Consider the following 144,179-nt stretch of genomic DNA (forward strand, 5'->3'; position numbering starts at 1 on the left):
AGCTTTACCAGGCCACTGATAGGGCCAGATACATCCAAACAGTATGAAGGTAAGTGGGAAGTTAGTGGGAGGTCCAGCAAGAACATGTCCCTCAAGCTTTGTTCTGAAATGCACACTAGATTTTCAAATAGAGTGAATTTTCAAGTTTTATTGCACTTAACACCTTGGCTTCTGCTGTCAGAGTGCTATCTTCCCTTTCTTCCTTCCTGCTGACCTTTACACTTCCCCTCCCTGCTGATTTACATCTGGAAGTGTGAGCTGCAATATTGGGAGGCACCTACTGCACAGTAATTACTTAATTCCTTTCCAGAAAGAAAGGAAGAAGGCAGCAGGACTGAATGCAGATAACATTTCTAATGTTTCATTGCAGCAGCACACTCAAGTGATCTGATCCCATCCTTACTCCCAACAAGAAATAGAGAAAAAGAAGGGGATAAACCTGTTGTACCTCCTTCTGAAGCATGATGTAAAATACCACTTATCAGGAGAAGGTATTGAGGTACCACAGGGGCTGCTTCAATACCACAGTGCTTCAAAGAGGCTTGTTTGTCAGAGCCCTAGGTGGCATGTCTCTGTGTTTGCAGGATGAACCTCAGCCAATAAAACTGTGCAGCACTCGTTTTCTCCTTTATTAAAAGGCTTCTGGCAGATAATAGGAAATTATCTCTTCAGATACTGCAGAGGGGTTTTACTGCACTAGACAATATAATAAAAGATATTAATTCTTCCGTAAAATTATTGAGGATATTTTTTAAACAGTCTTTTGGAAGGCCAGCAGGCTGAGTCCCCAGAATATCCTTCAGCAATGTTATATGCAGATTCACCTCCAAGTCATTTTCAAAAGAGGAAAAACTCTCCATACCCTTTAATATAGAAAAGGTTTAAATTATTTACTCAGGGAAAAAAAAATAATGCTGTTCTTTGGCTTTTACTCTGCAGGTCTCTGCTATGTTGACTGTTTTGTTGGCTGAGTGATCTGGAAAGACTTGCTGAGTTGTCTCAGGAGCCAGAGCACTGGAGAGGGATGGGGACAGGGAAAAGAAGAAACAGACAGACAGGGAGTTTGAAATCTCATCTTGAATCAATAGATGCTTTACCATTGGTTTTCATGGAGGACAAGTGTCAGAAAGAAAAGTCAAGAAGGTTCAAAGTCCAGGAATTTCTCAGTTCTGTATGGAGAAAAATAAATTATGAAAGTCCCTGATTTCCCTCCTTTCTCTCCTTTGCCTGATACTAAGTACCCAGACCCACTCACCTGCATCACTCTTCTCTTTGTTTTCATTACTGAAGGCAGGGGAGAAAATCAAGTCACACTTGGAAGTGTGGATTAGTGAGATTCATCAGGGTTTTGCTTTATTTTACCAGGAATTCAGGCATATGTTGGGCTGTGCCATTTAAGATCCAGCCATTATTCTTAATGGCACCTGGCAATGGAATACCAGGATATGATGCCTTCACTCCTATGTGTCCACATGAGAAAGAGCATTTCCTTTTAGAAAACTATCGTGCAAATTCCAGACCACCAACAGAAGAAATTTATGCACCAAAAAGCCTGTTAGCCTGGAAAACCATAGCTACATGTGGTTGCTCTCTCAATGCAAGCTTGTATTTCAGTTCAGAAAGATGCACCATGATTTAGTGAATTGCTTGGTCTCTGGGAACACCAATATCTCTTTATGCTCTAAGTTCAGGAGGGTATTTAATCATTGTAGTTTGTCAGTGCTTTGCATCATGCTATACAATAAACCAGCTTAACATGATATTTTCTCTCCTGCCTCTCACACTTCCCAGCACTACAAAGTCTGACACAAAGCCCTGGATCCAGCATGTTTGTGTGACTTGGAATACAGCTCAGCTCTGCATTATACAATTAATCTCTCACGTCTCAAATAGCTCAAAGCAGAACCACAGATCCTCTTAACCCCTGAGCCTTGGCGTGTTTCAAATCCAGATCCTGACCAGTGTGCCAAGACTGTGAGTCGGATGGATCACGTATGAGGCACAGTCTGAGAAACCTAGAGGGTGTTGTTAAGGTTATTAGGGGTCCTTCAAATCATTTGAGAGCCAGTGACCATCTGGGTTCATGATATTGAATAAATCCTGCCAAAAAGGTGCCAGCTGGACATACTTGCTTTGGACTATTACTGTAATGATATTTTGTAACTAAGTATCTTATTCTTTTATTAGCTCCAATAGTGATTTTTTTTTTGGGGGGGGGGCTATTCCACATAGCATTGAGTTTCCATGGCAAGGTTTCAGTTGTGAAGAGGCTACAAGGATGGCTTCTTTGAGAAGCTGTTGGAAGTTTCTCACAAATCCAATCGAGCAAACACCTGCCAGCTGCAAGATGGACCCACTGCTGGGGGTCCCACTGCCAATGGACCCAAGGCTGAGCCCATCAGTGATGGTGATAGTGCCACTCAGATAATGTATTTAAGGGAAGGAAAAGCTGCACAAAAGCAACTGAGGTTGGAGAGAGGAGTGAGTAAAATCAGCCCTGCAGACCCATGGTCAGTGCAGAAGGAAGGGGAGAAGGTGCTCCAGGCACGGAGATTCCCCTGCAGCCCCTGGTGCAGACCATGCCGAGGCAGCACATAGAGGTCCAGGGCGGAGCAGATGTCCACCTGCAGGCCCTCAAGGACTCAGCTCTGGAGCAGGTGAAGGCCCATAGGAGTCTGTGACCTTGTGGGAAGCCTGCACTGGAGCAGGCTTCCGACAGGACCTGTGGCCCCACAGAGAGAGGATCCCACTCTGGAGCAGATTTGCTGTCAGGGCTTGTGACCCTGTGGGGGTCCCCACTGGAGCAGCCTGTTCCTGAAGGACTGCACCCTGTGCAAAACAACCTTTGTAAAGAATTCCCTCTTCTTGGGAAGAGCTCACCTGGGAGAAGTTCATGGAGGATTGTGTCCACTGGGAGGAACTCATACTGGAGCAGGGAAGGAGTGTGAGAAGACCTCCCCTGTCAAGGAAGTAGCAACAGACACAACATATGATGAGCTGACCACAGCCCCCATTCCCCATCTGCTGAGAGAGAGAAGGTAGAGAAATAAGGAGTAAGGTTAAGCCCAGGCAGAAGGGATTGATGGGGGAAAGTGTTTCAAGAATTAGCTTTTATTTCTCACTATCCTACTCTGATTTGATTGGTTATACATTTATTTTTCCACAAATTGTGTCTCTTTGCCCTTGACCCATAAGCCTTTCATTGTATTTTCTCTCCCCTGTCCAGCTGAGGAGGAGTGACAAAGCAGCTTTGGTGGGCACCTGCTGTCCTGCCAGGGCCAACCCACAACATGGAGATGAATATAACTACCAAGTGTTAACATGGCCTCAGAAACAGTATCCTGAAAGCTTCCAAAATCATTGCTATAGAAGAAGTATCTGATTTTTTTGATGTCAAAAAAAATACAGCAATAACAAATTAACCTTCTCTGGTGTGGTCTGTTCCTCGGCATTTGTCTTAAATGTGTTAACAAATGCTAATAGCAATGCAGTCTCTGTGTCTGGAGGGTGTGGATTACAGTCCCATCTGCTTTGGATGTTCATGCCTTGGCTGTCTTGAAGAGAAAGGGATTGAAAGAGTTGACCTCAGTAGTCCCTTACACTTCCATGTTCTTTATTACAAAGTTCTCTTTAATCCATGTGTCCTGGAGGAGCCATTTGTTCCAGGAATGTTCTTCCTAAGGACACAAGTATTTTCTGCCCAATATTTTCCCTAGTTTGATATTGGTTTTTTTTTTTTTTTTCCCCATGAAATCTCCATGTGTGGAAAACCAGATTTTCTGTTTGATCTAGGTGCATATACTTGCTCCCTCTGCAGCTGACTTGAACGCTTCACCTTGTGCAGGCTGCTGATAAATGATGACGTAGGCTGGCATTTCTAAGAAGGCAAAAATGTCTGATGTATAAAAACCCACAAGAGAGTGCACAGAGCGGGTCTCTGTGTGTATGAGCCTACTGGCATGGGAATTCAGCTTTGTCTGCACATGTAAGTGCAAGGATTTGCAGACAGAAGGAATGCAGGAGCCTTTGGGGTACAACTGTCATATTCTCATCTTCTGTTGCTACCAGTTTGGCCAAGACTTGAACTCAGGAATAAGCAACGAAGGTTAAGAGTAGTGAAGTAACCCCTCTCCCTCATTGAAATTACTTTGGCCTTAACTTGTCAACATTGTATAATTTGTATTGCCACATCACCAGCCAAGTCACAAACAGACCTTCCAAACTATGAGCTCAGCCCACAAATCACACTCATTAGGGCTTCAAATTTTTTCAGAGTACAAATAAAAGGAACTTTTAAACTTCATTTATGCCTATGTATGAAATTGCTGCAATTCAGTCATTGTTCCAAAAGTTCTTGGGCAGACTACAGATGTTGGCACCTTTGCTATCCTAAATGAATCACTGAGGATAAAATCTTTATTAAGCTTATACATCTTTGCTCTAAATTAGCAGTGCTGTGTGTAAAATCAAGGTCTCAGAAAGCAGCAGCAGTGTTTCACTGGGTCCTGCATGATCCAGGTGGAAAGGGTGATCACAATGCCAATAATGTACTTCAGCAATGGCAAAATAAAGAGGAGTCAAAGGAGTTTTAATCTTTAGGAGAGCACATGGCACTATCTCCCCCAGTCAAAAACATTACAAATTCAATGTTTTATTAAACAGGTTTCTGCAGGGAAAAATGCTGCACTGCTAATTTGGAATGAAATATTAGCACAGTGCAAGCAAGCTTAGTATAAGTTTCCAAATTCACACTTGCCGAGTAGGAAAGGTTACTTAAAGGATGATAAGCCTAAAGACTGATTAGGTGTGTAATCATGGTGTTATTATGCTAATGATGGATTTGTTTGTTGCCGTGTTATCAACAAAAGATTAAGCAAATCCCTACATGAAAGCTTGAGTTGAAGCAGTCAGCTAAGAGAAGGGGTTTGAGCAGCAAATCTGTGCATTATCATCACTTTTTGTGGGGCAATTATTGCTGTGTGGGGTGCTTTTCTCTCAGTTCTCACGGGTGGCAAACCCACAGACTTTGCTGAGCAATTTTGCTCCCAGTCGCGTTGCTCCTCGGACTGGCTCGGTTTGCGAAGGCTGAGTATTTTGGTGGGGCTTCAGCAGTTAATTCGCTGATGGGGCAGCCAGGAACGTCATCTTTTCACACAGAAAGGCATCTTTGCATAAAGAAACAGCTGGTGGCTATGTAAACTTTTTCTTAATACTTCGAGCCTGAAAGCTCTCCCAAGTGTGGTCCTCTTGTGCTGGATTTGATTGAGCTGTATGTCTGGGCACATTCTGAACTTATCCTGCCTGGGAGGATCACTGCTGTGCCATGGGCGTCCTACCCCTGCCGCAGCCCAGGCTGCTGGGCTCGGACCTGAGCCTCCCGAAACAGGCCATGGAAATGAGCTGGGTGGCCGGAGGGTCTTTGCAATGAATTTTCTCTGCCATATCAGCATGTGGTCGATAACTCAATCGTGTCTGTGCATCAGTATGCGCCGGGCCGGGAGGCGGCAGAAATGCGGTTTGCATTCTGATGCAAATGCCCTGCTCAGGCTCTGCCTGCCGCGTGTTGCGCTGTGTCTTGCAAACACTGATGGCTTGTGCCTGTTCCGTCCTGATATGATCCACTGGGATTCCTCAGGGGCGGGGATTTTTCCTTTTTGTTTGAAACCTTCAGTTTTTATCTTACATATTCCTTGCAGAATACTTCCTGCAGAGCTCTGGCTAAGCACACCTGAGCTGAACATTTCAGTCTACAGTGACAGCAATGAGTTTGGGGTGGGGCTTGTTCAGTCACCATTATGGTTGCCCTAAAGAACTGAAGGAAGATGTGGACTCTTTGGCTGTATAAACACTCTCAGCTTTCTTGAAATCCATACAGTGCCAAATTTTTCAAGATCTGAATCTGATCCTCTGTGCTTACAGCCTAGGCAGCAAAACAACATCCCACATGACAGTGTTTGGAGTCGGTCATGGGTATTTTAGAGTCATGTCACTGTAATGGAGTTTTCCTTTAGGAACGTTTCACCATTTCATTTTGGGAAAACAGCAAAAAAATTGGTTTAATTTTAATTTTTCAATTAGGCAGATTTTAGAAATTTGAGGTCTTCATTATAAAATTTATTTCAGTTTCAAAATGTTTTGTATTTTTCTTTGCAAAAATTTCTTAGTCTATATTTTTTTCCTAGGAGAAGAGAACCTAAAACACTTGTGAAGCAAATACCAAGTGATGCAAATACCAAGTGAAGCAAATACCAAAATTATATCTGGCCCCTGACAGAATTCTAGCTCAATACATACCAAAGCCCTCATTTGTTTATCATTATATGAAAGAGAAACAGATCTATGTAGAGATCACAAACACTGAAATAATCATGAAGCCAATTATGTTACCTCAGTGGGACATAAATGTTTCTAACTTTAAGCATGCTATCTAAGGGGTTTGCTGAATGGGCAAACTGAGTAAGTTGACGGATATCTGCAAGCTGTAAATAAAGTAACAACATATTGTAAAGTGTGAAGGCATCACTGAGACCCACTGAAACCTGTGAGTTATCACTGGAGCAGTAGTGCCAACCACAGTATGTTTTGGTTTTCCTTGTATATATAATAATAGTATATACAATAATAGTAATAATTTGAGGGTCTCATAGATTAATGAACACTGTAGTGACCAAATGTTGTATTGTGTTTTTATATTTCTGTAACAGTTCTGTAATGGATTGCCCCTTCACCCCCCATTTTCTCCCAGTGGTTCCACCCTGAGCTTTCCTGCCTTTCCCTCAATGCCAATCTCCCTGAGAATGCTCAGTCACTCCCCTGTCCCCTCCCTGGTACCCTGTCCATCACTCGGCTCCTCATCCTGCTCTCCCAGAATCTTCCACCTTGGGCGTCGATTGAGTGGACGAGGGCCAGGGGGGGCCAGGGGTCCCTCCCTTGAACTTCCCCCATTGGTTTATGTGTCTGTCTGTCCTTCTGCCTTCCACTCCCCCAGATCTCCCCATTGGTGAATGGGCGTCCCTTCCCCCTTGTCACCGCCCCAGTATTTGAGCTGTTGTGAAAGCCTCAAAGACGCTTTTGGCCGCTGGGACCATGGCATTCAGAGCTCCTCGGAGCATGGATTAAACCTGAGACTGTTTTCCCAGCCTTGAGGCAGCTCCCGTATTTCCTCCTCGGACGCCGCCTCTCCTCCATACAAGGCAGACAGCGCAGCGCTCTGTCTTAGCTGCTCCCCGACTCTCCTCAAGACACAAGGGAGTGTCCCCCACAGCTGACCGTGCCTCCGCCGGGCAGGCGAGGCCAGGGAGCTTCAGGGTGGGCACAGCAGCAACCAAAAATGGTATTTAGCACAGAATTATCTATAGTGAGCTTAGCTTACAGTCTTTTTCCAGTTCACATCTGCGTTCTAATTATGAGGTTCTTGTCAGCCCAAGCTGGAAAATATTTTGGCCATGGTTTGCGTCTATTTTGCTGGATTTAATGTAAAATCAGCCATCACTTTTGCTCCCTACAGGAATAGGTATGCAGGGGTGAATTCTGTCTGCCAAACTTGGAAGGTGGACAGGGAGATTGCAAAGGTTGGCTCTGCCACCAGGGTAAGCCAGTCCCAGATCTCTCGGGAAAATTTGAAGAACAGTGCCAAGTGCAATGTGGCTTTTAGTCATCATAATTGTATTTATAAAGCTACCAGGCCACCTGCTCAAGTGCTTGAGCTGCTGCTCAGCCGATTAAAGCACAGTAGCCAGGTCATAAAATATGTATTAGAAGAACCAGACAATGTGTTAACTCGTGGCACGGAGAGGGAGCAAGCCTCACCCTTGAGCACACACAAGCAAACACAAAAGCTATAGGTTGTCCCAAATGCGGCATCCTTGCTGTTTTAGGCCAGAGGATGCCAAATCAAAGGGTGAGTTGGGGCTGTGGGTGAGTGGGGCTCTCAGATGATGTCTGCCAGGAGCTGCCAGCCCTCGGGCACTGCTCCAGGGCTCTCCTTGAGCAGCAGCTTTGGCTGCCGGTGACTTGCTGTGAAAGGTCTCCTGACACCCAACCACAAACTGGCTTGCAGGATACATGTGCTGCTCTGCCTCAAAATGGTAACATCTGATCGTTCTCCCCAGTCACCATAGTTACCTTTTCATCTGAAGGAAGGAAACTGTGCTGCGCGGGCTTTTTTGTCTGTGGTTGTTTTGTTTTGTTTTTGTTTTGTTTTGTTTTGGTTTGGTTTGTTTTTTTTCAAAGGAAACTCAATGAAGACAAAGCACTGATTCACTTCTGAATCAAACACATCTTTCCCGTGCTTCATTAACAGCTTTTCTTTGTATGTGTAAGTAACTGAAAACTTGAACAGTTTTTCAGGTATAGTAAAGTCTGGATGTGTTTTCACTAGGTGCCTTATGTGCAGGTATAGTTGTTCACCAACCTTTTCCTGAGTAACTAAAACTACTGTTTTTATCAGAAAACAGTATTTTAATATTCCCAGATCTACTCTAAGGTCAGAATTGACAATATTCCTTTGCAGACTGAGCACTGGTCTTGCACTTTATTTATTGCAAACATTGGCCAGTATATAAAATCTGAAAATAAATTTTAAAAACCATTAGAACATTAAAAAAACTCCAGGCAAACAAAAATAAAAACATTTAAATGGTTGGGTGCTTTGGGGTTTCTTATTTGCTGGGAGCAGTAATTCTGAAAAAGAAAATAGAATTCTTGGAAGAGAGTAGTTCTGCTCTGCTTTTGAAGCAAGTGAGAATATTGAGAAGGGAAAAGGATATAAAGAATTAAATATAATTAGGAAATTATTCATTATTATTAATCATTATCAATGGTAATAAATACAAATCTTCCTGTTCAAAGAGAAATACTTAACATTCATGTAAAGTAAAGGAACTTATAGGAACAACAGAGCTTATCACAGAAAACATAAAAAATACACTATAAAAATAACTCATATGGAAGAGGATTGCTCTAGGAAAGAGTGTGTGACTCAGTAAACCAATCTCTGGCATTGTCCTATGCTCTTTGCTTTGGCAAACACAGCAAGAGCCACCAGGAAATTTCACTTACATCAGGACTTCTCTGGAAGCAGGATGAAACCAGACCCTCTGTCCTCATACCATACCTGTCCCCCTCTGGGATGAGGAAATGAGGGGATGTAAAAGCATCAAATCTGGGCTGGCAACATAATCCCTGGGATCCAGCTAAGCCTGGCATCATTTACACTGCCCCTGAGGCTTCTCTCATAAATGTGACCAACTCACTCAAAACCTTGTTTGTCACCTTTGTTTCAAGCCTTTCTGTGTTTAAACCAGCCCCAGGAAAAGGCATATTCTCTTGGGGGGTAGGGGGAATGATTAGCATTTTCCATAAGAGAAAATAAAACGAAAGCATTTTGGCTTTCTACTCAGCAACATCTTGTTCCATGATAGCACCCTAGGCTTGCCCAGGAGACCACAAGGAAGGGATCACAGAATTCAGTGCAGTAGCATCAAAGCATCACTCCAGCTGAGGGGAGCCTTCCTTACAGCCTCCAGCCAGCTGTTCCACCTTTCCAAACCAGGGCATTTGGCCCCCACACTGAATGCTACACTTAGAAAACAAATGGTGAAGTTTTGATCTGGTTCAGAGTAGCTCCAGATGAGGCAGGGTCACATTGAGCATCTTGAATAGAACAGTTCGTTCCTTAGACCACCTGCAGGAGCCAGAGGAAGGGAGGTGTTGGACAAATAATCCGCCAGCCCGGAGAAATGTGATATTTGGACATCTGTAAGAGTTTCCTACACACAAGTATAGTGACCTTCCTCCTCAGTCTGGTTTGATGGTCCTGTTCCTGATATATATACATATATATATATATGTGTATATATATATATATATGTATATATGTATATATATGGCATCCCATTTGAAACTTATCAGAAGCTTATTGAAATGCAAATATTTACTCTTTAAAGATCTCCTTGCCTCTTTTTTCTAAAATCATTGTCCTGAAGCAGGACAAGAGTTCCCAGTAGAGGTGATATGTTCCTGAACTTGGAGCTTTCATGCAAGCATTTATTGTAAACCTGAAACCATTTGATATAAATTACTGCCAGCTCTGAGCCGGTCCCGTTGTGGCAGGGACACCGACAGTGCACACCCAGATCATGCACGTGGTCGTTCTGCCAGACATCTGTGATTTATGGTTCCAGGAAGGACCAGCCCCTCTCTCTGCAACTGAATAATGTGCTCCCAGGTTAAAAGGTAGATACCTAACCCTTACTCGCAATATCCTAGGGAATACAAAGGTGGTGCTTCTGCCATATACCATCTTGCTTTTTTTAACATCATTTTAGGAGGTGGAATTGAAATGCTCAGGCAGTTTGCCTACCTTTCTTGTTAATAATAATAGGAAAGCAAAACAAAAGAGAAAAATTAACCTTATTTCACCAGAACAGGATGGGAATAATATGTGGTTTCACATTTCTGGCTTTTTATTTACATGGTTATCACATGCACTTCATTGTACAAAGCTGTTTTTGTATTTTACCATGAAGTTGATAACTATAATTTTCATATTAAAGGCCCTTTTTCTCTGACAGGTTACTTTTCCCAAGCCAGCTGCAGAACCATCAATGTACTGGTTAATGGATGAGATATCCAACCCCTCAAAAATGCAGACTGATTTGGATGTTGCCCTGGCAGAACAGAAAATAAATCCCAAACCTGTAGAAATTCTTCTGAGTATCTTCCTCTATCACAAATAAAGAACCACTTGAGGAACATTCATGTATTTGCATATCTGTTCACTCACATGCTTTATTATGCACAATACAAATAACTGGGGAAAAAAATCTATTACTCAAGTAGATTTTTTTTTTCTCTGTTAAATTGGAGCTGGAATGTATTGCAGCATTTTGATTTGCAGTATGCTAAGCAGAGTATAGAATCATGTTGCATAGAGAGTTGAATTCAAACCAGACTTTTTTTCCACTGGATATTATGATCAAAATTGCAAGAGTGAAATGGTGGAGCTTTTTGCTCAAAGAAGCTGTGACACCTCAGTCTGTTGAGGCTTTCAAGACCTGTTTGGACCGAGCAACCTAGTCTGATCTCAGAGCTGACTCTGATTAAAGTGTGATGTAGGATTGGACTCCCTTCCAATCTGGTTTATTCTACAATCCCATGACATGAGATATCTGAAAAGTGTATCAAAGAAGGTGCAGAGACTGGATAACAAAGGAGGCAGAGCTGGAAAACAAGCTGTGTATAAGACTGTTTAAATACTATTTTAAATAGGAAGGGATTCAATTCATCATGACAACCAGGTGGCACTAATACCCAGTGGTGCCACTTACTGCTTACAGTTGGCTAGGAAGTTGTTTGCAGAAATGTTCTCGTAAATAAGAGGAAAAATTTGGGAAGAAAAAAAAAAATCAGTATGTGATTATATAAATATTTGAAACTGGAAACACAAATCTTAGCAACAGAGGAACATAAACTTCTAAACTAGAAATGATGATCGCTCCGGGATTATTCAGCTCATTTCCATGGTTATTAAACCTGGTTCTTTATTCTCTGATATAATTCCATAAAACTATTAGAGTGGTAGACATACATGATGCCACATCTGCCTTTACCCTAAGCAACTCGATTGTTTGTTTTTCAACTATAAAAGTGGTAAAGAAACTGTACAAGTATTCCTTAATGTAATTTACTATCCTACCACCATCTGCTACTTTTGGCACTGAACGTGTAGCTGAAAACCCTTTTATAAGAGTGCCCTGAACCAGGAAGCCGATTCAGACCAGAACCAATTAACATTCCCAGCTTCTCCCAAGGCACGCGACAGCAGAAGCGCACACGCTGACGGTGCCTGCATTTTACAAGTGCTTATGTTTTTTGAGCAAGAATATGTTAAGGAACCTGTTTCAGCTAAAGCAGCTCTGTCCATTCTGCCCACCCCTGGCACCAGCAATGAGATGGCAGTGGAGAGAGTCGGGAATGCACAGCTGCTCGCTTGTGGCCGGTCGGAGCGGATGGAGCAACAGCTCCATGGCAGAGTGTGTCCCTGTCTTGCACATATGCTGCCCATTGCTGCACCTGAAAGTGAGCCAGACCTCGGGTGAACACTAAAGGGTTGGTTTAGGATTCAAGGCTGGATCTCCAGCTGCTGCAAATCAATGTGGCTCTCCTGTTTCTTACAGCTCTGCACCCTCCACATCAGCAATCCCCTGCTGGGTGATGGGGTTTTGCCAAGTTCTGCTCCGCTCTGTGGAGCACTCAGCAGCCATGCCCAGCTGATGGCACCTGGGATTTCACAAAATCCATGAATGATGCTTTTGGCAAGTACTTCTAATGAAACCATAAGTGAAAGCATATGAATGGGCAGCCCTAACTCACTCCAGCTCCAGTCATCTTCTGAGTGGCGTGTGAAAGGAATTCAGGCTCTGGTGTGGCCCTTTGACAGAGAAAATCAGAAAATCTCCTGCTTTCTTGGAGATTTGTTGGAAATTTCTCCTGAGCCTGTGACATGAAAGTTGGGAATCTCCCCTGAGACTGTGGGATGAAAGCAGAAATACACAGAGTTCATTATGTGATTCCAAAAAATCTTCTGCCATAAGTCATGCTCCAAACTCCTCTGGATGATACCAAGGTCTGACTGAACATATACAGGAGGTCAGTGATAACACGGTGATTAAGAAAATCAGTGGCACCATTATTTTGTTTTTCATCTTCTTGACAGATGTTTCGGTTTGGGTCTTTTTTTCAGTTCTGACAGTGGCTTATCACCAGTGAATAGGCTTTAGAGTTCTGCCAATTAAATAATTGCACCTGGGAGCTACACCACTTTATGAGAGGTGAATATCTATTATTGGGAAAAGAAGAAAGGAACTAAAGGGAATATTATTGCTAAAAAAAAAAAAGTGCAGATATCCTATTCAACAATCAGCATCAGGGCAGAAAGCCAAGATCATTTCCATCTGCTGATCTTAAAGGAGAAAAAATATTAAGAACAATAGTGATCAAGCCTAAAAACACCAGAGGCCAAAAAAAGTGTTAACAAAGAAAAGCTGTATTCACATGCTTAGGAGGAGGCATTGACAACAGAGGGCAGCCTCAATAACCCAAGTGATTAAATACAGAATTATCGCTGTGAATTGGATACTGCACAGTGGGTTTTTGGGAAGGGAGGAGGGGTGTGGGTGTATGCGATATTATGATCTAGACAAAAATCACTACAAAGCTGATACACAAATGCTTGAAAAGCCTTACGTAAGGAGTAGTTACCAATAGTCTGCTGTCAAACTTAGAGGTCACACCACAGAAGTTGTCCTCTGTCCATTGTTATTCAATATTTTTCTTAAGTATTTGGATCATGGGATGGAGAGTACACATAAAAAAATTGGGGATGACACCTTACTGTAAATCTCATGAGAACACAGGATTAGACTTCAAAGCAATCACAACAAATTGGATAAATGACCTGGAATCAATAAGATTAAATTCAATATACATCCTGTATTTTGGAAGGAAAATTAGGAGACTGTCTCTTAGAGGATATAATAGCAGTAAGAAATCTGAAGGTTTTAGGTAATCAAAAAATTGAAAATTACCAGCAAACTGGAGATCCTGAAAGAGTAGTAATGTTCATTTTTACTGAGCAGTAGTGGTATCTCACAGATCAGTCTGGGTCCTGCATGTAAACAATATCAGAAACCAATAACAAAAATGACAAGAAGATAAAAAAGCATCATCCCTATGGAAAACAATCAGATCTTGAGTGGTTTTTTTTACCCAAGAAAAGAGAAATATGAGGGGGATAGTGGACATAAAAGGTATGTAACAGTTTACCATAACAGAAGGCATTATTGTGGAAGGGGTAGAAATCAGTTGTTTTCTACATTGGCAAGGGACTGGACAGAGAAAAAGGTGCTACATTTGCAAGAATGGAGACTCATGTGAGATATCAGGCAAGCAATTTCTAAAAGGTAGCTAAGGATCCCTGCAAGATAAGTGTAGAACCATCAGTAGAAGATATTCTCAAAAGTGGTAATTGCTAAAGGAAAGGAAAAGTTATTTGCACTGGGGAGTTACCTGTAGCTATTTTTGCTTCTGGCTATTCCTTCCTAATATAAATGCTGTCATTAGGATTCTACTGTTGGTTTTTTGCCTGCCAATTTAAGAGCAGCATCTCCATGCATTTAAAGGGTTTGTGTTGTTTCACATTGGTGGAGCATGGAGTGATAGTTTGGCCCAAGTTTGTGCAGTAAACTGACCACCTCTGACTGCAGATGGGCTACTAAGTGCCCCTGTGCTTTGCTCAGCTGCTGACAAAAGTGAGATACAGATTTCTGCAGGGTCTGGTTACCAGGAAACTCCCTGTATGGATTTGCTGTTCATGGCACTTCACCATTTCTGCTGAACTGACACTGAAAACTCTCTCCGTTCCTTGGGATTAATGAGACCCAGACATTTTATCTGACCTCATTATCCACCTATTCTCCTCCCAGCAGCCTCCTTTGCTCATTCTTTTATTTGCCTGCATCACGTCTACTGTAATAAATGAGATGCCTTGAATAGGCAACCACCAATTTAGGCACAACTGGCTTTTCCAATATGCAAGAGTTTTGTATGTTTATGGGGTGTGTATAAACATTGATAGCCATCCCATTGTTCAGTTGTTTGGAGGGAGCATTTATCACTGAGATTTATTATCTCATGAATTAAAGCAGTGAATACAGTTTGTCAAATATATTTATCTGTTATGGGCATCAGAGTTTTACCTGTAGTCCTTTGTGTTGAAAAGCTTCCTGCTCCCATTTCTCCTGCTGCAGTCAGGAATCAAATCCTAAGATTTATTCCTGAAGTCAGTCACCTGAACATCAAAGAGGTTTGGAAGACAACTTAACCTAAATTTGTATAATGTGTTCTGTACCTTAACGTTGTTTTATCAATATTTTCATCTTACCCTTAATATTTTGTATGCAACCCTTTAAACTTAGGCTTAGTACTCAAGAGCAGTGGGAACTGAGACATCAGTGTCTATTTTAATTTAGGCAGTAGCTCTGAAAGTAATGAAGGCATCTACAGCAGAGATCAAGAATAATGAGAAGGGTCAGAAGGTAGGGAGCACACCATGATTACTTTTAGCATATATGCTCAAACCTGAAAAGTCCTGAATTTCTCCTTATACACTATATAAACTTGGCTCCCACCTCAGATCAGAAAGAGCACAGGGCACCACCCTTTCACTTGGACTTTGCCCTAAATTATCTTATCATCCCCTTCAGCCCAATTACAACAGCTCTTTCTCTGAATTTCAAAAGCTCTCTCTTTTCAAAAGAGTGAAGTTACTTTCCTGTAACAGACAGACAATGGGAAAAATGATAGCCCTGTTTGTAATATTTGCAATCTATCCACTTCTTTTCTCCCTAGTGCAGGCATCATAAAGGAATAATATAAATGTGCACATGCAGAGAACAGAATTGTCATTTCAATATCCAGCCTAGCTCTATATTTTCAGTTTTTAAGAAAATAGACAAAAGGCAATGCTTTGGAGGCCAGTACAAAGAAAAAAAGATTGTAAAGTCTTATTGCTTCAAATAACTTATGACAGCAGTTTTTATCATAAATACCCTGTTATTCTTTCAAAGGGAAGAGAGAAAAAGAAACATGCTCTCCCCTAAAAAAAAAAAAAAAGTAAGAATACTTGCAAAAGTACCATGCAAAGGATGAGTTTCAGGGACTGTCACAATCCAAAAAGGGTTGGATTGTGGCTTTTATCTTAGTGACATTGGTGGCAAGACTTCTTTGATTTTGACTATACTCAAATTAGGCCAGAGCCAAGGACTTTGCAAAATGTCACCTGAAGGATTGTTTCGTTTACTGATTTTCAGAAGTATGGAAATGTTGCTGAAGGCAGCTCACTTCAAGGCAGATGAAACTCTCATTTGCCACGGATTCTGAGCAATACCAACTAAGCTGGGCAGTTTGCAGTAGAGGTACCTACATACAAGATATAAGAGCTGATCAGGTCACTGTGGGTTCAGTAGATGGGCTATTGAAGGCTACAGATATTGAGAAGTGTGTGAACCAAGTGCACTTTAATACCCTCTTCAAAGAGCAAGAAAAGTTGTTGCTTGTCTGAATAAAGACTGTCTCAGAAGTGAGATGCATTCAGTCCAAATTCAGGTTCCACACTCTATAAAAGTCTGATCTGTAAGCAGAAGCCAAGCTTGAAGTATGGGAAGAATCTCACCCAAGTACCTGGAATAACTCTCTTGCTTAAAATTAAGTCTCTTTCAAACCACCTGGGGAAAGAAAGCTTTAATATTCAAGTCCAAGAGGCTGAGCAGCATCCTGAGACCTCCACTCTCCTTGACCTCACCAGAGCTGCCAAGCCATTCTTCAAGGTCTCAGCAGCACTTCTCTGGGGCTGAATTCTTGGTTCCTGTGAATATTCTGTTGGTCTCTCCAAACACTCGGGCTGAGATTGGTCCAAGACCTGGTTACCTGGCTAGATTTGTGCCTATCATGATTAATTCACCAGGCATCATTCCCTTCCATTCTGTAAGGCATATTACATTGCTCACACTTTATTATGAAATGTGATTCTGAAACTGTGGGGTTTTTTATTAGAGGATTGCTTACTATATTCTAATTACCATAAAATACACAGTCCCCTTACTAGATTTCCACAGTAGCAGCTTACTGAATAATTTCAGTTAATGTGCTTCATTTGCTTCAGAATTATTTTATGATCCAGTTGAATGTTTTAATGATATTATGAGGTCTTTGTGACGATCCAAATAGCTGGTCAGAGAAAGGATTAAACAAGACCATGCTCAGTGTATAAATAAAATAATTGTTTAAGGAATGAGGTACTACACGCAGTGATGAACACTGAAAATTGAAGTGAATGGATGGAGTTACCATGTTATTTTCAGCAGGATTTATTCTGGTTTATATCTGCTGAGGAATTTCACCAAAACAACTTCATAAATGTAATCAATGGCACTGCATGAGAATGGAAGTAGTGACAACTTATTGCTTTCACTACTGCTCAGTCATTTCAGTCTCTTGTGGTAAGGTTTGTTTTAGAAGGTTCCAAACTCTGGAGAGAAGAGGAATGTGAGATTCTCATCAGGTGTAAATCAGTACAGCTCTGCTAAAGTCAACAGAAGCTGCACCAGCTGAAAACCTGACCAGTTATGTTAAGCATGTCTGATGGTTTTAATATTCCTCATCTTGAAGTGAGGTTTGTGGCCACTTTGTGATATACAGTATAAATTGAAGTTTTCTCAGCTGCATGCCATGGATCTCACACAATGACAGTGCTGTTGAGCTGCACTATTGTCCTTTTCTGCATACATAAGGCAAAGGATTGCTGTAAGTAATTTGTTTTGGAAGGCTGGCAACCCTAATGGGGCACGCTTGATAGTCTTCAAAGGTTCTGATTAGGCACAGTACACAGAGATGTTCTTTCAACTTGAATCTCCAAAGAAAAAGACTTAATTTTTAAGAAATCACTTTCCTCACAGCTTCATCAATTTGGTTTCTTTGAAACTCAGTAGTAAGATGTATCAAAGGAACAGATTGTTTGCCCAAAGCCTATCAAAAAATGCTTTTTTGCCTGAACTCAATATACCTAATCTGTTTTCACAACTCATTTAGAAATGATCCTGTAAGGACTATTATTGCTATAATGGTTTGTGACGCTGGAGCCCTAAGAAAGCAGCAAGGTGCCTCTGTGCAGCTGAGATGATATGAGCATGTCCTGGACAGCTCTTCCACAAGGACTAAGGGGGAGGAAGGCTCTGGAGAGGTGAGCCCTGGCTGCTCCCTGCTGGCTGGGACAAAGTGGTGGAGAGCCTGCTGGAGCTGATCTGCTTTTCCCTGATGCCATTGACTTTCTGTCAGCTGTAATGTCGCCTCTCCCCCACCCCTCACAATAATCCAGAAATTCACAGTTACCCAGTACTTCACCTGAGCCAATAAAAGCACTGAGATGGCTTCTTGTCTGGTTTCACAGCATGGACAAAGCATTAGAGGACATTATCTGTACCAGATCGAAATAAGGGGGACCTTTCTGCTGTTAAATCTGTCATTAATCCCCCCAATACTTCCCACTCCCAGAGAGCCAAATCAGGAGAGACGACAGTTGGAAATAGCTTTAAAAGGATGTTATCACATTGATTCACAAAAGAGAGCTTTTAGCAAGAATATTGTCCTTTCTGTGTGCTCAGGTTCCATCTTTAATGTTTATTCATTTGGCTGCTTAACAGGGGAATGCAAATCAGAGAAATGCAGGAGCTCTACAGGAGTGTGCAAAATGAACACCACACAGCATTCCAGGCTTCATCCCCTCCTAGCCCAGCTTCTGAGGCACAGAGCTTTGTGTGCTGAGGATCTTGGCAAGAAAAAGCAGCATAGCAGGATTATAATAGCCTCTTTTCAGGGAGAAGATGAAATTCATGTGATTTCCTGGGATTTGTGTTTGAGCCACTGCTGTCCATATGTTTGTTTGTGAGAAAATCTGGCAAAATAATGTATTTATAGTCACTTTGAAGAGCTTCTGCAAGGCAATGCCCTTGACCTTTCCTTGTGAGGCATTGATACTTGTAGGGGAGATCTGTGAACCTTCAAAGCTCTAGTCTGTTGTTAGAGGTGTCTTAAACATTTTTTGATAAATAAAGTGGAAAAGCAGCTTTAGGAAAGAGCCAAGATTAAGCATTTACAAGCTGGGAAATTAGTTGTCTAGACCTTCCCTGTGCAGTTGCTCATCTAGAAAGAGCTGGAAACTGCACCACAACTGGGAAATTCTTCTCTCTTAGCATCAGCTGGCTCAAAATGAGACTTTTGGTCAGTGGAAGGAGATCAGCGCCACAGGAGGCATTTGCTCCCATCTCAGTTGGTTTATGAGGCAGGTTGGATATATCATCCTCTCAAGGCAGATCAGCCTAGGTGTGGCAAGTCCCTCCCAAAATGAAGGCTCCAAAGGCAGTCCTTTGGCACTGCATTTCACAGGTATGTACACTTACCAGAGTATAAAGAAGATTCATTGCTCTGTCAGCCTCCACTGCTATTAACTTCCATCTGTCAGTTCAGGTTACAGAATAACTGAACAAGTTCCAAAAACAGACATTACCTGCAAAATGATGAAGCCTTTGGCTATTAAACCAAACATAGCTGGCTAGCAGTAGTTGTATGGTCAAGTAGATACCTGAGTAAATAGGTAATTGTATTATGCAATTGTACTGTATTATATGTATTATTACTCTAATATGTATTAGAGTATTTGGCCATTTATTGTATTTTTAGCCCACTAGTGAAAAAGATTTAAGGCAATTTATCAGAGCCAAAAGGGAAATTAATATTTTCAAGAGGGATTTTAAGGAATGAGAAGAAGAGTCTCTGTTTTGTCCAGAAAAAACTGCATGCAACATGTGGTTGATTAATTTATCCTTACTTTGTGCCAGTTGAGGACGCAGAGCAGAGATCTTCTAAGTGCCATATGTTCCTCTCCACTCTCCCTCCTTGGACCTGCATGCAGAGGGGTGACTGGCCCCTGCCAGTTTTGTGTTTGTTGGCTATTTCCTCTTACCCAAGGGATCCTCTGCTCTGTGTTTGTGGATGCAGTTTGTTCCAGTCCACATATTTGAGTGGCAGATCTGGGCTAAGAACCAAAGTCAAAGCCTATGGTAGTTTTACCTGGGGGTACAATAAATAACATAAATACATATTTTGTTACAAGGTCAAAAGATTGTTTAAGGTATTGAAACAAAGCACCACAGGCACAATAATCTATCAAGTCAAACCTGATCAGTGGAAGGCCCTGGGGTACCAAAATACTGATGCTGGTTCCGGGTTCATTCAGTATTTTCATCACTCAAGTGAAAAAAGAAAGTAGAGGATGTGTTAATTAAACTTGCAATTGGACACTTCACTAGGAGGTGTCAGAAATACAAAAGAGGACCAAAATAAAAGGGCTTGAAGAAGCTGAAGAAGGATGAAACAGGATTTAGCTAAGAAAAAGTGTGTGCTAATGGCTGAAAGAAAAAGTAATAAAATCTAAAAGGAATGATGCCAAAATAGGTGTATTATTATTGTGCTAGAGAGCTCTGCAGCTCTAATCTCAGAGTGCAGCTTAGATCAAGTGGAAAATTGCCATTTGAGAGAGCTAATTGAGTTGGGCTCTACATACAAAGGGTTTTACTTTAATTTCATAAATAAGGGAAGAATCTATTTCAAAATGAGCCAAAGCATGTCTCAGATGCCAGCTTCCTTTTTAAAGGCAAGCTGGTTTTAAAATTAGGTTTATATTAGTAGAATTAGTCTAAATATGAGCATGTGAGGACTCTTTTCAGATTACCTGATGGCTAAAATGATGCCTTACATGGCTGGAGAGTTTATCTTTATTCCCTTACCTGTCACTGAACTTTTAAGGAGGGGACACACTGCAGCACAGTGGAGTTTCTCAGCCTTTTTTTTTTTTTTTAAATACCACTAGAACTCATTCATGGTATTTAAAAATACTCATTTCTTTAAAAATGCTGATGGTGGGGCTAATAAACCCACTCCTTAAGGCTTGACCCTTCACTTGTTGAGATGGTACAAAGGCATCCAATGTGAGTATGTCGCTGAACTCAGGGGGAATTTTCACCTTTTACAGAATACTTTAGGTCTGTGTCTGTGTGAATATGCTATAGCAAATGTTCTGTGAATTTTGCTCTCTTAGATTCATAAGATAAGCCTTTGAGTTACTCTTACTGTGAGTTAGAGTTGTGTTATATTAAATACTATAAGAATTTTTTGTTAAATTGTTTAAATCAGGCTATCAAGTAAGTGCTGTTACTTTAGGAGCTGTTAAAACCTTTAGGCCTGAACTGTTAGTCAGGTCTGGGGCTCAGTTTAGCAAAGGAGTCCACTCTTTGTGAGTCCTTGTGACCCAACAGGAGGGTCTCCCTTATTACTTTTTATCCTTACCTTTTTCCTATCCTTACCCTTTTTTCATCTTCAGCCTGCAGGTAGATCATTTTTGTTTGATATTTATTTCAGATTGATTTTAGATTTTAGTCCAATGTGCTTTTCCCCATGTGCTTTAACCATCTAGTAAGCGGTGGAACCTTGCCAATGAACTTTGTTGCACTTTCACATATTATTAAACCTGCTTTTGCTGGTATCTTTGCTGGAGATTCTTTGAGTGACCTAGACCATTCACTTCTACAAATTCTAAACTGTATGGAAACTATTATGTGAATTGCAAAATTCCATCAGTAAGGAATTGTTGCATTACCACACTGTAAAATTTCTGAAACAGCTCATAGCAACTTAAAAATTTTACCAAGCTTCCATTGGCAAAGATTGTGTTTATGAAGCATACAAGTGTATGAGAAACTCTTTAGGAAGCCCACAAATTGTGGAATGGTGTTATTCTTATTTTTAAAAGTAACAAGCAAACAAACAAACAAACAAAACAAAACAAAAACAAAAAAAAACCACAATACAAAAAAACCAAACCAAAACAAAACAAAACAAAACAAAAAAAAACCCAAGGCTACTATCCATCTTTTAATTCAGGATTTGCTTATATTTGTGTACAAAAGGCATCCTCCCTGTAAGAACTTCCTTCACTCTGCTTTGAAGAGGCAAGCAAATATTTCACAGACTATTTTTCTTGAAATATTTTGCCTAAAAAAAATGGAATCCAAAGTCACACAATTATTTTCTAAGGATTTCATATTCAAATGATGAACATTATGGCAATGCTCATCCAGCCTCAAGATGATCAGAGCTGAACAGTTCTTCTATTAATCAGAAAATCTCTTTAGGTTCAGTTGCCACTCAACAAGTGTTGGGTTTAACCCAATATCAAAGTTAATATACATTACAGTTATGGCTTTTTGCACTCTATCAAAGGCATAGAGGGAAGTGTGGCATTATTGAAAGAAGTAATTTCTGTCTTGTACCATGTCCCAGTTCCAGACCTTTGGCAGTACAGAAGTAAGTGAGCAGTTCCTTTGCCTTCCAAGGCCTGTTCTCTTCCCAGAAATTATGTCAAATGGGTGTCACTCAAGACACAGAAGCATCTCCTTTTGCAAGGGCTATGAATTTCTCTCTGGTTACTTTGGGAGTTGTATAGTAATTACATACACTTTTTTCAAAGGTGCTACATGAAGCAGCTTCTCATCAGCAGGGATACAAATGTTTGCTGCATGTGGGTGCTCTAAGGGGTTGGTGGCTCAACAAGGTGTCAGAGGGTGAACATGCAGGCTCTGCATTATCAAGACCTTCAGCAAACAGTGTTTCATTTCCTCTTCTGGCATAATCTGCACCTGATGGGTGCTGCAGTCCATGAGGTGATCCTGTTTCCAACCTCAGGCAGGCCACAAGGGCAATGTCCTATATTCTGATATCTCACTGGAGTCAAGGATTTAGTGTTCACAAATATCTGAATATATTTACATACATTTGTATAGGTTGGGTTTTTTTGCTTTCATTTTCATGATGAATGGCTTCTGCATTATGGATCTTTCAGAAATAAGATCTTTCCTTCTGTGAAATTTCTCCAAGAAACAAATTTCCTGTCTGGATCCATGCAGTTTTAGTAACAGTGCATGGCAGTGTTGTTACTCAGTGTGGAATCAACTTCTTTCTAGCTTGATTTTTTTAAAAAAAAGCAAACACAAAGCTTTGTGTTTCCAAGACAACCCCAGCCATTTCTGTTTGCTCTCTTTATAATAATTCTACACCACTTTGCAAAGCAGACTTGGGAACCTCTCATGTAAGGTGAATCCTTCTAATCTTGCATTCTCCATAAAACTATGAACCCATGCCCTTCAAGGGTTGAAGCCAAATCAATATGACTTCAGCTCTAGAAGTAAAGATCCAGAAAAACCATTTAGCAGCTTTAATGTTGCATTTATAGAGTAAGTTGCTCTGGAGTAAAGTTTTGTCATCCGTTTTTACACTTGACAATTTTTAATGATTATATTGCCAGGATGGGTGTACTGTAAGGTGTCATTAAACTCCTACCAGGTTCCCTGTTTGAAAACTGCCTTGTTAGGTCTGTCTAACTCACAGCACATTTACCTGTTAACAGGACACAATCAGCATTTTGATGTGCAGTTTAGGGAAGAGAGATAGAAAAAAAAAATGTCTTACATCTTGTGATTCAAGGGTGTTTTCCCCCTTTTGTCCTGATGGTCACTGAGATTTTGTGCATGGTTAATGTAAAGTGGGTGTGAGTTGTGCATGCATGTGTTCACACACATGCACACGCAATGGCTTAGACAGGGCCACGAGGGGCACTGAATAAAGCAGGTAATTCACATTCTGAGGCTGGTCTTGCTGGCTTTTATCACAGTTTTCATATCAGCACTGCTAGCTTCAGCCCACTTGTAAGACTCTCATTAATCTTAATTCATCCTCCATCTACCTTAAAATGTGCCTCAAAGTAATTTTTTCCCCAGCCCTTTTAAACCATGTTCAATCTCCCAGGCTAAAGACAAATTTATCAACCTTGTGCTGCAACGTCTGATGTCCAGGAATATTTCAGCCTTTTCAGAAAATCTCTTGGGGTCTTCACATGGCTTCTTCTTCAGCCTTGTGTTTCTAGCATTCCCCTCAAAACCCAGGATTGTTTCATGAATTACCAGCATTGCCACCACTGCAGTATAAATTTCCAGACATGAGGGCTAAGTACAGCTGTTTTAGAAAAGATGACTTGTCTTTGCACAGACTATGTCACTTCCTCATTCATCACCCTCAAGTGATCACAACTGAATTACTCCTTACCACTGCCACTCATTTTTCAGGCCTCTTGCTAATTCATGGGGGTTTGTTAAAATGCTGCAAGCAAAGGTGCCCTTCTGATCTTTCCAAACATTCACTAAATGGCTTGAATTTATTCATTGGACTGAGCTCATCCTGGATCATGTCTCTTTTTTGTGTCTATCTCATTGACTTTTAAATTTCCATTAAGGCTGCAGTGTCTTTTTGTTTGAAGCCAGATCTGTTGAGGAAAGTCACTGCTTTGAAGGGAAAGGGGTGGAAAAAATCTACACTAAATTGCCACAGCAGAAACAAAACATGAAAAACAAACAATTAGCTTTGCACAAAGCCATCAGCATCTTGGACTAGCACGAGCTTGAATTTGGTCATAGAAGCATTTGGGGAGCATCTGGTTCCCCTTGAAAGCAAAGGGGATGATTCTAGAGAAAGGGTTCCAATAGCAAGACCTGACACTTTAACTTGAATTGTGTTTTAAATTCAACCCAAACACCATTTTCGGATGAATGACAAAAATAAACCCATAGCTCATGATGATGTGTCACAAAGTTCCCACCTGAAAACACCTGATTAGTTCAGGCTTCCAAGCCTTCTTTCATTCCTGTTTCTCATATATTGAATTTCAGAGTCACGAGACTGAGAGGAGTCAGAGGAGGAAATGAAGAGGTCTCAGAAGTCAATAGAGGTTAGGGCAAATGCCAGCTGATATAAGGACTGACACAGTCCCTGCCTCCACCATTGTGGAGATGAGACTTTCAAAGCCAGTGATATAAAGCAAACAGCAACAGGAACAAGCTCCTCCTTTCCCTGACCTTGTCACACTCCCCGCCTGTCATGGTGAAATTGGGAGCTATAATGTTTAATCATCTGTCCCAGAGATAGAAGCAGTGGAGAAAATTCAGATGTTCCACTGGGAAAGAAAGTTTTCTCATCTTCAGCATTGTTCTGACAGTCTTTCCTTGTCTTGGTGGCTGCTTGGAAATTATAAACACCTGCCTGGCAATCAAGAGCCATAAGCAACAAGGGCAGCAGGCGGAAAACAGCATCTGAACCCCCCAGGCCAATATCCTTTTTTTCCGAAATAGTTGATGTTTTGGGCATTTTGCTGCTCTTTCAAAGTAAAACAAAATGAAACAAACACCCATTCTCAACAGCTTTTATTGGCTGGGCTTTTCATAGCTAAGGGAAGAATATTTAGAGCAAGTACTTGATTGCCATAGTGCCAACCAAAAGCCTTATGTGTCTGACAAACATTTCTAATTAAGCAGACCAGTTAAAACTGGGTTTTTAGGATCTAATTTGTGAGCTGAACCAAAATTGCTGGGGTGTAAGCATTGCAACTCTCCTTAAATCTCACCCCACCATCCCTGGGCTAAGATGTGTCAGGGCGTGCTGTGTTGCGGTACCCAACCCCTCCAAGACAATCTCAGTGATGGACTGCAGAGCCATTTCCAGAGATCTTCTGGCATCTGCCCTTCAGAAAGCAGATCCACCTGGCTTTGAACAGGGTCTCATTCCTCCTAGGCACTCGAAGCACTGTTAGAGATGAAAGGGTTATAGCAAAGTCCCTATGAAAAATGGAGTAGCTTCTTTTTACCACCATGTTAGATGCAAGCCCCAGATGGGAATAGAGGTGGAAAGTTGTGTATAAAAATGCACAGTGGTGTATTTGGTTTTGGAAAACTTTTCATTGTTGAGCACCCAGAATTCTGGTCCTAAATGAAGTTGGAAACTGGCAGGTTCTGAAAGTCTGGTGTCAAAATTTCTCTTCAAATTAAAAGTTTCAAAGCCTTTTGCCTTTTGTAAATAAGAGTAAGGCCTGCTAACACCAACTCCAGAACACTGAAACTTGACTAAACACCAAACCCTTCTCAGGAATGGCACTGACTTGGAAACAATCTAATAATTAAACCAGTGACATTTCCAATGTGAGAAGTCAGAGTGATTTCCCATTTTCAAACGTGTCCCTCTTTAATTCAATATTTATTTAGGTGACACTCCTCTGAGTTAAACAAGAGGATTCCTTTAGGATCCTTTCTCTTCTCCAGGGTAAAAAAGTCAAGACCTGCTCTAACCTCTTCAAACATTCATGCAGTGTTTATAATATGCAAACACACCTTTATTCCATTATTTGGCACTAACAATGTTTCTACAGCTCATTATTTCCTGCATGAAATAAGGCTTAATTAGTGCTGAATTACAAGGGAATTGCTGTGGAACTACATAAGCCATCCTTGCAAATCCCCTAATTAATTCAATGTGATTGTTGCTATTGCATTGAATTCTAAATGGATTCATAATGATTAGAAACCTGAGGCATACCTGCCTCTTATTGATCAGTGTGTGACAACAGGATTTCTTTATAGAGAGGTCATGTGGCCAGTGTATTGATACCAGCATCTGAAGTTTTTTAGTGCCTCTTGGGAGAAAGCTGGTGAATGTGGCATTTAAATCCAAGGCTACAGTGATAAATGAATCAAATCTCATCAGTTTTCCCCAGTCCTTCTGGGATTGCAAAGTTACTAACCCTGCTGAGTGCACAAATAAATTGAATTTAGGTTTTGGTGCTGAAGACTATAAATTCAGGTGATCCTGAATTTAATCAGAGAGACACAACACCTGGGTTCTCAGCTCAGGTACAGTACATATGTTTACAAGACTAGATTTCCATGAGTCTCATCCATCTGCCATAGAAAGTTTCTCCCTGATTTCGCTGGATGTTGGGCAAGATCCTAAGTTCACAAAGTTGCTCTGTAGACATGACTTCATCCCTGAGATGGGAACAACTCCGCATTTCACCATTGCCACCCTAAACTAGAATGTGGGGAATGGGGTGCCTGCAATCCTACGCCATTCAGCACCAGCTCTCACCTCTGCACCAGGAAGTTCTACAAGCCTGGTGATGTGTGGAGAAGCATCACCAATCCCACAGTTTGGACATCTGCCTTCAGTGTGAGCTGGGAAGAAATTTGGACTGCTGTTTCAAAATTCTCATTCCTTATTTGTCCAGTCATGTTTATGATCTTGGGGAAATCACATTGGGACTCAGCTCTACCTTTTTTCACTTGCAGGTTATTAGCTTCCCCTTTCTAAAATTCCTGTTATCACAGTCTCCCGTGCATTGAATCCTGCATCCCTGGGAGATCCTAATGCCAAAACCAGTGCTGATTTCAGCAGGGGCACTTTCAGGCACATTTGGTAAGTTATTTTATTTTAACTTTTCTTGGTTTTTTTGTTTGGTTTTTTGTTTTTGTTTTTGTTTGTTTGTTTGTTTGTTTGTTTTTGCCTGTCTTGTAACAGTTCCTCCCAGTTTGTAGTATCCTTCAGACTCTGACATTTGGAACAGGTTAGGCTGACACAAACATTTCACTTTTATACCCCCTGTGTAAGATTTATTCCCATAGACTTATATTGGTCAGTGTTCAAATTAGCAGTGGTTCCAGGCAGTCTGCTTCCTTGGGCTATGCTGGCATAAATCTACTGACTTCGGGGGAGTTACTTTTGATTTTCACTGATAAATACAAGAAAGAACTCAGCACTCTCCACCTAAAAGGCTTAGATTAGATTCCTCCTGGCCCCATTAATATTGCCACTGGTATTCTTTCTGTATTTATTTCTCTGTGTACGTCAGTAAGTGCTTTCTCCCCACCTTTAAAATTCCTTTAACTATTAAGATATCTGAAACCCCATTCTTTAAAGAGTTCCTAACTGATCTCTCAGCCTGAGATACACTTGAATGCACCTTGGCAAAAACTCTCTGTTCCTAAGCTACATCAAATGCTGGAGTTAGAGAGGACAGTCTGGATCATTGAGTCTCATTCTTCACAATCTCAGCAAAACATGTAAGGGATTCTTAGTCCAGATTGGCCTCAGAACATCCCCTCCCAACAGATCCCAAACTGAGAGAAGGCTCTCTATTTAAAAATGAACACAGGATCATTAATGAACCACTTATTTCCACAAAGTGAAATCTACATGAATTATTATAAACATCAGAGGACACAGCAAGGCACATATTGTGCTTACAAGGCACGGTACTTTAGTGGAGCAGTGCTGAAGGATTTTGGCCCACAGGGGGATATTTAACACAGCTGAGTCCAACCACCAGTGTGTGCTGATGTGGTGACAGCCTCAGAGGCAGTGTATGGCTGCATGGCTACATGCCATCCATCACAGGGACAGTGGGCAAGAATGGGTACAAAGTTCCCACACCTCCTCTGTCATCCTTGCGCAAAGAAAACTTCCCCACACCTCCTGGCTGTAAAGTTGGAACTGGGCCTTGAATTTCAGTGCTGTAGGACTATCTCTGTTTATAATCCACGCTCCCAGTTCTGGGCTGTGTTTGCACAGGTTGGCCTTGGCAAGATGCAGATGGCAATCTTCCTGGCTTCAAATGGGAACTTGCATCTGACACGCAATTGTGAGAACCAACAGCTGGGTGAAGAATCCTTTCCATTCACTTAAACCAGGTCGAGATGCAGACGTGTGCTGTGTGTCCCCACAGGCAAAGTCTGAGGCAATCATACTCCCATGTAATTTCTGGAGGATTTGATCTCTTCCTAAGTCTCATTAAAATTGTTTGCTTCAGACATGTTCTGGTTTGCACTAAGTATTTGGTACTTTAAAACGAATAACCTGGTGGATTATCCTTCCCACAAGATACTCTGCTCTCCTTCCAAGAGATGTAATCTGAGGCTGAGACCAGGAAGCATTTTGTGCCTCCTGAGCACCCTGCTGCTCAGTCCACATGCCCAGCAGGATGAAGACAAGTCCTATAATCAGACATATCTCAGAGATAAGCTGTGAAGACATCAGGAACTCTACAGCATTTCACACAGAGCACTGCCACTCTCCTGCCTCTGCTGCAGATGCTGCTGCTCCCTCCTTGACTTTGACCCTTCCCAAATGGCTCTGCACATTTGACCCTCCGTGAGAGGTGGAAAAAGTTGAAAATGCAAGTCTAATCACTCACTGTGCCACGGTGGAGCACAAAGAGTCTCAGCAATGGCAGGCGGTGACTTTAGGTGGCACGCATGCAAAATATGCAGCCACATTAACCCATCAGACAAGGAAGCAGAGACATTTCCTGAGGTGGGAAATATATTGAAATGCTAATAGACCCTGGCAGGTATTGTTGGTCCTTTGAGGAAAGATACCTAGGAGGAACTTCTTAATTGTATGTTCACCAGATCCTTTCAACAGATCAAAAGAGAGTACTGATATGAGCAAATAAACTTTGATATCTGCCTTTCACTATTGGTACTAATTGGAAGGAAAATCCCTGGCATGTGGACCAACACTTAATTTAAAAACATTGGAAATGTTAATTGAATAAGGGGGCAAGGTTGATTAGAAGCATGACCTCATGTCTAAAATGTTAATGAGGGTTCTTGACACGTGAACAACAAAAGGTCATGATAGAATAAACAATGAGATGAGAAAGAACCACCAGCTAGAGCCTGACAGTGACATACGAGTCTGGAGTCTCGTGTGAGAAAGAGCTTTGGGCAGAGAGGAAACTGCCAGCTTCAGAGCTGAGATAGATACAACAATCTAAAATAGAAAACCCATATTCTATACTCATGTACTGCCAATCACCTTTATTAGTTTCAGGGCTTAAAATCAGGCAGAGTTTTGGCCTAAGTGCTCAGTTTTCTGTTCATCAAGGACCATTGGGTCCTTTCTTGTGCAACCTTGGACCTGATTTACTGAGCAATGTGCAGGTCAGAGAAGATTGCCCCATGATGAGGAGTAAGGGAGGCTCACAGATAACCCTTGGATAACTGTCTGGAAGGGGTTTGCAGAGGTATGCCATCTTTTCCTACTAAGAAAAGGTCATTCCTTTGCCTTCAGCAAGGAGAGTCACATAATTAGGGCAATATCTGGATTTCTGCTGCTGGGAGAACAAGATTTGGGGGTATATCTCATCTCCTTGACAGACTGTAGTTTGTGTCTTGTATACAGACATGCAGCTGGAGAAAATCGGAAGAGAAGACAAAACAGAGAATCACAAAATCATAGAATATCCTGAGTTAGAAGGAACCCACAAGGATCATCGAGTCCAGCTCTTAGTCCTGCACAGGACATTCCCAAAAGTTACTTCATTTTTGGAAATAATTTTCTGCATAGAACCTCTTTGCAAACTGGTGAACTTGTATCTTTTTAGATTCCATGTCATCTCTCCTTAGATATTTCTGTTAAACTATTTAGAGAACATGTTTACAATATATAAAAAAAGATCATGTGGGAATATGCTTTTGGGATTTTTGGCTCAGAAAATGGTTCCAATAGCAAGCAAGGGTTGTATCTTAAATTTCAAGATTTGCTGTAATTTTTTTTATTACTTCTTTTATTGTTGGAACATGTATAGATAACAGTAGAAACCTAAACAGGGTCAAAGTAGAGAAAAAGATAGAACTTATAACTCAATATTATTTCACCTGGAGAGTCTGTCTGTGAGATGACAACTTTGTATGAATCCAATATCTCTGGATTTTCCAGCCTCATTTTCAGTACTGAAGGAGCAATCCAGTGTCATGAGAGGAACATTCACAAAGTGGAGAGATGATGTGTGGACCTGCTTTGAGAATTTGTGTTTGGTTAGTAATTTCTCACACAGATTATATTTGCAAACTGCTGAACCTCTACTGAGTATATATTCCATCTAGACTTTCACTCTGCCTCTCTTCTGAAGTCTCTGTTATTATATTCTCTATCCTGTTTTCAGTCTTCAGAGTCTATTTACAAACTCTTCCAGCCTTCTTCCTCCTTTATTCCCAAACCCTATTAATATCTGACCTAGAGTGCATTTAAGTGTCACTTTTTCCTTTATACACACCTTACCATCACTGCCTTTCAATCTCGTGGCTATGCAAGAAAGTTTTCTTATCTGCCTTGCTCTTCTTTATGCAGTTAATCAAACTGCTTCTCCTGATAATTCTGGTTTACTGTTGTATTCAGTTAAAATTATTGGTTCTTTTTTTTTTTGTCCTCATTCTGATGATCCATAGTCCTGCATTGCCCAGACCTCTCCTATTTCTTGCCAGATTACTGTGTATATAGAATTCTTATTATCTTTACAAAATACACTGTATGTCCCTGGTTCTTTTTCAAAAAGCAAAAAGAGAGAGGAAGGAGTGAGGAAAACTACAAGGAACTTGATTAAATGTGACATCAGATACACTTAGAATAATCAGCCTATAAAGCTTAGTACAACTGTCCTCTTTCTTTCTTAGCTTCCTTAGAATAGGATATGTCATTGGGGCACATTATTTTAAGAGGAAAAAAAAAAATGGTATTCTGCTTCTGCAGCTCCTGTGGAATCCCAGAGAACTCAACACTTTCCCAATGCAGAACACCCTGAAGGATGCTGTTTCTCGGGGTGGCTCCATGACTCATTTTCAAGCTGAACCCATGCTTTGTGGTTTATACTTGGCCCCCAAAGCTACAGCAGGCAGCCAAAATGGGGTCATATCTGAGCCCTTGAAAGTGTGTATTGTCAGCAGGACATCTGTCCCTCACATATCAGAGCTGAGGCAGCCAGGAAATGCTCTCCCAACATTGATGTCCCACTCACACAACTGCCCAGCAGCCCCCCATGTGAATTTGGATTATCTGGGAAAATGGAAGGAATGAGCAAAACAGAGCAGAATGAGAAGTGACAGTGATGTAAGACAATTAGCATTGTCAATATCTCTCTATGCCAATGTGGTTCCTAATTGATTTTCCATGTCTTAAAAATGTAATTGCTGAGTGTACCTGTACCATGGATGCATGTTTAAATTATTGCACTCGACAAAGATGTTAGGAGAGAGCTGTTCATGCAGCCACTGGAAACTACCCTAATATGATGAGCTGAGAGTGGGAACAATGATGCTGTGAAAAGAGATATCATGAACCTCTCTCCTTCTTTAGATATGGTATATTTCAGGGGATGCCAATGCCAGAATTCCTAGTTTATTTTAGAAGACTTGAAGGACAGAGTGCTTTATAATAATATGCTTTATAATAATACATTATAATAAAACAAGCATTTCCAAATGGGAAAAGGCTATCTTAGAAGAGGGATGATTTGTTTGAGCTAAAAGTAGGCTGGGTTTCCTTGTGGAATGGCATTTTGTTCTTCACCCACCCATTTAATCTCGTGCCATACTGCTCTTCTGCAAAAACTAGATACCCAATCTGATGCTGGACAGGAAACAACTCCATGCTCGGCTGGGCATGGATGTGGATGCTCTGAGCTGAGATGAGATGATGGGGCAACATGACACTGTAACACCCTTGAAAAGAGAAAAGCAGAATCAGGAAAATACATTTAGGATCAGTTTTCCAAGATCTCAACTCCTACTTTTGTTTCAATGCAAAAAAGCCAAGAAATCTTGTCTAGACAGTTCCAGACACTGTTTTCCTTTCAAACTCATGATGGCAGCTGTGACTGTGACATCTTGCTAATGATAATCATTGACAACTGCCAGTTCCATTTAGAAGACTCTTCTGCTCAGGACCCCTCAATGCTACAGCTGCATTAGTCAGCCACAGTAGGTGGGGTTGTCCTCCTTAACACATCCCAAACCCAACAGCAGTGCTACCTGAACCCCTACCAAGCTGCCTCCCCTCTCGTCCTCCTTTGCCCCTGTAAATCTGAACTACCACTGGGGAAATAACCATGCTGAGCTGTCTTTTCAGCTGCTGAAATAGCTCAATCACCACTGAAGCCTTCACACAGTGGAGAGGACCCTCTTGGCACATCAGCCCTACAACCCCCAGAGGACTTTGCCCAGGCTCTCCTTCCAGTGGGAAGGATGCTGCTGATGTTATAATCTCCTTCCTCCCATCAGCACTTCCAAATAATCTGGTCTTTTTACTCCTTAGCCTGTCTCTGATAATCAACTGACATTTTTACAAGAAAACTTTTCTGCTGGCTGTTGTGGTAAGGTTCTTTCTCCAGGGAGAGTGGCATTGGTGAGATGTTTAAAATTAGACAGTAGACTGTTCAATGTACAAATAAGGAGGAATTATTTCCCCAGCATAGAAATGCTGGAAATGATGGAAAATGTTCTGCCTGTAACTTCTCTAAATCTGCCCAGTGCTCTGTTCGCCTAGACAGCGCATCCTCCCAGATGGTGATCAGACACAAAGCTGCCAACAGCTGCAAAATGGATTAACCAAGGTCTTAAATTATTTTTCTCTCAGATTACTCACTACTTTGTAAAAACTGAGTGGGGAATGATTCTAAAAGTTAGAGTAATTCAACCTCTTCCTGAACATTTCGTGAGGTAGGAGCATTTGCAAATAACTGCAACCACAAAAACCCCCAAAAAACAACCCGTTATGGGTTTGGGGAAGTCCCAAATATATTCCTTTTGCCCTCATGATCTGCACCATCTTCACACTTCTTTGTTCTGGTTTTCCTTTCAGTGCTTTCCAGGTTCTCTGTGCTGACATGCCTTGTGGCAGGGAAGGGAGGCACAGAGCAGGAAGGGGGAGGATTTCTGAAGAGCCTGTGTAATCGTTATGGGCTTGCTCTTCAGCAGCACTGTCTGCAAAGGGTAATGACATTGTTGGAGCTACACTGCAAAAGTAGCAAAGATCCTGAATGGCAATCAGAAGCTTTTTGCTTTGTTTAAATAAATTGCTTTGGCTTAATGCTACCATACACATTCAAATATTTTCCTTCAAAGAAGTTCCATTAGGAAATTAGCCAGGTGCCAATCACATCATCTCTCTTGTTGACATGCTTATGCTTGGCTTCATCTTTACCTAACCAGTCTTTGGTGATTTACCATTGGTCAGATACTATGAGATCACCTTATGATTTTGTTGCAGTTCAGCACAGGAATCTATTCTGTGCACCTCAGGCTGTTTCTACCTTACCTGCATTTTAATGGTTCTTCCAGTGCCATGGCTTGGACTCTGCAGCCCTTCCCACCAGACATGAACATGTTTTGACCTCAATTTGAGAGGAAACAAAGTGCTGCAAATGACTTTTCCATGAGTGAAGCACCAGATAAGGTTTTGCAAATGGAAAAGTGAGCCATAGAGCACCATCTATGTTAACCCTGTGTTTAAAAGAAGGAAAAGAAAAGGAAACAGCCATCGGTCCCATCCCTTCTGACACTGTCAGACATTGCTTTGCAGGATTCACCTTCTTCCAGAAGTAATGATTAAAATTTACCACTCAGTCTCTTCAGATGACACAGTTAAAAAAAGCAGCTGATACATTACAGAGGCTATTCTCAGCAGCTGTCAGCCAGGTTTTCTGTATAGCTGAGCATTTCTTCATACACAACCACTATGTTGCAGCCATCCCAAACTCACAGGTTGCCTTTTTTTAGACACAAATTAACACAAATCTTATTCCTCCTGCAGTTTTGCCACTGACTCAATGCACAGGCAGAACAAAGAAGCAGCAGCATTTTGCTGTTGGTGGCAGTTTTGGAGGCTGTACTTATAACTGAACAGATTTGATGACTTGTGTGGACATTTACATTCACAGCAAATCCAAAGATATTCCCAGGAGGAGCAATAGTTAGCTCCAGTGTCCTTGACAACATGCAACAGCATGTTTGTGGCAGGGCAAAATTCTCCCCGTGGCATTCTCTGCATCCAGCCCTCCTGTGTTGTGTAGTCTGACTTGTTCTCTATTAAAGTGGAGTCAGGCAGGAAATTCAGAACTTCTTAAGATTTTTATTATTTTTCCTCTTTGTTAACAGGGATATTTGTAAATTTTCTCTGGAAAATAAAAGAGTGAAAATAGACCTGTCGCAATGCTTTGTTCCTATTCACATTCTGGTTTTTAATCTAAGATCCAATTTAGTCTCTCACTTCTAGAAAGGAGGTTGTACCAAGGTTGGGGCAGTCTCTTCTCTACAGTAACATGGCAGGAAATGTCTTCAAGTGTTGCTAGGGGAGGTTTGGATTGGATGTGAGGAACAGTTTTTTCATGGAAAAGGTGGTCAAGCACTGGAACAGGCTGCCCAGGGAAGCGGTGGAGTCACCATCCCAGGTATTTAAAAGATGTGGAACTTAGGGACATGGTTTAGTGGTGACCTTAGCAATGCTGGGTTAATGGTTGGTCTTGATGATCTTAAGGTTCTTTTCCAACCTAAGTAATTCTATGGTTATTTGCCAAATAAGATCATGTGCTCCTGAAAAACCTCCGGAAGGAAAATTTCACCACATCTTGCGTGTGCCTGTGAAAAGAAGCTTCAGTGAGTTTGCATTTTCATCAGAGGCACCCTTCAACAAGTAAAATGATGCTCCATTGTGTTTTTTAAAGCTTGTACAGCAATTATACAGATTTTGGATTTATGATGCTTTTCAAAAATCTAAAGCAGCATTCTTTCATGATTTCTAGGTGACAAATTCAGGGGCTCCTCCACTTGCTTGTCAGCTATAGTAAATCATTTGCTATGAATGAATCGCATTTTATGTGTTCTAAGTGCTAACATCCAACCAAATGTCAATGCAAGAGTTAAATTTCTATTCTAGAGAGGCTTTTTTCCCCTTAGATTTCAAGAAAAAAAAATCAATTTCAGACTATGCAAAGGTCAGTTTGCTTAAGTTTTTGTCAAAGTACAAGACAAGACTGGCTAATGATCACTGGATTTGAGTGGATGTGGGCTGGCTTCTCTCACTGCTGACAATCGCTCCACTACTTTGGCTTTGGATTTGCAATTCTTTGCTAAAGAAAGAAACTGAAGAAACCCCCAGGCCTCCATTGCTCACTATTGTTCTCCCAAGCCAGCAATGAAAGCAAAACTTCAAAGCTCCATAAATCTGGTATTAGTTATGAAGATAATGATAATCATGAATATTACAGAAGTGCCTGTGGGATGACTCTGACATGGCCTCACACTGCTGTGGAGCAGCAGATGGCCATAGCCTTGGAAAGTCTGTAGCCTGAGTTGGTGTCAGAAAACCATATTGTTATTCCAAGCTTTCTTTAGAGATGTGTCTTTGTGTTAAGAAGTAAATCAATCATTGCAGGAGCTGCTTCTGAACCAAGAGTACAGCACAGACAGCCACAAATACATCCAGATTTTTCAAGGTAAAATTCAAGCTTTGTGGGGAAACATTTGTTTCTTGAGACAATGTGGATTAATAAAGTTTCCTGGGCTTGATGAACTTCGGTCAAGTCCAGTTTTTGCCAGGGTCCTGGCAGCCCACCTTTGTGTAACCATTACAGAATGGAGAATCAAATGCTGCACATTACCTGCTCCATGCTGTCTGCTGATGGATCACACTCACATCAGAGACATGGATGATCTCTCTGAAGTTGCCTTCACCTATCTTGTTTTGGTGCTTCAAGCCTCATGAGTGATTTTTATTTGATGTTTTTTAACTTCAATCTGATTCAAAATGCAAGGAGAAAGCATTGGTTTTCTACTAACCCTAGCCATGAGCTCTGGTGAAGACACTGAGGTAGCAGCTACTTCTCACTGATCCTGATGCAAAAAACAAGCCTCTGCAAATGGCAACACATCAGACAATGTTTATTCACCATCCTGAATCAAAATGGACATGAGCATATGCTGTCATTCTTCTTGAAGAAATGTATTCTTATTAAAGAACCTAGGGAAAAAAAATCCACAATTCTGTAGGCATTTGCTATTCACATCTAGAGCCAAATCCAGTGGTTGGACTCTGAGTCATCTGTAATTTATCCATAGTAGCCTGAAGCAATTTGTTTCATTTGAAATACATAGGGATGTTTCTCTCTGGCTATAATGGAGGTGAGGTACCTGAGTCAGAATAATTATCCAGTACAGGAAAAAGAAGGAGTAGTGACAGGAGGGGACTGAAGAGGAACAGAACTGTGCTATCTCTCCTGTTTGTTTACAAGTCTTACTATCTCTCATCAGTGCCTGAAGCCAGAGAAGCGTGGGCTTCACCCAGCTCTTTAAAGTGTAGATTGAGTTACTCCTGTTGTTGATGTTCGATGTGGATCATTTAATTCATTCTGCAGAAAATGTGAAAATCATGTGGCTGCAGCAAGTTAGCCCAGAAGCAAGATGTCTTGGGAGCTTAGTTTTCTCTCTTTTATTAGGAAGCACTGGAACATATCCCAGTGGCTACATCAGTGGCCCCACTAACATTTCTGGCAGAAAAGGAGTAACTGGTGCTTCATGCTGCAGGGGTTTCAGATGGTATATTCAGTTGTTCCAGATGAGACACAGATGACATCCAGCCTGTCTGTGAAAGTGCTTAGAGACACTCAATGCCAAGTAAAAATAAATGCTTATCACTATTTTTACATGCAGTTTAAGAAATTTACCATTCTGTCTGAGATTAGGTTTGCAGCTGGTATTGCCCAATATGGCTTGAATGACTTTAGTAAATATCAAAGTCCTCCTCTTAATAAAACAGTTCCATCTCTCCTCCCCTCAAAGCAGCTAAAAATCTGTTCAAAACAAGGAATTTGAATCATATTCACAACAAGCATGTTTTTTTATCAGAAGAAAGAAAAAGACTTTACTACTTCCTCTCCTTCATTTAGATGCCACAGGATTGGCATCATTTGTGTTCCTGATTCATCTGTCAAAGACCTTCTGTGCAGCAGTGGAGTGCTCAGGGTCACCTCTGCAGCAAAGGAACAGGATATGGGTCTAGTCACTGCAGGACAACAAGAAATCACTTTAGCCTGTGCTGAAGTTATTTCCTTTTGGCAAAGGAGGTGAATAAAGATATGCCACCCTGACCCTCAATGGGGAGTTCAATACTCTCAGCACATTGTTCTGATATATCACACACAGTACACACTTTTCCAAATTTCAGGTAGGCTCTCATTCAGATTTATTTTTCTGCCTCAATGCAAAGGTTAACCTGAGCTACAGAGGTTCTGGAGTTCTCACCTCCATGTGCACTTGGTCTAGCCTATTGCTGATATTTGTTGGTCTAGCAAAATGTGCTGTCCAGAATTGGAGTGAAAAATAATAGGGTTCCAGCACTGCCATCTAATAAGTTCCCAGATGCTCAAAAATAGTATGAAAATCCTTGTTTTGTACCCTGGATTCCATTTTCTGGTGGAAAATCACATTAAATTATCATTTTTGTGGAATACAGAAAGTTCCACCTGCCGTACATGTGTTATGTTATTGCGGAAGAGGGAAATCCCTGATACTGTTTACATAGACAGACAGCTTGTTTGTTCAGCATTGGCTAGAGCTGGACAACCAACCTTAAAATAAAACTGCATGCAAAATCCTCGCAGGAACCAAAATTATTTACTGTCAAAAAATATCCGCTCATTCAATGAGGTCAGCTAAACCTTCCAAATACAGCCTGCAGTTTGATTAATGGAAGAAGCCAGAGAGCTGTGCTTTAGCTGGGATTCAGGATATTGCTGAGCACTTGTTTTTGGTGGATAGGAAGGATGGGATGCCTCTTCCATAGGAGGAGAAGGCAAAGCACCCTCTTTGGTAGTTCCATAGTGGCACTACCTTCCATCCTCTTTGGATGTTCCAGAACATCCCAGGGCAGGGTCATTTCTGCTGTGACACTAAGCTCTCCATGAGTTCTGCTGCTTTCAAGAAACTCAGTAACTTTGTACCTGTGGAAGGTAGAGAGTAACATTAATTTGATTTTACAGCTAGCCAGAACTCTGTCGTCAGGTTATAGGAACTGACAACCAGAGCACATGAACTCTCATGGACTGCTGGAGTCATTCACCTAAGGTTTCATCTCACAAAACATTTAGCTTTTGCTTTATGACTGCCACATCTAACACTCCTAAGAAGGAGTATTTCTCACCTTGATTTTTCAAACCTCTTCTTCTCTCACTCATTTTATTATCCTCTTCATACTCTTCTTATCCATTCAAAACTTTTAGCTGTAAATGTCCTTCAATGACCCTCTTCACTTGGCCACATGCCTTCAATTTGGTGTTTCAAGATCCCATGAAAGGGGGGGCTACCTCACCTTTTTACTTATTTATTTCTCATTTTTTGAGAAAAACAAAGCAAAACCAACACAGTTCAAGGTGTGATAATTTTTCAGTTTAAATCATGATTTAACCTCAGTATGCTGCAGAGGTGTCAGGACCAGAGCAAGATACTCTTGAACTCCTCAATACTCTGGTGCAGCATTCATAATCTGGCCTTTATAAATAAATATATCTTGAAAAAAAAATCAAGGTTGATGTGGGACCATTATTTGCCAAGTTTGGAAAGGTAAAATCTAGAAAATAGAGCTTCCTTCACCCCTGAACATAACAATCCTGCTGGGAGAGTGTAAAGTTGCTTTACATTTACTCCTTAGAAATTTCATCTTTGTGAGGGAGACAGAAGAGAATATGAATCTCTGAAGTATTGCAGATACATTGTTTAGGATTTTTTTTTCTTGCTGCCTGACCTAGTGAGAAAGCCTCGAGTGAATTTTTGCTTTGCTGCTTCCCTGTTGGAAGCAGCCGATGGAGGAGCTTTACACAGACTCCACTCGCAGAGTGGCTTGCAGCATTAACACACAATTCATGAAAAGTGAATTCATGAATACAGTTCTGCCCTGTATTTAGTGTGCAGAAGGAGTGCACCTCAGCAATTGTACATGGGCTCTTTGTGACTCAGGCTATAGGCAGGCTGCACATGAACTGCCCACCCAAAATACCACAGGTTTATGTTCTCAATTTGTGGCAACTCAGAAAGACTCAGCCCCTGGCATACCTGTCCATATACCACAGCTGAGTTCAAAGGGTGTGATGTCTCATATTTTGGGGGCTAGAGCCAATTTTTTTCTTATTATGGGGTGTTTGTATTAGCTGGAATTTTCATCAGCAGGCAGTCAAAGGCAGGTCCCCATAGCAACTGCCAAAACAGCACTAACTCAAAAACTTTGTCATTTTTATTTTTCCTGTGTTTCCCTCTGTGTTCCTGTGTTTAAATCTTGCTGAAGACTCTTTCTAGGCTCTTAATGAGCTTCTCTCCTGGTGCTCAGCCCAACCATTGCCAAGGACTGGCTGCTCAGGGAGGTAGAATCAGCTCCTGGGCAGATGCAGGTACCCCAAGACAGCAAGTTTTGTTTATGCCAGGCAGGTTGCTGAGGGGGAACATTGGATGTGCTGGTGTGGAGGCTACTCTGGGAGGCAAAGGGATGCCCAATCACTTCATATCCATCTCCTGCTCATAAAGGTAACCTCTCTTTGGCCTTTCCCATCACCAAAGCACCTCTTTGGGCATAAAAACTGTTTTGCCTCCATCCCTGAACAGTTCAGGTCAAGTTTTGCCCTCAGGCTACTAACGGGAGCAAGTCAGGCACCTCCTGAAGTTGAACTGCTGGTCAAGGCTCTATCTGGCAGTCATTCTCCCAGGACTGATTCCATCCAGCCTGATTAATTCTGAGCAATTCTGTATGTACACAGCAAGTCAGTCAGCTGTAGTTGCAGGACATCATCTTTGTACCATTGCTTTCAAGGTCCAGCTACAAAATCAGCTGGTGCTGAGTCATTGGTCACCCAACAGCAGCAGTGGGCAGAGTGGTCTGATTCTTACACACAGTCCATGCACATTTAACAAATTGCATGTTTCCTATTATCTGCTAGCAGCTGATAACTCATTCCTACCATATCTATCTCTGAAAGAGCATTGTAATAGTTGCAGTGCCAAACTCCAGCCAAGATGCAGGAAAGGACAAAGCAACTGGGCTCCAAATATTTCTTTCATGAAAATTGCCTTGTTGGGATTGTGAGACAATCAGCATTTCCACCTGGAAGTCAAAATGCTGGATTTTATTTCATAAATGAAGATGCTAGATATTTAGGAAGGTTAAAGAGGTGATGGGCAGTGTAAAGGTAAATCACACAAAAAAACCTGTGGCTGCAATTGTTTCACGGTACGAGCTGAATGGCAAGACTTTACACTGTTGTTTTTCTCCTTGCCTGTGCCATGAAGTGTCATGTGAGGTGCAAACACTTGAGATCTGACTTTGTGCTCTTTGCTCAGCAGAAAGTCCCACTGAAGCAGTGCAACAGGAACACTGCCTAGCTAAGAATTTAGTGTTGAATTTCAAAAGCTTGAGCTTGCTGCTGCTAAGTGATTGTGCTGCATGAACTCTGCAGTTCTCCCTGTGAGAAAGGTAAGCACTGAGACCTCTATTTCACAGGCTTGGAAGAATGACAGAAAGCAAGTTTCTCTGTGGTCTCCATTGCCATAGATAACATGTTTGTTGTGACAAGTGTTGGTGCAAGCCAGGTATCAAAATCCTTACTAAACCCTCCATCAAACCCATCCTTGGCAGATCTATCTGGAAAGGAAGAATGCAGTAGCACTACAAGCCCTCATGCAAATCCCATTCTGGTAAGAGTGGGCACTATTAGGATCATGTCTTTCACAGCAGGGGTTAATATAAAAGTATACATCAAGCCATCTTTTTAAATTAGTACTTCATTCCTAAGTGCCCTTTAGCTCACTACATCACAGAACAGAGATGACATTTCTGTCCTTGTAAATGTGCTGCACTCTTCTAATCAGGATGTGTAGTGTTGGTGTTACTGGCTGCTAATACAGCCTGGCCTGCTGTAGCAATCCCATGTATCAAGCACAGCTGAAATACAACATGTAGCAGGGATCAGAAACAGCTTTTAACTGGACAATGCACCATCCACATGTACAGACAAAACTCTGTGTTGTGTCGATTTAAAATCTCATTCATTCCACATCCTCTCTAGCACCAAAGGTAATGTAGCAGATTACTTCATTCCTTTACCATCCCTTATACTTCAGTGCAGTATTTCCTTCACCCTGCTAGGTTTTGGAGCAGTACAGGAAAACACACAAGTGAGGCAGGTTAACTTGGACCCTACTCTGATGCAAATACCAGAAGAAAATGGTTTTTAGTGTCTCAGTTATCCCAGGTGTGTGTATAAGAAGTGAATCAACCATTTATATAAGAAAGGAATCACTCACTGTGTTCAGACCACAACTCAAGGAAGATTTCAGTGGCTTGGATTAGGATCTAGAAACAGCTTGGGATCTGGGGTGGTGCAGGATGAGGTGAGGTGAGGCCTGTGCATCAGCTGGATTTGTATGAAAATTAGTGGGCCCACACTGGACTATTTAGCATTTTGCTCATCAGCTGGAGCTACAGCTTCAGCACTGCACTGAGCTCCAGGCACCAGGTCAAGCATGGCTGCAGACAAAGTTGTATGGGAGACCTGTGGTAAAACATCTGCTGCCTCTAAGCATGTTTCACCATCTGGAGTTAGACAAGGAGGCTTACAGCTTTCAAATATGTACATACGCCAAATTGTTGATGTTTCAGATGGATTACGAGTTTCTTGAACAACCTGCCTGAACTTGTTCAGTTCTTTGTGCCTGGATAGGAAGTGCTACCTATCAATAATTGGTGGGAAAATCCATTGATGGCTATGAAATGCAAATAAACAGCTGACCAATCCTTCCCCTCTGCCAGTGCACAACTAGGAGTGCTGCAGACAGTCCCTCACACTGTCTCTAAACAACATCTTCTACCACCATTGCCTGTATTGTCGATCTGCCACTCAGCCCTAGGGAAACCTCACAAACCTCCCCAGAAAAGGAAGACCTAGGAGGGGAAAACAAAAAGAAGCCAAATGATGTCAAAAGACAAAAAAAAAAAAAAAAAAAAAAAAAAAAATGCAGGGAAAAGGTGTCTGAGCCACAGATCTGAAACATAAAACTAGAAACTACTCAGGATACACAGATCAGAGTGACCTCAGTATTTCCCCCCTCCCTGCTCATGTGCAAGGAGCTGGTGGACACTGACCACACACTGGGCTTGGTGGAGCTCTGACTGGACTTTCCATAGCCTTTCTTGTACTCTTTTTAAAAGGCAAAGGGATGTAAAAATCAGAAAAACTGAAATGTTAGGAATGGCTGATTTCCCACCAGCATCATTAATGCCTAGGTCAAAAGGAAAGTATGAGATTCACTTCAATTTTTTAATGAATTCTCTACAGTAACTAGTCCAATGCTCTGACCTTTTCCTCCCTCTCTGTTCTCCAGAGAAAAAGATAGTACAGATATGAGTGGGTAAAATAGGAGTCAAAGTGCAACAATAAAAATGAAAAATATAGAGCATGCAGAATTTTTTTTTTTTATATTGAAATGAAAGAAAATACTTCAAATTCAAAGAAGTTTGTTACCACCAATTTCTAATAACAATTTCCACATCATTGCCATATGTGTGCTATCTGCAGCACTCCAGATTGGCAACAAACAAAATAAACATAGTGACCACAGCAGTCTTTTTGAAACCTGACAGAGGTACCCAAGAGACCAGAAACTTTAGGGTACAAGTCAAAACTGGTGCAAGTCCATCTCAGTAGTGAAAGATATACAGAGGCTTAAGTGAGGCTTCCTGTTGCAGTAACTTGATTGTCTCAGGTCCCCTGTGGTTGCCTTGGAAATATCCAGCAGCAGCTGACAGTGCTGACAGGGAATTTGAGCTGGTGTACTGACATTTCTGAAGGCTGGCAGGGAATATAATAGTAAATGCTTGGCCATTCTGACATGAGTTTACTGCCAGAGAGGCAGGATTACATCAGCTCAAACCCTCCGGAAAGTCTACCGAGTTCAGAATCTCCTTTGGACTAACCTAAATGCGCCACATGGGAGAATTAAAAGCCTTGGTATACTCAGATTTTCAAATTGGCTCCATGTGCATTCGAAAATTTGGATTTAGAGCCTGTTATATAGTTTTGATGAAGCAGCCCTGAAATCAGTGAGCCAGTAAAGAAGTGATGAAGTTATTTGGATTTGAATTTGATTTCTATGATGAAATGCAAAAAAACCTACAGTTTATTGTTGCTCAGAAATGTATCTTGGTTAAAAAATTACACCCATTCATTTGCCTTCCCATCTTAAATTGTCCAGAAAGATCCTAAGGTAAGACCATAAGCTGGGTCACTGGAGCAATATTTTATGAATGTTTTGCAACAGTACAGGAAGATAATTTCCTCATTGCAGTAGGAGGAAGAGGGGTAGATGTCTCATCCACTGATGAGAGCATTTGAATGAGACTCAAAAGATTTGCACTGCACTACAGATTATTTTTTGGGAAGTTACTACAGTTCTTTTATAGTGCAAGACAAAGATGCCTTAATAACCCAACTTGGAAGCAGCAATAAGTGCATCAAAGTAAAAAAAAAAAAAAGTGTCTAAGCAAGAAGTCAGTAGCTCTGATCCTCCCATAGTGCAGTTTCCAGCAATACACTGGGCTGCTGTTTAGCACTGGCTTACAGTGTTATTTAAGAACTGAGCCCAATGCCTGTGTTTGCTCACTTTGTCAGAACAGAGATTTATAGTGCATGTTCTTCCACTAGAGTGAGAGTAAAGACTTCCCTACAGACACTGACTTTCCCTGGAGGGTTTCGAATCCAAGTACATCCTGACCTTACTCCCTGTCTGACAAAAATACTGCTTGTGGTGCTTTGTTTCTATGACATGTCTTGAGAAATGCTGTTATAAACTCAACATTTCGGGCTCTGTGGATTGCTCAGCCTCTTAATTTTTTTATTATAACAACTGAAAGAGTTCTCGTCTCTATTCTGCATGCTTTCTTCCACAAATAGCCAGAATTCTGAAAACTGTTGTATTTTTCTTCAGCAGAGAAAGGATTTTGTCCAAGCTCACACCCGACATTTTGTCACTGGGTCTTTATGAAGGGTTACCCCACCTGGCTGCTTTGGTAGAGTAAATATGTAATACCTTGAGAGCCCAGAAAGTCTATACCTGTTTTGCAGGTGGACAAAAGAAGGTTTTTGCCTTTAGCAGACTGCCATGAATATATGGCAAAATTTGTTTTAATTTACATTTTCTGGAAGGTAACTTTTCATCCATCATTGTTGCAGTTTGTAGCAGGGTTTTTTTTCTCTAAATTCCCAATCTTTTGTTTAAAGTATAGCACTTTTCCAGACCCTCCCTTATTGTAAACATATTTCTAAGAACATTCAAGGAAGGGTTGAGCTTTCTCTGAAGTAATTGAATAAATGCCAGGGCCATGGACAGTTTTATGTGGGGGAGCCCCGATCTGACTAGTCATGGAACTTCAGCAGGGAAAATAGAGGACCTGCAAGCCTTCCAGCCCAAACCATTCTATGATTCTATGATTCTATGGCAATTCCTGTATGCAATGGGACAACAATCAAGTACTAAACTAATGTCCATTCATATCTTCTTTGCTCAGATGTAATATGTTGGCAGAGCTTCTTCATTCTGATGAGTACTGGTGAAATTCCACCTTCAGTGTCAAAATAGCCTCTGACTTCAGCAGAGCCAAGATGTCTTGAGTCTACTTGCATGGGACATGGACTTTGGTGGGAGTGAAAATTTCAACAGAGTTGTGGGCTCAGTATTCCACCTAGGGTAAAGGTTCAAAGAATTTCCTTTCCAGAGATTAATCTAGTAAGCTTTATAAATAGTTCATAAATCTCTGGAAGTGCTGAGTGGGCTTCCTGTTTTCAACAATCAAGCCTCAGTTCGTCAGACTCAGGTTAGTCTTATACTGTAAAGGAAAAAACATCCTTAACCACCAGCATGGACTTACTAAACTGAAGATAAAGCCACTTCTTGGCAGTGTACAGACCCCTTTTCCACACTAGGAATGAGTGCTACATCTTCCACAATCTACTTCACTTCCACGCTAAGTTCTGTCTTGTTTCTCATCAGGATAAACCTCACATAATTCCAACAAAGACAATGAAGCAATTCCAGATTTACCAGGATGCCATGGAGAGCAGATTCTGGTCCTCTGGTTTTATAATTGAGGTAAATGAGACCACAGACAATGTCTTCATCATGGAAGGGAAAAATGGAGTCTAATACTTGCTGGTCTCTAAAGGCTTAGCCTCCTCCTGAAGCAGCAAAGAGAGGGAGGCTGTGTGAGAAATATATAAAGTGAGCCAATGACTCAGTTCTTGATAGAGTCATCTGTTCATACTGCACAGCCTAGCTAAGCCCTGTCCCACTTGTGACTCATTTTTTATTGATATGAAGTGCTGAGAAATAAAACCACAATAAGAGACTGCAGAGAACATCAATAAGGGGCAGAGAGCAAACTAGGAAGGAGATGTTTAAAATTTTGAGTGGAGGGGAGGGAAAAATAAAAAGCTTGCCCATGTGCTTGCCCTGAAAAAGTGTATAAAAGGAAAATGGCACTGGAAAAATAGAGACACTAGATAAAGGAGAGAAAGGAAAACCTCTTAAAAGCAAATGAAGAGACTGATGCAAGAAAGTCAGATGTTGTAAAAATTCTATTTGGGCCTATTTTACCTGCTGAATTTTTTTCAACAGTGAGTATGTGAGGCAATCCATATTCTTAAGCAAAGAATAAAATCATTCCACTGCAATCTAGATAATTTCCCACTCCATTTGATGACATAATGCACTAAGAGCAAACTGCTCTAAATCATCTAGGATAACCTAGCAGTCTCGCTTTTCAGCAGAAAAGGATAAACTTTGTTCTAGACAGTTTCACTCTCAGAATCAATGCCTCTTACATCCCCCACTGGATATTCTGTACATACTGCACTCCTCCCACGTGGAGGTGCTGAGTAAGTCCTTCTCACAGGTGTAATTGTTCCAACAGGGCTCTGCCTATGCACACCACAGAGCAGTTTCTCCTTTCCAGATGCCCCCCCCAAGACTGTTTCAGTCATGATGGGCATAAGCAAATAAAAAGAAACAGAGATTTTATTAAATTCTCTAGCTGTGCTAAGCAATGTATTTTAACATCATTCTGTCCTTTTCCTGCAGTAGCAAGTTGCTGTTGTAGGGTTTTTTCTCCCCTTTACAGAATGCTAAATCTAGCCAGAAAGCTGTTATGAAAAAATACCCAAGGGAAGCGTGATGGAGGTTTTTCTTCACTGATTTCTCTTCTAACATTGTTTCCTTCCTTCCTCCCCTCTCCACCCTGCAGACTCAATCTCAGCCTATTGATGTAAAAGGAAAAACCCACACTGACCTCATGTGGCTCTGGATTACGCTCCCATTCCTGGGCCATTTGTTTTTATAAGTGAGTTAACAGGAGCACTGAAATATCCTGTCAGAGAAGCTCTGAAAGTGCCATCCACTGCCCTAATGCCTTGTGTGAGTTTTCAATGGAACTGCATTGTTTGAACCCAAGATAATATTTTACCTTCAATACACACCATTATGAATTCATTTGACTTCCAGTGTACAGTAATAACAATGAATTTGCTGGATATTGAATGTCACATACTTTCGCCAGTACGGCATTTCATTGTAATGCACGGCAGCATTAGTTTAACGATGCCAGGCTTTTTCCACAATCCTCTCTCTACATTTCACACACACACACCTCCTTCTTTCTGCAGGAGAACAATAAATACTCCTTAGCATTGCCTAAGAAAAATAAAATCATACTTTGCTTTTGAAAAGAAGTGTGATCTATATGCAGGCCTCTAGCGAGCTGAACACCAATGCTTCCTGGGACAGTGTGAGCTTGAATATGTGCACAGAGGCTTTTTATAACCATAAAATGGATGGCCTGGAATATTAATCAGGGCTTGTTTAATTTTGTTTTGCTTTGCTTTTTGGTTGTTTGGTTTAGTTTGTTTTTTTTTAACTTGATTCCAGAGTGCAAAAGAAAGTAACCTTGCTCTTTAGAATAAAAGATGTGAAATTCATGGCCAAAGCCTACAGCTATCTCCTGAGCAGTTTATCCATAGGAGTTGAACAGGCCACACTGTAAGAGTGGCGAGCTGGGCTGCATGCTACTGCTGATGCAGTAAGGGGCAGGGGACTGAGCAAGGAGTGGGTTTGCCAAGGGCCACAGCAAGGGGAGGCACGTGGTTTTCATCCAGCATTAGGGAGAGCCAGTGACAAGGAGTGCCTGCAGCTGCCTTAGACCTCTGACCAAGCCACCACCTTTGTGAAGAGGATGTCATCCTTGAAGCATCTGTGCTAGAGTTCACCCTATCACTTCAGCTGGGGTGATCAGTTGGATATTTCAGCCTGGAGAAATTTACAATTGTGCGCCCATCTGGTTTTTATAGTGAGCATGTTCCCATGCAAGTGCTATGCTGGATGAGTGAAACCAGGCCACTTATCTGCAAATTTTGTGAGGTGGTCTGCTGGGCATCAGCTGGTCTCATTTCTACACATTGATGCTAAAGCCTTCTCAACATTGTCACAAGGTTCCCAGGATGGCAGCCTGGCACCTCATCCTCCCCAGAAGACAAAATAAGTTGTGTGCAGAGTGGGTTTCTTGACTGCCTGCTGGAAAGTTATGCAGGAAAAAAAAAAAAAAAGAAAAAAAAAATTTAAAATTAAAAAAAAAAAAAAGAAAAAATAAAGAATAATAAAAAAGGAAAAAAGAGAGAAATGACACAGAAGTAATTTTTTATTGCAGAAGGAATAGTCATGTAAATGCATTTTATCCAACCTGTTTTTGTACAAATTGCTTGGGTATGCAGTGTCCGTAAATGTCTTTGTAGAAATCCAGGTAAACCTTCTTTGATTAAGCAAGCTATTTTCAAAGCATTATTTGTTGTCATTTTAAGAGGAAAGCTAGTAATATTTCTGATAACAAAGTAAACACTGACATCAGCTGAACTGTTAATAATATAAAGCCCTTTAAGACTTTTGTCTGGCTTTGATTATTTGATTATATGGGATGACTTTGATTATTGCCCAATGTTTTGCTGAACTCTACTGAATCACAGATAAGTCTATTGTTTCTATAAATGCTCCTTCAGCAAGAAGAGAAGAAATACAGAGTGACAAAATATGACAGGGCCTGATTGAGAAAGATCCCTTCCTGGGCATGTGGAAGTCCAAAGAATAAGAGTAACCTGCAATTAGTATGTTTTAATGTTGTTTTCTCTAACATGAGCATGCCAGTCTAGTCTTTATTTAAAAGCTCTTGGAGCTACAATTTTTGAAGCTGTCTCTTCAGCTTTATGTTTGCTTGCTTGTATTCTAGTTTTCATCTGAGAGCACAGAAGCAGTTTCCAAGGCAAGGTGCCCTTCAGTGTGAAATACAGAATATATTAAACACTGAAATGAGTAAAGCAGCAACTGTAACTGTTGCAGCTAATGCTGCATCACCCAGGCTTGCACAGAAAGATTTGAATCTACAGAATTATTTGCAATGAATTTGCTCCAGAAGACCAATCAGCATTTTGAATGAAAGAGAACCTAGGGGGAAAAATTGCTCATCTCAGTTAAAATAATGAAGGCAATGATGAGTGAGATAAGGCAAAATGGATGGCAAAAATTCCTTGTTAAATATGTTAAATACTTCAAACCTGTGCAACAATAGAAAAGAACAGCATCATAAATGTGACACTGTTATGTCACCTGCCATGGATGTTTAACTTTATCCAGACAACAATTTTTTTCCCCATTTATCTCCTAGGGCCAATATTTTATCCCCAATCCTGTTGTGGACTTTCAGGCAGCTGATTGCATAGGATGGTTTTGGAGAAGATTGGGTTAGGAATAAGAAAGTCTGAAATCTTTTTTTCTATCTAATAACTGATGTAATATTTGTAAATCCAGACCTCAAACCACACAATGGCCAATAAAAAAAAAATTCACCATAATTAGATCCTATTGATGAAATGCTGCAGACAAAAGGTCTCTTTTGTGGGAGGATGAAATGGGCTTGCCTCAGGTATTTGTAGGCCACTTATTGAAGACATTGATTGATAATTTACCAATCTCTTCATTGCTTTTTGTAGTGCAAATACACCAGTATGTTCAGATATATAAACAGATAACAGACAAGTGGAAGAGGCCATGATCAATCCAAGCAGACAAGTGTTCTAACAAAGAATTACAAATAGGTAAGTGATTCCAGACAACACACAAAAGGAGTAGGTTTAGATCAAACTACCTGAATAAATGGTGACTTGAAAGAGTTCACAGCAAAGCACAGGAGTGTCCCAGGAGGATTTATGTTTTTTACCTGTCTCTTCATACAACTGCCTGTTAGATCAAATCAAATATTTCTCTTGTAGAGTGCATGCAGTGATAAAGCACAGGCAGTTTTTGATGTGTCAGCATGTCAGTGGAGAGACACTGCACACATGACGTCGCACTCACTCATGATGGGCTTTTGTCTCAGGTGCTTCCCTTCTTGGCAGCAGTGAAAGAGCAGCAGAACTGCTTGGCTGCACTACCTGGCTAATGTAACCATCAGCTTTCAACCAAGCCAGTTCAAAGGATCAGCAAGAGGAGTGCAAAACCAAAAATACTGTTCACAATCATTCCTCAGCTGTATGTAACTCTTCTCTTCCCCAAAGCACTTCAAAGAGCAAGAGCAGGGGCTGTTTCATGCACTGCTTAAGCATTATTGCCCAACAGCACATGGCAGCTCTGCCCAAGAGCTCCAGGTCAGAGCAGAAGACCAGCCCACCCAATTGAAAGTGTGAGGCAATCAAACAGGCAGTGATCTTTCAGTATGCAATGCAAAGAGGATTCCCATCCTTACTCTCTCATGAAAAGTGCAGTTTAATGCTTTGTGAGCACTGGTCACAGAGACGAGTTTTACATCTTTGCTGATGGCCCAGAAAGTCAAACCTGTTAACTCCATGACTCAGAGGATGCCAAATTTTATGTTAGAGGAAAGATTAACCATATCACTTCTAGTAATTTAGGAGTCTTACAGACCTTGGACTTTTAGTTATGAGATATGACATTATAACAACTTCAAGTGAGGCAGCTGCTCCTTATAATCAGATGGAATCTGTCATTAATCTATAACATTCATCACTATTTACTTCTTCTTTTAATAAAAAATATGAATGCCATACATATTCCATACAGATATCTTCATCAGGTACCTGAACATACAAACCCAGAGATTCTTCATTTTCCTCAAATACTCTGTTATGTTGTGACACTCTAAATCCACAATTAGGCTCTCTTAGTTTCCTAGAAAGAAAATCCATCATGAGCTACGTGTCATAATTTCAGCACCTTAGCCTGTGTCCTTTAACAAAACTCTTACTCTAATAATCTACATTTTGAAGAGGCATATTTGACCACATGCAGCTTCCAACTCCAGGATCTGTTTAGAGAATCAAAACACTTTTGAGGGGAGACGTGACATTTCTGTTGAGTCCTTTACAGAAGCTGGAAAAGACTTAAAGACTCAAGCCAGATTGAAAGGAGATAAATGAAAGCAGGAGTTTGTGTTACTGAGATATTTGAATATTTTCCTGGACTTTGTCCTGTACAATTAAACAAGGTATTTAGGGACATGTCTAAATTAAAATATCTCCAGTTTAACCTCATTTCCTTCCACAGAGTTTATTTCTACAATCTTGCTTGTGCACACTTCCCTTCGTTCTCTTCCTCACTGTTTCTTTTCCTTTCAGGAGCCCTATTTCAAAAAAAGTTGCAGTGTGCTCACCCAACCTGTGCTTCAGCCCCTGAAGCAGACCGGAAAGTTTTAAATTGCTTTCAGAGAGCAAAGTCTGATTAAGTGCTGTGACATCACCCTAGCAGTAATGTCCAATCCCAAATGAAATCTTTGGCGGTTTTGATTTTGTATGTGCATGTTTTCTTTCAGCAGCTAATGACAAGTCTTGGAATATCTGAAACATATCTCCATTTCTCCACTCCAGCCACAACCCATAAATAATTATTCTGCATTGGACTGCGTTTTGCTATGTCCATACCCAAATTTGGTACCTCCTATATGTTATTACTGATACAGTTATCTATTTACTGCTGGTCTTAAAAGATTTGGCCCACTCAAAATCTCATTTATTCCACTTCTTGGTGAAGTTCCATTGTTTCTTGCACAGCTTCCCCTTAACTGCCTGTACAATGCAGCCATCCTCCATGGACCAGTCCAAAACTTCTGTCAGCTTCTGACATTGCTCTTTGTCATATCCAGCAATTTCTCATGTCACGTGCAGCAGTTTTCCTGTTCAGCTGTCTAAATCTCAGTTCAGGCAGCACTTGGGCATCTGCCTGCTGCCCTAACACTTTCCTTGAAAGAACTGCACCAGCCAAAGATCTGTCTTCTGAATTCCTACTACCTCTGCTGGTGTGCACAGGGCTCAGTGAAACTCTCTGTTTGCATGCAGCTGCCTAGTTCTTTCTTCATGATATTTCAGTACAGTGATTGTTTCTTTCTTTAAAAAAAAACAACATATTTTCTTAAGTAAACCATACTAATCTGTTATCAAAAAAAAAAAAAACCCTACCAAAATAAACTCATTTGCAATACTGATATCCCCTACCATATGTACAACTGTACAACTTGAATTAAAGTCTAATAAAACAGAATGCCTTTCAATCCTTATTCTATTTTACATAGCATTTTTCAGTTATTTATTTTCACTTCAGATTGCTGTATTATTTTTGCCTTCAAGCCTCATGTTGTAAGATGAAAAGCAGAGGAATTCACTTTGGCTTCTTCATCATCATTTCAGTTTCCTGTAAATTATATGCCCAGTTTTACTCAAAGTGGAGCAGTTTGCTGCACAAAGGCAACAGATTTTAACCATCCAGCTCCTCCTGCTTGTAAGATCACACACAATGTGAAGGATTTTGCTGTTAAGAGGCAGTTGTAGAAAAATGCAGGCCTTTTTATCAACACTGGCCATGTTCCACCGTGCTCTGACTCAGTGATTGTTCCAACCTGCACCAAGCCTGACACCAGACTCCCTCACCCCAGGCTTGTGCCAAGTGGCACTTCTGCCCCAGCTTTCCTGTCACCACTCTTCTTGGTCTTTTCTTGTCCTTTCACTCACAAAGCCTCCTCCCAAAACCAAGGCATAGCACAAATGCCTGAAGGCAAGGGCACTGACAGCTCAGGAGTAAACACCTCCCAAGAAAGGATGACAAGAGGCAGAAGCTGGAGCTGCCTCTGGTCTGTGCTCTGTCCACGACTGGTATGTACAGAGCAAATCCATGCCAGGCACCAAGCTAATGACTAAATATGGACAGATATTAGTTTCTTAGGCATAGCTGTGGAGATTAGGGACAGAGAAATCATCTTTGACTTTTTATTATTTTCTCTGATGAGAAGAATTCTATCCTATCTGAACATCATATATTTTTACAGTTCAGATGGTGACTTGATTCCTTTCTCTGCAAAGCAGGTCCTTGGTAGTAAGAGTTGGCAATATTAACAGAAAACCTAGACAAAAGCAAGTAGATTTCTCCATGCCACTAGTGAAGATTTAGAAAAAAAAGAGAACTCAAAATGATGTATTGTCTTATAGTGGCCATAACAGCTAAAGACCACTTACTAACTGGGAGAAAAATGAGAATAAATGGGGAGAACAACAGCAAAAATGAGTGACACCTTGTCAGTTCTCTGTACAAATGCTGAGGCAGGGAACAGCTCCCATCACCTACCACAAGCTGTCACAGAACATTTGATATTCTGCTCCAAGTAATTTTTTGTCAGCAGCTGTCCAGTCACCGTGAAAATTTCTCAATTTTATACCAAGCATTTTATCAGTTCAATATTACAGTACATTCTTTCTGAGCTTAACAGCATCAGCAAAATAAAGGATGCAAATAATGTCCCTGATCTAGAAACAGCAGCAGCCAGATAAATCACAGTCCTTTTCCATTTAAAATTAATATTTATGTTTTGAATTTTAAATATCATCTTCTTATCACTTTTCAATAAATTAATTTCTTTCTCTAACCCAAAATGTCTTGAGCTGTGACTGCACAATTATTGATGTTATAAGGATGACCTTATTTCCAACCACAGATTATTTATTTAAGGATGGCCCAATCATGTCACACAAGCTTCAGGTGGCCAAAGAAGTCACCATTTTGCCAAGAGATAATAATGCTCACAATATTCTGTTTGCTAGCTGACCTCTATTTGTCATTGTGTACCAGTTAAAACTCAAGCTAAGAGTAGGTCCAGGGAAGAGCTTTTAAAAAACAGCTGGTACTTTAGATCTTGCACAGATCTCTAAAATCAGAAAGAAGATTTAGGTGAAAATGTAATTATTCTAACCCTGCCTTGGGGTAATTGCAGAGAGCAGGATATACAAATAATGTGATCTAGATTCATTCCAATGTCACACCTATTCTACCAAGCTTATACATAGATATTTTTATAGCCACATAGATATTTTCAGGAGACCTAAAACCAGGTCTTCAAGAAACATGAGCACTGAAGTGATCTGAAAGCCACCACCAAGAACATATCCAGTCCCTGAGCATATCAACTGGCTAAGTTATTTGAAACCCTTCCTTTCATTTCCATTTGTGTGCTCCTCCTCTGACATTTGTGTATTGATTATTACAATATTGGTATTAAAATCAGAATGACCATAACTTCTCTTGTCATTGTTTTTCCCCAGTTTAACTTCACATAATCAAAATGAAGCAGCAAGGTTCAGGAAATAAAAACACCATTGAAAACTTATACCTAACCTGGAAGGCTCTTTTCCTGCTGTTCTGTCCCTAGGAAATTGGAAGAAGGCAGCAGGAGAAAAAAAGGCAGCAAGTTATCCAGGAGAGCATTGCCAGTGGAGACAGAGTCCATCAATGCAGTCACAGGAGCTGGAGGGGAAGATGAGGGAGAGGATCTTGGCAGGTGATGTGGGCACAGTCCTCGAGATCTGGCACGAGGAGCAGAATTCACTGAGTGACGACTGAGCCAGGCTGAAATGCAAAGGTTACAGTGCAGTGACCCAGCTCTGGGAGGGCTTCCTCTTCAGTGTGATTGAGGCATTAATAGCAATAATAAACCCTGTACTATTCCTGAGGATTCCACAAAGGATGATGCAGGAAAGCTCACTCATTTTATGGTTCCCCTGCCAGAAAATTTTTAGGGCATCAAAAGAAATGGGAAGTTACTGAGTGAAGTCATGCCTGGCAAGAGGGAAGGAAGCAGGCTGGCACATTGGCAGACTTGTAGGAGACTCTGCGAACTTCCTGGTCAAGCCTCTGACACCTCATTTTCACTCCTGTACTACCTGAGGGACCTGCACAATGGAGCTCCTTCCAAAAAGCCTTCTGGTGAAATCACTTGTCCACTGGCAAGGATAACCTTTTCGTCCTAAAGGAAGATATGGTCACATTCTTGCTTGATATAAATTGACATCAGGAGATGCTGTTAAAGGAATTTATATCAGACATGATGTTGCTCCAGGGTTCCCATGCATTTCATTGTACAACCATACTCTTTTATTGTGTAGGTTGCAAATGAATTCATGGCTCCTCCAAATCCATAAAAAACCAGCTCCCCTTTGTGGACTGGTACTCAGGTGTGATTCTGAAATCTGAGTCAAAGCCAAGCACTAGCACTGGCTTTGGTGGAAGCTCTTACAGAGAGGAAGTCAAAACAATTGTGTTTCTATGTTGATAGAAGCATTTTGAAATGTTTCACTGTTTGAATCCCAGAAAAATAAATATGTGGTTTGAATAAATTCAAAGAGATTATTTCCATAGAACCTAATAAAATCTTACATAGTTCACAAAACAAAAGCCAGGTTAGTTGGAGACAGAAAAAATCATTTTGGTTATATTTCCAAGAGATTCAGTTTAGCAAGAATCAAATTGCTGCACTGGAATTATTCAAATGGAATTTTTTGGCTTTGCAACAAAGTTACCTTATCTTTATTTAACTTCACTGTTTGATCATCTGTGTCCTGTTTTCTGCTTCATTTAAAATTCTGCTCACACCTAATCAGATAACATTAAATTCTGGATTGAAGGTTAATCCAACAAAAGCTTACGTGTGGGACACTCCATGTGCTGGGCATCATTAAGATTTTTTCAGCATTCACATGACATTTTACAGTTGGAAGAGACTTTATAATTTTGCTTTTAATTGTGAAAAATCTCCCTCAGTATTGTCAGCTATGTACAACATCTGGCAAAGGCTCTTTTGAAATAATGAAATTCAGACCACTGAGTTCACTACATGTTCCACCAAAAAGATGCATGTCTGAAATGAGTAGAAAAGGTTTAAAAAGTCAGTCAATCACAATTAGAAGTCAGAGGTTCAATGCCACAAAAGAAGAATTTAGTCTAGTCTTGCATATTTAGAGACTTTTAAACTGGAAATATATTCTTCCAGATACTTGTCCCATAAAATACATCCCTTTGGAATATCACTGAATTGCACACACTTGAATAATTTATTTAATTAGTCACATGGGAAGTTTATTTCTAAAAATGAGTGCTTTCTTTTCCAGCTATGCAAAGGAAGCCATAAATGTTTGTGTGTGGAAATTAGAAATCTACTTTTTCATTGATGATATACTTTAAATTTCACTGGAGCTTTTACTACAGCAAACTCCGAGAGCTGCTTGATTCTCTCATACATCCTGCAGCTTTCCCAAGCCCAGTGTAACCAGGAGTGCAGGACACTGAAACTTCATTTCAAATCCCATATTCCATATCTAGTTCACATGGCTTGAGAAAATTTAGAGCAAACGAAACAACTAATGACTTTATCTAAAATCTAATGAAATCAATGGGGAAAAAATTAACTAGGGAGCCCCTGGGGAGATGTTAGGATCTCACTCTGAGACAGACCTGATCAGAATTTCTCTCTTTCATGCCCATGTCTCATTGCCAGTAGTTTGCAAAGAAGATTGCTCTCCATTAACTTTTACTGTCTTAACATAAACCACTTACCCCAACTCAGCCACTTAGGGTTTCTTCTATACAGGAGAGAAGGAAATCCAATTCCAAAAGAGATGCTGAAGATTATTAGGGCAAAAAACTCTTTTCTGGGCATATGTCCCTTTTCTGGAAAGATCTTTAAACATCAAACTTTTCAATAGCTTTTTTGCGAAGAAGATTTCACTCAGGTCAGACTAGTCCCTACAGCAAGAAACATTGATTATTTTAGCTGCTCAGAGGAAAGAAAAAAAAAATAGGAGAGAAAAAGAAGAATCAAAATGTAATAAAACTTGGGTAGAAAAGAAAGAAAATATGGTGTTCTTCCTGAGAAAGGAGAAAGTCCCACAATAATATTTTAATGGGAGGTTCCAAGTGTTGTGTTCAGCTGTAGATGGAGGAACCCAGCACTGGGTCGCTGCCTTCTCTTGCCTGCAGAGCTGTGCATTTCCTGAAGCAAATACATTTGAAAGACATCTCATACAGTAGATTTTACAACAGTAGTTGTTTTCCTTCCTTTAGACTACTTCTAAGAGCTCACAGATTGAGGTTTGATATAATAAAACATAAACCTGGTTGCTACATAATTAACTCAAAATTTAATGAGCAATAAAAGTACCATTATGCTCTTGTAATGCATTAAGCTTATACTCCTGCTTAATCCATTTAAAAGGGCTCTCTAGGTGTTCACTTGGCAAATAACAAAATAAGGCAAGTCAGAAATTACACTTATTAAATGTAAATCTGTATCTTTAGCAATTGATATCTAACGTCATAGGACAAACTTGCCAAACTTAATTAAATGAATAAATGTGATTATGCACTTAATATCTCCTTAATTACAAGGCTTAATTATCTTTTACATGCCATGCTGTCAGCTCAATGGTTGCCTGTTACCTCACCAAAACAGCTGCAGTGAGCACCAAGTCTTGTCTGTGCTGGGCCCCTCTGTAGCTGGAATTCTCTGCAATGTGTCACAATCATAAACTTCACATAGATTTAATACTTCTTTAACCAGCTTATACTAGTCTTATTATGGCAGCATGCACATTTTTGAATTAAATTTGACTATGTAATGGGAAAATAAATAATAGTTTAATTTCTATAATGTAAACTATGCCATGAGGTCTTTCAGCTTTTGGAATTTTTTGTTACTGCATTGTATTTTCATATAGTGGAGGAACGGGAACATTGCAGGAACTTTAACTCATGGATGAAGAGCAAACCTGTTCTTCTCCGAGTACCTCTGGGTGGTGTTACAAGTGTCTCCTTTCAGCAGGAAGACACACTTCAGCTCTAGACTTGGCTCTTTAAGGCCACCATGACCTACATGTCCCTTGACAGCCCCAAGTTGCAGGACTTCACAGCAGGACTGACAAGCTCTCTCTCCAAAATGCCAGAGATGTCACAGCCAGTCAGGCTCCAGGTCAATCTCACCCAGGGCCAAGGTGTGAGCTGGCAGGAGACACCTTGCTCCAGAGACCAGGGCTCATCAGGTGAGACCTACAGAAACTGTACAACAATTTCCTCCTTTTCTGAAAGGGCAAATGGAATGTTGCAAAGAGCACATCTTTTACCATGGTAACATCAGAAAAGAACAACAGACCAAAACCCAAGCTCAATTCATACAAATCTTATTTTACTACCTCTAAAAAGGAGTAATACTGAAAGAAACATCTCACCTGTTGTAGGATCATCAGCTACAGCTCAAGAGAAGACTTCACCCAAGATGAATGTTTCATTTACAATTTTCAATGTTTTGTGTTTCAATGTTTTATGTTCCCCAAATATAAAGTACAAATAACCTGCAATGTTCACAGGATTTATAGAGAATGTATTTCCAGATAGCCAGACCTGGTTTGCCCTACTCTCACACTGTCCTGCCCCAATAAAACTTAATGGGAATTTATCAGTGGTGTTCACTTCCTAAGTAACCAGAGTAGGGTCTTTTATTTTAATTATTACTGTGTTTCTCCATTCCATCTTTATCAGTATGTTTTATCCAAATCAAATGCTGAACTATAAATGAAGGTTTTCAACCTTCTCTAAACAAATTACTTCAATTAAGTCTTTTGATATTTCCAATGGATGTTTTTAATAAACGTCATTCTTATTTTGTGCAAAATTTTGCACTTTTAATTCCTTGATTTAGGATAAAAGAAATGTCAAAATATTTCAGTTTCTACTGTAAAAGCAATTCCAAGTTTTGACCAGTTCTATAAACTAGGCTAGCCTTCAATCCCATTTTAAATGCAGAATAGGTAAAGGGCATTGAGAATTTGAAGTGCACTTTGAAAGGCAACTTTGCAATATTTTGCTCTCATCATCACTGTGACTCCTGGTACAGCAAGGACAGCTCTGAACTTTTAAAACACATCCAGAAAAGCTGTTGTGCTTTTTTTAAAAAAAAAACCACATCTTTTCAGCATATTTTACAAGTGCTTAAGAACCATCAAAAGCCTTTCCTGATAATATTTTAATATGACTACTGAAAATTATTGCCTTTTTCTCCTTTTTTTCAGGAACCTTTAGAAATTCTCCTCCTACTAAGCTGACTGTTTTATCTTACATTAAAGGCAAAAGAATCAAAATGCAAAACAGAGAAAGTTGCCTATTTATTGCACTACAGTGCATCAGAGATTTGCAGAATAGTTAGCAGAGAACAACAATTAGCAACAAATGCAGGCTCCTTCCAGGAGATTCCTTTTGAAATGTTTTTTTCATTAAAGAGAAAAGAAAGTTTTCAAAGTGTCTCCTGAGTGATATTATGCAGTAGCATTTAAGGATTCTTTCCTTAAACCAGGAATTCATACAGTGTGCTTTTATATAGCTAAGTTGTGCATTTGCATTCTAAAAAATTTATTCTTAAAGAAGAATCCTTGAAAAACTGCCACAAAATATAATTAAAATCTATCAAGACTGATCACAATTTACACTGGACATTTTGTATCACTTCATAGTATATAAGGGATCTACCAGCAAAGTTAAAGGACATTTGCACTCAGTTCAAGTGTTATAAATGTGAATGTTATGTATGGATTTTTAGCAATATTGAAGTCAGGTTGCGTGTTAAGACTGCTGACACTTATTCAAAACCCCCTGTGGGCACAGCCTGTTAGGTCAATGCATCCTCACTGTTATTTAGCTACTGCATCACTGAAAAGAGATTTTGCCAGGTTGTAATTCTGGACAGAATTTGACTCTAAGAAGGAGAAAATTAGTCAATTGAAACTAAATCCTGATGATTCAAATGACATTTATCTCTGAAAACTGCTCAAGATGGTGAAAGCTTTGGCTTGGGGATCCTGTTATGTGTGAAGGCAAATACATGACAACTTCTCTGCTAACTTTTCTCAGGTACTAAATACTGCCCATGTTGAAATCCCTTTTCTGTTATTCTGTATAGAGCTCTTCAGCTGAGGTCTTTGTCATGCATTTTTGTTGTGCCTTTGGGTATGACGTGCTGTGCTCTGCAAGAAAATATAAACTGAGACAAAAACTTCTATTTCACTTCTGTCTCAACTGTATTCAGTGAGACTCCACTACAAGGAAAAGCTGGCAAAGGATAAAATCAGGCATGGGTCTCTGCAAGGTACCTCCTGAACCCTGTGCTATGGACAAGGATGTCCAGCAGGGATGGATAAAGAGAAGGATAGCATCACAAATGGTGCTGGGACCCCTCCCCAAACACCTTCATGGTCAGGGAAATAGAGTTATGGCTCCCCATCCCCATAGATTGTACTGTCAGTGTCCAGCCACTGATGCACTTCTGATTTTTCAGCCATGGGTTATTTGTTTTATAGATCTTGGTCACAGAAAGCCACATAGTATGTGGCTTGGATTCATAGGTCCTGGTAAATCTACCCCAGCATATATCCTCAGTGCCCCAGGCACTTAAGGTCCCTCTGCTCCCCCTTGAGTCTCTCAAACACCCCGGAGTCACTCCTGCCACACACAAATAAGTGTTCCCAAACCAGTGTATGAAAAAACCCCAAAATTTCACATTGACAAGCACAGAATTTACTAAGTAACCTGACTTTTGATTTATAAATAGGGTTTACAGATATCTCTGTCCTATTTTCTACTTCCCTTCTCAGATTTATGCATTCTGTCTTCTCCCTATTTAAAGCTGCAAAAAAGTCTTTGTGAACCCCAGAAAGTGGCTTGTGTTGCATTAGTTTTCCATACTATGTCCACAAGACCTCAGGATCCCTCAAATACTTTTACAGGATTTATAGATGGTAGCTAAGAAAAGCAGACTTAAGAGGTTAAATTTACTTTATCTATGGAACAATTAAGACTCTCACAAGCTGAAGCAAAGCTGATGCTCTCTGTTGTGCTAGCCATGGATATTGTGACTTGGGTCTCAGGGAGCAGGAGCTTAATTATAAACTCCTCTGCAAGTGAATCAACCTAGTGTCTCAGCTTATCATTCAAAAATTGAAAACGGTACATCTCTTCACCAAATGATGTTCAGAAGATAATTTCACCAATGTTATGAAATGCTCATATATAGTTTAATGAAAATCCTAGAATATAAACTTAACCCCAAGCTATGACCAAAACTAAATTAAAAAAAAAAAGTATAATTAGGAAAAAATTGCCCTACTTGGAAATTAACTGTGATTTCATTTTTTACACATGACCCATTTATTGAAAACAGAGGAATCCACTATGGAAAGAGAAATATAGCAGGTGAAATTTTAATCAAGCTGTCAAGCTTCATTCTAATTCTCAGGCAGTTTATGTGGAGGACAGAAAGGCAGAAGAAACATTAAAACTGATTCTCCTAAAGAGATGGAGAGACAGAGAGCAACAAGCTGTGCTGATATATTAATCATCTATTTATAATATGTAATCTTTTCAACTTCTGTCGTGTCAAAATCAACAAAGAATTTAGCTGAAGACAGCCATAAAATGAACTGATTACAGCTTGTGTACAGCAGGGATGAAAGAGCAAATACACACAGCTATGCAAATGTGAAATGGAACATGACAGAGAGCACAGCCACGACAGAGCACACGGTAATTTCTGGGCTCTGCAGCTCTCCAGCCAAACCGCCCCTGTGATCATTCCTTTGTTCTGTAACTGGCACATTTTTGGCAAGTAGGAGGGAGAGGGAGAAAGCAAGCTGAGGGTGAACTCGTGAAAGAAAGCTGCTGCAAATGTGTGGAGTGCCAGAGCAATGGAAGGGCTGAGTGTCACAGAGCTGAGCCTTCAAAGTACCACCATGCCCAGTCCATTCCTCCCAGCAACTGGGAGGAATTATGTCCAATAACCTCATGCAGGCAGTGGTTAAAGGCTGACATTTGCCCTTCTAATTCCACTGGAAATCCTCCATGAAGGCAACACAGTGAAATGCAGCCCACGGGATTTAATGCAGGAAGATCCCTTACTCCCATGAAACTGCCTGGGGTCAGGACCAAGTCTGAAAGCTCTCTGAGTAGCAAATAAGACAGATCATTTAATGCATATATTTGCATGCATAGCTGCTTAAAGTGTACGTTAGCAGTTTCATAAAAGTTCACAGTAGACCTAGGGCAGTGGGGTAAGTCACTTTGGAAAATAAAAGCCTGAATCCAAAAGATAAGCTTCAAAAGTATCACTCTCCTCTCTGTTTTGTGCGAGTTCTCAAGCATTACACCTGTAACACTTAGTTCAACAAAAGTTAGAAACTGGTCTTCCTGTGCAAGACTGGGGTCTTGTCAGTGAGGCATCACCTTCCTTCACCGTCCCCTCTTACCTGTTTCCTGCCCTGGGTCCATATCTGGTTCCAGGTCCATACTCCTCGTTTGTCATGATCCCCTCACCCTTCCCTGTTCAGTATGAAGCATCCACACAGCATGGGATCCACATCTCAGCATGGGAACTGAAGGGAGCATAATGAAATACCGGTTTGATACCACAACACAGTACATCCCCAACTTAGCCCTATGCAATTAAAAATTGTTACTGCCTCAGTAACCTCATTGTGTAGAGCTAGACCCAGCATAAATTAACAGTGATTTGCAACCTGGATAAGTAAACATTAAATGTGTGTCAGGGCCTCTCAGAATCATAGAACCATCATTTCAGCTGGACAAGACCTTTAAAATGATCAGGTCCAACCATTAACCCAGCACTGCCATATCTACCACTAAACCATATCTCTAAGTGCCCTCTCTACACATCTCTTCATTATCTCCAGGGATGGTGACTTCAACACTTCCCTGGGCAGCCTGTTCCAATGCCTGACAACTCCTGAGGTGAAGATATTTTTTGTAATATCAAATCTAAACCTCCCCTGGCACAACTTGAGGCCATTTCTCCTGGTTCTATTACTTGTTACTTGGGAAAAGATACTGACCCTCAAATGGCTGCTGCCTCCTTTCAGGGAGTTGTAGAGAGTGATAAGGTTCCCCCCTGAGCCTCCTTTTCTCCAGGCTAAACACCCCCAGCTCCCTCAGCTGTTTCTCATAAGACTTGTGCTCCAGACACTTCACCAGCTCTGCTCCCCTCTCTGGACACACTCCAGCACCTCAATATTCTTCCTGAATTGAGGGACCCAGAACTGGACACAGCACAGGAGCTGTGGCCTCAGCAGTGTTGAGAACAGAAGGAAGATCAGGTTGCAAACCATAGGCTGTATTTATAGCTGACTCTTTTTATAGCTCCTTCACACTCACTCTTCTTCAGTGCTTGATTCTCTATTTACTGTGAGGTGTCTCTTACACAATGTAGTTGTGAGACTGCTCTGTACTGTGTTCAGTGTGTACATTTGGGTATGTATTTTTTTAAGATTTCAGGATTTGCTCAGGATTTGCTTATCTTTTGTTCCTTCCATTTTCCAGTGGCTCCAGTGTAGTCAGGCAGTCCTGACCATGTTAAGCTTTTAGAACATCAGCTAAGCCACTGCAATGGGGCCAGCCTCATGCTCAAAGCTCAGCTTCACTCAAAGAAATTAGTCACAGATTTAACTCTATGAAGTCAAAAGTAGGGAATTAACTACAGTATAACTCATTTTTCCTCGAGCATAAAGCTAAGCATGTACCCCATGCTTTGGTAGATGGGAAATTTTAGAGGTTTGTTCAGTAGGGGAAAGTTATTGATTTCTGGGATGAGGGGAATTTTTTAAGGTTTGGGGGAAAAGAATATTTCCAAACTAAAAGGATAGATTATTCATTTTCTGATATCCAGAAAATGGGATTTTTTTAGCTTTAAGACAAAAAGTTCTATAGGACAAAGCTAGAGAGTTCAGTTCCTTTGGGAAATCCTGAATAAAAGCAGAAGTTGTGTGTTTCTGCTGCTATATTTTACACCCCATCTGGTAGAGTCAGATATCAAACCCCAGACTGTCTTTGATTTCAGTGGGAGAAAGTAAGAAGAAAATAGCCTTTGGCAGAGAAATCAGATCTGTAACTTCTTAAATATTTCCCAGAAATACAAGGCACAGAATTTGACTTCTCCTAGAGAAGGGATGTGAGCTGAGATTTTGTATATCCCAGATAGATGCTATAATCTCTGCCTTACAGACAAATGTGGTGATGGGTGACCAGAAACTGTTTTTAGGGCGATACTTCTTAATTTTTTTGAGTACACTTTAAATGATACATCTTAAATTTATTTTTTTGTGAATAAATATGACCAAAAAAAGTTGTAATATCATGAGCAAATTTTAGTGAGATCTAAAAATTTAGAACCTTAAGAGTTCATATAGTTATTTTTTCAAAATGTTGAAGGCACCACAATATATTATCTGGATTCGCTACTATGTAAATACATACATATCACCTTGTTTGTTTCTTTGGTTTCTTTTTTTCTAAATAAACTCCTATATCCATGTGGAGAATGGAAAGGAATTCTGTGTTCCTTTGCTGTAACCTGAAAGAATAAATAAATTCCTAGTTCCCCCTAATTCAGGAAATAAATATCTCTTTCACAAAAAATTATTTCTTTTCCACCCAAAACCTATGCTTTGCCAGCATTTCTACTCTAGACAGATGGAAACAGGGCTCATGTTGCTGCCAGAGGCATCTGCTAGAGGGCTACACTTGGGGTGCAGAACTCAGCTGTTCTGAAATGAAAGATTATTACATCAACCCAGTGGACAACCTGTAATTGCCTTGCTTTATTTCAGCTGGAAATTTTTATGTCACAGTTCTGTCTTCCTATTAGTCTATTACAAATAACCCTTCATTACACAATCAAATTAAGATAATGTGAAAGAAACTGATCAATAACTTTCTGCCTAACTCATTTGGTTCAAACTCTATTCTCCCAAGCCTTTTCAGACACTGCAAGTCAGTCTGACCAGTATCTGCTGAGAGCAGCCTTTTACCAAACTTGACTGATCTGACCATTTAATTTTAAAGTACTCACCTGCAAGTTAGCCCACAACACACAGAGGGGGCCCAGTATGACCTCAGAGTTCATCTTGCATTAGCAGATGTCCACTGATGGTGCTGCCCAGAGAAGGGAGACTGAAATATGGCACAATCACTCCAGATTATCAGTGTGGCTCTAAATGTCTGGGGCCAAGGTTGCTAAAAGACTCTCACGTTCAGCCTACGTCCAAACTCATGCACTTTCCTGCATCCTTCACATGCTGCTGTTTAACTTTCTTCCTCAGGGGAGGATTTTTCCAGTGCATGGCTTGCAGATGCTTTTCCACTTCCAAACTCCTTCCCTGTGCAGGGTTTTGTTTTTTCTCAGTACTGACATTTCCATGCTTTCCAGGCTGGCCATACAAGATTTGCAGTGTGGGATCAGATGAATTGCCAGTCTTATCAGCATCCTGATTCCTGAAGGAATGAGGTGCACTGGGCAGTAACTCAATAATCTCAGAGAAGAAGGGCTGTGTGTTTTGTTCTTTGGGGTGAAAAGTAAGGAAGCTGTAAACCTTCTCTCCTCCTGATAGTGCCTGACAAACTTGATTCATGTGGATCACGTTGATTTTTATCTTATGACAGTTTCTGGTTTCATACAAACATATATTGTTCCTGTGGGGTTTTTCTTGTTTGTTTGAGTTTTAGATTGGTTTATTCTTTGTTTTGTTTTTAATTTGACTTTAACAAAATGAAACACAGAAGAGGGGCAAACAGGCATGTCCTTGAAGATCTGAAAGCTCTTTGAAGTAATTTGGCTGACTTTGCATGTTAACAAGGCTCAGCTGTGAAGGCAATATCAAGTAAACAGAAAGCAGTAATATCTTGAATGTCTGTCTAGAGGGCAAGTGCTTGCACAAAGGTAAACCAAGCATCTACCACACAAACTCTTTAAATTCATCCATTTCTCCATCCTGATATTAATATCTGAATCTCAAAGGCTTTCCCCCAGCCTTTAGTCCTTCTTGATTTTCACATTTGTTTAAAAGCTACTTTTCTGAATAGACTTTCTGTTTCTCATTTAGTTATAAAAAAATAAAATAAGTATAGACCTTTTAGGAATGAGTAAATTATTTTTAGATATAAGTGGAAAACAAATAGGTTGTTGTAATAACTGCTTATAGAGAGCAGATTGCCTAAGTATGTGATAGGAAATGAAATATAAGATTGATTGCAAGTGACTTCAAAACTGACACCTGAAGAAAAGGAATCTTCATCAACCTACATGATAACCAAATCACACCTTCATTCCTTCATTTTCAAGTGCTTATCAGCCTATTAAATCACCATGGGAAGGATATAGATTGCAGAATTACCATGTTACTTCACAGTATTTTTGTCCATTTCTCCTAAACCTGGGAGTTAGCATTTTATGGAATTCCAGTGTGTGACTTTCACTTCTGTTAAAAGGCTTAGGCACATAGGTTTTGTGGTGGTTTGACCTGGGCTGGATGCCAGGTGCCCTCCAAAGCTGCTCCATCACTCCCCTGCTCAATGGGGCAGGAGAGAGAAAATACAACAGAAGCTCAAGAACTGAGATAAGGATGGGGAGAGATAACTCACCATTTACCATTATGGGCAGAACAGACTCTACTTTGAGAAATTTATTGAATTTATTACTAATCAAAATCACAGTAGGATTACAGGAAATAAAAGCAATCCTAAAAAACACCTTCCCACTACCCGTCACTCCTTCCCAGTCTTGACTTTATTTCTAGTTCTGTAACTCCTGCCCCTCCCAGTCCCAAGCAAGTGGAGGCAGGGAAAAAGGAATGGAGGTTATGGTCACCTCATCTCATGTTCTTTCTAGTGCTGTTCCCTCCTCAGAGTGAGAAGCCCTTCTCCTGTGCAGCAGGATGTTCTGCCTGGAATGTAACTCACACAGTGTCCTGTTTGCAAGGCTATCAGTGGTGGGCTGAGAGAGGCTGTGTCAGGCTCGTTTGGTATTGAATTATGCCAAAACCAGGCTGACTCATTAGCCCCAAACTTAAACATCCTGGTAGTGAGGTAAAGATGTGGCAGATATAGTAAAATATCTTTATCTAAAAATGCCCAGATGACACAGCTGACCTGGAGATAAGAGATTGACAGTCAATCATGATGGAAGTCCAGTCCCACAGCCCCACTTTCAAATCAGGCCTTTCTAATATATCTCTTCTTGGAGTGTGCATGAAGACTCCTGCCTTGGGTGGGGATGTTCCTCCAGACCTCTCACCATCTCTGACCACCTCAGCCTTAGTCAGCAGCAGGTCCTGGAGCTGCCTGGCATAGACCCTGTTGGACACAGGGAAAGTTCCAGCACCTTCTCACAGAAGCCACCCCTGTAGCCCCTCCACTACCAGAATCTAAAATAGAATTTGTGTTTTGACACCAAATTCAGACTTCAGGGGAAAAGCAGTCAGAAACCACACATTGTTACCTGCATAATACAGTCTTCATAAAGAAGATGGGGTGTACCTTCTGCTTAAATTTACCTTGACATGGGTGTGTTGAGAGACAGTCTATAATCCCTTTAGTATACAAGACTGGTTAAGGCACTCACCCAGGAAAAGAAGAACATTTTAAACTCTTCCATCTCATGTTTTGACAAGAAAGATGTCACTAGCACCAGAGTAGTCATGGGAAAGAATATGATTTCTCCAGTTCAAGTAAACAATAGGGACAGAAATAAGCTTATTTTGTACTTTTGTGTTTAAGAAAAGTGAATTAAAAAAAAAAAAAAAACCAAACAGTTTTCTTGTTTCAGTTTCCCTTTCCCAGCTGAGCATCTCAGCTGTGAGCAGATTCCTTCTTCTTTGTTCTCCAAGCCAGGAAAGGCTTTCCAAGATGAAAGTGAGTAATCATTGGGACTGGCATCATGCTCCAGGTTGTGAACACAGGAGGATGATCTGGAGAGCTCTGAAGTCAGCCCATGCCCTGCAGGGTCTGCTCAGGTAGGTCTCCCCCAGCTCCTCAGGCTCAGGAGTGCAAGTTGTGAGTGACTGTCACACGCTGCCCGCCTTCAGCTGTGAGAGAGCAAGATAACCCAGATCTGAACGTACCCTGCAGGCACCATTCCTCTTCATTTTGTTATTGCTTCTACTTTTAAGTGCATATCATTAAGCACTGAGTCTCCAGAGAGCTGTAGTTAGTATTTCTATTTTTTTTTTCCTTTAAATCAAATTATCTCCTAAATGCTGTATCATGAAATTACACAGCGCCACAAAATAGAGAGGTAGTTTGTGCAATACACATTTTTAAGAAAGAAAAATGATTAAGGAAGAAGTAGACCTGCAATCATTTCCCATCTACCTAATGATAGTGTTGTGCTTTCCCAAGGGCCCTTGTCACCTGCTCTAATTCACTAACTCTGACACTTTGTGTGCAACCACAAACAACTAAAATCAATGGGAAATGGAAATGTCCTGACAAGGCCAAATTGAGCCCACCTAGGCTGTCAATGATTCCTTCACCCTTATTAATGTTGCGTGAATGTTCCTGGGTGTACCATGGTCAATCACACAAAAGCAGGGCAATGCAGAGCAATGCAATGTGCCTGGTCTCCAATGCAGGCATCCTGCAGCACATCAGGGGAGCAAAGGACCTGGGAATGGGATCTAATCCATGCTAATGCTAATAAGAAGAATTAATAATTTTTAATAGCTGATAATTATTAATTCTAAGAAATATTTTAAGAATTACATCACCTACATGTAAAAATGTAATGCTGTTTATGATCCCACATAAAGAGCTTGGCTGCAGAGACTGTCTTGCCATTCAAGATGTCATTGAAGACATGGGAGTACCTTGAACATTATTTGTAAATAACCAGCTAGACTCTCTCTTTGCACCCTACTCCAAATATTCATTTAAAGCTACTTTAACTTTTCATTGTAGTCTTTTAATGTGCTGTTATTGTATGTAGGGTTTTTATGAGAATCTACAACAGAAGTGGGTATTCCTCACTTTATTTTATTCAGGTAAGTCTCAAGCCCTGTGAAATATAGTCATTTAGGAAGGTAGGCCTCGGGTCTCCTCTTTATTGTGCCAAATGGAATCTCCATATTCATAATTTGGAAAATTTAAAACTTACTAATTTGCCTTTTAGATTTTTCCTAATTAAAAAATAATATGTTTTTAAAATCAGCTCTTTTACACTTCTCTAATTTAATTTCCACAGGATATTTTTTGGTGGGAGAATTCAATTAGGTTTTAATTTTAGTAATCAAAAAAGCATTGGTGCTTTGAGTATTTGATTTTTAATTTAAAAATTTGACATGGCATTCCAATTAACATGTTCAACAGTTGCATTGTAGCATAAAAAGTCTATTACATCTGGTAATCAGGAGAATCCAATGACCATAAAAAATGCAAACAGTATTTCAAGCACCCTCAGGTAATAACCATATTTAGCAAAGACTAAATACTTCAATTACAGCTGCCTATAGCAGCTCTGATCACTCAGAACCCATGGCACCAAGTGGAAGCAACTTTTTACCTATATCTCACCTTTGGATAAGGTTATACCTTGAAAATGCCACCTGAACTCAGGTTCCAGCAATATAACCAAACCTGCCAGAAGCAGCAAAAAAAAGGAAGTGTTGACTCTGCTTCTCTTTTGTGCAAGCTCACATAAACCCACAAGAAAAGAGGAAACCATATCCATGCTAATAAGAAGAATTTATAATTTTTAATAGCTAATAATTATTAATTCTAAGAAATATTTTAAGAATTACAGCACCTACATGTAAAAATTTAATGCTAGTTATGATCCCACAGGAAGAAGTGCACAACATTTCAGACAACTGAAATGCAGAAGCTTGAATGTGCCAAATCCACAAAATAAAGAAGGCAAACAGATCATGTAGAGTCAAAGTGAGTTAGGAATACAAAAATACTGTTTCATTTTTCAGCAGGTGGGTCATTTATATGAAAGATAAACCAGTATCTTGCCAGTGTCCAGCACAGGCTGGGCTTATCACAATTGTATACAAAGCAACCCCAGGAATATTTTGGTCCCCAGGGGCTTAGTCATTGTCATAATGGATCACAATTGGCTCCATCTAGTCTACTGACCTGCCTCTGACAGTGACAAATGCCACTGGAAGAATCCAATATTGTCATTGCTCCCAACAAGCGTATGGCATTTTAGAAGAATTGTATCTGTCTGGCTTGGCTCTCGTTTGTCCTCCATCACTAAACAACATCATGTTCCTGTGTTAAATTTTTTCCTTTTGCTTTTAAATGTCAACTTCACCATGTACTTCTCATCAATCAGGTGATTATTACATTTTCATTTTGGGGCTCCTGTGCTACACGTGACACTGCATGACACAGCAAGGCACGAGGTCAGGTGCACCTGCATGCTTAATCGTGTGCTATGGTGCAGTGGAGGAAAAACAAGGCCAAAAACCTTCTCAAGGTGGTCCATTTTTGTTAATTGTTTTATAAAACTGCTATCATGCACTGAGAAGGGAGCTGTGATTCAAATCATGTCAACAGCTGAATTCAGAATCTAACCTTGTACCCACCCAGGATGATATAAAAATGATGCCTGCTGTGGGTGCGTATGACTTTTCTGAAGAGAGAGCTGAGAAAGGTGTTAGATTAGCTCTTTGGTGGTTAATAGAGGAAATTCAAAAGGGAAAAAAAAAGGAATTAAGATGAAAATAGAAAACACAGGCTAGGACTTCTTGTCTGCAGTTCTCTGCAAAACAGTGAACATCAAAGGGGCAGACTTGGGGGAAATGAAGAGAAGCAACGATAGCAAGAAGGCAAATTTTACTTTTTTCAGATCTAAAACCTATTTGAAATGAAGAGGGGAAGGTTTTCAGGAAAGCAAATAGATCTAAAGACTGAAAAGTTATGAGACAAGTCAGATAGCAAATCAGAATAAATGGAATTTGAATTAAAATAAATATGACATGAATAAACAGGCCCTGATGAGGGGTCACCCAAGGACAAACAGGTTCAGTGCTTTCCTGAGAGTGCCCAAAGACTGGCATAGTACCTGGAGTCAGTCCACGTACAGCAAGGTGGAGTATTTTCTAGGGAATGAGAGTCCTTGTCCCTTGCATTACACTGCTGCTGCTCAGTAGGGACGGGAGGGCAGGGCAAACAGGCTGCAGAGTCAATGTGTGATGAGAGCCCAGGAGCCCCCAGGTGTCTGCAGCCCAGGTGACCCAGAGCACACACTGCAGCACACACCAGTCCCACTGTAACTACAGTAACAGGTCACCCCTGCAAGCACACCCCAGTGTGGATCCACCAGAGATACCAGCAGGGAGGGGTGGCAGGAACGAGAGCTGAGAGGAAATGTCCGTGTCCAAAAGCTGCTGTGAGATAACTCCCACAGAGCTCCTAGAGGGATGCACTGCCTGAGTGTCCCCCACATGTCACACATTAGTGCCTGTTCCTACTTATTACAACCACAGCTGCTGTGGGGGTGAAAGGCTAAAGCCCACCCAGCCCCTGCTCTTGGCACCTGAGAAAGCTCCATCAAAATTTACAATCCATATTATGCTGGAGGAGCAGCTCTGCTTCTCTGCTCTCACACAGTCTCTGTAGTAGACAGAGAAAAAGAGCAGCTGGCGTTTTAAGGAGTGAATATGAAAAGGGATGAGCTTAAAAGTCTAACTCGAAATTTAATACCAAACAAGAAAAAAGCCACCAAGGAGATTAAACAAAAGTTGAAAACAGGCTTAAAAAAAAAAGGAGCAAGCAAAGGAATAATTTACAAACCAAATGAAGAGGGGAATAGATAAGATAAATTCTGAATATTAATAAGCAATCAGAAATAGGGGGGAAAAAAAGAGAAGCTAAAATAGGTCTATTTCACCACAGGCAAAATAATGTACAATATTTCAATCTCCCCAGTTAAATTATAGAATAAAAAGGAACCTTAATAAAATATCAGTGTGTAAATCTCTCTCCAAACCACCCACATGCTGACTACTGGAGGAGATAAATAGACACAATAACAGGTAGAAGGCAAAATGGCACTGCCACAAATGCAGTCAGGTTGATTGTTTTTCTGTGGACAGTAGAGAAGGTATTTTAATAAACACAAACCAGGAAAATTAGTGCAGCTGAGCTGACCAGCAGGACAATTTTCAAGAAAGTGAGATTACACTGTGCAGAACTCAGACCCTGAGGGGTTGGATATGTGTAGAAAAGATGCTAAATAGGCTTGCTGAAGTGTTTTTATATTTCCAGTCAGGAAACTCTCTGTTTCCACAGAAGGGTGGTTGATGAATTCAGGGTCCAGTCTAAAAAAGCCACACTTTCCTACATAATTATGGCAGAGAGACTCCTAAGAGAGAATGTGACCAAAAAAAAAAAATTTTCCTCCTCCTTTCATCATTTTGTTTGGGCTGGGTTATATTATTTAAGGGTGTCCTGGGGACTTTTGGGGCTTCTGGGTAGTTCCTGCTGTAAACAATGTTTCTGTCTTTTGTTCCAGGGCTGGAGCAAACTTAGAGCTTCACATATATAAACTCCTCATGAGGCATTCTGCAGCTCTGCTTGTTATACCCTCAGGGCACCATATACACTAATAAGAGAGAGCAAGAGAAGAACCTATGTAGAAAGGCTTTGATGTCTTGTGCCGAGACTCCATGTACAATCTGATATGTTAATCATGGCATTAGTCATTATGAAGTGAGGAAAAAAAATTATTTCTACTATAATGAATATATAGCTTCCTTGGAAGTGGTTTCACAGTTCAGGCTTTTCTCCTGGCTCACTCAGTCCTATCAGAGCCATGCTGCTGTAATTTGTCTCACTGGGCAGCCTACTTATTCCTCACGGTGGGAAATCAGGACTCTCCCTCCTCTGCTGGCAGAACAGCACTCTGGAAATAAAAAGAGTGTTGTCAAAGGCTGCTGGCATCTTAAGTTCAAAGATCCTCCTACTGCAAAAAAAAAAAAAAAAAAAGCACAGGATTTCTCCTTGCCGGCATATCCTTTTCTAGTGCCCTGCAACTTGTCAGGGACCAGGGCAAAGCTTTGAACTTCAGCCTTCCTCTCCCAAGCACAACTTCTGCAGCCTGAACTGAATGAGAGATGACACTGGCTCTGCCTTTTTTTCCTCTTCTTGCTTTCCAAAAATAATTCTCATGAAAGGTCACAGGTGAATGTCTAGGAAAAAAATACTGCCCAGATCAGATCTGCAGTGAAATTTTCCCAGCTTTCCCAGCCCTGGTGAGCTCTGGTGTCCCCCCAGTCCTGGACAGCCCTGAGACTTTCTGGTGTTCGAGGGTGTCCCTGTACTCCCATTGAGAAGTTCAGTCATTTTCTTCTCCTCTGGAATCCTTTTAGCTAACATAAGAAACGGGATAATAAGAACTCATGATGGCATCATCCAGGGCCTGAGAGCTGACATGTTCAGACAGCTTCTCCCTAAATATGGAGAAGCATCCTACATTAATTTCTTGTAGACCGAGCAATACAAGATAAGTAACACAGAAAATAATCCTGCAGAGCATAAGGGACCAATCACCGTATACTGCGTACTGAAAAAGAAGTATTTTCATTCTTTTTATCATCCTGAAATGTCTTTTGAAGACTCCAGCTCCAAAGAGACACTGCCTTCTTGCTCAAGGGAATTTCAAATTAGCAGTCAGTTGAACTCTAAGAGCTGTTTCTCCTGGGAATAAACATTTGTTTTGTTTATCTCCAGCCAGCAGCTAATAGCACAATAATGATCCAATCCCCAGATCCCTTTGGCTGGAAACTGATACCTTAATCTCTGTATTGCAAGTCTTATCGGCCTTTGCTCCTATGCAGTTTGAACATTTCCTTTGTACCCTCCATGCCCCCTGCAATGAAAGACTGTCACAGATTCTGGTTATCTTTACCATGAGTTACCTTTCCCTGACCCCATTCACTGCTTTCTCACAAATATCACCTTTGAACTCTTTTCTTCTGGCCCCTGTATGACTGTTTCTAAAGCCCGGTGTTACTGTTAATTTTGCTTAACTTTCTCTGTAGCTCACATCCCAGTGGAATGGCATTATGTTTGATTCAATGATCAAGACAAACCAGTCCTGCTCTTACCCTGCCTTTATCCAACTGCAATCAACAGAAATGTGTAAAGCAAGCACAAGGTGGACATTTCTTTTGAATCTCAAAGCACATGGAACTTCCCCATATTACTGATTAGATCCAATAGTACCTCAATGAAAGAGAAAATGAATATTCCTGAGGGTGGCCTCCTGGCATCCCTAGGTGGTACCATTTCTTTAGATTAGCAGTCCAGACATATTGGGTAAGGATCCACTATGTTCTAGTCACATTTAGGAAATTCTTGGCAGAACTGAAGCAAAATTAAGCTTCCTGTCAAGGTTTACTCATCACCCCATCACACGTATCAAAGCATGGAAGTAATACTGTGAAACAGTGAAAGCTCACACAAAGAAAAACCACAAAATTAAAAATTAATATATCTACTAGAAAATATCCTCCATTCTCCCCTGTATACAAACCTAAATACTTATTTATCCTACACATCTTACACAGCTTTAACACCACCTTTCTACAGAAAAGTCTCTTACAGAGACCATCCTTCTCTCATCTGTCCTCCTTCTGCACTCTCAGATGTTGCAGGTGTTTGACTGGTAACATGATGCATAAATTATAAACAACATGGGATAAAATAATAACATGATTTTGCCTTCCTCTAGATACCTCACCGGTTTGTTTTAGAGACACACCACTAATTTGACCATCTAATTAAAGCTGGCTTGTTAAATAAACAAAGGTGATTTTTATTTTACCCTATACACTTCTACTTTAAAATATATACTGCTGTATCCATGGTCATTCAGAAGCTGTAATGCAAATATCACTGATTTTAATTAATAACAAGGATTCTCTTTTCTGTTTAAGCTTTGTTTGATTCTCAGTAAGTTTAGATTTTCCCAGTATCTATCTCAGTAATAAAAGTACAGACAGACAGGAGATGTGGCCACATTTATCCTACAGTATGCTATCCTTCCACTTATGTCATATGACTTCCAAAACCTGAAGTCCATTGGAGCCTAATTTTGTCTAAAATAAAGCAGAATGAGAAGAGGTCTCTAATGGAAGTATAAGGCTTTGCAAAGACCATAAATGAGTCACACACCAGACAGTGATATTGCCCAGGAATGCAGATAGCTGCATGATAAAAGGTTGCAGTGCATTCCTCATTGTTTTACCTCAAAAGGAAATGTACTCAGACATGAGTGTCAAGATCACAGAAACCAGCAACCTGATGCAAAACTAATGCCAGATTTCTTTAAAATGCAAACCAAGCCTCAGCATACCTGACCAGGTAAATACCATTTCTAGTTATAACTTTACCATTTTTGGACCAGATATTTTCTGGTGTTGGAGGAAAAAAGTGCAAGGGAAGAACAAAATGAGCCTTTCTTTTTTCTTTTTTTGAAGTGAAAAAATAGATCTACCACATTCTCTTTAACTGGTTGCACATCAGTTCACTTGAGGAGAAAGAAGCAGTTCTATTGGACCAGATAGAGTTTACCTATGCTGTTTGACGCTTTTAAAATTATTTATTTCTGCCTTTTGGCGAGGAAAAATATCAAAGCATGTTGCTAGAAGCCATTTTGGTCGAAAGTTCTTTGTAAAATATAGGAATAGCAAGAATAGTTTGAGAATTTTAACATTCCCAGCTCTCCCTTTCTTTTCCTCCTTGTTTTTCCCTCCCTTATTTGCAGCTATTGCTGGTTTGAGCCCAAGAGCCCAGCAAAGCACCCTGCCTGGAAATCAGCACTGAATGAAAGTAAACCTGACTGTCTATTTCAACAGCCCAGCCTGAGAGAATTGCAAAAGATATAGAGCAACTCAGCTAATGGAAAATAAATCAGTTGTTTAAAGTCTCTCCTGTTTTAGGAACTGCAAGTATTACCCATCAGTGATATGGCTGAGGGCATTCTTTTTAACAGCACTATATGCTTGCAGCTGTTTGTCAGATTCTGAGGTGATTCTGGGCTGGCTCCTTTGTCACACTCAGTTGTTTTCTGCCATTCACACCTGTGGAACTACAGTAAATTGGTGGAAAATGCCACCAGCTTCAAGTAGGGAGCAATCCAAACTGGCTCACACACTGGAGAACAGGGTGTAATGAAGACTTGCCTTGCATTTGTGTTTTAGGTAGCTCAAGATGCTTGGCCTCAGTGGACTTGCTCAGCCTGTAATGGGATTAGGCTCCTATTTACACTGCACACACAGTGAGCCTCTGGATATCTGAGATGGCTCCAAATGAGCTGCCCAAGAGTCAGGCTGAGAGGGAAGGGAATGCAGCCTCTGATGGATGGCCACCAGCTCAGCCTGGCAGCCCCCATCTCTGCCCCACACTGTGGGGATGCACAGGGATCCCTCCCTGCAGAGATCTGGCTTGTCATCTGCATGGCCTGTCTGGGAGAGGACAGCTCAAACAGGGCTGGCCTGGAGTCAGACAGCGGGGCGGTGCAAAAGCCAAACAGCAGATTTCCTGCCTTATCCACATGCTTTTCCTCTCGTGGACCACATAGAGCTCCACTGCTGAAGGCATTTTCAATGAAGTGCTTTGCCCCATCCAAATAAGCCCAGCTTGACACATGTTCAGGGAGGGTGTGGGCAGGGAGAGACTCGGGAGGAAAACGGTGGGAGGTGGAGGAAATGGAAAAAACGGGGCAACACCAGGAGAATTTGAGGGCATAAACATGAAAGCAGAGCCGGTGCCTGCTGGGCAGAGCGTGAGGTGTGGTGGGTCCCTGAGGGGTCACGGGGGTCGCGCTGCGCTGCCTGACACGCTTGTCCCGCGGAGAGCAGCGCTGCTGGGACAATGCAGCTTTGATCAGGAGGATGCTGCGGTGGCAAAGGAACAAGGAAACATGGGTCAGATCCTGGTCTGCTGCTCTCCCATGGAATGCTGTGTGGGGTGTGCCCATGGGGAGGACAGTGTGGGAAAGCCATGGGAAACTACAGTCATTTAGGATAAGGCATTTCCCCAGAGTCCTCTGCCCTCCAGTGCAAATGAGCACATGCCCATCACCTGTCAGTTTGTGGTTGTCATCTCCCCGAGTTCTGGAAAGTTCCCCGTTCTCGTTCTTTCTAATAGTTCCCTCTGTAAACCACTCCTTCCCTTTTCCCTCATTGGCCCAGTTTATGTTACCCCATCCCTTACACCCTCTTCCCATTGGATCATTTGTACCCTAGTCACTCCATCCCTCCCCAGTTATATACTCTGGCCCCTCCTTCCCCAGGGCTCTTGAAGTCTGCTCTCCCTGAGTGTGGTTGTCTCCCTGCTCCTATTTCTGCCTCCCTACTCTGTTGATCAATCCTCAATAAACCCGCTCAGATTCCAGCAGCTCAAGAGTCCTTCCGTCTTCCTGGTGGGGATTTTAATTATGCAATCCAGGCACCCGTTGACAGCCAACTGAGGGTCACCCCATGGGACTTGGTCCGGGGTAGCCCACAGTGCTGCACTGATCTAGCAGTGGCACGTGTCTCACTTCACAGTGACTGAGAAATTGAAATGTGGTCTGCCACATGCATTGCAAAATGCTCACTTAGGAATGTTGTGCTGGGTTTGCCTGGGTTGGAATTAATTTTCTTCCCAGTGGCTGGAGTTGTGCAGAACACAGTGGTGACAATAGAGATGGTTTTGTTATTGCTGAGCAGGGCTTACACAGAGCCAAGGCCTTTTCTGCTTTCCCTCCTGCCACGCTGGCGAGGGGATTGGGGCTGCCTGGGAGGCTGGGAGGAGGCACAGGCAGGACAGGTGACCCAAAGGGACCAAAGGGATATTCCAGACCACATCACATGCTCAGTATATAATGTAGGGGGAAGAAGGAGGAAGGAAGGGACATTTGGAGTGATGGTGTTTGTCATACCAAGTAACTATTATACAAGATACAATCCTGCTCTCTTGGAGCTGGCTGAACACCTGCCTGCCCATGGGAAGCAATGAATGAATTCATTGCTTTGCTTTGCTTGTATGTGCAGCTTTTGCTTTCTCTTTTAAACTTTCTTTATCTCAACCCAAGAGTTTTCTACCGTTAACCCTTCTGATTCTCTCCCCGATCCCACTGTTGAGGGAGTGAGAGAGTGGCTGTGTGGGGCTTGGCTGCTGGCTGGGGTTAAACCATGAAAAAAACAAAGAGGCAGAGCAGAGCAGTGGCCTCAATTCCCCTTCATTAGCTGGTCAAGACCAGGATAGAGCTTTATATCAGTGAGAGCTGGTGCAGGAGTATGGAAGGAGGTGAATTAAAATGCCTCGGTCCAGTTAAAGTGTTGAATTTGAGCTTTGCTTCAGACTAGTGAAGTTTCTTTCTAGTGAACTCAGCTGTACACATGCTCATGATCAAGCAGACATGGAAAGCAGAGGTTTCTGAAAGTTCACTGTGACTTAATTACAGCAAGGGATGTGGTTGAGCCATGGTAGTCCAGTGGGCTCTCTTGCCTCAGTGCCTAGGGACTCCATAGGGCTCAGTGCAGGGAGGTGGGAAGCACAAAAAAAACCCCAGTTTCTGTGCTGATAGACCTGCAAAAAGTTCCAGCACAGAGCAAGGAAGTGAGGTGCAGAGTAATATAATTTTTTTTCGAAAGAGTGAATGAATTAAGAGCTCTCTTTCCCAAAGCAAGGGGATTTCTCCCTATGCTCATTTGAGTCTGTATCTGCATTGCAAGAAAGACAGCAGAAAGTTCTCATGTGTTACAACAGGACCTGTCCTGTTTCTGCAATGCTCTATCTTTGGAATGAAACCTGCCTGAGAGATGATTTATCAGCAGAAGTTTTGCATTCATTGCTTGGCCACTTGAGCATACAATAAACCATGCCTCTGAGTCCTTGAATGAGGGGGACACAGGAGGTCAGATGGTAACTGGAGTGCCTGGACCACATTCTTTCCCCATTTCTGAGACAATGCAGCTGCTCTGACTACCCTGCCTTGACACTGGCTATATCTTGCAATTCTATCCCAGCTCTGTGTTTCTATTCCTGGCATTTGTTGTTGGGTTTTTTAAATTTTTTTTTCTGTCAGAACTTACAAACAAAAGTTATCTGTCCATCACTCTGCAGAATCTAACTTTAAACATGAGTTTCTGGAGCATCTTTCCCAAATATGTAGTTCTGCCTTATTGACACAACCCCCACTAACTCAGTCAAGCAATTTAGCTCTAAGTTACAAATTTCTGCAAGCTTCCAACACTGCATCTGCTGGATCAATGTCCTGTGGGAGAAGAATATCAATAACTGGCATTAAGGTTTGATTTGTAAACACAGCTTTAAGGTTGGTTGAAAAATGGGCTTTGGCTGGAATTCTTAAATCTTTCCACCATAACTTGTCCAACAAGCTCAGACTTTAGTACAAGCACTGAACATTTTTGGGGAAGACTGCTCCTCTCTAAAAATGTGGCACTCTTGCCTTCTTGTTTAAGTGTGACTTTTCCTGTATTTCATATGCCACAATATAATCCCTCTCACTGGGAGAAAGGAGGCAATAAAGTTGGACAGAAACAGATTTCATTTGGATGGGAACTTGAGCCTGAGGTGGCTATTTGATCTGGACATTTTCCTCCACAGTTCTTAGTTTGTGATATACCCACGTCTTTTCTCTTGGGGAAGAAAAGTGATGCATTATGGATTGCATATTCTAATTAAGAAACATAGCTCAGAGACACAAATGGATCACCAAATAACTGATAAATTTAATTGCATAAGACAGTAATAATTTCCAAGTAACCAAATTATCCTGGACTTTGGATACCTAGCTGTTCAAGAACATTTCAAAAATTTCCATGGCAAATAGAAGAATTTCCATATTTTTACATGGAAATATAAGAATAATTTCCATCAGAATTTTAGCCAAAGGAAAAGAAAAAAAGGGGAAAAAATGCTGGCAACCCTGACAATCTCCTTAGATGGTAAATCAAGAAATATCTAACTTCTGCACAGGTAAATTGGAAGCATTTTGTGGAGAGACTATTGAAATGCTAATGTTAGGGATACAATAAAACTGTTTTCTCCCTCAAAACAGAATCTGGCATGAGTAGTGGATAAAAGGGACTATTACACTATAGTTACAACTACAGCCTGTATCACAGATAGTTGCCTGTAGTAGAGAAATGAATTGATACACTGAAATGTGGTAACACAGGTCTGAAATGGAATCAGCTCGTTCCCCTTGATGGAGTAATCAAAAAGGTATCTTTCCTTTATAGAAGGGAAAATGAACCAGAATTAGTCACAGAACATATTCCATTTCTGCTCTGGGATGGTGCCAGGTCAGACTGGGGCCCTCTGGTGCATTTGTTCGTTCTTTTACACCCTGGCCCAGGGCAGGGTGCTGATGGTGTGTCAGACACGCTGCACTGAGCAAAGTGTGATGGCTGCAGATTTTATAGGTGGTGAGTGAATTGCAGGCCAGGTGAAAGCAAATAGGTTTAGAGCACAGAATAACAAATCTTTCCAAGAGTTAGTAAAGGATTTGGTTTTAATCAGTTAGAAGTTAGGTATGACTGATATTATTTGTGTTTTTAATTAGGGCAACAATTTGGGATTAAAACAAGCACCCTAACAATTTCTTTAACTCTTAAGAGAAATTCTCTTTGTTAATGTTTCTTTGTGACAGCTACAACTGCTGAGACTTTTGAGTATTGAGCTGACAGAAAAAAAAACCTCTGAGGGAAATTTATTAGGATGAGGCTGTAAAGAGAAGCAAGAAGGACTAATTTTTTCATTTCTCAAGCAGAGAAACACCAAACTGTGGTTCTCTGGCAGAGTGAATGGAAAGTCATGGAAATGGAAAGCACATTGGAGTTGTCATTTAAACTCGGTGTTCTGGGGCTGTTTTGGTTTTTTAATATATGCTTAAAACTGACAACATCCCCAGAAAGATCAAAACTACCATTGTGTTCAATCCCAGGTGCAGTTCAGCCGCTGGGACTCTGCAAAACACAGATGTGTTTCACGGAAGCAATGTCAGTGTGACTTAAGTGCTTTGCTGAACTGGAGCCATAACTGGACCCGAGTCAGAGACCCATCAACCTCACATCCTGGAGCACTCCCACAGCTCACAGAAACCCCCCTTCCCAGTGTAACACTACCTGTCCTGGAGAGAGGTGTGTGAGTCCTGTAGGGACCTCAAATATAGGTGTTTCCAGGGAGGGTCTGTCTCCCCATTTGTGCTGATCATGCACAAAGCTGCTCTTACATAGCTCACATTCTCTTGTTTCTTTGTGATCTTTATACCTTGTGAATAAATTATTTGTTTTATGGAGCTGTAGCATATGGCAGCAAAGAATCACTCTGTTATGAGGAACTCCCAGGTGACAGAAAGGAAATGAATAACTAATTTCTTCTTGCTGTGAATGCGTGAGCACTCTCTGATACCGGGTCCTAGGTCTCATATGAGTGCATTTCACTCCAAAGACAAAAGTGGGGAAAGAGCTGTCAGACCAGGCATAAAATATGAGGCAAAGGACTGGCTGAGTGCAATCACCTGAGGGGTCATTTCTATTGCTCTTCCATGCAATAAGAAGGAGCACACTATTCCAATTACAAAAATGGAGATTGAATAAATCACGTAAGTGGCTGAGTATCTATCTCCAGATTATTTTATCCTGTTGTGCTACAAATAGAAGACACCAACTACAAAGTTCACCACCCGTTGTGGACAGCACTTTGCAAGGTTGTTCTAGTTTTGCTGTCTGTAGAGAGAAAATCGAACTAGGACATGAAGCCTGAATTCTCATGCATCTTGAAATTGCCTTTTATTTGGGCTAAGCTTTTACTAGGTCTGAACAAAAGGGTTTTGTCTTTCCAATATATTCACCAATCCATTCTGCATATAAACCAATCTCACATTTAACCATTAAGTAATGGAACAGATTTCATTAGCTGCACCTTACTAGTGTTTTGGTGTCTGGTTATTCCTAAGCTACTGATGCAGGTGTTGGGTAGATAACAGTCATAAAAGATAGCAGAAAATGTTCCTGAGGATATATTTCTGGTTATTTTTTAAAAAGCTATTGATATACATGAGCACTTAGTATTTATTTAGTGCCAAAAATATGGCACATTAGTAGCAAAGTGTTCCCCAACCCTGAACAATTACAATTGAACAGAGAGGCACAGGGGAGTCATTGTATGCCGGAAAATCCACTGAAATTTTGTATGAAAAGGTTTGATTTTTGGTTTAAACTCCCTACTTGTAAGTCTTGTAGTGCTGCCCCAAGAGTGTCATGAAGGACAGATCATGGTGACTGTCTTTATAATGCCAAATGGCTCATAAAGTGCCGACATGTGATGGGAAAAATTCTGAATGAGGGATTGCTTTCCTAAAGCATTAATACTTTAATACATGGAACATGAGTATGAAAATAGGATCCTGTATTCAAGAGCTGCCCATTCCCTCACCCTCCCCTCTGATGCTTTCCCCAGGCAGTCAGACACAGCAGGAGCTGATGACTCCAGACTTTTGGGCAATTAGACTGTAAGGGGAAAAAAGCCCAGGATTTCCTTTGTTCAGGGAGGTGGCACCTCGGAGGCACCCAGCTCCAACTGTTGTTCCATTGTTGCACCATGGTTAAATTATGTTAAGGATCCAGATATCTGAGGCTGAGACTCACTGGAGCCACCTGCTACAAAGGGGCTTTGGTCCTATTTCAGGTGAGCTGAGGCACCTTTCAGACTTTCGAAACCTAACTTACAGCTGAAGCTGGGTCTGAAACAGGATACAAAAATAGCAGTGTTTGGATAGAAAGTTTTTCTAGAGCTTTGCACAAAATTCAGGTTTATACATGGAAGGTCATTTTTCATGAAGCTGTTCTTGGTGCTTTGTGATTTAAATTACCATCCTCCTCAGGGGCAAGGAAAAATGATTAACTGGCAGAGTGGCAATGCTAGAAGTGTTGCAACCATAACAGTGCAAGAACATGCTGTTATCAACCTCTGCTTCAGTCTCTCCAGACATAAAATGAGGCTCACATGCCTGCAAGAGCATTTGTTGGTTTGTTTGTTTTTCTCCAGCAGGCTAATACCTGTGCTTACAACCCTTGCCCTGGCTATTTGACATTCTCACCACAGTGTGCAGAGACAGAAAGTGCTGCCTGCATTCAGTATTAGGCAGACAGATTTAATGGTCTCAAAGGTTGGACCTGTGCTCCCATGGCCAACTTCACTACAGTTTCTGTATTTCAGTGGTTTCCCAGCTCTTTTTGCTCTCTCTCCCTCTGCCTTAGCCTCATAAACCTCTGACCCCAGAGATCATAAGCACATTGCAAAGGTCTCCAGTGCTCAGACCCAATTGCTGCTGTCACAAACATTCAGGATAAGCCTCAGGTTCTTGCTATTCAATACACAGAACAGAAGAGAATAGCTTCAAAGGATATTTTAGTCAAACCAAAAACTGACAAGTGATTTTTCTGTAGGCTCAGTGCTATGTATTCCTCTCTAAAAATGAATTTTAAAATCATATTTGTGGTGGTCTGGGTTCAAGAAGGGACAGGACAAATCATGGGCAGAAAAAATGTACTATTTTTCTGTTATTAGTTCCATCCTCTCTGCCTCAGGAAGGTCCTCAGACACAGACCACTGGAATGATTGCAGAGTGGCACAAGGTGCTTGTTTTGGTCTTACACGGCTCATTTGGAATCTGCTCACTTTTGGACACTGTATTATACAGGATACAGAGCTGGGATGCCAAAGTGCCTGTTCCCCCACTTAAGGAGGAAAAAGCAACTTGCAACATCAGTAGGGCAGAAGTTTTTCTGGCAGGAGAAAAAAAAAAAGAAAATGGAGAAAGATGAACTGGATTATAGATTTTGTAAAGAGATTGAAACCTGGAAAGGTTTTATCAATGGAATAGAACACAAAGACTTAAGGAAATATTAAAAGAAAAAAAAAGAGAAAAGAATCAGCAAAAATAGAAATATGTAGGCCTATGAAGATTGCCATGATCATTCCTAGTGAAACTATTAGAATAGGGTTTGTGCAGATGCTGAATAATCTCATGCTGGTTCTTCTGAGATATCTGAAGATTGAATTCTGTCAGATCAATATAAGAAATGTGCTTGCAATACAATGCCAACACTTACTGTAATAGGCAGTAAAATGCTGCCTCCACATCTAGCTCTGTATTGTCATTTCAGATTTGAGTTCAAGTATCTAAGACATTTTATGATGTACCACAGGAGAGGGAGACAGCATACTCTGCAGCAGAGAGTATTTTCTCTCGTAGACACAATGTAACCTACTTCCCCCTTTACATTTTATTTGCATCTAAGTTTAAAAACCAAAGAAAACAGAAATTTTAAGGCCCTATTTTCCCTGTCTGACATGTTTTCAAAAACCCTGAACTGAACTTCTGTAACCCAGCAATTCTAGAAACAGGCACTGCAAGCCTGGCAAAAAGAGATTCCCTGCCTGCCCAGTGCATTTGTTCTGACAGGAATGGATGGCTCCTCTCTTCAAACCTGGAATAATAGAAACACTGCCAAAAGAAAGCAAAGATGAACCAAATTAATTTTAAGCTGCAACATTTACAAAGTTATTTTCAAGACAAAAAAATGAATAGGCTTCATGTGTTGGAAGACTTACTCTGTCAAGTTTAAAAGTCCACATCACATCTCTACCAGGTGCTTTTCTTAACAAAGTTGCCCCATTTTAAGATCTAACCTAATCTTAACAGTCCACAAACACTGAGAAGCCCTTATAAGACAGGTTCTACTCTGAAAAATAAAACCAGAATGTCAGCAGATTTTATTATTATAGCTCTAGGGAACTAAATTGGAATTTTTTAAGGTAAAGGCATCAGACCATTAAAGCATATCTGTTTATGGTTATAGAAAATGGAATAGAAGATCTTTAGCATATACTGTATTCGTAGTGTCATCAAAATGTTCATTTCAGGTCTGGAAGGTTTATTAAGTTGCCTTTATGAGTTGAGGGTGGAGGAGCAGGTTTAGACACAAGGTCATTCCAGAAGCCAAACTGCCATGTAAGGGAATGGATGCTCTCCAAACCCAGTTTTTAACGTGATATTTAACAGCATTTAATGTTTCTCTTGTCACATATCAGTGACTCAGAGAGATGTCTTTTTTCATGAATATAAATTCACACTAATCCCAAATACAGTTAGCACTTTTCAGCAAAGCTCTGTCTTATTCAACAGGGAGCTCATTTATCTTCCTATTCAAAATAAGGGGATCTCACTTTTCTTTTTTTTTTTCTCTTTTGTTTCAGCCTTCTGAATATTCTGTATTGGAGACCAGGGAATTATTAGGTCAGGAAATGGAGTCAGAGCTACAGATTAATCAATCGTGCCTCGTGTCCTCATATTGCAACACACAGAGTGATGTCACTGGGGATTGATGAATGCCACATCTGCATGTACAACCCACAGGCACTGCTGGGAACTCATTCTGCAGCTATTTTGTGGTTACCTTCAACTCTGATTGATACCATCTCCTCACTGCTTCCTCCTGCAGTCTCCAGTGCTCTGTGAAGCAAGAGAACTTATTCCTGAAGCTCCAGTCTCACTAAGAGATGGGGGTTTTGCTCTTGCAAACTCCTGTGAAGCTGGGTTCAAGAAAAAAAAATTGACATTTAAGATCTCAATTTTGCCCAAATTCAGCAGTATTTGCTGAGACAATTTTGATTTGACACATTTCTCCTTCGCTCAGGGTACCCAAGAGCTTGTCAGGGTCCACATACCACAGGAGGTGATTAATGCTCTGCTTGCTTTGTCTGAAGAGTGAATGCTTGCTCATCCAATATGGCAAATCAAGAACAAAGGACCACACACATGAAACCACCAGACATACTGCTAGACAAGAGTTCACTGCAAAAAAATACCGCGTTCAGATGAGGGATGGGAGGAAAAAAAGCAAAATGTAAACCCAGCTTTCCTAAATAATGTGCAATCTGAAATTGTGTCAAAAATTAAATGTAACAGCTTGTGAAAAAAATACATCTGACTAATAATTGTAATTTTCCTTTAATATGATGAAATTTTCTGTCACTTCAGGTGAGAAAATATCTGCTGAAAAAATCTTTCATAATATCATAAAAGTTCTATTCATTCCTGCTGACAAGTGCTATAAGTGGTGACCTGAGCACAAAGATGCTGAGAACAGTTAGGCCATGATCCTTTTTTACCCAGGTCATGCAGACTTTCCAGGAGAAAGCTTGGTACCACTGCAAACTAAACAGGGGACCTTCATCTAGCCACTGAACATGTGCATTAAAATGTTAATTCAAAATTTGTGTTTAAAAATGTAAAATGAAGCCATCCTCACTGCATGGTGGATTTAATTGTGTCCATGTGGTGAGGCTCAGGGTGCAAGTCAGTTCATGTCATCATGAAGATAATGACATATCCAGTTACCTGGGAGGGCCACAGCACACACTTTCCATGGCACCACAAGGAAATTAGGCAGGCCCTGAGCTCACAGGAAAATTAATCCAGCAAGCAGCACATTTATTACATCTATCCAATGGGCTCTCAGGGAAAATGGCAATCAGAAGCATGTTCAAAAATATTAATAAAAGGACACCAAACATCTGAAGTCCAAATATTTACTCCTCACCAGCATGATGGCTTTTGGAATCCAGAGCAGTTTTGGACATGATGCCCAGCTCTACGGCAAAATTACTAGACATGCTTTGAAGGATGGGGAGAGAGGAATCACCTCAGGGAACTGAGCACTGTGACAGGTCTGTGGTTCAGAGCTTACTGAATTTTACAAGAGACAACTAATTTTAATTACTGCTCTCCCAAACTAATTTCAAACATTTCTCCAAAATACACAGGCTGCTAGAGAGGCTCATGTGCATAATGAACATCTGTAGTAAAACTGCTTTATTATGGGTTGTTTGATGCTGTTTATTGCATACCCATTGGTTTTTGGAATGGCATTAGTGAGCAGCATTTTGAAGATGGATGCTAAATTTTGCTGTGGCAAATTAGTGTCAACCAAGAACATATTAGCAAATAAAAGTGTGCATCTGCTCCGAACAATGTTTTTTCTTTGCATCATGATGATGATTGAAAGGCTATAATAAAGAAATGATACATATACTCTATCTCCCAAACTACATTAAAAAGCTGTTGCAGGCAATCAGCAGTGCAGCAGGATAGACAACTGCCTTGCATGTGGGCAGTGGAGGAGCTGATGCAGCTTGCCTTGGTTTGTGAGGAGAACACCATCCTCAGTACCAAAATGCAGCTCAGTGCAAAGTGTTTGCTGTCTCCCCTGCCAGCAGCCTTTGTTGCAACTATGTCTCATCTGTCCTTATTTCCTGGCTATCTCTTTGTCTGGGTTTGTCTCCCTTTCCTCCCCTCTAGATTAATATCAATTCCAGGCCAGGGCATGGAAACTCCCTCGATGATCATTACAGGAAAACTTCAAGAAAAGTCTTTCTGAGATATGGAGAGCAACATATGGGGACAGTTTGCTTTATGTCTCATTTTTCATACTAATGTGGTTATTTTATAGGACTGCATCTCATCTCCTGTCTGACTAATGCCTGAGCTCTGTCTCATTTAAATGAGAGGCTCCTCAGGTTCACTAAAGCACAGGAGCTTTGAAACTTTATCACGCAGCCGATGCTGCAGTGAGTATTTGCTTAACATTGCTCAGCAGTGCATAACTCCTCTCTTCAATATCCTGAATTTTGCCCTCACATAGGCTGTTCAGTCAGAACAGAAGTGCTATGGTATGAACTTGAATTTATTTTTCCTTAGACACAAGGAAATTGTGGTTCAAATCACTCATGTGGTTTAGGTTTCCCTAGAGCAACTCTAATGCGTGATGCTCACAGTCACTTGGCAGACTCCTTGCGGGTGTCAAAAATGTTCTTGGCTTGAACCAAATGTCTGAGCAAGTACATTTCCTTGAGGGCAGTGCTAGACACAGTAAAAATGTCTTCCAGAGCAACTACTTAAGAGAGATAAACTTTTTAAATGGGGGCTTTGCGGCAAAATTTCTGTTTCTAATTACTGGAGCAGAGGGAATTGTGAGGGATGAGCATGGAAGAGGAAACATCCATCAGGAATTTCAAAACCAAAGGGTTCTTTTGTCTTTAGAATTCTCACTTTAAATTACTTTAAATTTTGAAATGCAGGTTTATTTTTAGGAAAAAAAAACTATCAAAAGAATAAGTTAGACATTCATATGAAATATCTCAAAACTATTAATTGAAATATTTCAATTATTCACATTTGTATTTGTGGACATGATTTCAGATTAAGCACATTTGCAAGATTTCAAGTTTGTCTTGCCTTGAGTCTGGAAATGTTTGTTGTTGGTTTTGTTTTGTTTTGTTTTGTTTTAGATTTTTTTGGAAGAGGAAGCTGGGTTTGTGCCCAAATACATGTCCAAGAAACAGTTCATATTAGAAATATTTTCATGTCCATAGAATGTGCAGTTCTGTTAGCAAAGCTTGTCCAGGGAATGAATGCTGGAATGAATGCTAGGGGCGTTATAACTGTAATCAACAAAGGTGAAGTTCAGAGAATAAATGTATTGTGAATCCTCTCTTCTCCTCTTATAAAGTTTGCAGTAGCACTCCACGAGCTCACATGCTAAGGGATTGGAGTTTGGAATTTTTATATCCTGCCTGCCAGCTCTGATCACAAGGATAAAGTCTCTGTGGACAGCTGGTGCCTGGCTGGCTCAGCTGGAGCACTCGGAACCAGGGAAGCTCCTGCCCAGGGTTGTGTCCTGCCACCTCTTAATCACCACGACAGGACTGACTGGTTTCCAGGGGAAGTGACACACCCCAAGACTCAGGCTCTGGTCCTCCATGACATTTCAGTGCTCTTAGCAAAACCTAAGTGGGATTTAGCTGCTGAAAAACACAGTTCTCAAAATTCCTGCCTAGACCCCACTGCCTACAGAAAGTTATTCCTCCTTAACTTCCTGGTGCCTGCTCAAAAGACATTTTATTGGGGAAATACATGCACATCACAGACAAGGAACAGAGACAAGGTCCAACATCCCAGCTGCACACTCTCTAATCTCACTTTGTTCCCTCTGGCATCCCCACTCACTCCATAGCTTCAAGCAGTACAGCTACAGCAAGTGACTGTAAGCAGCAGAGTGCAGGAAAGCTGCTGCCCCACCTTCTCTCCTTCACAGCTTTACTGTAAAAGGCTTGAACTTTGTCATAACTACCCAGTGTGTGGTGTTTTGGGCACCTCATCAGGACAGAAGAAGCACATTAGAAACCCATATTCAAAAAAGTTCTGAAAAGGGCAAAGATCCCATGCAGCCAAAGAAGACAGAAAATGTGTACCTCACTTTTTGGCAACTTCTGGAGCAGCAGGCATTAAATAAAATGTTAAATATCTCCTCATCTTTCTGTGACAGGGCTGTAAAGGAAGAGTTACCTATTCACACACAAAAAAAAAAAAAAAAAAAAAAAAAAACCAAAAAAAAAAACCAACAAAAAAAAAAACAAAAAAAAAAAAAAAAAAAAAAAAAAAACACAAAAAAAAAAAACCAAAAAACCTTGGCACCTAAAGGGACTGGGTTATACACCCCAGCTTTACATAGATACTGAATTAATGTCTAGCTGTAGACATCCAAGTCCTGAAGAAACACGGGATTTCAGACATTTTTCACTGGTTAGTAGGGACTCATTGAACTTCATGATAGGCAAGGAGAAGGTCAGTAGGGAAAAATACATTAACCAGATTAATTTATCACATATGCAAATGTGATGGAGGTCCTCTGTCACATGTGGAATACCATGACACTCCCTGACATAGACTGCTGTGGCTGACAAAAGTTTTCATGAATTTAAAGTGCATTAAGATAAATTCATCAATTAGGAGGTACTGAGCAAAGAGAGGGCACCACTGATCTGCTGGAAGCTGTGGACTGGATGATTGCATCAGGAACACACCAGTGCACACCTGCCTCATTCTTACATAATCCTCGAAGCATCTGATACAGTGCACTGGTGGAAACAGGGTATAGAAAGAGCTTTGATTTGCTGATTTTCCAGCTTGCCTGCCCTTCTGGGTCGTATCTTTAAATGCCACTTCCTTGAATTTAAAACAGAAGACATCATCTTTTCCCACAGACTTCACCTTTCTTGAGCACTGTTGGCTGTGCGTAACAAGGACATCAACTCTTGGACACAGGAACATAAAAATTTGGTGTGTGCTGTGATGCAGACTTCACTGACTGAGCAGAACATGACTTAGACCATTGAGTTTTACTCTTTCTTTGGAATCTGAATTAGCTCATAAAATTACCTGTTCAAGACCTGCTAGTTATTTTAATGACAAAAATCACTGACAATCCTAAATGCCACTAGTCAATGTCTGTTTTACATACTCAGCTATAAATTGCAATAGGAATAATTCCTTTTTCTCATGCTTCATGTTCCTCATTTTAAAAATGAAAGCTTCTTAGAGTCTTTGTGTTCCTATATGTGTGAATCTGGAATTATGTTCAATACAAGCATGAATAATACAAATTTTATCTACCACATGGAAGCAGACAGTAGCTGCTGATTTTTCATGGTGTGCTGAGTGGTCCCTGATGTGGGATAAGCTTCTCTCCTATTGATAAAGACCTCATTTTCCCTTAAAAGATCTTCTCATGTGAGTGCCCAGCCTATATTTTTTCATTCCTCTCTTTCTTTTTAACCCAGGAGAGCTTGAGAACCAAAATATCATATTTTCTTAAGCTGAGTGAAGTTGACACATCGCTAGGGAAGGGTTAAAGAAAAACAAACTCCCCTCAAGATGTTCCTGGAAAACCCAAGCAGATAAACACATGGGAAGCTCAGACAGACGGCCTTCTGTTAAGTATGTGAGAGAAATTTCCCATCTTGAGGTAAGGAAGACAGAGGCACTGTTAAATTATGTTTCCCGTGAGTGTTACTAAAGCATACTTACACATATTATATGAGGTAGAAAATTAGTACTTTGAATTGTTATGGTTACATTTGCAGTAAAGTGTAAGTGTTTGCAGTTTTTCAGAAGTTTGCCTATGGTTCATCGTGCAGTTCACCCACTGAGAAGAAAATTTACTTGCTGTAAAATAGCAGACCAGATCAACAGCTACAAGGGAACGATTGCAAACCCTAGCCAGAGTCCTGTTTCTGGAAGAGGTGATTATTCTAGAGATGAAAATACTAAAATGACAGCTCCAGGCTTCACATCTATCCACAGCTCACCTTTGGTTTAGGCCTGATCCTCAGTGCACACTCAGCAGGGATATTGGAGGACTTAAACACATTGGCATCAGTCTCTGACCCTGGGGGTGTCAGTCTACTCAGGAATCAAGGCTCAGTGTTACAGCACAGCATAAATAAGTTTAGGATTTCTCTGATAGTGACAGGTGTCTCTAGCATTGTTAGGAAAGTTGTGGTACCCAGGTCTCAGAATTTTTTAGATACATATGTGTGTAACTATGCATATAATTAAATATTTTATTATGTGTGTATCTGTATTTATACACTTACATGCATATGTATATACAATGTATATAGGCTATATACTTAATTGAGGTGAGAAGTGGGAAGAAGGCTGAGCTCTGGCAGCCCTGGGCAGTGGTGATATGAATTGCTCCCTTTTCTCTCTCTTAAACATAGAAAATGGAGGCACTTTCCATAGACAGGCTGAGCACAGCCCGATAGCAACTGCAAGGGATTTTGAATTGGATAATCAGCTCTCATGCATGCAATAAATTACATGCTTTTCGTGTATCTACAGAGCACACATGTCAGGAAGGAAAAAAAAAAAAAGAAAATAAATTAAATCAAAATCTCTGACTGAGGGAAAATGTTTCCTATTTCTTAGTCCACGTGGCAGAGACTGCTAACCCCATCCTCACCCTGAGACTCATGTGACCAAGGACTAAGGACTATGTGACCAAGGACTAATTCAGGGGAACTAAATATCTCCTGAGGGTTTGGCACTTTGCTGTCACTGAACAAGACACAGCACCACAAACTCATTTCAATCCCTTCTCTCTTTCCTGCCAAGGAAGGAAAGAAAGCAGAGAAGCTAGAAGCTGTCTGGTACCTCTACTGCACCAGCAGTGCATTCAGTCCCTTTCATGAGTGCTGATCAACCATAAATGCTGGTTGATGCACCTAGTTTATGGTGCAAGGCTTTATCATTGCACCATAAACTAGGACAAAGCCCAGGAATGATAAATTAAGGTGTCTAAGGCCACACTGAAGTCTGGATCACAACAGAGCACTTCATTTCAGTCACTCTAAATTCTCCTGATCCTTTCTTCCCCTAATTGCAGTCCTAAGCAAAATCACTTTAATATCTTGGGCTGTCAGGTAAGGTACATTGGTGTGCACATGTCCATGAGAATAAACTGCCATCAAACTGCCACTTTATTTTCAGTGCCCCCACTGTGTGATGGAGTTTGACATCACCATACAGCAATATATCATAATATTCTATGGCAAAAAAAAAAAAAAAAAAAAAGCAAGAGCTTTGGCCTTTGAATTCTGAGGTCAGTCTGACTGAAAGCAGAGATCCAACCCTCAGCTCAATCAATCTTTAACTTTGTTGGCTTTACTAGCAGTGGTTTTGTCCCTGATGAACATGCTGAGCACCCACTTTGGCCAAGCATTCAGAAAATTATTCTTCCCTTTCTGTTGCAATATCCTCTGCAAAGTTATATGCAATTGCTTCAAAGGGAAATTTCTTTTCAATGATCACTATGGGAACTGGTTTCTTAAAATGAGTAAGTGCTTTTGTGTGGCAAATCTCTGTCTAGATTTAGTAGCCATTTGCTCTTTGAAGATGCTCTACATATCCAGAGGCAGGATCAGCTGAGTAATATCAACTATTCAGAGAAAAATCACCAAAAAAACATTTAATTTTTGTCAGTGACTCATAAGAGTCTTTTACCTTTAATTTGTAGGTGAAAGGCAAATGTGGAAGTGTTGAATTTGTCTGATTTCTTTTAAGCACTCACTCTTTACTGAATGTCATAAGAAGCCCGCATCAAATGCTGAAAACATTCAGAACAGGATGCTCTATGGAGTAAAGTAAAATATAGAAGAGCAAGGTGAGAAGTCAGTACCTTATTTCCACAATCAAAAAAAAAAAAAACGTTCTGGAAATGTGTGAGAAAACACATTAAGGAGATAACAATGCCTGGGAGCAGTGGTTTGAGGATATGAGGAGGGGTACTGAGCTCCACTGTTGCTAAGTATTCAGCAGAAAATGGCCTAAGACTGAACATGTCCTTTTATGGCAGTGGGAAGAGAGCAAAACCATCACAGGGAGAAGGAACAGAGATGAGGGGAACTGATTTAGCACTTTTGCCTTCTTGGCTTTCTTCTTTCTGAACAAGCTACTTGTTCACCTCTAAACTCATCACCTACCACCACAAATGGTCTCCTCATTAGGGCTTCTGCAATAAACACTGATGCTTTAAATTTAATCAGAACTTTTACATACAGCACGCTGAGGCTGCACCATTAGTTAAAAACAAAGGTCACCCTTTTCTCTTTGTTGTCTGCTAATATGATTTCGAATATTACTGCTTTGCAGCTATTACTGTTTACACGGGGTGATTGGCTAGAGTCATTAAAGTGAATGAATGCCAGGAGATGACATCATTTACATTTAATTGTCTTGTTTCTCAACAAAGTCTGTACAGTTGTTTTAATAAAGGGCAGGGGGAGATAAAGGCTACATTTGCATTATCAAAGCAGCTTCTGACAAGGGTCTAGGATGTTGTTGACATTTATTGTTTACAAATGAGATAAAAGAATAATTTTTTTGTTTTGCAATTTTTCCTCCTTTTTTTTCAGTAAGTTATAGTTTTCTAATTACTGTTATTAATCCTGAATGTTAATGAACAGATACTCAGTTCTAACTTACTAGCAGACACTTTCTAGGATTCAGAACAACTGACTGCTTGCTCAAATTCAGTTCAGCTTGCTCAAATTCCACTTACTTACTCAAATTCCTCATGCATCAACTTCACTATAACAAGACTTCAAATATAGCCAGAAGCTGCAGACATTTGTGAATTGGGGCATTCTAGCTTCAGAAATCATGTGGTCAGTGCTTTCTGAGAGAGTTGTTCATTTTCCTGTCTAAGATTTCCAGACAATGCAAATAAAACATGCAATATATTGCTGATTTTTCACCGTTTTTTGTAGTCCCATATTTGATTAAAAGACAAATTGTGTGATGGGCTGGTATGTGCAGACGTCATCATCCTTCCTCTTGTGACCTCACAGTAGAACTATGTCAGCCCTTGGCTGACAAATCTCCTGCTCCAAAGCTTCCCCATCATGTCTCAGTCACAGTTCATTTTTCTCTCATTTTCTACCCCCAAAGTCCCTTGGGATTGCAGCTGTGGTAACTGCATTTTGCATTTACGCAGTCAGCCCAAAATACTAACTTTATCCACTACTAAGCCAAGCTTGCCATTGCCATCCATGGAGCATACTCCATATTTGATTTATAGTTCTGTCTTCAAGAATTGTTCTGTGGTCAAAGATACCTCAGCCTATTTCCCTGTCCATTGTGAGGAGGGAAGTGCCTGGCCTTCTCCAGAGCAGGTCTGCAGAGTGTTTTGCTTTTTGGTGCACTGTGTGTCCAAGTATCTGTTGTGTATCCGCTTGGATGCTGCTGTTTGGTGAAGAAAGCTGGTATTAGATGTACACAAGAGAAAGAAGAAAATTCTAAAAATTTCTAAACTATTCAGACAGTGACGCTGACGGCAGACTCTGGGTTTGTATGATGGGTAAGATCCAGCTATATAAAGGATGGAGGTGCCTATTTAACCCTGACCTTCCAGGAGTCAGGATGTGGTTGCTGGACCTCAGTTCAGGAGTGGTCCCTGTGAGGTGATGGCAACCCCTCCTTCTCACCATCAACTGTAATGAGCTGGAGTCCAGAAGCCAGTCTGACCTGCTCACAAATATCTTGGACTCAGGTATCCTAAGAGATGTCTGAGTCCACCTTAGGTTTCCACAGTGGGGGGGGTTGAGTAACACCAGTAAATTCTTTGCACCCTTTCCAAACTTCTCAAGTACTTTCTTTTTCAAATTGTAATATAAAGGAGGAAGAGCTTTCTTTCATCCTGAAAAGAAAAGAAAAGAAAAGAAAAGAAAAGAAAAGAAAAGAAAAGAAAAGAAAAGAAAAGAAAAGAAAAGAAAAGAAAAGAAAAGAAAAGAAAAGAAAGTGAAAATTTATGTCTTATCCAGTCCCTGCAGTCTTTGGAAGGGACCAGTCCACAATTATTTTGTGCTCTTTAGTCTACAGACTTCATCTGTTCTGCTTAGAAGCTCAAGGCTATAATGGAATAACCTGCTGCTTACATCCATGCCTGTATTTAATGTAGGTGAGAATGCACTGGTTAGAAGCACTGCTTATACCAAAAGTATGGATGCCAATTTCTATTCAACTGCTAATAAGCATTTTGGACTTAATCCTCTGCTCCAACTTTACACTGGTGTGGATTCGGTGGAATTACACAGATTTACAGTCCATATGAGACAACAAAAATCAATTATTTCATTTGTCACAGGTGCTAAATTCAAGTATATATGTTGTATATTTTTATAATTTTTTCCCTGTTAAAGAACAAACAAAACAGCCCTAACAAAATGTGTTGTGTTGTTTGTAACTGGTGAGTAAAACCAATTACCAAATTACCAAAGAGCTACTCCCAGCAGGCCTCTGTATTTGGGGCAATCTTAAAATAGCCCACCGTTTCTTAGTGGGAATTATGAAACAGTAGCAAGAAAAAGAAGCAGAGTACTCCTTCACTTTTGTCTAATTACTCTGGCAGACGAAGGTGAAAAATGATTAGCCAGTAACATATGGGCTTGAGCTTGGAGAAGTTCCCAGAGAGATTCCTTTTTATTCCAGGCATATTTTATCATTTAATTTAAGGGCAGTAATCCATGGGTGAGCCTCTGCCTGCCACTCTGTCACTTGCTTTCTCACACTTATCAAACATATTCCTAATCTCAATCGTGCTTTCTTCTGCTTCCTTGCAGTGCAAACGACCCCCTGGCCTGATGCTGATGACACTGATGGGTCAGGAGTTGCATTGGGATGTGGAGCCTGATCTTCACATGACAGCCATAAAACTGAGAATTTACTGTTTGGGTACAATAAGGGGGTTTAACAATGCTGATGGTATCTACCAGTCCCATAATGAAGAGAAGATGTCCTTTGCTTCCTCTGAGAAACACATTTTTCAGTGCTGTGAACAGGTCTGTGTCAATACTGCTATTACTTGAGCACTGAAGCAGCATTTCAACTCGCTAAATATAGGCAGTGTAGGAAGGCATACCCACACAAGCACCATTTTTCCACTTTTGCTTTAGTCACAACATTCCCCAGTTAGTTACATTTAGCCTGTACTGGAGGTGCCCAAAATACTCACATTAAAACAAGCACGTGTTCTCTTCATGCAGCTCGTCAAGACTACAAACAACAATTGCATCCCTTGCTGTAATAATGCACAACTTTGCATGTGTTCATGCATTTAATCCCCCAGCACTCTGCTTGTGCTGACTGCAGCTCCACAGCCAGCAGATAACAATGTCAAGAGTAAAGAGACAGGGTTTCAGTTTTCAAACACGGGAAACTTAATCCCTAATCTGGATGCTCCAAATTGCCACTTAGGCATGTAAATGTCAATTTTATGCACCTAAGTGCCAATTTGAGTGTCCAAATGCCTGACTTGGACATCTAATTAAGGCACCCATCGGGTTATATTGCTTGTTTTACCTATCTGAGTGCACATTATGCGCTGTAAGCAATTATGGTCTGTACCATACAAGTAAATCAATTCATTCAAGTGGCTTTACAGAAGAAAGTGATTTCAGCACAGCAGAAAATATTAAAAACAAGTAGCTCATCATGTGTCAGTGTCACACACACCTAGGTCCCCTCTCCATTCTCCATCATCCAGTCCCTGAGAGCCTCCATTTACTGTAATTTCTAAAAAGTATCTCAATCTGAGCATGGCTATTTGGGGCCCCTGCTCCTGCTGCTGCATTGCAATCTGCCTGCTGTGTTCCTTGAGTTCAGTGAATTATTTGGGACACTCCTGAGCCAGCAAGGTGGGAGCTGAGCCGTGCCTCACACAGCCAGGGCTGCCAGGGAACATGGACACTCCTCGCTCCACACATTCCAGGGCACTAATGGACATCTTAAAATAGGATTCTGGGTGTCATTGTGTCCATCCTCCCTTTCAAAACAGTGTTTAAGTGGCCTTGAGAAAATGAGACTAAATAATACCCACCATGCTTTTCCCTGAGATGCCTTAAAATGCTGTAGGCAGAAAAGCACAGGCCAAAGGCCATTTTACCCCAACCTTTTCTGAGCAACAATGTCTAATATCTCTTTCACATCACAGCACAGATTGTAAAATGAGGTGCAATTTGCAGCTTTAAGAGGATAAGGAAAAGAGCAGCCAAAAACTGTGCATTCTCTTAACAGGAAAGGACTGTCCTGTGTGTTATTAGTTTATTTTTTTCACTCTTTGCCTGACCAAAATGACCATTTCAAAATTTCTGAGGAAAGAGAAGAAGCACCTCAAAATTGCTCCTGGAACAAACTCATACTCTTTGTCTAGGGATTTGCTTGGTTTTAATGGGTTATTTCTTTGTCTTGACTGCTTTCTGCAGGCACAGCATTGTTAAAGATCTGCTCACACAGTCACCTTCACAAAGAGGGTCAGCATGGCAAACGAGAAATACTACCCAGTAGACACAAGGCTGCTGTCAGTGCCAGGGACTCTGCTTTCAGTGCTGCAAACCCTCACAGCTTTGTGAGGAAACTGCTCCAGTTCCTGCAGCTGTGGGGCATGAATGTCCTTAACATGGGCAATACCTTCCAACCCCTTGCTAGGGTTTGGGAAGGCTTTGGAGTGGGAGATCCCAGCCCACTGTTGATGCCTCCTAAGCTCCCAGTGATGCTTTGAATACCAAACACACGTGGGCTAAAAGTGCTCGGTTCTAGGAGTTCACTGTGCTGACACCCAGCTTGTTCCTCCTCTCATAAAGAGGACCCAGCCAACATTCTCCCAAATTTTCTGTTGCATCTGTTCCATCCAGACCTCAGATTGTGGGTCTGGTCCTGGAAAAGCACTGCATCTACTGGAAGGTTACTGCTGTCTCAAATGGAGTGAGGGAATGAGCCAAACAAGAGGCTGACTGGGCTCCCTCGCAGAGAAACCAGCACAGAACAAAGAATTTGTGTCCAGAGCCAGGAAAGAAATCTGCAACCCACAGAATGCAGCAATGATCTCAGTACATTTTGGGGAAGGGAACCATGACAATTAGCATCTCTTCATAATACACCTTCTAGGATTCTTCAGCAAAGTCCAGACAATGACAAGCCCATGTACAGCAAATTATAGCTGCCCATGTATACATGATTATTTGCTATATGCAAGTGATATGAGGAAATGTAATATATATATTATATAAGGGAATACAAGGGACTCAAATTCCATGTCCATGCTTGTCAGCCAATAAGTCTTTATGTCACCTGATTTTTATTTCCTATTGCACAAACCAAAAAGGAAAACATAGTGAGGGAGGCACCATTCCCAAGCCCTGTTGTACTTCCTATCTTCCCTCAGAGCTTCGGGGTCTTTGGTCATTAAAATTCTTTTCCTTGCATGTGCTCCTCCAGTACACATATGGAATCAATAGGATACAAATAGTGTGACCTATCAGAACAAACAGTTCAAACTCTCATTATCAGATATTTGTGGCAACCAATTTTTAGGTCAATACTCTGTGAAAGAATAGTGGAAAAACACTATGCTGAAAATTGAAGATATTCTAATTTTCTTATGAAAAATTCTAAATATAGAGAGAATATACTTACTTAGGAACCTCTTCTCTACCCAACACTCCACCTACTAACATAGAACTGTGGACAGTTTCTTCACTGTAAGTAAAAATGAGGTGATTCATATGCGCTGAAATTACAATGGCAGAACACATGGTGTCTTTATGTCCTTCCACTGTCACAGGAAGCAATAGAGAAGCTGAGGTATTCTGCATAACATGAAAAAAATCAGAAGTCTGTAATTGCTGGGATGGGTCAATGGATTCTCCTCTTCAGTACTTTGTATTCAGAGGAAGATAATCAGATGGGGCAGGTTACCAAAGGGAGTTGGCAAAGAACATGCATCTTTTGCCAGCCAAAGTCTTGACTTTCTGTACATTTGTTACAGAAATGGAGGGATACTGCAGTAAGAATGCATGCTTCTTCCTTTGAAATTGGGTTTCGCTTACAGACCAATCTCAGGAATCCTCGACCCCAAACAAATGGCCATAATCCCTCAGAGAGACTTTAACACAAAGTTTTATTATGCTCAGTTAATTCTGAACTCTTACAAAGAGAGGTCTAAATTTCTACAAATTTAACTTAGCAGCTCAAGTTTAATTACTAATAAGGTTCATGCTGGCACTTCATGAAGAAATTTAACTGTGACATCATCTGGCATTTTCTTAAGTACTGTGGAGAATTTGATAGTTGCTGTTATTTCTGTAAGGCTTGGCTGGGGAAACAATGAACACGAGTAAGATGTGATAATACAAAATTGGTATTGTAACAATTTCTAATAATTTTGAGCTACACAGGGCTTTTAGAATTTAATATATAGAAAAGGATGAAATTATACATGGAACATATGTGCAGAGGCTTTCAAACATACAAATGAATGTCAGTCCACATCTCAGGGGCCAGAGCCCTTTTTCCCTTTGGAAAAACTGGACTACTCATTAATGCGTTTAAAGCCAAAAATTAGTCATTGAGTAAATTAAATTAAATCCATTTGAAATAGAATTAAAATGATGGAAAAGTGCTGAATATAGTTTTTGTAACAATTAGAGTTGCTCTACAAAAATTAATGAAAAGCTCCATCTTAATCAAGTCATAGTCCTGTCAGCATCCCTCTTTGTCATTCTCTATTGTCATTCAAATAGCTAATCTTTCTCTTTTCCCTGCCACAGTTTCTACCTTTCCTATCAGCTGGAGTTGGTTTGCCTCCAAGTTCCATGATAGTTAATTAAAAAGTTAGGAAAACCACCTGATTTAGGCTTCCTGTGGCTGAAGGAAAGCAGATACACTCATCAGGAAGAGAAAAGATTCAAATGAGTTAAACTATTTTTGTATAATTGTGGAAGATAGAGATCAAAACAGCCTCTTAGGTCAAATACTTCAACTCCCTACTAGGGCAGACACATTTCCAACAGGAAGGTTTTATGTTTTAACCAATCTAGGTTTAAAGATCCCAAATAATGAGGATTTCATAACGCTGCCAATTTATTCTGATTATTTCTTTCATAAACTGTATCCAAAAACATTTCCCCTTTTTGCTATTTTTTAATTTTTGTTCTTGTTGCAAATACTAAAATGTTATTTATATTTTATATTATTATTATTTTAGCAGGAAACAATCTGTGTGAATTATAAACATTTTGTGGGGTGCAAACATGCTTTCAAATGTGATCATTGGACATTCCTGAGACATCCATCAACATATGTCACACCTCACAGATTTTTTACCTTTGCCCTCCATGACTGCCATTGAGGTATTCAGAGAGAGCTTTGTCACAACAGAACCAATTGCATGAATGATCCAATTAATGGGGATCTCTTCAGGCTTCTGTAGGAAACTAATCTGTGCTGACCTGCCACAGAAATGTATGGATAAAAATAAAGCTGGCAACACATTGTCCAAGTTACCTTTACCCACAAGCTGGTAAGTTGGTGTTCTCTTTTTAGATACAAGAGTAAGGGAAGGATGCTGGAAGAAGGGACTCAGCCTTTCCAATAATAAGAACAGACATTCTTTAATAATTTTTCCCAAAATTTCGTGAAGAAAAAATGTTTTATCTGTTTCAGCTGAAATTTATTTTAAAATCCTAAAATATAAATAATGCACTTCCTAAAATATCCATAATGCAGAAGATGTTTTGATGCTTTGCTGGCAGAGGAGCAGGGCAAAAATGGGACAGGATTTCCTAGCAAGGGGCCAGGCTTTCAATGGAGACAGAAAGGACATGAAAAAGGCTTTGTGGCCCCCACCAAAGAATGAACCAGACCAGTCTTTGCTCTTCTTATAACAAATTTAGCAGGAAGTAAAAAGAGACAAAGAGCCTGGAGGTGAGATAAGTGTGTGGTGAACACAGAGAGCCCCCCCAGACACACACACCTATCCAGGCTGCTCCTCATATCATGGCAGCAGTTGCTGGAGGATTCACAACCACTTAAGGAAATACTGGGGTTTTTGCTGTAAGAAACACCCCTTCTTATTCATTTATTTAAACTTGGGGCAGGGACAGTTCTTTGCATACAGCTTAGATGTACTGTGTTTGTGTACAGAGGCAGAGCTCCTTGGACATTGTTTTCACACAATTAAAGGATAATGGTAAAACCAAGTAGATATTGCTACTGTCATATCCCCCAAATAAAAATCCAGCCCTTTCACAGCTCTTGCAGTTTGTCAGAACTGCAATGTGATCCTGAAGTGCAGAAGTCATTTCCTTATTGTGAAATAGTATTTTTCCTCAGCAGTGAAACTGATAAAAACCTGGCTTCGGGGAAATTCCAAAGTCTCTCCCATCCAAGATAATGTCTGCACAAGACTCAAAATCAGAAAGAACCAAGCAGTTAATTCAGACTGCTCCTGCTCACTCCATACCGAAGGACACACACTGTGGACAACTCCCAGATACACAGATACCATTCAGTGAAAAGTCTTGAGAAGTGAATGTTTTTAATGAGGACTATGTGCCTTTAAATAGATGGTCCAAGTCTTTGAAAGTCACAGGAGTGGGCCAGATTACAGATTCTACTTGTTGTAAGCAATACTTTTCTTAGCCAGAGGACATAACAGATGTATTAAAGTGCATTCATTATTGCAGTGATTTTCAGCTGAGCACAATCTTGCTTTGTGTAGCCAGGACTTTTCATTTTCAGACACTGACCCTGCAATTTGCTGCTGATAGAAATAGCAAATTAATGCCTGTTTTCTTTGTAAAAATTATCAGTCTGGACAGCTAGAGACAACCCTATGGAATTATTTTGCTTGTTTCCAGTATAAATTCCAAGGAAAGTGCTCAAGAAGTTTCGGACCCATTCTCAGTTATTTCCATCTTTCCCAGCACTGCACATTATCAGTTCTTTTACCCTGTTTTCTTTCAATTTTTCCTTCAAACTCTTGCTTCTTTTTTATTTGCTCTCTGGCCATAAAACTTTTCTCCTCTTTTCAGGCTGTATCTTACTGAGAACTTGGTCAGATAAAGTTGAAACATAGACAGTTTTCATCACAGTCACAACGATTCAGAGATCAGACATGCATTGTCATTGTCTCTACTAAATGTGTCTGATTCTGAAAAATTCTACTTGGGCTTATGTGTTTTGTTCAAGTGTATCCTTGTGATTCTTTCCCCTAGAAGTCTTTTATGTATCCAATTGATTTGTTATGCTTCAAAGATATGATTACAAACCCCTGAAAACTAACCAGTGAATATATCAGTAATTTGAATCTGTGAAGCACATCAGTCAATACATTCACTCTGAAACCCCCACGACATGCTCATAACAATGTTTCATTTTTATCAGCTTCCTTCCAGATCAATATTTATAGTATCATTCAAACATTTATTATGATAGAACAGTAATGCTCAGGATCCAAATAAGAAGGGAAAAGAAAGCATTAAATGCAGGGCACGGTTTTAACAGCTTGCAGATCTCTGAGTTTTCACTCATCTGCTTTGCTTAGAGTTCAAACTGGAGGGCTCTGGTCCTTTCAACACAAGCTGACAGAAGAGCTTCCTAAATCAAGACAGCAAACTCTTTTCTGATAATTTCAATCACCATGCTCAGGCTGGGCTCCTGTGTGGTGCTGGTGGGTAAGGAGAGGCTGCACAACAACCCAGCTCTCCCCCAGCATGCCTGAATTGCTGTGACTGCCATGGCTCACTCCTGGCTGTGAGGAGTGCTAAACCTTGACACGCCTTCCCCTCTAACCCTAGCTGTTCCCTGCTTCCCTGCATTCTCATCCACCTTAGGATCCCAAAGCCATGTTTAACCTATTCACCCTACTGACAGTCCTTCTTCATAGCACAAAGATGAGGGTGAAAGGACAAGAATAGGGAGCACAGCACACCATGGGACAGGCCTTGATCCTTCCTTATCTCTCCTCATAACCTCATCACCACCCCACCCTCAGCAGAGGTCTGGCTTCAGTATAAGTGAGGAAGCTGAACTGCTCTAAATTGGCCTTTTTTTCCTCCCTGTAGCTACACAGTTTGTGGTAAGTAGGAGTGAGGCTGGCTGAGCCTCATCCCCAGTGGGTACAGCTGTGAGAAGCAGGTGAGCAGCACTGACAGCAATGAGCCATGGAGTGCCCAGGTGCACTGAGCAGCCACCAAAGGGAACAGAGGGCACACAGGAGCACTGCACAAACCATGAGGGTACAAAAGCCTGGGCTAGAGAACAAGATGCTTGCAAGCTTCTGAAGTGAGGTGATGTTGCTCTGTATGGGCAGACACCGAAAGCCTTCTGAAGTGGTCTGGTGTTATTCTATGGGTTGAAGCTTTCTGAAATTGTATGGTGATACCCTGTGTATCCTGGCTGTCTCAGCTGTGCTATATGCTGTGACATTTCCCAACACTTTCTGTGTGTGAAAACTGGGGCCTGGGAATTTTCAGTGGGAAGGATTAAACACTGGCAAAGTTGTGAGCATCCAAATGCAGGCTCTTACAAGAGGAAGTGCCAGGCAGTGTTAATAGGCTGTGCTACCAGCCTTGCCTATAGCATATCTCTCTGTTTCCTGGGGCGGGGAGGGGGGTGTAATTATGGTGAGTGATGCAGCCTGCTCACTAGCCAGAGCTGTCAGAACTTGGCTGTCTGTACAGTAATGCAAAGGGGATCATAATAACTTCTAAATGTGACTGATAATGTGGTTTACATTTCCCACATTGTTAGTTCATGCACATTGGGATTTCTGACTGGTAGGGAATAGATAACATTTCTATTACTTTTTGGGCCTGATTTTATGTCAGTCTTTAACAGTTGGTTTGCTTTGGAAGAGTGGCATTAGCTGCATCCTGGTGTTCTTTGTGTGTCTGACACTTTTCTGGTTTTATTCCTGGATGCTACACCAAAGAGATACACTGGCATGTAGTCTTTACCATTTACTGAGCCAAGTTAACCCATCAATGTATGTCTAAAAAGAGCCATTGCAATATTCATAGCTGTTACTGCTGGGGAGCCAAAGTAGATGCCAATTTTCAGTGAGTTTATAGTTATGAGGCAGTGGAAAGAATCCCTTTTATTTGACCTCTGATCTGCATGCACCTGAAAACAAATAACTTCAACTGCTCCTGGAGTTCTTAGATCCCATTTTAACAGCCTTCCATGGGGAAAAATTAAGTGGTTTCAATGTAATTCCCCTATTTCAAGGGAGCTTGGAAAAAAGGTGATGGCCTTCAGAGTAGTTAGAAGAGTTTCAAAGCTGGTATACCCTTCCCTCTTAACAGGGAAGAGCGATTAGATTTAACTCAGGAAGCCTGTGTTCATTGCTTCTGTTAGCAATCTGAACATGACAGGAGCTCAGAGAAAAGGCACATGCAGCTGACATAGGTGTTCTTCCTTGCTCTGTCCAAGATATGTTTTCAAGACTCAACTTTCAAGACCATCTTTTGGCTGAAAAACTTAGAGGCAGATCCAGTTCTTTGCTTTTAAATAACTCCCAAGGCAAGTATTTTCTAGATTTGTGACATAAATATTCCTGAAGGATGACTCCTGGAAAAGAATGCATTTTTTTATACACAGACCTGGCAGAGCACAGAAAGACAGGCACACCAGACTGAAAGGGTCCTCAGGGATGCAGTCCCCACCTATCCTACATCATGTGACCCTTTGAAAAGCTTAGGTTTTCTCTCTGTCTATAATCAAGAAGCTGTTTCAGAATCTGTTTGAGTTGGTCAGATACAATCTTCTGATCCCAAAGTGTGTTCCCATGTGGCTAATACCAAGAATCTCCTTCACCTTGAAAAGAGGTTTTCCCTCCTCATGCTGAACGCATAAATGCATCTGCACAGCAGCCACCACCATTCTTTGTGTCACTAAGATAAACAATCCAAGTGTTTTGGTCTCCTCTTATCAATAGGTGCTGCTTCTCCCAACCCTGCTGCCTTCCTTGTCCCTACAGCAGTCAGAAATCACCTCTCCTGATGGTGAGCATACAGTGCACAAGGGCTTTGCACAGCTCTGCTTGTGCTTCCCTTTCACTGCTAGAAACACTTCTGCCCTTATATATTTAGAGTGAATTTGACCAACTTACTGCTGTATTATGGTAATATTCTGTAGTCTTCTTTTTTGGCCCACAGTCATTTCCAAATTATGAACTCCTAATGTGCAGCAGAATTACTATTCCCTTATGCATGACCTTGATTTCAAGCCCTTGAATGTAATTCTGAGGTGAGTCCAGTTTCTGCGTGCCAGTTCACTCTTCTCTCCTCTAAGAGTGCCTCCCAGCACCTTGGCATCAGTAAGTTGGTTTGATATTAGTTAACTTCCTAATAGTCCTGCCAAGCTCATTAATAAAAATAGTGAGCAGAATTAGCACTAGACCTTATCCTTGAGGAACTCCGCTAATGAATCTTCTTCAGCCTTATATTTCCCCTTTAACTCTCTGTTACTCTCTCCCTAGAAGCCAGGACCTACTATTTCTTTTTATTTCCCTGTGAATCCCCATCATGTTCATTAATCCATATTTCCCACATGATAGTACAACCCTTCCCTGACTCAAGACAGACAAGATCTACAATATTATTTTAACAGAGAAAGTCATTGACTAGTCTGCTATGAGCTTCTGTTTGACAAAATTAATGCACATTTTAATCCTCTTTTTCTTTGACATCTGCCTTTTAGATGCTTCCAAAATCCATGTTGAAATTATGATCCAGTATTCACAGCAGATAAACCCAGGTCATTTTCCAATCTCTGTCTCAAAATATCAGCACTACAGGTGCTGCTGCTGATCACCTGGTGTGATCAGACATATGCCACTTTTGTCTTATTTGCACACAGACAGAAATGCAACATATAAATTCCAGTTCATTGAAGTGAGATAGAGAATACCTGTATCCTCTGTCTTCCCAAGAACCAAGCTTTGACAAATCTATGGCTGCATTTGGAAAAATAGTTTTGATTTTGTGGTATTAGTTTGGTGAGGTTTATTTATTTCTTCTTTTCTTCAGCACAGCCAGACTTTGTACAAAACACTTGCTGGTCTGACCATGACCACCTTATGCACCCTCCAAGGCCAAGTAAAAGCAGTTACATTTCACTTTTAGGAACTTCCTCTGCTTGTAATTTTACTTCTGATCATGGAAGGTCTGAGGGTATCACTCAGAATATTCAAGATAAATTTAGGATAGAGAGTTGCAAAAAGGAGAATGTGTGCAATGGTTTATTTGTTGTAAATGTTTGGTCTGTATGAAATTGTGTAAGGAGTTGGAAATGCCAGAAGCAGTTGATATAGATGAAAGACTGACAGGACTTTCATCTGTATCAATTGCTTCTGGACTAGCTGTGGGAAGAGGCCAAGAGATCTGGGGGTGTCTCAGTGCTGGAGGTGGCAAAGCAGCCATGGGGCCACTGCTCCAAGAGCCAAGAGGAAACAGTCACCTGCTCCTCTCCCACTCTCTCAACACACAGAAGCAGCAATGCACATAGGTAAATATCATTAGAGTTTCTCCACAGCCCTCTAGCACTGCTTCACCTCCTTATCTTCCCAGTTTCTCCCCTGGTAAAAGAGGCAAGAAAGACCCTCTGTGCCAACCTAAAGTTGCAAGTTCAATTTTTCATATGCTGTCAGGAAGCCTCCAGCTATGCAGTTGTTCTGCTTCCAATCATCATGCAATATAGTGCATCACATAGGAAGCATCCTGAAAATTGATATGTATACACATATGGGTAAAGAAATAAAATTTTCATTTCTCATGTATAATTACACACACAGAGGCGCATATATATATATGTGGGTATTTCTGTTAGTAAAAGGAATTGCTGTAAATTTACTTCAATGCACTTAATTTAAGCATCTCTTAATCTTCATAGACTAAATCCTAGTAAACACTATTTGGGAATGCCTGTCTTATCAGGAATAAAATAGTCCTATTGGGGAATAATTCTTCTCCAATAAGTTTTTTATAGTCAGGCTAGTAAAAATGAGTTAAATGTAATTTTGACTCATCCATAATAATCTGTTTATAGCTCTGATGGTTATTTCTGTTTTCCACAGAAGCAATGACTTGCTAGATAGAACGGACCCATAATCTTAATTTATCACATATATGTTTTGGTAGCAGCCAGTGGACTGCAGTAAATATTCCAGTTGGAACAAAGGTGCAAATAATCAATATATCTGTTCAATTTACACCAATAATGGCACATAGTGAGATTTATGGGCCTCAGTATAAAGGAGATGCACTACTGCACTACTCTGCTGATTACTCTTCAATTGCTGACATGCATTTGAGTTTCACTTGTGTGTAAATATGACAAGAGACAAACCATTAATGGAAAATGAATGTACAACTAACACCCTCCCAGAGGTTTCCCCTCTTTTTTTTTTTTTTTTTAATGAAATTCTCTTGGTTAAAAAAAGCCTTGTTTCCCTTCAATGGGAGAATATTTCAATTAGCTAGCTGCCTACATTCCCAACCCACATCAAAGACAGGCCTCATTTTAATTCAAACCTAGATGTATTGTTTGCTACTGTAAGGAATCATGGCTCATGATGGCAAAGTTTGCCTCAGCTATCTAAAATTGCTCAAAACATTAAGGGTTCTATTATCTAAATGCTGATTTGATTATCAATACTTTAATCTGAGAAAAAGAAATACTGTCACTGCTTGGAAGCTGAGTGGGCTGACTGGAGAAAATTTACGATGAAGAGAGCCCTAAGAGCAGGGATCTGCTGAAAGGGAATAGAATTAAGAGCCTGTTCATGAAAATACTTTCTATAAACTCTCTTTTGGACATCAGGTGCTACATTAAAAACCTATCAAGTCTCTAAAAATTAGGTCAGTAAGATTATAAGGCACACTTTGGAGGTATGGAGAACTTGTTCTCCATCTTTTCATGTACTGTTTGTTTCAGGTGTCAAGTCCAGGAACATTTTCTTTTTGCCACAGAAAGGTAAAATGCTGAGAGATGAACAGCCATTCAAAGATGGCAGGCTGACAAGAAGCCACTGAGCATTACATGTTTACATATGCTTTTATTTTACTAGCAGCTGACAAACTGCAGTAAATAACTGCTGAGACAAGGGTGAAAATGACCAATAGATTTATTCTGTTTAAGTCAATAAAATAATTTCTTATACATCAGGATGACATGATGCACATTGACAAGGTCCTCGGTGCTCCTCCTTCACGTTTTCTAAGGGTAACACTCCACTCAGCATTTTCTGAGGCTAATTTGCCTTTATTGTTCCTCCACACTTTTTACCAAATGAAGATACACATTACCATTAGGTGGCTTTGGAAATCTTAGCCCAAGGCTCAGTACTGATCCCTGGTGCAGAAAGATAAAGCTACATCAGGGTCTGTAGTGGTGTCAGTGACAAAGAGCAGGAGAACATGAGACAGTGCTTTGGGTGAAGTCTGATGCCACATCCCAGTGGCCAAACCAAGTGGTGTGAGGCCCTCATGAGCCACGGCTGGAAAAAAAATGGAAAAGAAGGAATTTAAAATCTTGTATTCTCTTTCCATACCTTTGTTGTCTCAGGTCTGCAAATAAGACTTCCAGGTGTCTTCTCTCTTCTCCCTGCCTGACACATGCAGTTCACAAGGTGGGTAGGAGGGCAATAACTGAACAGCACAGCCTGCAGGAAGATGGTTAAGCAGGCAGATGTACTCCAGCAATGACTGCGGTCAACTCACACCTGTGCTGTCATCAGCAAACCCCACCAGGTGACACAATATGTCTTGGTTATGGCTTGTGTTACAGTCCTAGGGCAACTTGGCAACCCTCAGTATAATCTAACAACCCTCAGTATAATCCAGCTGAGTAGGAGGCAGGTGCCCAAATTTTCCTTTCATCCAAGCTGCGATACATCTATGTGTGCACAGTGGCAGAGCTATGAAGATGTTTCACCATAGTCCTGAGATGATAGAATTTAAAGTCCAAGAAAAGGAGGAGTCTGATGGTCCAGTCTTCCTGTACCTTCTTTGTACTCAACAGAGAAAAAGAATTATTCAGCTCATACTTCATCAGCTTCTATATGCACATTGGTACCAGTGATAGTCTCCCATTGCTTAAAAAAGCTGGATTATATACAGTGGCATATACTCAGAACTGTGCAAAAGAAGACTAATTTAGATGGCATTCAAACATTAGGAAATGTCAGATTTCTGCTCTCCCACAATTTTTTCTTCTGAATAAAATAGTCCTAATGAAAGTATGTATCATCTCAAAATAAGCATGAAGTTAAAGCTGTATAGGCAACTGGATAATATGCCTTCACTTAAATTTGAAAGCCTTTGATTTTGTGAAGGTGCTTTGAAGACTTGACTGGGAGAGCCTTTATCCCTGATGAATCTGGACCCTGCTACTGGATCCATTCCAAGCAAGTATCCACACACACAGCAGACACTCCCAACATGAGATTTCACTGAAAAATTGTACTTTAAAAGCCCCAATTTAGAGTTTACTCACTCAGATTTCTTTCTAAATTAATATCTTCCTCTTTTACCTCTAAGAAGATCCTGCTTGTATAGATGTTGCTATGCTGTGTCCCAAAAGCAAATAAGAATGCTTACATAAAATGTCTGAGAAAAGTTTCACCTATAGATATAAAATGAAATAAAGCTGGTTCATCACTTTCCTGGTTCTTTACAGCAACAATCAATACTGGCCATCTGAGTACAACAATGGAAAAAAGTAATCTCATGGCATGGGGAAGCCAGAGGCACAGCTTTAGCTCAGTGCTCAGTTTCAGTCTGCCATGCTTTTGCCAGAGAGATTAGTCTACCTCTGATCACAGTTTTGATAAGCCTGGCATACCTTTTGGATTAATCAGCTCCCACTACAGATGTAACAGGCACCAATCAGGCAACAACAAATTATTTTCTGTGAAGTTATGTGCAGTTCAGCTGCGGGTCCAGCTTTCCCTGCCAGAGCACTTAGACCTCCTTGGAGAAGACCAGGGCCTAAGCCTAATGTGATCTGTGCTGCCTGTGGAGCTGTAAACCAAATTTCTCTGGGAAGGAACATCTGATGATTGCTGTCTGCACAGTTACACGCTGGCCAGCCTGATTAATATGAATGTAGTGGGATAGAGGAAGAGCCTCCCAACCATTGAATATATTTATTCCTGAGTGAAGCAGAATGTCTGACAAGAGCTCTCAGAAATGGAAAGGTTTATTGTCTCATAATGGAATAAAGGGATTAATTCAGAATAAGTCTATAGCCACTTGTAAAATATTTCATGTTAATAATTTATACTAATGGAATATATGATCTGGGAGGGGGGGTTCATATGGGTTGGTCCTGGGCAGTTTTTGACAAGGCAAATGTGGCTAGGGAGGCCTGGGCTGGGCTGTTACTTGCTTGTCCCTAGTGGACTTTTAGGATGTTAAAAAGAGAGAATAAGAACAAGCAGCAGACAAAGCCTTTAATTCATCTACTCTTCATGTCACTGCAGAGTGCTCATCAGACAACAGAGCTGATCAGCTCAGCAGGTTCCTAAAACATTCACAAGGAGAAAAAACTTCAGCTTTTATCTCTGTAATAAGTAATGAAACCTAATTTCCCTTTCTAACAAGAAAAAAATTAGCCTTCTTGTGTGAGCCCAGAAGGGCTCAGTAACAGAAATAATCACAGCTCCAAGAAGCATGCAGAGATTTAGGGGTCACAGATGCTGCTGTGGGTCTGAGTCTCAGAGCTGTAGCTGAAGAAAGAGCCAGATGTGATAGGCAAGAATTATGCAGGCAGCACAGAAAGAGGGTTGTATCTCTTTCCACACATGTGCTCTAAGTCTGTTATCTCCCTTTATCCATCTGAACTGTGTCTGTGATTGATATTTTTGACATGCAGCCCTGTCCAAAATCTGAGAAAGGACTTTGGGAGCTCAGCATTGCCCAGGGATTCTTAACTGAGAGATCTGCAGAAATTTCTCAGTTCTGTTTCATCTGTCTCTTGTTTTATAAACCCATCTGCTCTCTGACAGTATCACGCAGAGTCCAGTGTCTCAGCAAGACACTTCCTTCCACCCTTCTCTGGGACTGCTAAGGCCACCTAAGAAAAGCCATCATATACATATTTTTCTGTCAGTATCAATAAATCAGAATCAACAGAAGCTGTTCTCATTTTCTCATTTCTGGTCTCACAAAAAAAAAAAAAAAAAAAAAAAAAAAAAAAAAAAAAAAAAAGTCACACAGAAATTCCTGATTGATTGGTTCTGTTTTATCTGACAGCGCAGAAAACCATGGAACTTTATCCTACCTTTGCCTCATTTTTAAACATCAAAACTTGACCTCTGCTTTCTGCCTACTTCCCCAGCTTTGCTTTTGTCAAACTGCAAATATTTTTTTTCATAACAATTTACATATGTAATTACTACAAGTACTTCAGGAATTGTTTGCTAAAGGCCCCATGTAAATACTAATTATCAGTAATTAAAAATCCACAGCTATTAGGAAGACACTGATAGGGAGAAAATACTGCTTAGGAAGCAACTAACATTTGTCTAGGCAAAATTAAATATCAAATAACTTTCTATTTATTTAATTATACAATATGACTCATCATCTGCTGCATAAATGGAAGTGCAAATGAAACAAAAGTGTCCCCACACGCATTCACATGCACCCCCCCCCCAGCCTTCTCACAAATTGTGCATCTTCAACATTGCAAACCCACTCCATTTTGGAAGCAGAGAACACTCAAAGGTCTCACAGTACAGTTGCAGACATGCAATAGCTGTGTTGAATGTTTTCCATGGCATCCTAAAATCAGGTGCTTCTATGCTGATGATATGCAAAGTTAATTCTCCAGGTAATAAAATGCACTGGGATCCTCTCTTGTGTTAAGTACAAAAACTTATCCTGCATAAAGACTGCAAATAAAATGCAGGAACAATTTGCACCTGCTTCATTTTTACAAAATTTTTTTTCCACCCTCCTTGTTGTTTTTTGGTTTGTTTTTTAAAAACTGCTAATATATATGTTCCCTCATTAACTGTGGTTCAGCATGCATGTACTTGAAACGGAATTTTGGCCTGTCTACAGATGTCAAAGGGCATTTTGTCATTGTTATAAGTAAAATTATATTTTCATTTTAGTGATTTATTACAGATTTCAGCAGGCTTTGAATCAGCTTCAGTCCATCTAAAGTTAATCAACTTTCTGAGCCTGGTGGGAAAAATAAGCAGGCAATCTATGTGGGTTAACAGCAATCCCAAAGTCTGCTCACTGCTGTACCTACTCCTGATGGCAGGGAAAAAAAACCAAAAACATTAAGCAAGCAGACAGGAAGAGGGGCACAAATTTTACAAGGGGTGCAAAACAGATTTCTGCTCCCTGAGCATCAGGTGATGAGGCAGTGGGAACGTGCCTGGAGCACAGGGCTGCTGATGGTGCTCACCTCTGATTAGGAGATGGGGCAGCTTAAGGAAAGCCTCTCATCCCATAATAACACTCAGCTTTGGTGCCCTCAGTGCCTGCAGCCACATTGCCAAAGGCAGGAAAAGCCATGCAAGATGACAGCTGGACTGAGCTGCCTCCAGAATTCATTTTCCAGTATATTTCTATTCACTTCTGTAAAGTTTACTTTTCCCTTTCTGGCTCTGCCATTTTAGACTCAGATTCAATTCAGGGAAACACTTCAATTATCTCTGGATCAGGCCCTCAGTTTGTATTGTGGCTGAGGCTTTGAAAATTGCTGCTATCGAAACTATTAGCAGACTTGCCTGTGCTATTTTGAGCTAGAGTGAAAAGGGCCTGATGGGACATTGAGCCATTCACAAACCACAAGTCGGGCAAGAATAACAGGACTTTCACTATCAGGTTTTAACTTTTGGCTTTCAGAAGTGTTTGTCAGCCATCCTGCTCCCTCTCAGTGAGCTGCCAGAGCCAAACTCCCCTGAGCCTAAGGGCAAGGTATGGCAGAAAAGGGCTGATGTTTGTGCTGAGCCTGAATCTGTCTTGGCTTGGTTTGCTCCTGTCAAGAGGACAGCACCAGCTTGGTGCTGGCAGCTTTTCCTTCCTGGGATATGAGGCTCACACCACACCAGCTCAAGGGGCAGGTCTAGTAAAACCCTGGTCTATCTGCCACCAACTGGTGATGAGAGACAGAAAAAAGCAGAGACCAACCCCTGTGTCTCTGCAGAAAACATGGGAACTCCCTGACATCTGGAAAAGCTTAGCTGTCATGCAGCTCCCTAAAACAGAGTGTTCTAACATCTAAGTAGCAGTGGCTTCCTAAAGTCTGCCAATAACTAATGCTTTTGATCAATATTTTGTTAATTTATAGCATTTCCTCAATCTTAACCTGGCATTTTTATTCTCCCCCCCTCGTGCTTTCACTTCCATTTTTTTTCTTCTCTTTTGCTTCAACAAAGCATGAAATCATTGTTTGTCAAAAGATAATCTGCCTGCTGCTATTTCTGTTGGTAACTAATAATATTTTCTTGAGTCTTCTAGATTTCTGGGGAGACGTGTAACTGGATTTGAGATCTGTCAGCCCCATTGTGTGCTTGCAGGTTACAATCAGGTACATGCCAATGAGACCACCTTGGTCTTATTTTTTTGTCATTTCATTTCCTGAGAAGGGTAAATGCAGCTTCCCAGACAGACAGAGAGCCCTCCCTCCTACTAGTCCCTCTCCTCCCCCAGCCTCAGCTGGTCTGCTATGGATGGAGAACCAGACAAAAAAAATATACAGAGTGACAAACAAGGAAGAGTTTAAGATTTTACTCCCCCACCCACTTCTCATTGACCATCTTAGACTTCCTCCCAAAATGCATGTGGAGATTCAGATGGCAAAGAAGAAAGAGGAATACCAAAGACAGTATGCTGTTGGGGATAGAGGGATTTATCTGAGGGGACCAGAAGGAAATACCATCCTCTTCTTGCTCTCTATCTTACAGTTAAAACACCAGCTAAATGCAATGTAGAGAATCTGAGCTCAAAGCTCTCTCCTGTCTGAGGGAATCAGAACCTGCAGCATTCAGTCACAGCTGGGCCACCAGCAGGAGAAGAATTAGAACTTGGAAGGAAGAGCAATGTTTAATCAGCCCTGCTAAAGTAATTTGTAAGTAATTTGAAGTAATTTCATGTAACATAAAAAAAACATTTATTACATATGTAAACGATGTATAACTGTGTGGTAGCTGTTAGCATGAGCACAAAAGTTGAGAAGATCTGGAATCCTGCTTCAGTGTACACAATCCCATGGATATTTATGATTGACTAAAGGGGCAAAAAAGAGAAACACCATGGTTCCAAGAACAAGAGTGAGATAAAAGTGCTTGTCATTCTCTGGTGAATGGTGTATCATTGTAATGGCTTCTGAAAAAAAATCACCACTGAGCTCTGCATGACAATTTATCACTCAGGACAGCAGAAGGGTGGATTACACAGAAAGAAAGAGAAAAAAAACCCAAAGGTAGCAAGCTGAGAAACTTTTATATCCATCACATGCACTGTGGGAACTGTAATTACGTGTGGTGAAAAGTTACCACCAAATCATCCCTGAGTGCTCATCAGCGGGGCAGGGTGTGGGCTTCTCCTCCAGGACCAAATGTCAGGCCACCTGCACTTGGTAGCCTCCAGGTGCTCTTCCCTCCCACCCACTTTCCTTCCTTCATCTGATCCTTTCAGATCACTCAGACATATTCACAGCCCTCCTCCAACTCACCTCTATTTTATTTTTCTTTGCTCTAATGTGGAAAGAAAACAGGTCTCAAAACCTCAAAAACTGCTTGTTGTCCTCTGATCAGCTTGGGCTGGGTTGCCAAAGTGTATCACTTGCAGCAGTGGGAAGATCAGAAAGGCACCCCAAAATGTGAGCTATTTATTCCTGGGCTGTCATTCAGCTCTCTAAGCATTGCTAAAACTAAACTGGAAACACAACAAAAACTGGTTTTCAGGCATTATTGTTTTTATTTCCAGCTTATTTCTGGACTTTAGAAACAGGAGTTCGGCTTTTCCAGTATCTTCAGATCATCTGCGTCTGGGTCTGCCAGAGACTGGCAAATCCCAGTAAGCAAGAGGCCAGAATTAATGAAGCTAAAGCTGTTTTCAGTCTGATTTTATATTCAATTCAGGATCAGCTTCCTTTGTTTTGGCAAGAACCAGTGTGTGTGTGCTTCTGTGTGTTTGTGTACATTTATGTGTGTTTACCTTGTGGTGGTTTCACTGGTGGTGGGGATTGCAAATGTGCTTGTTCATTCCTCCTGGTTGCACTGTACAAGTCAAATATAATTGATTTAGAGGAAAGAGACTTGCCAAGAACAGTAATAATGGCTTAGTGCTAAGTAAATTTAATGGAATATGCTTTGGCCAACAGCTGCATCTTTGAGAAAGAGTGATTCACCTTCTCCCAGAAATAATCATGAGAAGCTAAGTAAGTGGCTGAGAAGCTAGTTTATGCACACAGAGGTTCAAAGGCCTGCAGTGCTAGCTAATAGAATCTAACAGCTATCAAAAATCATGGCCAGCTGAGCTGGTGAGTCTCAGGAGGGTGAAGGAAAAAGGGGGAAGAGGGAAAAATTACTAAGGGTGGTTTTCCGTGTAGATTGAATATACACTTTTATTTTTTATTATTCTGGGAAAGATAAAATGAAATGAAAGTGACAGAGACTGCCAGTTTTAGGTATTAAAATATTTAAAGAAAGAGTAATTAATATATTAGTCCAGAAAATATTATTTCATCTAGCAGAGATTAATACATTTCACAGATTCTAAGGCCAGAAAAGGCTATTAGGATCACCTAAATTAGGTTTAATATAATTCAGGTTCAGTAATAGATACAGCGACCTATTCTGCCAGGCAGACAGCAAAGAGTAAGGTCATTCCCGAAGTGTCTAAGAAAAAGCAGAGACAGTCACAGTTCTGCCAGCCAATTCTCCAAGAGAAGTGAGCAGAGTTTGCTTGGACACGCTGTTGTTTTATGACCAGAGCCCGCAGCAGGGTCAGCTCTGCGGGGCTGTCCCGTCTGGGTGAGAGGACCAGAGGGGTCACCTTGCCCGGCAGGCCGCAGCCGTGCTCTGCCATGGACGCGCAGCACCTCGGCTCGGCTCTCCCCGGGCAGGGCATTCTGCTCTCCGCTCTCCCCAGCCGGCTCCAGGCTGGTTTTGGGGTGCGTTTTGTGGAGCACAGCCCGCAGGTCCCCGGGCCAGCTGCTGCTGCCCCTTGCGGAGCACACAGCCCCTGTCCCCCTGAGCCCTGAGGGCTGGGGGCAGCTGGGCCGGCTCTTCCCGCGGCTCCTGGGCCGGCTCTTCCCGCGGCTCCTGGGCCGGCTCTTCCCGCGGCTCCTGGGCCGGCTCTTCCCGCGGCTCCTGGGCCGGCTCTTCCCGCGGCTCCTGGGCCGGCTCTTCCCGCGGCTCCTGGGCCGGCTCTTCCCGCGGCTCCTGGGCCGGCTCTTCCCGCGGCTCCTGGGCCGGCCCAGCACAAACCAGCCATGCAGGGGGGTCTGCTGCAACCTGCGGCTCCTGGCCGGGATGGGGGGCGAGCTGAGCGCTTCCCAAGGCTCTGGCGTAGGAAGCCGCCTCACACGCTGCCCGCTGCACAGATGGGTCGACAGGACACGGGCTCTTCCCTCCCGCACCTCCCCACCACTGCAGAGACGCTCCGGGTATTTCTATTTCCACACCAAACTTACACTGTTCACCTCAGGCTTAAGCAGAGGAGTGTGAGCATCTTTCAAATTTACTTTCTGGGTTGGTTGTTTGTTTTCTAAACATGCCCCTGTTTTTGGAGAATAGAAAAAGACTTTTAAAAACTCAGCGGCTGCGAAAGATGTCCTCATTATTAAGCTAAAAAAAGTAAATATAAAGCGATAAAAGCAATCACTTTTATTTTCACCACAAAAGATGTTACAGCATTTTTTTTTCTGCCCCTAAAATCACTGCATTTACTATAAAGCCTCCTCTTCTTCCAAAGGTGACAAAAGGTTTCTTTGAAAAGCTTCTGTTCCTTGCTGGCACGCCGGGCTGCAAAACCTGGGCTGGCCCCGAGCTGCAGGTACTGCTGAAAGTGTTTCCTCCTTTTGCCTAGGGGCAACAGAGAAATAGAAAAGGAGACAGAGAGGCCACTTCTGAGCCTTATGTGTTTGCATCTCACCCTTGTAAGAGAACTCAGGTGACTTTGTTCTCCAGCTTCATTTGTATGCTTGTAGCCTATCCTACAGTGGATCTAAAAACCAATCATTCCTATTGATTTCATTGTGAATTTCCCATGTGGAACAACAGTCGGAAGAAAAGATTGCCTTGTAGCTATAAGCATAAAGAAAAACCACCCCCAAACCTCAAAAAACCACCAAAAAAAAAAAAAAAAAAACCAAAAAAAAACCACCAAGAATTAAAAAAGAACACAAAACTCTTATTTGCATTAGATAAGCATCTTGGCATATTAAAACCACCCTTGAGCACCTCCAACTGAAAATTAAAAGAAAACCTAGGTTTTGTCACCAAAGCTAAATATGTTTTTATTAGTTGTGGACATTGTTGATGTTATAATATATCTCATTTCAAATCTTAACAGGTGAGCGATCTCTAAATTGTTGGTTCAAATGAGATAATACTCCATCATGCTTTCCTTGCAACACAAATCCACATAACTAGCACAACGTAAATACAATCACTGGCTGGTAGAAAAGCTTCAAATACTATTTTAAATCCTGCAAGTATGGCTGGTGCTTAAATTGACAGCTCAGTGCTCTGTCATTTCCAACCACCAATCTCATTATGGAAGTAAACGGCTCTATCTTATTTTACCCTCTTCTCTACATGATGAACTTAAAAGGACTTAAAGAATCTAATAGATGGAAATATATGGTACAATGAACAGTTAAAAATGTCAATTGAATTAGTCGTTGTGTAGTATCTTTTCAGCATAACATCTGAACACAAATGCTGCCTTTTATAGAGGTTTATGCATACGAGGAACATGAAGTGGAACAAATGAGATTTGAATTTTATTATTCTTTTATGGCATTGCATTGCAGATAGGTTTTTTTTTTTTTTTTTTTTTTTTTTTTAATTAGCTCCTATCTCAACACCTTTGGCAACTCTAAATAATTCAGAGAATCTTGTCTTTTGTTGTTTTTGTTGTTGTGGTTGTTTCTTCCACAGAGAAGTAGCCTTTGCAAATGGCAGGATGTTTATCACCTAGTTTAAAAACGATCCTCCAGTTACACAAACAGCACACAAGGAGGGCAGTGTGGTCTCCTCAGAGTCTTAAACCCAAATCAGCTGCCAGATGCACAGTGACAAATCTATCCCAAACCCTAAGAGATGCCAGGGTTGGTAAAATTTTTGCTTCCCTTTTCATGAGGTTTCCATTAAGAAGAAAAGTCAATAGTAGGTCAGTTTGATGGAGTGGGGCTCAGGGAGCTGGCTCCCCACCAGCCCCTCAGCTCACCCAAGGAAGGACAGGAGGGACCTGGTGCCACTGCACGGCTGCATCAATCTGTTGCTGCCTCCTGGCCTGGTGTCACAGCTTTAGCAGGAAAACCCAAGCTGGATATGAAATAGGCATGAAACTCATCATTCCCAGGACTTCAAAGCAACAGGCGGTATTTTATATCAAAATAAATAAACAAAAGCATGTAGACAGAAGCTGATGTTTATGCTACGTTGCATCGTGCAGGGAGGGGGAATAGTCCCTTTAAGCTCATTTCTAGACAGCCCATCCCCATACAACTTCTTTGTTGAGAAACTTCAGGGACACCGTGTCTTATAAGGATTCCCTCGGGCTTCCAGCCTCTCCCTCACTTCACAATGTGTGGGCAGGATACAGCTGTTCAGCTTCACTGCGTGGTCTTCTCAGCCAAACTGTTCACATAATGCAAAAATTACATCCCTCAAGGCACTATGGAAATTCACATCCTAACACAGTTTCAAATGCCTATTTATTTCACAGCCTAGTGCAAATATTACATCTGCTTCGGTGTCCACTGTTTCAAATGATACCACAGTGTCTCAGATTAAGTATGTGGAATTTCTTTTGTACCTGAAAAGGATGGGGAATTTCTCATTCTTTTCAGAACAACAGAATTTTTTTTTTTTTTACTTTTGTTAATTACAGTGATGCCTGCCTTCCCCCCGCCCCCACCCTCCATCCCCCCACGCCCTTCCAGATTCTTTCATGGAAAATTCAAACATCAGGAAATTTCTGAATTGCATAAATGGTCATTCTGGGGGTGTAGCCCAGCTCAACAGAAAGGAGTATTTTAGGTCAAATATTGCACTATAGCCTGTTCACCTAATCCAGCTGAGTCCCCATTTGCAGGAGAAAAAAAAAAGGTGTCTGCTGCTGTACATCATAAAAAAAACCCTGGTATTAAATGTGTAAAGACATGGATTTGAGAAGATTCTAACTCAAACTTTCAGCAATTACATTACTTTGGAAAAGTAGCCCATATTTTCAGCATCCTTTTCAAGCCTGGGAAGCAAACAACGATAGAGGAGCTTAGCTCAGGCAGCCTGGGGAACCTCTGTCCAACATCAGCCCTGACTGGGCTCCTTGTGCAGCCTTGGGTCAGTCACATAAGGACACATCCCCAAACAGAGAGGCTCCCCCATGCTCACACTGAATGCAGGTCCTGAACACACCACACACTATGCTGAGGAGGGCTTGGGGTATAAAAGGCTGTTTGCTGCCAGTTCTGTACATTCTGCCAATCTCTTTTGCTCATGTCAACTTTGAACTTCAGAAATGTTGTTCATACATATCCTTTAGCTCAGTTGTGAAAGAGAAGGACATTTGCCAGGTTATGCAATAAGGAGCTTGGTAAAAAATGTGATTGCAAACCCAGGCTGCATGAAATGGTCAGCAGAAAATCCTGGGAAGGGCACCCTGTGTTAAACTCCAGATTTAATTAAATCCATCAGAATAACAAAAGAAAGAGGATAAGAGACTGATATTTTGACAGAAGCTGCCTCTTCAGAGACAGCAGGTGCTGCCAAAATAGTAGGCTCTCTGATCTGTTTTCCTCTGTTTTTATGATGGAGAGGGATGTTTAAACTCTACAGTTGCAATTGACCTAATGAGCCAAGGCTTCTTCCTGATAATTGACAATTTTCTTGATCTTCTTTCTTTTCAACACTCCCTCTCCCCAGATGCCCATTCTTCCTTCGAATCTCTCTGTGGCCACTAAGCTTAATTAGATCTTGCAGGTTCTTTTCCTGTGGTGTGTTCACACTGCAGGTTTTGTTTCCACTCCAGGTCTGCCTTTCCTTGAGGCTCCACCTGTAGTTCAAAGATGCTCTGCTGCTCTTTGCCATGGGCTGCTCACCTGAGCTACCCTTTTTTAACAGTTGTAGCTGCTGCCCCCGTGCTCTGTGCACAGCTGCTGTTCACCTCAGCACTGATCAAGGGGTATTGAAGGCAAAGAGAGAGCATGAAACAGTAACCCTGGGTTAAAACTGAGGTAGGAACCTGGGCTTCATGATAAAATGCCTAGAGAAATGGGATTAACAGGAAAACATTAGCCAGGTCAGCTGAAGTGTATGCAAGGCATTACACTTCTCACAGATAGAAAGACCTTGCCCAGAGCTGAGGTTTGGATGTCTCTATGACTTAAATCCTTTAATCCTCCTCCTGTTAAACATCCAAGTCAGGAATTTGGGGGTACAGGAAGCAGAATGGATATTTGGCAATACTGCCTGCCCTGTGATTAAGCCATGGCACAGGATGATAAGCCAGAGGAAACCCAAGCTCAGCACCTGAGGCTAGGACAAGTAGAAGGGGGGCTGACTTGCAGCTCCTGCTCCCTAAATTTTCTAGAGAATAGGACCAAGGCAGAAGTCTCTTCTCCTCCTTCTGACAGCCTTACTCAGTTGTCCAGAATTGTACTTCCCTTTGCTTGCTTTTCAAGGAGCCCCATAACTCTTTTCTAAACTCCTGCAAAGTTTCCTAGCATAAGCATATTATGAAAAGTTGGTTTTGAATTATCAGCTCTCTGTAGCAGAGTGGTAGGTGTGTTTTGAGAATGCTTAGTTGAACTAAGGCCTGCAGGGTAGGGGATTTTGGAACTGAGGAGGCTGTGTTTTTGTAACTCCTACCAAGCACAGGTAGGAGGTAGACACTATCCTCTTGGCCAAGGTGCCAGTACTTATCTTTACTCTGGAGTACAGCAGAAATAATCTACAACAGACTTTGCAGAGAATTTACACTTTTCTTGAGGGTATCTTGGGTTCTGGCCTGTTTAGTTAAGATCTGCTAGTTCATTGGGTTTGATTGAGGATGACAAAAGGTCTTTTTCCAGACTACACAGAATATGGTACACACCTGTGAGGAGGGAGGAAAGGAGGCTGCAAGCAGACACCTCCATGGGAATACTGAATAAAAGGTGGCACACTCTGAGGAGGACAGTGCTTGAAGCAAGCCAAGTCAGACTTTAGACACAAAACTCCCTTGCCCTACAAGTCATCAGCCACTTATTAATATCATAAGGCAGGGTTTGACACAGCAGCTTCCCTGCTCGAAACCCCAGCAAGGACAGCAGCCTGTCTGCTGGCTGAGAGCTGCTTTGGCAGTGCTGGCAGCTTCCCTTTTGGCTTCCTTTCCCTGGTGCACCCTGCCCTGCGGTTTTTGGCAGCATAAGTGGTGACTGCAAAGCAAGCAGTGGGAATGAACTTTTAAAAGTGGGCACACAGCAGCAGCTGTGTTAGTTCTGACTATTTAAGAGCATTTCTCTAAAGAGAGGGCTTTCAGTAGCAAAGGATACATTAACAGGTTCAGGGTACATATAGTGAGGAGAGAAAAGCAGCCTGTCCTGTATTTATCAGCTGCCATGCAGGTAACTAGTTTTGGCAGAGTGGCAGAATAAGTCAGGAGTCCAGGGAACAAAGGAGGCAGATTTCTTTCTGCAGTGCTTAGCTTCTGCATTTGCAGACTGTCTTGCTAAAGACACAAAGAGAGAGAGAGATTATGGCTGTGATAATCTGTATAGCAATTCAAGGCTTAGGGAAGCTGGATTCCAGTTCACCTGGGAGGGGGCAGGCACTTCCAGAGGGTGTGTGGAGAGCAAATACAATGCCAGGTTTTACTGGAAGCACACAGGGCATGGAGAGGCAATGAATTGTACAGTAGTGACACCTGTTTTAGATGGGATAGCACTGGGGTATCACAGTGGCAGACTTGTAGCAGTGCTCTGGGCACACCCAGCTTTTCTAAATCCATTCAGCATAGCTCCTAACACAATTACCATAGCCACATTTTCGAGCCAATGCTACGTCAGGAACACTCTCTATATGGAGCTCTTTGGAAAATTGGCTCCTATTTTCTGGCAGTAATCGAAAGCTGAGCTGTTAGGAAAATGGGAGCTCTAAATGCTTGGATGACATTTCTCAGCTTTGCTCACAAATAAGAGAACCTGTAAGCCACAAAGGCAGTGTCATCAGCCTTCTTTTAAGGATATCATCATCAGACAGACTATTTACTCTTCTTTTTTGTCCTGATGAGAACTATAAGATAAAGTTAGCAGCAGCAGAGTGACAGACCACGACACCATTCAGGTTAATATATCCCACGCTTAATGCACAGCTATTATGTTAACAGAAACAGCACTGATGTGCATGTAAGTAGCAGTAGGTGTAGTGCATGACTGTTCCTTTAAATGAAAGGATCACCAGGCAGTTATCTCCATCAGATTTTATTATGTGACATTGGATGAACAATTACATACTGTGCAATAAGCTAAGTGAGGTTTTAATCACTGCTGCATTTATGGATGGTTTATCCTGACCTTTCATAGCCTTAGAAACCAATAACTGAAGCAAAACAAAGTTTACCAGCTCCTCTCAGAAACAAGTCATGTGAGCATAATCAAATCCCAGGCATTACTAAAGCCTGGATCCTTGGGCTGATGAGGAACTGAGACTTTCCATGTCAGATGGGGCTGAACAAGCCATATATTTTCTTTTTGACCAAATTCAAACAAAGCATATAGGGTTTATGGTTAAGGCCAAATCATCACCTGAAGTAAATTACACTGAATTTTCAGCTTTCATTTCTGCATACTTCTTTTATAAGACAATAGTAAGCTTTGTCATATCTTTAATGAAGCGCAATTATTCTAAGAGACATGATGTATCTAAGAATAGTTATGCAGAAATTATGCTAGATAAATGTCATACTGAAAAGGGAGAGCCCTGTCTTAGAGAGATACCAATTCTACGGAAAGATTCTCTCAGATATAAAGATTTGTTGAAATCCACATGTACCTCAACAGCAGAGCTGTGAACAAAACCTGCAGTCTCACCTTTTCTCTCTCCTTATTATACCACATGGCTTTCAGGAGAAGCCAATGGGATGACAAGGAATGAGAAATAGTATTTGACACAGTTTTCACTTTTTTTTTTTTTGCTAAAGTCCCACGGCTCTCATTAGGACTCTAATCCAGAATTTTCTCCATTCCAGAAAACTTGAAATAAGAGTTGTCTACCCTTCATGAGTCTTTTGCATGCCACTATTTATTGACTTCCATGCTTCTGGCAATCAAGTGATGTCTTTCAAGCTTAATGTGTTCAGGAGGCAACCATTTGAAGTAAAAGACTTGAAGAATCACTACCACAAGCTAACTTTAATGATAATCCCTTTTCACTGTAGCCCTGTTTGTACACACAGGAATGCAAAGCTTCCCCATTTCATTTTATTTCAGACACAAAGGAAATAACATACTGGGATTCTCTCTTTTTCTTTTTCTGAAAGGGAAGGCACACTGCAAAGTCTGCCTGCAGCAAACGTTGTCTACCTGTGGTCTGCTTCAGAAGAGTGGCTTTACAAGGCCTTGCACAGGCTGCCTCAATCCAGACTTGGTGACAGAACTGCCTACAGCAATATTTAGCCATTTTATTTGCCACCCTCAGCTGCAAATGCAAAGCAGCAGACACACCTCAGATAAAACTCACCGCAAACATTCAGAGAAGGCAATCACTCTGATCTGACCCACAAAAGAGAGAGAAAATGCACATATCCAATGAATTTGCAGGCATCCAGGCACTGCTCCTCGCAGCTGCACAGCTGTCCTTCACACATGAAAGAAACAGGTCTGGCTACTAAACATCTCTTTCAGCTTTTCCTTCTGTACAGCTCTGTTCAGGTTTCTCGAAACCACAGCCCTGCACAGCACTGCAGCTGCCTGCCCCAGATCCTCAGCAGATGTAACCCAACCTGGCTCCATGGGTTTCAAATGCCTTTTCCACCCACTGGAAAACCCATCGGCAAGTTGAAAGTACTTCCCTCTCCTCCCTCCCCGCCTACCACACAAACATACACAGACACATCCACGTACATGGTGAATGGAACGAGTCCAAAATGTCTTTCTCAACTCTGGTAACAATATATATATATATATATTTTTTTTTTCCCAAACTTGGGAAAAAAGCTTGGAAGGAAAACTTTAAAAGATTTCCAAAGCAAATGTTCCTGGGGCAAAAGAGATGAGTGTAAAGAATAGCTAGAGTTTAGTTCTGCAAGAACTTCTAACATGGAGACCTGAGGCAAATGTCCATTTCTCCTTTTCTTTCCCTCCTGCAAAAAATCTGTATTGTACACTCCAGTGCATCAGTGTCAGACATTCCTTATTGCTGCCAGGTCACTGAGGATGTGGCAGCTTCTGCCAGGGAAGTGGAAATCTGCTGGTCTTACATTGTTGATAGTGACTCTCCCACAGAAAGTTGGGGAAAGATACCCATTTTCCTTAACTCATGTGGTTTGCTAAGGAAAAGCTGGGACAGGCAAAAGGAGCATCTCCCACTTGGGTATATGTGTGTGAAAACTGCTGGGAAAACCAGAGAGAAATGTTCCTATCTTGGAGAAATTAGGATGAGAACATAAAAGTGGAGAGATGAAGAAGGTGAAATCTTTGGCCCTTGTTTTGTCCTTTTGTTGGGCCTTGAAGTGGTTAAACCAAAGAGCTTCTGATTTTCAGAAGTGTACAACGGTAGCCCTCTCAGATGAGAAAACATCATTAAAGTGGGAATGATTGCATGATAGGATGGGAAGAAAAGGGGTCAAAAGATAACAAATCCTTCTGTTTTGATTTGCTAAAGAGAACGTAATCATCAGCGTGGGATTTGATGAAGTCAGGTTGGCAAGCCCTACCTTAGCTCGGGAAATTGTGCAGCTTTCCACCAGAGGAATTGCAGCTGGGCTCAGTGAGGTGAACACACAACAGATAGCTCAGGGTGAGACCTTGAACTTTGGCCACTCCGTCATCTAGTGCAAATTCAGAGCAGTGGTCTCTGAGCAAGTAGTGAGCTCTGTGTGACTCTCTAATCACCACCCAGGGCAGAAATAGAGCCATTTTCTGAGTTTGTATGGCTCTGGGGCCAGGATGATCCCATTTTAACACATGTAAAATATTCAACAGATGGAGTCTCTCAGTGCTTTTGCAATACAAACCACCATAAGACTATTAATGAGGCATTATCTTTTAAATTAATCTTTCCAGCATAAAGTTGGTGGTGATGGGCTATTAATACATCTCAGAAAACCATATTATCTGAGCATCTTCTGGGCAAATCAAACTCATGCAAAGTTTTTAGCTGATTTCATCATCCTGTTGCCTCTTTTCCTTCTGCAACACTTTAACACTTCTTGGCATATAGGCTGCTTTTCTTGCAAAAATTTTGTTGCAGTCAATTTTTTAAATTTTTCAATTGGATTTGAAAGATGCAAGTCTGATGGAGGAAAAAAAGCTCATTTGACTAGATATAGTTGTGGCTAGGTGCTAATAATCCCCAAAGACACTTAGATGAATCGTAAATTTATAGATAGGATTTTGATGATGTTTACTTCTTAATTCCTACATTCATAATACTCTTCACACAATGAATAAATGCAACATGAAGATGATGTCCTGTTGGAAATTCTGTCCATCTGTGAGGCTGGCTTTATCTATGACTGATTCCTTTCCTTTGTAAGCAACCCTGGGATTTCCAGATTCATCAAGTTGTCATCTTCCTTTCAAGCATACAATAAATTTGTAATATACCATAGGCTGACTTTATTAGATTAATTAAAGAAACTTATTAATTTCCAAGTAAATGAAAAATATTTTTAATCATTGCCATGAACCACTTAGCACATTAACTTGTCCCTCTGAAATCATTTACTTAAGTGTGCCCTCAGTTTGTTTAATCCATAACTGGTCAATAGTATATTAATATTAGAGTCTCATTTTGGATCTAAGCATGTCTGAGCCTATTAAACTGTCACCCTGGATTTACTTGGAGGAAAAAATTATCTGCATTCAGAGATAGAAGGGGAAAAGTATTAAAGTGAATCAAGCACTAATGAAATTAATCATAATCATCGTAAGTACTTTCAACTGCTGTCACCCAGTGGGAGATGCTGCTACAGGAAAATTCTTACAACTCTATTGTTTTTATGGCTCAGCTCTGGAGCTCTCTCAGCTTTTGCTTGTTCCAAAGAGACTGATAACACTCTGGTGATCATTTAGAAACATTCCTTTTTTTTTTTTTTTTAATCTAAGAATCAATCTGAGAGGCAACCTTGAAATACAAGCCACTTCATGGAAAGCTTGTTCTAGTGAACTAGTTTAATGTAGGTCAGCCCTACCATAGTAAGTGTTATAATTCATTCAAACTGTGAGACTCCATCTCTTGCTGTTTACTTTTACTGCACTGCTTGTGAACATAATGTGTAAAATTTACAGGTCCAAGACAACAGGAAAGAGCAAATCAGGAGAAAAATTATCTATGTCCCTGCAGTGCAAGATACATAGATATGTAGATAGATATATATATATTTAGATATATAGAGCCAGATCCTGAGCTGTGTAAATCAAAATAGGCACATGGTGCATTAAAGCAAATAAAACTATGCAGTTTTATATCAGTGATGTAAGCTCATCCCTTACAGCACTTCTCTTACTTCATGCAAATATTTTATAATCTTTTCATAATCTTGAATTAAAAAATGTTTTTTTTTCCTAAAGAAAAAGACAAGACACTAATCTGTATCTTGCTTAATACTATTAAACTTTTGAAGGGCTTCCCCACGTATCTTTGAATTCTTCAGTTGCCTACAAACTCCAGTGTTGTATGGATTAAACCTCTGATGAAGAGGAACATGACAATGGGAAAGATGAAAAATAGCAGCAGATCAAAAGAAGTTATCTCTAAAAACAAATTCAGCGCTATCCACAACTAAGTAACATTTAACATTTAAAAAATATTTGATCAGTGTTTTGGCTTACAGAACTGCTTTAGGGGCACTGTGATGTGTAAATTAAATTCAAATGAAGGTTAAATATAGTTCTCTGAGAAAGACTGCACACTGAAATTACCTAATTATTTGGACAAAATCTGTTCTCCTGTAATTAAATGTATAAAAAAGAATGTGTCTTTTTACTAAGTACATTTGGAGAGGAGATGTTTATCAGCAAACGGTAACTTCCTCTTGAAGATCGTAAAGATACTGTCATCACTCAGCTGTGTAGGGAGGAAAGTTAGTTCATGCATTTGTCAGAGCTCAGATGAGGTTGAATGAAGTGAGACAGACCATGCCTGTATTTTGCTGTTTGCAGCCTCCAAGTCCTGATCTAGCCTTTTAATACAAGCCTTGCTTTAACTTTTTGTCTAGAGTTCATGCCTGTGCAGGAAGGGATTGGCTGCAGCCAGCCAGTGTGCCCAGGTAGTGCTCTGGTCATGAAAAGAGCTGATAATTCATCGAATCCATGTCTGCTGTGATGCCCAGGACTGGACTTCTGCCTCCAGCTCAGACCCTCTAACTCTGCAAGTGTTCCCAGGCTTTGGAAGAATGACTGCTGGAGTGAGTTACAAGCCATGTGAGTAAAGGGGTGAGAGTCTGGATCACTGAGGTTTGTTTAGTCTATTTTTAAATGTGTTGAGTGAGGGGATTTTTACCATCTTTCTGTGGGAGACTCCTCCTGAGCGTAGCAGATGTCAACAGCAGGATATCTTTTACATGATACTGTGTATGAACTTTCTCTTCATCTTGTCCATTCCTGTTCATTTTCTTTTTTCATTTGTATACACCCATCAATATTTACACTCTGTAATATTTCTGTTTCTTTTTCCAGAGCCATTGCTCAGTCCCACAAACTGTAGCTCTTTCATTCTATTTTTGGTGTCAGTCCATCTGCCTCCTTTCTGCTTTGGGAGGTCACCCTTCTCACCCTCTTCTTCCTCCCCCTAGTTTGCCAATTCTGTTCAAATCTGTTGTGTGTGGCAGAAATCTCAGCCTTGCTTAGGGTTCAGACTCTGTGCCATCAATTTAATACTGCAGTACAGGTACAATACACTTGAACCAAAATCTCACACTCCAAAGGGCTGGAAATTAAGTCTGCACAGTATGCCTAAGCTTCACAATGCCATTCCCTGCAGTAAAGATGTGATATGGAATAGAGCCCTGGAAAAAAAAAAAATAAGCAAGCTCATATTGCTTAAAATTCTGAATTTTCCAGTATGCACCTGGAATATGCAAATTTCCAGTGGATTCCCAGGTTGGAAGAGTAGCATTGCTCTGCATGTCTGGTCCCCAGTTGTAATACCTGCCATAATTATATTAGGAAAGAAACTGCATGCTCACTAGAAAAAGCACACTGGTGCACAAAACTTTTGTCTGGGGGACCCAGAGCATCTGAACTGCATGTGGGAAGAATGTTTGGATTTCACATGTGACAAGAGATTTTTCAAAGTGAGTGGGAAATTAAAGGCAGCTCAAAAAACTTTCCTCCAAGTCATTGTACAATCCACTCTTTTCATTCAAATTCATTCTGCAGAAAATGAGCTTACTTAAAGACGAGAAGGAGAGAAAAAAAAAAAAAGGATTTATTGCTAATAGTCATAAAAGGAAACCATAAATCTACCAGGGCCCTGCAGTGAGTCTAACAGAGAGTAAGAACAAATGCAATCAATATGAATGTATTCATTTATTCTCTCTCAGCCACAATCAATATGCATGGTATCTCAATGTTGAATAGGAAGGCACAGCTTTTGCCCCAGTGAGTTTAAAATAATTCAACAGAACTCCTGCTGAGTTTTGATTGAATAATAAGTTTGCCTCTAGCTAGAGAAAAATGTGCGGACAAGCAATATGCTGGCAGGGAGCAAAACTGGGAGCCAGCATTTCTAGGAAAGGGATGGGTTCAGGAAGGCACAGGAAGAACAGAGAGGTAAGGGGTGACTTTGAGCAAGAAAGACAGAAGTTCTGCAGTTAGTTCTCTAGGTAGTGGAAAAGGTCCCTTTTGAAGAGCAGAAGGGAGGCTGACCCCAACCTTAGTGCAGCATATTCCCATTATTCATTTACTGTGTCATTCGTAATTGTCTCCATAGCTCCTGTCCCAGGCTACATGTGCCCAGAGGGCATAAAGCAGCACCACCCGAGCTGCCAGAGCAGAGAAGGAGGAGACAGACCCCATGGAAATCTGGAAGTGGACTGGCTCCCAGCCTCACACCCCAGGCAAATATCTTCTTACAGAGGAGGCACAGACATGTCAGAGGAGGCCTCCACTTCACTTCCTGCCACTAAGGCTGCTGAGCAAGCAGCCTGTTGCATTCTCCACTGACTTTAATTTGCAAATAGCCTTAAAGCATTGCAGAAAACAGCATGGGAATTTCTTTTTAATGGTGGTAACAAAGGTTGGGCTGTCTGTGTAAAGCCTGCAATGTAATCACTGAACAACCAAAGAGCACACAAGATGTCATGTCATGACAAAGAGGTCACCCTGAGCAGTGGAGGGAATAAAAGCAGAGAAAAGGATTCATATTCACTGAACAAAGCCTCTGCACTGTTATTTCTGGACACTGAGCCTATCCGGGCACAGTTAAAAATCCAAACAAATAAATAGAACTGTTTCACATGCTCTTGAATTTACCTGCCAGAACAGTGGCTGTGTTCTTTAATCGCCCAAACAGCCTGAAAGGAGTTCAAAGAGCAGTTATGTATCTAGCTTCTACTGAAATTCAGGGGTGCTGGCCATTTAGCTACTCTGTGTTGAAGGCCCACCCACAAGCATGCCAGACAATGCTTTTCCATGGCTTCTTTCTTTTCCTGGAGAGGACCTGAAAAATGCCTCTTGATAAGCTCTCCAGAACTAATCACCATGCACTGCTTACCTATTCACTTTTCAGGCTGGTGATATTATAGTTATTATAGTGTCCTGTCACACCTTAATTTGTTAGACTCCTAATGAGAAGACCTAATTCCTTCCCTGGCTGTTTGGGAGGCTTGGCCAGTAGTGCTGTGTAAATGAAGAAGATGGTTATTACTATGATCATGATTATGTTTCATTAGTAATAACAAGGAACTCTCGTCAGGTATAGCATATATACAGGAAATGAGAGAAAATGCCTACTTAAAAAGAAGGTTGAAGAAACTGGTACTTTTCATCAAATGAGAGGAGAGATTTGCACGTGAAACAGAATATGATGAGATTAGCAGAACATCCCTACTATGACTAACTCCAAATTAAAAATTATTTAATTTTGCTATGAATTTTAGCCCAAGGAATACTGTCTTCCTGCAAGCATGCAGGCAAGGTCATGAATTCCTCACAAAAATACTTGGAGGAAGGGAAGGGGGAGCACATAAATCGGTTGAATCATGTTCCAATGAGAACTCCTCTTCCCTGAGTGAGAGGAGGGCTCAAGGAGAGAGCTCCTTTCCTGTGCCAGAGAGGCCAATGATTAAAGAAGCAAGTAAAAGACCAAGATGGTAAAAGTAATTAAAAATTAAGGATAGTCTTTTCCTACTGCAACCTCACAGCTTTTGGTAGCCAGTAGGTTTTTGGCTCCCTGAAGAGGTCCAAATGGCACCTGGACGCAACAGTGCTGATGGTCCCACAAAAGGATCTGCCTTACCTTTCTGATTGCTCATAAGCTGTGGTGTACCTGTGCATCTGGGACAGATGCAAATGTATTTCAGAGAGCAGAGTACAGGGGGAAAGAGAGATGCAAGTGCCCTGTCAGGTACAAGTTAGGTCATGTTTAACTGATGATTGTGATCCAGTTATCTCCTCACAAGTGATGGGCAGGCCACAACTCTTTAAAACATGACACAAAAAATACTTTCAAACAGTAATTTGCTCACAGCAGCTTGCTTTCAAAGAATGTTTTTCTTCAAGAACTGATTCTTTGCAAGACTTAAGCCAGCAAAACCTGTTTATGCCCCAGCAGCTGCAAGGAGCTGTGTGTAAAGCCCTTTCTAAACAGCAAGCTACTGAAATCAATGTTTATCAAAAACCAATACGGACACTATCCCATTCCTTGGATTTCCAGCACAACAACAAGATGTGAGTCAGAGAAGTGCCGCTGTGTCCCACTTACACACTGATGGAGAAACCCAGCAGAACAACAAACATGCTAAAACAACCATGTATTGTATCTGTTTATTGTTTTCCATTCTGACATGCATTCAAAACTCTCATCATGATCCATCTATGCCCCCAAAAGAGTCTTATTTTTCCAAAGAAAACCAGGAAACTCATTATCTTCCTTTAGAACATACGAACCTGCACCTCAACATAAACCTAAAAAACCCCACATATGATGTTCTGTACTGGAAGGTAATTTTTGCAAAAAATTGCAATAGATGATACATATTCAACATTCCTGTTTGTTCACAGTCTGTTCATAGGATACATCAGGTATCTGAAGTGAGAAATAGCTCTGCTTCTTGTCATCTGCAAAGCCTTGGAGGAAAATCGTGGAAAGTGGAGGAATAGGAAGATAAAATTTTAAATTTTAAATTTTTTAAAATAGTCAGACAAATTAAAATGTAAGAGAAACGCTGGATATAGTTTCTTCTTATTTTTGCAACTGTCTATAGCTTTAATATTATCAATTCAGAGCTTGTACAATGGCATCTGCACAAAGAACTGTAGTTCCCTTGTGTAAAAAACATTGGATAGAGCAGTGAATTTGCTTGAATTTGCTTTCAAAGTCAGCATGGTCTTACAAAGGAATGGTTAATGATTTCTGCTAAATAATAGAAAGCTTCAGACACACAGCAGTGCAGGACACTCCTTACTCTCCCTTTGTCCAGGCACACACCTTAAAACCTTGCACAATCTAGAATCTAATTTGGGAGTAAGGGTGGTTTGGGGACTGTATGGGAGTGGCAGTGAAGAGAAACCTTCATTTACTTTGCCAGGCTGTGGAGCAGACCACATGGATTACCTTCTTATTTACATTTACTCTTCTGCAAGTGTTTGTGTTCAAAAAATGTAATATGCTGAAAGATTGCATGTAATTGGCTTGATGCACATCAACTTGAAATGCTGGGAGGCATCCCAGTGTAATAAATTTAATCGTTTGTATATAGGGTAGCATCCAATAAAAGTCCCCAAACCCAATGAAGTTGTACATTATAGAATTTCTATGTTGCCTATATTTTTTGGTTTTGTTTCTTCATTGGGTTTTTTTCACTTGGGCTTTTTTTTTTGGTGGGTGGTTTTTTGTTTGTTTGTTTGTTTTTTAGTGCAGACGAAAGGTAGAACATTTCTGTACTTGATTAAGACCTGTTAGTAGAGATTTATTGCCAAGGGTTGCACTCTGTATTTGGTATTAACCTCTCAGATCCCTGCAAGCAGCTTTTGAACTTGGCTGGGGACTAGAGAAAAGTTCTTCGTCAGGGGACACTCCACGCCCGCCTCCTTCCGAGGGGAGGCTGAGAGCAGAGGGGGCAGTGGGAAGGTCACTCCGTTCTGCCTGCCACACCATGCAGTCAATACTAACTGGAGATGATTAGTGAATACAAAGAGTTCTTATAAGCCTTACAGCTTGTATGTATCTTGTTAGATAACTGAAGAAAAGCAGGGTTAGAAAGAATAATTCTGCCAGATGAAATCTCGTCTGTTCCATTCCTAGCTGCGTTGCAAAGAGAATGAAGTGATTTAAGGGCTTTATCTGATTTAGGGCCTTAGTTTTCCCTCCCCCTCTGGTTGCCAGTAGCCCAGCTCCTGAAACTATGCTGCCAGGTGCCCCACAAGAAACAACTGTTTTGTCTCCCTGCTGGAGAGTGTTTTCCAGGCAGGAGTGCAGGGTGGTGCCACCTCTGCCAGGAGGGGACAACAGAGCGACTCCCTTCAGTCCCACCTGCCAGGTGAAAAGAGTCTTGCACACTCTTCCCCACAGGGCAAAACCTGGCTGCTGCAGCTGGACCTAAGAGAGAAAATGAATCTTCTGGGGTTTCTATTTCCCTGATTTAATTTCCCTATTAAAACAAAAAAGGGAATGATAAAAGAGAAATGTGCTCAGTAAAAGGTTGGAATCAGACCTGGATTTCATACCACAGCACAGTCTTTCCAAATAGACCTGCAGCTTTATTTTCAGCATTATTAGGTTAAGGGCAAACTGACAAGATTCACATTTTACTGCAGTTTCAGTAATGAATGTGCAAGAAAATGGGGCTTAACTGACAACTCTTTTAATTATATTACTTTAAATGCTGGAACAAATAATCAAATAAACTATTTATAAAGATCTAGAAGATAAGGAGGAGATGAGTAACAGCCAGCATGGATTTGTCAAGAGCAAATTGTGTCACACCATTGCAATTTCCTTCCCCCACAGGATAATAGACCTTGCAGACATGGAAGAAGCAGTAGATGTAATATATTTTGAGCACAGTAAGTTTTCTGACACTGTGTCATATAACATTCTGATAAATCAGAAAAAAAAGGGTGGACCAAGGGAAACCTACTAGAAAGCGAGTGCAAAACCAATTAGAAAACCATTTTAAAGAGAATAATTATTCATGGTTCAGTGTCAGGGGCTGCATCAAGTGGGTTCCACAGAGGTCTCTCTCGGCCTGATACCATTCGTTGCGAATGAACCAGAAGGGATTGTGGTGCTATCAAATTGCACATTGTCTCCTCCAGGAAAGGACTAGTGATCCAGAACTGGAAAAATAGGATGGAAATCAAGCAAAGGCACCATTACATTATACAATGACCCAGCAGCAGAGGTTAGGAATAATTTATTTGGTACTACAGCTTTCTAGTTAAGAATCTGTGTGTTACAGCTAGTCAGAAGATAAACATGAAAACTGAAGAATATTTTTTTTCCTTTTACTCAACATGTGTAAGCCCTCAGATCATTTCATCCAACTGGGTTTTGGCCACTTAACTTTAAGGATCGTGTAGGCTAATGAGGTCCAAATATGAGCAACAGAAACAACAAATAATCTGGGCATCTGGCAGAAAGAGCTGGGCCTGCACAGTCTAGAAAAAGAAAGATTAAAACTCAGCAATGGTCTTTGTAAGTGATCTTTGTAAAAAGTCTCTTCCTTGTGACCACTGTGAAGAGGACAAGAAACAAATGGTTTATAGTTTAGGAAGAAAGTTTCATTTAGACACTCAGAAAAAAATTCCAGTGGTGCAATGGAATTGGTTCCTTGGGGATGATGTGGAGTCTCCAGCACTGAGAGAACATCCACGTACAACTTGATGCTGTCCTAGAGTAGGAATGGACTGAATGACCTCTAGAGATTTCCTTCCAATCCACTTTTCTATAATGGCATGAATTCTATGAATACCACAATCTAGTCATGTTTAGTAAATTAAACTGTAAGGGAGAAAAAAAAATCCCCTAAACCTAGAGCTAGGTCTGAAAACACTTAAATGTAGTAGTAGGCCATAAATTTACTTTCACTCCCTAAGGAGATTTTATTGCCACAAAGACTAACATACCAGAAGCCTCTTCTAATAGTTAAGTAACTACAATACACTGGCAGGTTCTTCTTTGATTCATATTCTAGAAGAAGGAGTTAATAGAAAAAAATTGTTTGCAACAGAAATACAGGTTAGGTCAATCTTCTGAGCTCTACATGTCTCCAAAATGTTTCTAAATCCTCATGTCTTAAAAAAGAAAAACCTAACTCCAGACTAGTTTTGAAGGGCACTTTGAGTTATTTTTGTCCTATTCGTGTGCCCAGTGCTTCTCACAATAACATTTAAATACCCCACGACAAGAATGAAGGCAGAGGTGATGCAGACAATTTGCGTGTTAGCTCATCAGCTAATCAGAGAGCAACACAAACTTGTGCCTATTTTCAGTGTCAGACATCCATATTTTATGTAAAGCAGAAAGTACTTTATCTATAAGTTGATAGAAGGGACCCTGAGGGGTTTCCTTTCTATACTGTGAGTACAACAGAGAGAAAGAAAAACTTTCTAATTAAAATCTTCCTATGAAAGTGTGATTTCAAGGAAAAGAATAATTATTGCTGTAAAATGTCATACAAATAAAGCAATTCAAGTTATCAACTAGGGTTTTAATTTTCTTTTTGCATCACTGAGCAGATTCCATAATACATTTTCATATAAATGCCTAGGTTTCATTCTTTTTCACTTGGGTTCACTACAGTGTTTTAGGGGAATGAGTCCTCTTGCTCATTTTGATGAGCAAAACCTGGTGGAGGGAAATAAAAGCCACCAACTACTTTCTGTCTGGAATGAAACTAAGCAATTCACTCGATGAGTTTGAGCTTCAGAGAAAGTAAGGTCTGAATGAACAGCCTTTGTCAAAGCCTGTACCCCAGCAGTTCATGGGGTTCACACAAGCCACATTGGTTCAGAGCAGCCCCAAGGGGACAATGCAAGCCCTGCTTTACTACCACAGGGTATAAAGTGGTATCAAATAATGAATCTAAATGTTTCCCTTCTGAACTCAGCCCAAAGCACTTTAAAAGTTTTCTAATATAAAATAATATACCATGAAGTGGAAATCTTTATGATATTTTGTCATTTTAAGCTGTGGTAATATATTTTCCCTGGGAAAATATAACTCTGCACTCATTGTGTGCTTTTTTGTTTTCTGTTTAATCTGTGATGCATATCTGAAAGGAATTTTTGCCAGTAATTCTATAAAATTTACTCTAAACCACTGCTTATGCTCTGCTGATCACAACTCTGGTTTAAGGATTGGCTCTTATTTTTCAATCTTCTCTTCACTGCCCTTTTGCTCTATTAGAATATGAGGAGTAAGAGGGAAAATTTTTGCACATTTAACACTTTGTTTCCCATGGACTGTGAGATCTTACATGGGCAAACAGGAAATCATACTGCTGGAATGACAGATTCAGTAAATCTAATGGATAGAAAAAGGTGCATGGATTGATATTTTTGCTCTTCAAATTTTTTAGAGTTATCTGCTATGTTTCAGATGGCAAAAAAAGAACAAGGACAGAGGATAATAGTTTTAAACTAAAAGAGGGCAGGTTTAGATTAGATATTAGGTAGAATTACTTTCCTGTGATGGTGATGAAACACTGGAACAGGTTGCCCAGAGAAGTTGTGGATGCTCCAACTCTGGAAGAATTCAAGACAGGTTGGATGGAGCCCTGAGGAACTTGGTTTGGTGGAAGGTGTCCCTGCCCTGTTGGAACAAGATGATTTTTAAGGTCCCTTCCAACACAAGCCATTCTGTGATTCTAGGAAGAAGGAGGCTTGATCCTCAGCCAGTGTACATTTATTTAACTGTGAAATCCTGAGTTATGGTTCACATATCTTCATATCAGGCCAGACTTAATTATGGCTCTAGACCATAACCTTTGGCCATTGCACTCCACTGGTCACTGATTCTAATGGGTGTTTAAAAATAAGACTGATTGAAGAAGCCTCATGTCATTTAATTCAGCTTCTACAGGAAATGTCTCCACTTGTTTTCAGCTCAAATGAAGTCTGAACTCATTTCCAAAAGTGATTTTAAAGCAAAAAGTATGACAAGTGCATCAAGGCTAAATTGGGCTCTGCACTTACAATCACTTAGCATCTTCCCAGGTGCAAAAGTATATAATTACATCAGCTGCTAAGAGGATGGTGCTCCTTGTCTAAGTTTACAGTCAGTGGAAGCTGCCTCTATTGGGATATTTTAAAAGCTCAAAAATCACAGGGAAAATCCATGCTTCATGCATGCTTGAGTAAGGTACAGGTGGGGAAGTGGTGTTTAAAGGATGTCACAGAAGAAGTGACTGGACTTGTAGCTCCTCTGTGTCTAACAACAGAGCACCTACACAAGCTGCAGTCCTTGCAATGTGAAGAAAAGAAAGCAAAGGTAAAAATTGATGAGGAAAGCAATGTCAGAAAGAGGTGTGACCTTTAAGCAGAACATTCAGTGGTCTGAGTTAATGCCTGGGAACTCCTCTCTGCATGGGACAAGAACAAACCAGATGAATGAAATACCCTGCCAGAAGCAAACTAAGAATATCTGGAGTCTTTGAAGTAAACATGACTTTAAACATGAATACATAAAACAGAGCACAGCTATTTGTAGGAAATCAAAAGTAAATGAAACAGGATGAGCTTCCATGAAATAGCAAGAAAACAAGGACAAAGCAAACAAACAGGAATGTAAGGAAAGCACAGTCAGTATTTGTAATATGGTCATTAACCATGCTTTGTACTACTGAATGCCCTTTATTTGCTGGTCTCAGAGTCTGCAAACATTTAGGATTTGTCTACATAAAGGCTGTGGTGTAGATGATTTATTTATTCTGCTGTCACTTTTGTCTCTGCTTATTCTTCGGCAGTGTCAAGTCTATTTACAGTCTTTATGGATGTACTGTGCTGTGGCATGTGTGTATAGATGTGGAATCAAAGCAGGACTGTTCCAGAGCAGGCCCATCCATAAGCAAACGTGCTCTGTCTGCACAGCTCACACAAGGAACCCCCACACCCAGCACTGACACTGTGCACACCCCACAGACCCAGCAAGGACAAGCCCCAGGTACTTGCCACCACCAGCACCAACTCCTGCTCCACCCAGGGATCCATCAAGACCATTCCTCAGGAGCATCCACCAAGCTGCATGGAGAATCAGGGAAGATCTGCTTAAATCCCTGCCAATGGAAGCTACCAAGTTCTGTAAGTCTTTGGGTCTTTTGAAAGGTCTGTGCTTGGTGCCTGACATTGTGTCTTTGATACAGTTGGGTTACACACCTGGGGAGTTCTCCTAGCTTTTACTTCCCCATTTTTAAAGAAAGATATTATTTAATAACACCTGAGCATTAGGTGTTACCACAAGGATTATTTGTACTAAACAGTGATCTAGAAAAGAACATTTTTTAAGTGATACCAAAAAATCCTGCTTCTTTTTTGATTACTCTTTTTTTTTTTTTTCTCCTTTTGTGATGAGTTTAATGTCTGTGAGAAGAGTTTGAAAGTCCTGTTTTCTTAAAAGACAGGTGGAGTAAATCAAGTGTTGTTGTAGTGGTACAATCCAACACATTTCAAAAGCCTTCTCACTTTACATTACACACCCTGATGAGACACAGGTTGAGAGATCTGTGTCTAAATGGCTTCATGGTGGTAAGAAGGTCACACATGAAAGTAGCCCCTTTCCCTACAAGGAGGCATGTTCTCCCAGGAGATAATCAGGATTTTCTTTCTGAAACAGTGGATCTCTCTGCTTAACAGCCTCTCACACACAGGAAAGGCCAGGGACACATTCTTTAGATTTGATTGTTGCAAGAGCTCAGAAAAATTGTGGGGACTAGGAGACTAGATGCATAGGAACCAGTACTTAGAGTTTCCATTCTGCTACTGCCTTTATATTTGTGCTTTCTCTATGAAACGGATGGATTCATTATGCTGCAACGCCTGTACAGGCATTTTGCAGCTGCCATGGCAAAAAATATACATATATTACATTGTCACTGAACTAACTGAGCTGCACTTACTGCTTCCTTCCCACACAGGGGAAGACGACAGACCTGTTTTGCCCAGCACGTTTCTTACACAGAGATGTGCTTTGTTAATAAGCCAAGCCCAGTATTTTAACAACTGCGAGGTGAAGGGTTGAAGCAGTAATATGCCTTAAGGTCATGTGGCACACGGTCATATTTTAATTACCACTGCCTGAGGCTATCTCCACAGGTATGTTTCCTTCCTGCATAAAACATGAACCCGGGAGTGATTTCAAAACACACTGTCAAATAGTCTGTGACTCCAACAGGATGTACACCGTATCAGACTTTAATCCAAGGGCAAAATTTATTTCAGTGTTTTATCTTGAAGGCTCAGAGAGGCGAGAGAAAGAAACACTTTTCTATTGGTAAACTAATCATGTTTAGTAACACAAGATATATCATATGTTCTAGAGATCTTTCATTTCCTTAATAAATACCCAAGCACAGCAAGCTCTCAACACCAATATCCTTTCAATAAAAGGTAACCTTATATGGTCACTACATGATACATGATTTATAAGATGTCATGTTAAAGTAAACTCAAACTCACCAAACACACTAAGGAAAGGAAATGGTTGTCTGGCTCCATATGGTGTTTTCATGTTTCTATTAAAATCAGACTATTCAAACACTGTGGATACCAGCGCAGGTTTTAGCTCTAAAGGAAGGATAAAGAGAGTCTTATCCATACCATCTGTATCAATAGCATAAAAATTGCTGGCAACACATGAATGTGGTTAAAACAGTTAGGGTCATCTTACTGTTGGGGATAAAGAGACATTGCTCCCACAGACTGGTTTGCTCAAAGAGCCATCATGAAAGTGAATCGCTGAAACCCTTTTGTAGCCAAATATCACAGAAAAAAAGAAGAGTGTTGAGCTGGAAAGACCACTTCTTTTGATACAACCTCCTTTAAAGTAGTATGTAGCATTGCAGAAGTTGAAACCTAATCCTCACTATAATACTTGGCACTTAAATCCAAGGTCCAGATTATAGTCAAGTCATGCTATTCTGACTGAAGATCTTGTACTGCCTCTGCAAACATCTTCAATCTATAATTTTATCCTGCACCTTAAATTAATAAAAACATTCCTCATTTATTATGGACAACCATAAAAAGAAATCTAGGACACTGAAATAATTTTTCACCAGCTGTTCCCCCATTCTCCCTCCCAGGTGGATCCTACAAAGCACACTCCTACAACAGGCTACTCCAAGGATTCCCAAGCTCAGCCCCTGTCAGGCTCCACCCAGACACCAGCAAAAGAAACCTGATGTAAACAGAAGGTACCCGAATTATCATTTTCCTTCCCTACAGAGGGCAACCCTTCCCCACTTCAGTGAGCGAGGGGCTACCACACATCTCGGTTCAGGCCCAGGAACACACTGCATCCCCTCAGCATAATGAAGTCAAAGAGAGGAACAGGTTTCAATGTGTGTCACAGCAGGTCAGTGCACTCACTCAGTAGTGTGCTGCACAAAGCTCACACTGTTGTTTTTTAAGTTATTTTTAAATCCACTGCCAAACCATACTGCTGTAAAACCAAGCTGATCTGAGAAGCTGCAATAAACTCAGTGATGTAGAAGACCTCACAGATTTTGTAGGGGAGGGCACATCCCCCACATTTTCAAGATGCTCTTCTCACTGCACCTTACCTACTTAACTACCTTAATGCTTTGAAGCATTTCACTCTGCTTGGATATTAATGTATTTACCACGTACTTTTGACTCAACAAGAGTTTTGGTTCATTCACTTCTATGGTCATTAGCCTTATGCATCTACCACTATTTCTCCTTTATTAACACAAGTGCCTTCAAGAACTGGTGCTAATGAGAATGGCAAAGACACAGAAAACACTCTCAGTTCTTTGAACCTCAGTCACATCATATTACAAGGTTAATAGTGCCACTACTCCACTGCAATTTGTAATATTACAACCTCTGGAGCCAGTAGTACTTAATGACTTAAACTCCTCACCTTCCTCTTCTCTCCCTCTGTTAAAAACTATAGCACACAGCAGCTTTACTTTGGGTTACAAACACCATCCATGGGTTTTGTGTATAATGGTCTAAATGGTTTCCATTTAACTTTTTATGTACATGACCTAATCCCTGCTCAATCAGAGCTACTAGTGGAACCCATGGGGCAAAAAACATGTCCTTTATCATTCCCCTCTACAGGACACAGGCATGAGAGATGAGTGTGCATTGGTACATGAGGAACAGCTTCCTGACTGCTTTCTTATCAGGTTGAGGAATTTCGATCTAACTTTTCAACTCCTACAAATTCCTGGGCTGTAATTTTGGTGTTGCATGTGAGAAGCCACTAGGGAAGATGAGGCCCTTCATTTTCCTGATGGTGATTTATGTAAAAGGATGGACAAGGAAGGAGGGCATACGCTGGCTCAATTGCCAGCTCGATTTCTCAGGTAATTACTGTGACACTGCCATGGGTTGCCCAGAGAAGCTGTGGATGTCCTATTCCTGGAGGTCTTTGAGGCAAGGTAGAATGAAGATTTGAGCAACCTGGTTTGGTGAAAGGTGCTCCTGCCCATGGCAGCAGAGATTGAAACTAGATGATCATTGAGGTGCACCCCAACCCAAACCATTCTGTGATTGTATGAGTCAGCTGTTCCATGGGCTGGCTAACAGGCATGGGCATTTTAGGTGGGTGTTTTTTGTTGTTGTTTTTTTTTTTTTTTTTTTTTCCCAGGATATTGGTTATGTCTGTTTACTGCTTTGGAGTGATTTTGTCTAAGGGTGGCTCGTGGAAGAGTACTTGGGGCAGGGGAGTTTCTTGTAAAAAAAAGTTGCATAATTGAGACAACAAAAATTTTTACTTGCTACTGACATGGGCCCCTTTATCATTTGTTCCTGACTGAAATGTAGTGTGAGCTTCACTTGCAACTGTGCTCACCCACCCAGGATTTAAGTTACTCTAATACATTTCAGCACAAATTAACATGTTCATCTGAACTTCAGGCCAATTTCATTGTAGTGACACAGAAATAAAGTGACTGAAGCATGTGCCAACAGTCTCAAGCACAGGGCAGCAGTATGCACAAGCATTGAGAAGACTTTTAAAGAAGAGTATTCTTCCTTAGCTTATTATCTTGCTATTTACTATGCTGGAACCAAGATTAAAGTGCTTTAGTGTTTACTGAGGCAGCATATATGGGATCTAACAGCATGTTATTTTGTGCACACTGTTTAACATTCTTTATTGCTCCAACTCATAAGGTTTATTTGAAATCAGTGGAGGAATTCATCCCATCTACCATTTACTCAGCCATTATCAGCTACTGCAAAAGTGCCATGTGGAGAATAAACACCAGTTATTTATGAGCTTTTGCAAGCATGCAAACTCCTGATAGAAAATTATGTTTTTAAGATCCATTATTATTTATGGCATCTGTGTGTCACTGTATGCAGTTGCGCTCTGTATGAAGGTTGCTCCGGAGGCAAGGTCGCTCCTGGAAAGAACAGTAGCTACCTGCTTTTACCTGACTTTCAAGATGGTTTATGCTTGATTCCAGCCTCCTTTCTCTTCTCCACCCAAGCAAAAGTCCTTCTTCTGTTGCTGGTAGCTACAGTGAGTGTGGAGCTGATGGAGAATGAAACTCTGCCTCATGTTTTGATCAAACCTTAGTTAAATCAATGGGAAGTTTTCCTGTTAGAGGGGAAGACTAATGATGGAATAGTTTTCCCAAACACCAAGAAATTTCCAACATGGGACATCCATAAAATGTTAGGCAGATATTGGTCGGGAATCATTTAGATGGCAGGTACACAGATGTGGGAGTCCCATTCAGTGGATCATGAGCCACCTCAGGTGGGAACATCGTTTGGCTCAGTTTGAGTCACAGACCAGTGCTCACCTACAGACAATTCCTGGCTGTCAGCTGAGTGAAGGAAACACCTCTAAATTCTCCAGCTAAATACAGGAGAGTGCTGTATGTTTTTCCAACATTTCCACTTATTCCACGTTTTTTGTTTATATTTGATGCATTAACACAATTTACGTTCTCTTCCTCCACCTTTGTGAAATTTCTCCTGGTCTTGCTACTCAGCTAGAGACAGGAGTGCATGTCATAGCTAGTGGTTGCTTCAGATGAGCAATTGGAAACTGGAAATGTTTAGTGCAGCTTCATGTTTCATCTTCCCAGAACCTTGGTGACACTTTGTCTGGAATACCTGGTTTGCATCACGTCTCTGTGTGTGTATTCCCAGGTCTGATTATCTGAGTCTCGGAGGAAATAAATGCCAAGAGCTATGTACCTTTGCTAACTAGCATTCTTATGCTGGTTTTGCATAATCAAGCAACACCTTTCATCCTGTAATATATTTAAAATATCTTCTAGACAAAGGCCAATCTGATGAGGCTGATGCTGCAGCAGCAGGGAGCATGCATGGTACATTGGGCTTTAGAATAATGGTTTAGATCTCTCTACAGCATGTAGCACACATAAGCTTTGAAGCATAAAAATCATAAATGATTAACCTACTTGATTTCACATAAATGATAGAAATATGCTCTCCATGGTTTATTTTATTGTCTAAAAACAAAGGCATTGTGTGATCATGTGATGGTGTCTTTTTATGGTCTTTAGTGATTCTAGTCCATTTTGTTTTAACTGCCAATTTTTCACTGTATTAATTGCTAATTATTATATATTTGTATACATGACACTTCAATTATCATCATGTGATCATAACTGTTTGGATAGAATATTGTCTCATCTCCATGAGCTATTTCCACTATAAGCTAGGCAGCCTTAAAGAAATTGTATCCAAACATTTTTCTTTCTTATTTTTATTAAAAATATTTTTCAAATAAGAAAGAATCTTACTAAAACATCCAGCTTGCAAGACAACACATAGAGTCTTTGTAAGGAAAACTAATCCAGCATTTGTTAACTTTTTAATAAGCAGCATTTGAACTAAAAATTTGAGGGAAGATCTGATACTCTGAAAAGAAAAAAGTTAATGCACATCAATATAGACATTTCCAATATCATTTGAAAGACCAAACAACATTTCCCAAGAGCTTCTCTGAGATCTACAGCTATCTTAAAAAAAAGAAACAGTGTACATTTTTATATTTACCCATCATAAAATTAGGTTCATTACTTCATCTCCTTTCCAGGTGAGAAAAGCAGGTGGAACTTGCTTAAAGAGAGCTGGGACAACCAGGAGACAACCCAAAAACATATCCCCAGTGTCCCATACACATGTGCCCATCCAGAGAAATTGTGGCAGTGTCACCTACTAAACACCTTCAGTCATGCATTGATATACCTGAGCTTCATCTGGAGGCATGATCTAAAATATTCATCTCTCCTGCAAACTAAGAGGCAAAGATAAATTCCCCCACTTTGTTTGAAATGCTGTTTTCTTGACCTCTGGGATATAGGAAGATTTATATAAATAGAATTTCTCTTTCTGCTTGCTTCCCTGTCCTGGAGAAATATGTATAAATAAGAGATCAAAGATCCTGTACAAACATTTACTATAAAGCTGACAGGCTGCAAAAGCAGAGCTTCTTCCTCTGTGTCTCAGAGAACAATGACTCTGTAAACCCCTGGGACTTTGCAGAGCTGCTTCCTCCCCTA

This window comes from Vidua macroura, chromosome 6 (assembly GCF_024509145.1).
Source record: "Vidua macroura isolate BioBank_ID:100142 chromosome 6, ASM2450914v1, whole genome shotgun sequence".
NCBI lineage: Eukaryota > Metazoa > Chordata > Aves > Passeriformes > Viduidae > Vidua > Vidua macroura.